We start from the raw sequence: 144,179 nt of genomic DNA, 5'->3' as shown, positions 1-144,179 counted from the left end.
ATTTTATAGACTGTTTGCACTGGACATAATATTAATTATTGGGTTTGTTACTGACCCTCTACGGAAATATGTAGGGTCAGTATGCTTTATAGAGGGCGAGGCTACCTGTAGAGGGTCAGTAACAAACCCAATAATTGATTTGTTTTATCGATCACTTTATTACTTCTCCCGGACAAGTAGGGTGTTATCCTACCTTCATGCAAAATAAAGGCAACATTCAAGGAGTCAGAAAAATTTTGCTTTATCAGGTCAGTGATCAGGATTTTAGCTTTCTGCAGAGCCTCGACTTTTATATATTTTCTCCGACTCACTTAATAAATTTAAATTTATAAGACAGTATCCTAATGTTCTATTTATCCTACCTTCTTATCTAAAATCATTCTTTAATTAAATTCAAAATTTATAACCAACTTGATCCGAGGCTCCCTTGCATAGAAATCTAGAATTAATACGCCGAACCATTATACAAATAGGTCTATCAAATCAAAAATATTATAAAATAAGAGCTGAGAAACAAAGGCTAACCTTGTTTTGTTTTGTGCCCGACCTCTCTATTCTGCTGAACATTTATGAATAATTATAGTTTGCTGCCAAGTGAAATTTTGTCAGAAGTTCAGTCATGTCAGTTGCATGCCGGATTACCCATCCTCACCAATCAAACGATTGACGTGACTTATACACACGCCATAACGCCGCTTGACAGAACAAATAGGCAACCCGTTTTCTCATGATTTTATTCAATAACACTCCATTTCAGATGCACTATATTCCTAGATTGAAGTGCAGAAAGCTAAAATCCTGAACAATCGCTAACAATCTCACTTTCCGTTTCTCCATGCGTTTCCGTTATAAAAACTTTTTTGTTGTAATTGCAAATACGGTATGCATACACTATACATTTGTACCATGGTCTCATGTACCTAATAAAAGCGCGTTTATAAAAATAATTGCATAAATATGTCTTTCTTGCAGTTATTCTCAAAAACAAGATGGCGTCGTTTTAAGAAAAATTCAGAACAGAAGCAATTCTCATGTAGGGTCACCGAGTAACCCTCTATAGAAATATAGAGGGCAACCACGTGACACTACTCAACCAATAAAAGGGCTAGAATCTGGTGGGAGGTAAAACAAATGTATATCTGACAAGCAAACATAGATGAGTTTCCGTGCATGATTCATGAAAATAAATCTGAAAAAGCACCTCATTTTTCATTTCGATAGTTAGGAAAATATGATATTGTGCCTTTTTTTTTTTGCTAGATAAAAGCTATCATTTATCCGCTGAATTTATAGCAAGTAATTTAAGGAGATGTGGTTTTATAAAATGTTTCACAACGGTTAATATACCCCTTGTTTAATGCAGGACGAATTAACATGTATGTGTTTGATTGCTATTTGCCATATTACAGATTTTACGACATTTTAAGTTATGTGCCAACAGGTATATCTGTACGTTTGAGGTAGGAAAGTAGTAAATAAATGTGCAACTTGATTTATATAAAATAAACTGTCTCACATAAACATGGGTTTAATATGTTGAATTACAATTGTATGAAGTGTCATTCAAATCTACATTATGGGAAGAAATATCTCATCAGAATTGCGACCTTCCAACAGATTCCTGTCACGGTAACTGGCGAGAGGTCTATGTTTTATCAAATTAGTCTAGAAATAATCAAGCACATGATTCTATTGGTTTTTGTTTTTTGTTTTTTTTTGTTTTTTTTTTTCATTTGCCAGATTGTCTTTGTATTTTCTGAAGTTTTGAAAGAAAGGGTATTAAATGATTTTTAATCAAGTTCTATATTGTAGAAAAAATATCCGAACGTGCAGCACTACCTTAATCAGTTTTATCGCGAGGTCCAAAATTCACTATTACCTTATGCTGGATAATATTTTCATTGCGTTCAATTATGCTTTTCTTATTGGAGGCGAATATTCCGTACTGTGTCGCGACCACTCAGTCATTTAGGGCACATAATGTGTACTTCATACAGGCGCCGAAAAAAAAAGAAAGTGTGGTACTATATTTGATATGCTAGTTTATATAACAGACATTTCACAAGCAATGATATATATCAGAACGTTGTTAAACCTAATCTGTAAGGTGCGCTAAACAATATTAAGACGTCTACGCATGCGGGACTTGTACCCCCTCGCCGTCTTTCAGTAATATTAAAACGCGGTCACGTTGAAGTCACGTTGAAGTCCCGTCGCGCTCGCCATACATGAGTTTCGAAAAAGTGCTTCCCTATTTCATCATTTAAATACATATAGGAATCAAAATTGTATAAAGCAGAACCATGATGGATGCTTTATGTAGTACATGTAAATATAAATTTAATTATGTGACAGTAAAGCAATACTAAAAAAGTTAAACTACAACTAGCTCTTTCCCACATAATGAATCGGCTTTCACGAGCCAAACACAATTACAATTTTTGTTGTAAAACACACGCCGGAGTTGTTGATTGCTAAGAAGACCATTAGTGAGGGTAAATGCACGTCAATGTACCTGGTGAAATGATAAAAATGATAAGAATAAAATGAAAAAAGAAACGGGCCTAAATTCATGATTGAACACTGGTCAGAAGTCTGAAATATATATATACTGCCCAATTTATAAGCTATACAGTTTGATCCCAAATCCCACTAGGTGGCTGCCCCTCCAATCAGTGGTCACCTAGCTTAAGCAGCCACATTGTCTGTTTCCCCTGGCTGGCTGCTTAGGACAGGTTAGACTGTATTATTTTTATCAGATATACATATGGTGGCAATCTATTTACCGTGTACAGGTGGACAATACAGTAGAGACCAATTACTGGACTATAGAGATGTGCCTAGGAGGTATACAATATCGAATAAAGAAACATTAGCTATGTTGAAAAAGTATAATCTTTTTAACTACAGAGGTAAACGAGCTGGCGGCCCGAGGATAAAATCTAAAGCTGATATTCACTTGACAAATTCGACCCAAATTAAACTAGATCATACATTTATATCAATGCACACCGAAAGAAACAACAGGAACGTTCAAATTTGATCCAAATTAAATTAGATCATTCATATAATTTTATTGTTCTGTATATATTATATTTCCTCAGTAATAATTTAAAAGAAATAACTGTTTAACATATTCATTTATCCAAAGCTTTTCCTACATTTTTGCACCGACGGCAGTTTGTTTGCACAAGGAATGCAAAGTCAAGAGTAATACAACTTTGCATTCTTTTCTTTTCTAACACCACTTAATCCGTCATATATTTTAAGATGAGAAGTGTAATAACATTAATACCTAAAGGAGGTCTTCTTTTGATAACATAGAATTTATAGCTTAATATAATTCATAATTCTTATAATTCCTTCAGCAAACATTTAAATGATGTTTAGGATTAAACTGTTTATAGTTCAAGTGTCAGATATATCTCAGATATATTTCCCTTTTTATGATTTTCGTTTAGGATACATAAAATCATACTGTCAGTAATAATTACATGCTTATTTAACAACTTTTGTTTAATGTTGCGCTTCCATTACTTGAAAATGGGATGCGACTCTATCTTTACAAATGGTGTAGGGTGAAAAATCACGATTGTTTGATATATTATACTATTATCGTTCCTTTTATTCTCATTAGTTGCCGCTAATTTTCGCGAACAGAGCTTCTCGTGTATTAAACAGTCATACGTAGCAAGCAGTGCATAACTTCCCAATAAGCTACAATACAATACAATACAATACAATTTCGTTAAACATTTTGCAATTCTTAAAACACAAATGCAAAAAAAGTAACCAGGAAACAATTTATTGAATACCGGTTCATAAGAAGATTCTTTCGAAGCATAGAATGTACATTCTCATCCATCAGAGGTTCGTTAGAATTCAACTAGAAACTCATGGTAAATCTTTGGTATGCGAGAATGAGAACGTAACAAGCAACATTAACCAAAGGCATTACATAAGATAAGGTCGTTTACAGTTGTTATACTTACCAAGTAAACAATACAATTTACAGAACACAACAATAAAATAATTTTGTTTCGTACATTTAGAGATTCATATCTTTCGTGAAATAAATTAACACTCAAGTGCAAAGTAAATAATATTATATAACTTTCGGGTATGAATGCTACGCAATCAGCAAGAAACAGGTCAACCAATTCAAGTTCACAAAAATGTGTTAAAAGCATTCTATAACCTTACAGTAGTATGTATTGTAACGCTTTATGCCAGTTAAATTTAACTTATTCATTTGATATAACTATACTATCAGAAAAATATGTCCAATAACATCCGAAAACCATGAGAACGTTGCTCACATCAGCATGTTCACAAACTAATATAGTACCAGCCGATTTTCAGAAAGATTATGTCCGGTCTGATTCAACGGCTAACAGACTTATTAAGATTCGTTTAGGAAGTGCAAGTTATTTGTGTGATTTTTCAAAAGCATTTGGCTGGTATTGAGTTCTTATTTACAGGCTATTATCAATTGGCAAGACTGGCACATCTCTAAAAATTTTATGGAAGGAAAAAAAAATCAAATAAAGAATTAAACTTTTCAATATAATATATCACAGCCTTCAATTAATCATTGTCCGTCGGTTTAAGGGTAGGTCCCATAAATCTCTTTCATATTCAGCTTTTTACACATTTTACCGTTCCTGTTTGTCAATGAATACATATAAATGGATTGGCCGTCGCATCTGTAACTGTCTCCGGATGGCTTCGGCACCAATCCTACTTCCTGCGTTACAATTCAGATCTTCTTTTCATGTAGAGTATATACATGTAATATTGTAAAAATCTAACTTCCGTACATACTTGATACCAGTAAAAATGTAGAAAGTAAATTTAATTGGATGAATATAAAGCGGACATATCCGGGATTGCCGCTATGATAATTCTACACCAATCGACCATATTTCAGATTTGCATTGTACATAAATCAAATGCCACATAAACTTAATACCAATACAAATATAGTATAGTGAATGTTGATCGAATGACAGTCCTTGTTTAAAAAGGTGGGAAGGATTTCTGATGTAACCTCTTCCAATTCTAAGTTTTTAAAGATTCTTTATGCGATCAAGGTCACCTATTCAACATTTATGTTTTCAAGTGTTTATTCGAACATACTGAGTACCAAAGTAATTAGCAATGTTGCATTTCGTTATCTCACATGAAACAGCGGCAAAGTTTATCGAACATATACTTTTCTTATTTAAATGTATTACTAGATGGAATTATGAAACTAATATATTAAATGATTAACAACCAGTTCCGTCTTTAAATCTGTAAAACGCCATAATCATTTCAAACAACTTACTTCTTGAATATTCTCAACGTTGTTTGCTGCTCCGGAGGTTATTGGCGCCCAATAATTTATTATTTTCATGTTCAGTAGTAAACGAGGAAGAAACATAATTACTTTAATTTAAGATATTAAAATAATAGACCTCTTTACAAGTCAGGTTTGTACTTAACGGATTTAAACTCTAAATTTATAGTTCTTTTTAAGCTCAGAAGTCAGTAAGCAATTAACTGCTATCTTAGACAAACTTGCTTACCGATGACAAAATCTAGTCATGACCCCTTACACATATACCAGTGACCGACATAATGCACTCATTGATCCAAAAACATTATCCGAAAAGAATAATAATTTCTATTTATTATAAGTGAACAGTAATTGTGAAAGTAAAGCAAATATTTTTTTTTATTTATTGGACAGTAATTAATGTTTTCGAAACTATAATGTTCTTTTTTTTATTTTAACCGAACATTTCTTTTCATGTTAAAAAGTTATTTTCTAATTTTTAGTTCACAATATTTTTGCAACTTAAAAATGTCCTATTTTGTATTTGTGTCAAGATGCTGCAGGGGTCAGTGCCTTATTGTTATGTTAATGCCATTTTGCAGTGCACAGCTTTCATTTTACAAGTTTTCAATGCACAGAAGTACCACATTGAGTGGTACTCGTCGATGTTTACCGCCACCATGTCCGCATTCAATGTTGTCGGCCACCGAAGTCAGAAGTTGCAAGTTGGATGGATCTTGGTTGCTTTAGGTCAATGTTCTCCGGTAAGTCCGATGCGGTCCGTCCTCCTCATTCTATGATCTTTTCTGCGGCATTCTGTCCAACTTTAATCAGGACATCGAGGTGTTCACTGTAATAAAGTCATCGATCCTCTGTGTCTTTTATATACGAGGTGCACGCATTGGAGAGGTGAGTAAAGTATACAGAATGTCAGATGTAAATCAGTTAAATAATACAACAGCTTTTTAAAACCTCTCCGTACAAGTTATAAATTTTTATGATAACGCGCCGAATGTTGAAACTGCAATTTTTAGGGAGTTTTTGAAAATTTATCACAGAATAGTTCAACGTCAATAAGGTTATATATAGTTATCAATATCTCATTACTTCAAAAGTTCTTTGAAGTTTCCGCGATATAAAACAGATAGTACGAGCAGTACTTAATTCATCTATACTGAGATTTAATTCCATTCAACATTCAATTGTAGCACTTACTTTTACGAAAGTGAAATAAAAATGAAAAAGAGTTTGGATATATTTTTCGTTGTTTTCATTATCTGTAAAATTCTAACCACAATTTCGTGTTCCGCTATTGACACTGCAGTGCTAGCAAAGACTGGTGGAAAGGGCGTTTGCAAAAATGGCTTTTGTGGATCTCCTAGGTAAGATGTTATTAAGTAAGGTAAATAGTATTAAAATATTCATCTCCATTTATCGCGTGTGCTTGAGGGGTATTAAAATAGTTTGCGATAATTTATGTTATGCAACTTTGATAAATTCTTTTGAACTATTTTGATAAAGTGTACAGTTAAATTAACAATCATAATATAGTGGCACTATACATATGATGAAGAGTATTTGTTTGAATTTAATAAGTGTGTATTTCTTCCAAATTAAAATATATTTCTTTATTCCTAATCTTACTCTTTTCATTAAAATGTACGTTATTATAATTTATCTATAAATCATAATTCAATATTTGTCTGTACATGAAATATTTAAGTTATGTATAATGATTTAAAAAGTGAGAAATATTTTTTGACACTTGAAAGATGTTTGTAAATATAATTTTCTCTACTATTGTTCACGGATAAAAGATTTCCCAGCACTAGCTAAACGGTGAGAAAACTGTTATAGTATTTAAAAAGAAACATATCCAAATGGGTAACTTAATACCTAATTGCATGAAACCTTTGATAAATAGGTAAATATTTGGTCAAGAATTGTATTCATATTATGCAGTAAGACGGTATTATGTTACAGAAGTCACACATACATGTAACACACACCGTGAGCAGTATAGATTATTTCTGCAGATTTCAGGGAGCTTGCATAGTTTTAAGAAGATGGGTTATCTTTCCTTGCTCGAACAGCCACAGTTTAAAATTTAAACATAATCTAATCTTTAATATAAGGAGCTTTCAAAATTAAAAATATGAGAGAGAAACAGAAAAATATATCAGAATCTATTGAATTTTTTGTTTGAAAGATATGGTTTGTTTTAATTGAATATACACTGGTATCCTTCTACCTTATTCTTCACACTTTAGGGTCAGTATTGTTACATATCTTTCTACCTTATTCTTCACTCTTTAGGGTCATTGTTGTTACATGTTCTTATCCACTGGGATCATACAGTCCACTCAGAGGTTTTGAATAGCAGGGTCCCGCTAAACCGTTGCTATGGAGGACTTGAGGGTGTTGCACATTTACCTCTCACGCACAGACTCCAAGTAGATTTGCACCATTGCAGTCTATACTTTCGGGAGTCTTCTTAAAGATTTATCAAATACATCCATGAATGAAATATATAAACAAATTGAATTGCAATCATAAATCAATGTTATCATTCGTTGTTTATATTGGCAATCGGGCATTTTCGTTCGTTGTTCATATTGGCACTCGGGCATTTCCGTTCGTTGTTCATACTGGCAATCGGGCATTTCCGTCAAGCATTTCAATAAATGGGACATGTGTTATGTCAAAAACAGATCAGGGAGTTCTACACATTTGATTAACCGGAAGTCATGACGTAACTTCATTAATGAATAGTTAAAAAGCCATGAAGGGAAAATCTTCCTATATTTAAATGTCATCCCGAGTGTACTTTTAAAAAAATCGCATTACATTCTTTATTAAGATAAAAAATGATAATAAGTTAGTTGACAAGTGAAACAATTCTTAGAAATATTGCCATACTGGTGTGATTTTACGTAACTCTCAAAGAGTGGATCTGAAAAACGCAAACGGGCCTAATGATTTTATTTTACCATACATCAGAAAATAGATTGACAATGTTGAAAAGTTTCATTGATTCGTAGTAAAATATCCTTTTGCGAAAATTTCGTCAATATTATCATTTTCCATTAGACTCATATTACAAAACCTTCCGTTGCGTCTAAATATTTTAAATCATAAATCGGACAACATTACCAAGTGTAATTAATGTGCCATGTTTTCCTATTCCACTCTGAAGTTTTAAAAAGGTTAAGGTTTATTGAAATTATTACGACACTGCTTTGGCCTTATTTAAAGATGTATTTTGGCGCCCTGGGCCGTCGTCTGGAAGAAGGGAACTCCGGGGTCGAACTTGGGTACTCAAGTATGGGGAGTACCTCTGAAAATAGCAATGCAATCCTGAACTCCGCTTTCCGAAACTCTTTATTTCAATACTGACACATACAGTTGAATCAATATAAATCAAATATTATGTTTTCTTATAAATTGAACATAAATATAATAATAAAATGTATGGCAAAATGTGTATAAACCTAATCTAAATTTGTTATTGTAACAATCAGATATATAATTACATGTATACCTGTATCTATTATTTACTAAGCTTTTAACAATTCAAAGGTATAACATATTAAGAGAATTTCATCTTGAACATCCCGAATAATAATAATTTATGAAGTATGGTAAAAATAATGAATTATGCACATAGATAGTCTATGAAAAGTATTTCTTACTGAGCTTAGGATAGAACAACAAATAAGAAAATGTTACAAGGTAAAACAAAGTTCTGAACTAATTAATCTTGAAAATCTTTTCTTACCTGAAAATAGCAATGCAATCCTGAACTCCGCTTTCCGAAACTGCAGTTGCAGGATGCGGGCTTAAATTCATAGAACTACTTTGGTCCTTGGTTACGTATTTGGCAAGGAGACAATTACATATTCATTGACCCCTGGTCAGATCCTGTGTCTTGAATATTTATGCGGACGCCCTATCCGGCAATGATATTCTTGGTCTGATTTATTTATGGGAAACAGAAATGTAAGATGCGGCTACTTTCTAATCTGACCCATGAATGACCACGATTTCTTACATCTCGGAAAATAGTAACTACCTGTAGATTCTTGGAATTGTTAGGTCAGTAGTTCAATATGAATGGTGAGAAAAAAAGAATTATCAGGAAATCTACCTAATAAAATTATAATTTGTGGAAAAACAATTGATTCGAACGTGCAGAACTGCCTTAAAATGAGATGAGATATATAATCATTTTCAATTTAGATATTATTATTTCCAGTTACTTTAATGTAATAAAGGCGTTGAGTGGTCTGTTCCATACGGCGCCCGAAATATCCATGCTTGACAAAGTCAACAATGCTGCTGTGGGCAAAGATGAACTTCAAGGTACAGACTCGCGACCTCAAAACAGAGACGACGGTGATATATGTTGTGCAACGTAAGTCTGGCGACTTTACAAACTCTCTCTGTACTTGGAATAAGCAGTGTTATATTTCATGGTCATTTTGTATCAGAGGGTATATTCAATATTTGTAATGTAGTTCAATGCAACCAGTGCAAGGGGCGTAAGGGCTTACGCATATTTCATCAGATTAAATCAAAGTATTTCTATTTTCATTTTGCTTGGTTACATTTTGTTCTTCCAAACGAGCATGAACTATTAAAATGACATTCTTTAAATAACATTTTGCGGCTGCGGTTGCATTTTCTGGTCCATTTGGATATTCAATATCTAATATAAGGGAGGAAACCCATTTCGAAATTGTTGCATTAGTACGCTTAGTCATGACGTACATACATTTTACAAAAGTATAAAGGCATACATCTCTGCAGGTGTTTTCTGCAGGACAAGACACTTATACGTTATATTCCAACCAGATATTTCTCTAGTATTTTTGATGGCAGGAAATTAAAAACAGTTCTCAATTAAAATTCACGGTTTAAGAAACACTCTGTCAAAGTTTAGAAGATGACATCTTAATCGACGATTCAACAGCTGATTTTGTCAGACATAACAAGCCATTTTTCAAGGACTGAGTAAAATAAAATGTTTGTTGTAAGAACTAATAGTGAATTTGCCAGTAAGTTGATAAGATGTAAATGTAACCTTTTAACCATTTGTGTTATATATAAATACAAGTTTCGAATCTGCAGTACAATGTTCTCGACTGAGGTAAAACAGATATAAATGATGACGCAAAATTTATATCCACTCTCTTACAATCTAAAATTACTAATACTTTTGAATTTCGTTCCAGGCATATCGAACATGTGAACATGACAACAATGAAGAACATCGATGGTGCAAATATGACAATATTCCATTACTGGTATGCTCCCGAGCCTACCACCCAGTACATACCACATGCATCTTGTGTGTAAGTTTTTCAATTTGTTTTAAAACTTAATTTTTTTACGTTTTTACACTATAAACTGTACGATTTACTATGCATGTCTTTGGACAGAAACACATTATCATCTTATGTCGGTATCGAAAATAATCCAACCGAAACTTCTAACATTTTGCCATAGGTATATTGTACAATTGTACATTTAGGCAAATGTGTTATTCAAAATATACTTAAAATCAATTTCGATAAAATCGTTTTCTGCAAGGACATCATATCATTCACCTTTACTTCAACCCATTTTAAAAATACATAGAAAAATCGCGATGATATCTAAAATTTACAAACGGAAAATAGTTTCTGTAAGACAGGCAAGTCAAGACAGTAGTAAAGCAGTTTCTGTATCGTGTTACATATTGGAAACAAATTTAAGTTTGTTTCGATCTTGGACAAAACATGTATAAAAGTGAAAATATATTATCTAATTGTATTTTCTCATTGAATAGAACAAAAATATTATTACATCTACTTTATTATGATCTTTGAAAAAAGCAAACTGCATGAAACGATTACTAGTATTTGGCTTTATTTCATATTTGTCTTTATGTAAGGTACATTTCATTAATCTACTCTGATGCATTTAATTAAGTTTCTCTTAGGGTAGCCACATTCACACTTGATGTCTGATAAAGTAACAAATAATTGTTTAAACCATACCAATGTTTTAATGACATTGTATATTCATACCGAGTTTACATATATATTTATCATGGTACAGTACACAAGTGCACACACACGTGTGCACGTACGCATGCACTCACTTAAACACACGCACATGTTAATCGTGTGTTTACACGAGTACTGTGTAGTAATTGTTCATATGAATTTAAGATAAAATGTATTTTTTAATTGAAAAAAAATAGAAAAAAATAAATGATAGAGAAAAGATGCTAACAAGAAAGTGAAGTTTTGTAGCATATTTTTACACTTATTTTCAAACAATACGATCCTCATTGCTTTTTGGATTCCATTCCCAGGCATGTTCATGGAATATTAGCTGTTCAGACAAAATTTCCACCCATGTCTGAATACCTGTCTAGAATGCGCTTTGGGTCATTTTCTACCAATTAACAATATTTTCAAGTCTGCCTCAGGCTCTAACAATATTCATATATTCTTTACCACATTATGACACAGTCAGATGATTGTCATAGACTTCAACAACAAAACATATTTTATTAAATAATGTGTTTAATTTAGAACATGTCAAAAGTAAGATATATCATTTACTTTTCAGAAGGACCGGAAGTTGTCCTGGTAAATGTGAGATTGAATATAAAACATTGGTATTGCTGGCTTATAACGCAACCACTCCGGTGAAATTTGACTTTTTTAGTGTTCCAGGTTATTGTTCTTGCAAGAATACCTGGAATAAATGAAGAGGACGTGCGACTTTTGATATGAGGTACTTACAAATGGCGGATCAGTATTTGCTGTAAAGTCGGCGATACTGACCTTGTTTGGCAGAGTAAACACTGGCGGAAATTGAATATATGTGCAAGAAAGAAGATAAGCTGACATTCTGCTATGGACTAACGGTCTATGTTTAGAGAAACTGTTTACGTAAACCTTTCTTGTAGTTCCGCAGTAGCATTGATAACTAGTTATATATTAAAACGTTTTTTCCTTGATATACCAATAAATACTGTTTAAAGTTTGTTAGTAATTATCAACACAAGGATCTAGCCCTTCCGCAAATGACAGAAAAGACATTCATTAAAACGCCCACATAGACGGCTGTTGATAATATCTGTACAATTGTTTGATAGACAGAATGCAGATATAGATAAAAAATATGTCTAATAGGATTACCATTAACTGTTTTGTTGATGTATATTTATGTATTTATTTGTTCATATATTTATTTGAATCTATACTGTTGTTTCCTCTAATACATTATTTAGATATGTGTGCCTTCTTTCATTTTCATTTTTCCGTTCAAAGCTGTTGATAGATTTAACATTCGTCTTTCGTTTTTTAGTTCTGCTGCCCAAGTGAATACACAAAAGTAATATATGCTCTCATTATATTGTGTTTACCAGGATATTTTTGCATTTTTACTTTGATATTTAAATTCAGTAAAGTACGAAACAGTTTTAAGGTCAAAATATTGTTATTACATTTTTTATCATTTTATCGTCAACTAACTTGTAATAGGAGTCTCCGTGGTAGAGTGGGCACTGACTGCAAATCACTCGCCAGTCACCGATGTAGATTCGAAACCTTGATTCATGTGAGCAAGACATACAGCTAGCTTACAGAAGTCCAGTGGTTTCACCAAGGTGCCCACTCGTGATGAAATAATGCCTTGAGGGGCACCTGGGGTCTTTTTTCCAACAACAAAGGAAGGACTGGCGCCATATGAGTATAGTTTTATCGATGTGAAAAATATTAATATCTTGTTAGGTCGAGTAAAGCAAATCAAATACATCTTATTAGGCTAACACATAAATATTCGTTTTGCAGCAGCTATTGAACTAATGATTCTCGAAGATATGAATGGCTAACTACATTTGTTGTTGTTGTTTTTTTTTTTTTTTTTTTTTTTTTTTTTTTTTTTTTTTTTTTGATTTTTTAATAAACACAATCACGCTCCATTATTTTAATGCAAACATAAAATAAGTTTTAACTTTTCAAATAGCATTAATTTAAAAATAGATGGAAAAGGTTCTTTAAAATGAAAAAGGTCAGTAGTACGTAAGGTCATTAGTTCACCCAACACTTTTAAGCTACCTGGTGCCTGTTTTCTATATGAGATACGAGTTACTCATTCTAACAGGATGTGAATCAAACATCGAAACAAAACTTTAAACACTTGATTAACTTGATAAACTGATAACTAATTCGACATGAAAATATAAAAACGATTCCCCTTGAATGAATTCTGATTATTTAGTGATAGTCATCATTACTTTCACCTTAGCCGGTATAATTAAGATGATAAGGGTAAAGAATTTTTCGTTGTTCTATGTCCCGAAAATGCTGAATAGATAAAACAAGGAAGACTAATGTTTAAAAACCCTCAAATTTATGTACGTATTGTGAGTTCAATGGGTATAAATCTAATAAATTGTCTGAATTAACTGATGATGAATAGAAATCGATGTATTTAATCAAATAAGTTCACTGTCTATAGCGTTATATACACATCTGGGCATGGTGCTAACTGCTACATGGAGAAACCGCCGTAACATGAAAGGAGAATTCTTAAAACGACGCTAACCTAACAAGAAATATCTTTAAAAAAGATAAACGGGGCATTTACATTAAAGACATGAGTTTGGTATGTTAAAAAAAACCACAGCGGTACTTATACACGTTTTTTCTTGCACACCCTGGGCATGCATTCTTAAAACAGTGATATTTACTGTTAGGATTTAATCCGAGGTATTTGAGGCCCACTTTATCAGTTGTGTCTTTACAATAAAGCCTTGATTTTCTATGCAGTTGAATAGTCATAACACAATACCCTGATGCGCTTTAATGTTATTTTATGATGGGCCTTAAATTCAACATCTATAATAAAAATTTATTGTTGTGTCATTTTATGACAGGTCACGAAGTCTTCGTGTTTCGATTTAGGCCAAGTAGTTTTGTGTTTTTGCTCCTCTGCCCCGCTCTATCGATCCGATAATATATGTATTTAGATATAAGTTAAACATTATTGTCAGTAGAATTTTAACAATTAATGATCAACACCCACCTTTAAACTCCTTTAAAAAGGAAGAAATAACATCCATGTGAACCAAACAATATTTTACTTATGAAAATATGAACCTGAAATCCCGGGGAATTCCACATTTCGACTAATCGGCACAGACATGACATGTGATTTCTTAATGACTTTCCCGCGAGCTTTTCCCATAGACGATAAGGCGAGTTTTCATTGGATCATGGAGACATACTTAATTTGCATAAAAAGTGAAAACAAACGGCAGCGCCGAAATATTGAACGTAAGATTAATCCACTGTTTTCAAATCACCTTTAAATCAGCCGCATTTTATCATAAGTTGGTTGAAGCTATAATGGATATCTCAAAGAATTGGCATTACTAAATACAATGGCTCGCCCCCGCATATGTTTTATTATTTTATCTGGTGCCTGCTTTATAACAGAAATTAAATTCCGGGTTAAAACTGACCAATCCTGCCGTAGCCTTTCAGTTGATTAAATTTATGTAAATGATAACAAATCTAGCATAAAGATAGTTAAACGATGTTAAACATAATACACCCCTGAACAGGTATAAATTTTCAGTTTATTTCGCAAAAATCATTTTCGGAGAGGACAACTGGATTAGATATCAGGTAATGTAAAATAAAAATTCTTGAATATATATCTCTGCGAGCATGATGTTTTTCAATTACTAGAGTTAGTACATACAGTACAAATACTTTTTTGTAAATCAAATAGAGAAAATAAATTTAATCTCCGATTCCTAACAAGATGCTTTCCTCTTTTTTTTCAGATATAAATGTATGACTTTAGAATAATATTATGTTGTTTTAATACCAAATAGAATTACATCATAACTACTTTTTACTGACAAGCTAATGTAAAGTGTTTGTTTTGTTGGGGTTTATCACCTCATCGGCACAATGTTAGGTCGTATGGTTGCTTTATTAGTTGAAAAATATTAGTACCACATATAAACATAAAAACAGTTCTTCCGTTTGCTAAATAATTTGCAAAATTTAAATGAAATATTCATCCATATTAAACAGTCTTTACAGATTATAAAACATTGTTTTGAGCCGGTCTTTTATTTGCTATAATTATCATTTGTTTTCTATACAAAACAAACAAAATTGATTTTTATATACAGAAATAGGAATAATAAAGTAATAGCATGCGAAAAAGAACACAGGGTAGACATTAATTTTCTACATATTTAAAAAAGCAATATACTTAATTTTCAGATTAAGTGTTGTACATTGAAGGATAGATAATTTCACACCAACGCACATAAAGTGTCATTTTAATATATTACAGTTGATACTTTTTATGCCCATAGCAAAACATATTGTAGCCACGTTATGACTAAAGACATTTTAAAATTTTTTATGCCCATAGCAAAACATATTGTAGCCACGTTATGACTAAAAACATTTTAAAACTCTTAATGTGTTCAGCGATTTATATTCGATATAATTAAGTATTGACTAGAATCTTAATAGTATTGGACTAATTTAAAATTAATCAGAAAACATTCTACAATCAAGCCCTAATGAAGCAGCTAGCCATGTGAGCGATTCAATCAGGTTGCTCAAGGGAGGTTACTACTGTAAAACAAATTAATGTTACGATAAAAAGAAAGTACATTCTTGAAGTATGCAAACTGGCTGCTTAAGGCAAGTGGGTTGTTAAACACAGGTGGCTGCTAACACACATTCAATAGTATACACTTACTTTATTTGGTGGTATGATATCAAAGTAAAGAAAGAAAGAAATAAGAAAAACAAACAGAACATTTTCCGTATCGTATTTATAATAAAATATTTCTTTTAGTTAAATATCTCTTAAATCATTTTTACATTCTAAGTTTAAACTAACAATGACAGACAAACATTCTTTGCAATTCTTCAACCATTTTGTACAGTCATAAAAGAGAAAGGTACGACATTTTATGTTTTCATAACATGTGACTTATTGCTCTGAATACGCTAATATTTGCACGGCTCAAACAGTTCGTATCAGCTTCAAATCACTTGACGCTGACTACTTAAATATTATCATACTTGGTCCTATTTGAAAAGGTGTGACTTTATGACGTTAAAAAGCTATAGATATCAATATTGTGTGAGTACGACCGCAATGATTGGACAAACTTTTCACAAAAACTTCTGTTTAACTAGGTATATTGGTTTTTTCACAAAGTAAAATACACAAAACTGGTATTTGCTACTGTTGATTGTTTGTGCTAGATAGCGCCCCCTCCCCCCCCCCCTCCCCTCCCCCATTCGTTGACATCAGACAGAACGTCAAATTGGCAATGACTCGAGAACCCTGGAATTAATCGAGTTAGCTAGGGTGGTCCAGCGATCGATGCTGTTTGGTATTTTAGATATAAAACATTTCAGAATTGATTCTATTATTGATATAACACTTATTACAAAAACATGCACTTCGCATGACTAACATATTAATGAAGCATATTATGTAAGGTTTTGTACAACTGTTCTACAAATAAATGAACAAAACGTTATACTGAAATAAATGCAAAACCAATACCGTATTAATTCGGGTTACTGACGAAGTAAAGCAAACACGTACGGGAGAACAGAATAGCTGACCTCTGTTAATAGATTGTATTCTAGAACAGGTAAATTTACACTGTTTGATTAATTAACGGTAAGACTAGGTAGTGGCCTTTATAAGCAATTTTTACATAAATGGCCTATATTCGGATGTGTCAGATCTTTAATACAGATTCGATTACACTTAAAATGCATTATACAGCTAGTCTTCAATATACTGACACCTATTCAATATTTGACAACTATCCCAAACCTCTACATTCTATTCGAGAGACAGAAAACAGTATGTTTCTAAAGTGTTAAAAGGCTCAATAACGTTATACTTTAAACATTAAACATCATAAAAATCATAAAATGCGCGACTTTCCCCAACAGTCACGATGTGGAAACATGCTTGAGGTCCATTTGAATCAAACCATCCTGCAAAATGATAAGGTTCTTTTTATTGCCTGAATTTTCTTTTGGTAAATCATGCTGTTTAAATGTCAGAGTTAAATCAATTAATATGTTCTAAACGTGAACAAGTACCTTAAATTTGAATTAATCATTTCACGTTTTTTTCTATTTTTATAATTTACACGAAGCGTTTAATCATTGAATAGATATAACGATAGATATATGGACATTTAATTAAGAGGCAATATATTCTGTTGTGATGATATATAGGAGTTGATTGAAATCAGTTTGTGAAGAACGGTGTTGTTCCCACGCCAGATAGGAATAAAAAATACGCAGGTGTGCACTGGAACCTGGTATAATATTTGATTATTAAGGCGTTACTTTTTCGCATCGTTAACTTATATGCATACAAAATATATAAAAGGCAATTGTTGAAAATTTGTTATTCTTAGTTTCAGTTGTCGCCGTATTTTTCGTTAAGTTTTGGTTTCTTTTAAAATACAGAAATGTTTGTGCGAGTTTACGCAGTGTGTTTACTGTTGGTGATGTTTTCCCTTTGTGAAACGTCGGACGCTGTCCGATCAACAAACAATGACGAGTCGATTTGTTCAGGATCAAAATGTGGAAAGTACAGGTAAAATGTATATTAGGCTAGTTTTTAAATATATTGTTACTTTATTTGTAAATATTCTTTTAGACGTATATTTTGAAGTGTGTATAGGTGTCGTCCAAAACAATTGTTTTGAGGTAACAAAGGCTACTTAAAATTGTTATAAAAGGCTGTTTTGGCCAAGGGCAAACATTCCAAATTTTGTACTCGATTCCGCACGAAATGTTAAAACATCTGTGTTTGGAAAACAGGTTGTGGGACGACTTTGTGAAATCTGTTACCAAACAATGTTAATATAATGCAATAGGGGCGCCAAATATCAGCATATCTTGTTGTATATTTTGGAGTTGAACATATCTAAGCCGTTCCTATACAAAATGTTTAATTAGACAAATACTTTTGGTGTAACCAATATAAAAATGGTATTTGAGATCCAAATACATAACTTCCATAACCTTTTAGTCGATAGCGTCTGCCTTATTATGCCGAAAAGCTAGAGAGAAAGTATACAAATTCTTGCACGAACATATCTTATTTTACTCAGATTTGTTTATATTTTGATTCAAACCATCAAATTGCATGGATATTAAAAAGAAGTAGACAAACACCTACGAGTATCTATCATTATGAGTAACTCATAAATATGTTTTACTGTGATCGACTTTTCTGCAAATTCATTGCACATCAATGACTTAATCATAAATTACATGGAATGTTACAGGAATAACTCAAGGTAAGAGACTGCGAATTACCGTCATTTCACCAGAAACTATATCATCTCTTATTTCTTTTCATCTTTTGCCAAAATTACAAAAAAAAAATACGGTCTCTATCTTGTGCCAAGTTATTTCTAAGTATATTATATGGAACATTTTTTTCTCTTTCAGAGAGTCTGACTTTTTCTGTTATTTCTATTTTACTATTGATGAAAACAATTGCATGTATACGATTTATGTCTTATTTAGTTACAAAAAGATTTTGAAGCTATACCCTGGCTTGTTCTACACCCAGAAACAGATTGCAGTGAAAGAGAGAAAGTTTAGTGAAACAAGACTGGAATATCTTAAAGAACAAGGAGTTGATCCACAAGCTCATTGGCTTGGGGACGGTGACGCGTGTTGCCCTACGTAAGCTATTTTGTTTACAATCTCAATGATTTTTTACATGTGCTTGAATTATTTGTTTTGCATTTGAGCTACTCGCCCACAGTTTTGGTGAAATGATAACGTGGGTGCAAATGAAAGTTAAATATTGGTACAAACATGAAAAAATGTAAATTTTCTGCATTATTTCAAAAGCGTTGCAACGGTTTACCATGTTTACTACCCTCTGCACAATTTGTTTGGTTATTTACAAGAATATCTTGCAAAAGTCTTACGTCAATAAGATTGTACTACTAGTCACTTTAAAAGTACTTACTTTTTATGGATTGTTGAGTCATTTTTCGCCTAAAATGTGTGGGTTTATCCCTATAAAAGGGAAAATTTACCAATTATAATATATCTGTACTGCTTTCCATATGAAATGTTAAAAAAAATGATTTTGCGACCACTAACAAAATGTAGTTATATATCCTAGCATATGGAATGTAAAAGAGAAATGTTATCAAAGAAAGATTAGCGAATTATTCCACACTTTATTTTCATTCAGTATTCAAGAATTGCACTGATGTTATCTTAAAGAGAGAAAGCTATGAAACTGATTACACGTACTTAAAATTATCATGTTATATTTGAACAAAAATGTATTTTATTGTTGTTTTTTCTGTTAAAAATATACGTTTTTAGTAGATAGCTGTTTAATCTTTTTTTTTTTTTTTTTGAAATAACAACTCTTGTCTCTTCTGTGTATTTATGAGGCACATGTCATGTATCCATAATTCATCTATTTCTAAATTTATGGTACGTTTAAATTGAGAACAACGTGGAGAAAATAGAGTAACATTGTTTTTTTTTGTTTGTTTTTTTTTTCATAATATAATATAAGCTTCGGACTAATTAATACACTTTGACAATGTCATCCTCCATTATGTGACAACTGCATATTGTCAAAACGAGTTTTGACACGCAAATACCTCCCCACACTAGTACAATGCAATTATTAAATAAGCATTTGTTTAAAACCTGCCAGATTTTTAATGCATGGTAGTTCAAATGTATGCTTTTTATACTTATATCTTTGTTATATGTGTACCAGTGTTCCCTAGTACACAGTTCTGTCTTTACATACAAACATGCGTATGTGGTATTTACTTAAGTACTGTGTATTAATTGTTCATTTTATATGAAACTTGGGCATAAAATAACATTTAAGACTACACACTCACATAATGTAACTATTAAGATATAATGCATTTTCTGTAATCCTGCTTCTAAACAGATTTGACTCGATATGTGTTTCTATAATAAATAGCATGCTACTTGATTTTGTTCACTATTCGACAGAAATATGTCTATTTAAGTATCGTATGAATTCAAATTACTCTGTATTGTACTGACCATTCTCCGTGACAAATATATACGAATTTTAAACTGGTGCTGGAATAAAGCTACCACAACAAAGGTTTTTCGTGTTCATTGTGCATGCATGTTTCATTCTTTCAGTACTTGCCTTATATTTCTATTACAAGATTTAATGAATATTTCAGGGAAATTAAATCATTCACTAATTCGACGATGGAAAATGTATATGGAGAAACAAAGTATATTATCCACACGCCTCCAAAATACCAGTTCATTCCGCATGGATTTTGTATGTAAGTACATGTTTTTTTTCAGTTTTACACTACATGTATAAGGAGCATTTTATATTATCATGTAATATTATAAATACGTCGTGCTTTATTCATTTAACGAAACAATCATATTTTTCTTGTTCTGAAAGATCTTTAAAGTTGAAGCAATGTTCATGCGTTTCATAAAAATTAAAAATAATTCAGAAATTTTACATACAATCATATAAATTTCTCGTATTACCATCATTTTAGGAATCTATAAATTATGGCAAGCATTGTGTTTTACAGAGTAAATGGTCCATTTGCACGCTACTATATTGTATTTGAAATATGTTTAAAGGTATTGTTGTTTTTAATTTCAGTGAAGGCGGAACGTGTGATGGTAAATGCGCAACTGAACCAGTTACCCACTCTTTGTTGACCTACAACGTTGCAAAGAAAAAACTGGAATTTGATCTGTTTGTTGTTCCAGGGTATTGCTCGTGTAAAGCGTCATAAGTCCAGTATTCAGTAACCAAAACGTGTTTTGTGTTGCAAAACAACTTGTTATAGACTTACACTATTACCCTTACATATTATTCTGACAAAACATGCCGCCACATTATTAGATTTTTATACTGAATTCATTTTAGTCTATGCAAGAAACCTTTGTAAACGGCATTTAAAATAGAAAGAAATCTGTATACAACGTTTAAGGAACAAAATCATTTTAAAGAAATAGTTTGTCTTTGTTTCAGCGATTATCTGATTTCAGTGTGATTTATGACATTTGTATAACACAATAAAATCTTACTTGAACTTTAATTTCTCTCATTGTTATCAAGAATAACAGAATGCCAAAGAAACAAGAGCAATGATAGACTTGGATGTCACCCGCCGGTTATATGTAAAAAGTGACCAAAAATACTCATTCAAATATCAAGAAAATTAAATGAATTCATTTTAAAAGCTTCAAAGAAATTAGCTAAAGAGAGATAATATAAATTTTAAAAAATGGAGTTATGGTTCTTGTATGCTGTCCTTACTATGAAAGGGCGTCTGTTATACAATAACGCAATGACAGAAGCCGCTAAAAAAGAATGTACACTATACAAGTTATACAACTCTCTTACTTCTTCAACGTTCTCTTTTTATAAAGTTTTCCTGTTCGATGCAAACTTTTAAGTGCTGAAAGGAATTTATTGAAACTTCCTGCAAAGATAAAAGACATCACGGAAAGGTGCTTTGTCCAAGCATCAAACCTCGACCACGCTCAGTTTTGAATCGTCTTCTTCATAAAAATCTTTGTCTGGAGCATCAAACTGAGGAAAAAAGAATTTTGCTAAAACAATTCAGTATTATTGAAGACATTGGTGGGAAATGTAGTTGTCTGCAGCTCCAAAATGTTTCTTTACCACGCTTGTAAAGTTAAAGCTCTACCACGCTTTATGAGGAAAATAAAATGAGATGGATGATTAAAAACTGAGCGTGATAGAGCTTTAACTTTACAAGCGTGGTAAAGAAACATTTTGGAACTGTAGTGTGCATTAATCACAAAGTTGCATACATGCTCGACAGAGCAGTTTTAATGTAATTTTCGCACAGAGACAGGTCAAAGTGCTTGTATTATTGACTTAAAATTAAACAAAACTAACTTAAATTTACGCCAATGATTGGATGAATCAAGTTGCAAACATATTCATAACGTTATCATGACTTCACAGTACATTAGGGTTCTATTTGACCAATCAGAAAGCTGCATTTTCGAGTACCTGCCAGTTTCCAGTTGGATATAACGAAGTATATTTACAATGAACATAGAGTGACTTTAGAAATAAATATCACACTGTTTTAGAAATCAAATTACGATGTTTCACTAAACATGCCCCAGATGATGCTACAAACAACAAAACTCTGAAGTTCCATTGAAATATTATATCAATTTAATACCTTTATTTTAGTTAAAAGTTAAAAGAGATTTACACAGGGAGTCTATGATTAAAGTCCGAGTAAAATGTAATCATTACCCAAGTGAAATAAGTATCATTCCGCAATGTTTTGTACATATTAGAATTATGAATTGCAAAAGTTATCCATCAACGAACTGATGTTTACCTCCCCTGATAATTTTGGTTTTTCATGAGTTATCCCTCCTGAAAACTAGAAAAAAATAATTTTCTCCTTTTCCCTGCGGGGAATTTTAGATTTTTTTATATCTGTATCAGAATCATATAATGCAGCTTTCTACCGCAAAATTTTCTCGAAACTCAAGCTCAGATTCTCATAATCAAAGAACTTATATATTTTCCATAGGCATCAATGTTAACTTCAATACCGACTATCTCCCTCAAAAATGATAGAATTCAAAAAATCTCTGGGTAAAACGTTTTTAATTTTGAATGTGTTTAAAGTGACCAAACTTCATTTAAATATTACCATCCAGTTACAAGATATGAAATATGGCTATTACACCATGTTATCCTTAATATAAAATAATACACTTCACTACAGTGTTCCTAGCTACTTTGGCAACTGAGAATGGGTATTTTGTACTATAGTCGCATTTTTAATTCTTATCAGATCTATTGATTATGTTGACCATATAGGCTTCATATATACAGCGTTACGTCATGAAACAGTGTAAAGCTCAAATCAAAAAATTTAGCGGCATATGGAATCCATCTACAGAAACAGCTCCAGTCATTTAAATCTTTAGGGCATCCAAACATCTCATAAACGTAGCATTGTGTCCAAGGAGCAATTGATGAGCAATTGATAGTCAATTGATATATTTCCCGAAGCTCCCATGACACTGAAAGTTAAGTTAAATTCAGGACATTACAAACAAACGTAGCTATTTTAACAACATGTGGTATATACTGTACAAGCGTATGCAGGAAGTAACAGATAAATTATCGAGTATAAATATTGCTCACGGTAAAAAGTTATCAGTTTTATCGCTTCGTTTCACGTAGTATGATTAAAGTAGTATGATTTAACGTAATAAAAGTATGTATTCAATTCTCAAATTACATCTACTTTTACTTAGAAACCTAGGAAGTCCGGTGTCAGTATAATTATGTCTGCGTCATGGCATGTGGATACGGCCCGATATTCCAAAGAGGCATAAAATGAGCGGAATCTGTGCGTCCGTGTGAGAGATTTATAAGATAAAAGCTGTGTTCGCTTACTTTTCTACCCAGAAAAAAGTCCTTCCTTTTCAGATTTTATTACATAATGCTCCACAGAAGGCATGTTTTAGTGAGAATTAACCATTCGCAACTCAGTAATACACAAGTTTTCCCGCATCATTTAGCACCTATCCGTTGATTAACGATAGCAATGATCAATACCCCGTATGAGTAAATCTATATGGAATTTGGACCTGGTAGTGTTTTACGGTTATAGATGTCCGATCTGTTTGTGACCCCTTTTACACTGACTTACTGATATTTAAATGGGATAACCGAAGGAGTTAAGAAAGTTATGTTTTGATAGTACTGTCAGGATATCTGGTCAGGCCTGGAAGGATCAGGAGTTGTGTTTAGCTCCGATGACCAAACAATATACATCTATACTAAAAAATTATTTGCTACTGTTTGAGACGAGAGGAACTTGTACCCGGAATAGCAATAACATTTAGGTACAGTCATATGGTGACGGGACAGTTTTCTTACTAAAATATTTCATTATTTTGACAAGGTAAGGTATGTTTTTAACCTGAACCGACCCTTTTAACTGACAACTATACTCATAATATAATAAATAATTATTATATAGACGTTATACTCCTTGCTACACTTTCAAACTGGGTACCTGGGATAGCTCTAACAGTCAGGTCAGGTTAAGTGAATTTTGGCATAAAAAGATATTTTATTACGTTTTAACTGTTGTTCAAGGCCGTATGTACACTTTCAATACAATGTCTTTCAACTTTAGAAGGATAGACATAAGGCGACTAAATCTACTATAATATATAGTAGCGTGCTTGTCATTTCCGGTGAGCTTAAACACAAAAACTACCCAGGATGGTTCCATTGTTGTGTTGGACTTAGGTACTACTGGTCATTTAATCCTGTTACCACTTGAACTACTATTTTTATTTAGATATTACTGCGTTACGACGCTATGTCGCAAGAAGTTTTCGTTGTGCTATGTGCCATGTTCTTGGTGCTTGTTTGTACCAAATTGTAATCGTTGGAAATTTAGATAAACTTAACACCTTTCTACTGTCTCGTATTTCTCGTATTACCACCATTTTAGGAATCTATAAATTATGGCAAGCATTGTGTTTTACAGAGTAAATGGTCCATTTGCACGCTACTATATTGTATTTGAAATATGTTTAAAGGTATTGTTGTTTTTAATTTCAGTGAAGGCGGAACGTGTGATGGTAAATGCGCAACTGAACCAGTTACCCACTCTTTGTTGACCTACAACGTTGCAAAGAAAAAACTGGAATTTGATCTGTTTGTTGTTCCAGGGTATTGCTCGTGTAAAGCGTCATAAGTCCAGTATTCAGTAACCAAAACGTGTTTTGTGTTGCAAAACAACTTGTTATAGACTTACACTATTACCCTTACATATTATTCTGACAAAACATGCCGCCACATTATTAGATTTTTATACTGAATTCATTTTAGTCTATGCAAGAAACCTTTGTAAACGGCATTTAAAATAGAAAGAAATCTGTATACAACGTTTAAGGAACAAAATCATTTTAAAGAAATAGTTTGTCTTTGTTTCAGCGATTATCTGATTTCAGTGTGATTTATGACATTTGTATAACACAATAAAATCTTACTTGAACTTTAATTTCTCTCATTGTTATCAAGAATAACAGAATGCCAAAGAAACAAGAGCAATGATAGACTTGGATGTCACCCGCCGGTTATATGTAAAAAGTGACCAAAAATACTCATTCAAATATCAAGAAAATTAAATGAATACATTTTAAAAGCTTCAAAGAAATTAGCTAAAGAGAGATAATATAAATTTTAAAAAATGGAGTTATGGTTCTTGTATGCTGTCCTTACTATGAAAGGGCGTCTGTTATACAATAACGCAATGACAGAAGCCGCTAAAAAAGAATGTACACTATACAAGTTATACAACTCTCTTACTTCTTCAACGTTCTCTTTTTATAAAGTTTACCTGTTCGATGCAAACTTTTAAGTGCTGAAAGGAATTTATTGAAACTTCCTGCAAAGATAAAAGACATCACGGAAAGGTGCTTTGTCCAAGCATCAAACCTCGACCACGCTCAGTTTTGAATCGTCTTCTTCATAAAAATCTTTGTCTGGAGCATCAAACTGAGGAAAAAAGAATTTTGCTAAAACAATTCAGTATTGTTGAAGACATTGGTGGGAAATGTAGTTGTCTGCAGCTCCAAAATGTTTCTTTACCACGCTTGTAAAGTTAAAGCTCTACCACGCTTTATGAGGAAAATAAAATGAGATGGATGATTAAACACTGAGCGTGATAGAGCTTTAACTTTACAAGCGTGGTAAAGAAACATTTTGGAACTGTAGTGTGCATTAATCACAAAGTTGCATACATGCTCGACAGAGCAGTTTTAACGTAACAAATTTTGGCACAGAGACAGGTCAAAGTGCTTGTATTATTGACTTAAAATTAAACAAAACTAACTTAAATTTACGCCAATGATTGGATGAATCAAGTTGCAAACATATTCATAACGTTATCATGACTTCACAGTACATTAGGGTTCTATTTGACCAATCAGAAAGCTGCATTTTCGAGTACCTGCCAGTTTCCAGTTGGATATAACGAAGTATATTTACAATGAACATAGAGTGACTTTAGAAATAAATATAACACTGTTTTAGAAATCAAATTACGATGTTTCACTAAACATGCCCCAGATGATGCTACAAACAACAAAACTCTGAAGTTCCATTGAAATATTATATCAATTTAATACCTTTATTTTAGTTAAAAGTTAAAAGAGATTTACACAGGGAGTCTATGATTAAAGTCCGAGTAAAATGTAATCATTACCCAAGTGAAATAAGTATCATTTCGCAATGTTTTGTACATATTAGAATTATGAATTGCAAAAGTTATCCATCAACGAACTGATGTTTACCTCCCCTGATAATTTTGGTTTTTCATGAGTTATACCTCCTGAAAACTAGAAAAAAATAATTTTCTCCTTTTCCCTGCGGGGAATTTTTGATTTATTTTATATCTGTATCAGAATCATATAATGCAGCTTTCTACCGCAAAATTTTCTCGAAACTCAAGCTCAGATTCTCATAAACAAAGAACTTATATATTTTCCATAGGCATCAATGTTAACTTCAATACCGACTATCTCCCTCAAAAATGATAGAATTCAAAAAATCTCTGGGTAAAACGTTTTTAATTTTGAATGTGTTTAAAGTGACCAAACTTCATTTAAATATTACCATCCAGTTACAAGATATGACATATGGCTATTACACCATGTTATCCTTAATATAAAATAATACACTTCATTACAGTGTTCCTAGCTACTTTGGCAACTGAGAAAGGGTATTTTGTACTATAGTCGCATTTTTAATTCTTATCAGATCTATTGATTATGTTGACCATATAGGCTTCATATATACAGCGTTACGTCATGAAACAGTGTAAAGCTCAAATCAAAAAATTTAGCGGCATATGGAATCCATCTACAGAAACAGCTCCAGTCATTTAAATCTTTAGGGCATCCAAACATCTCATAAACGTAGCATTGTGTCCAAGGAGCAATTGATGAGCAATTGATAGTCAATTGATATATTTCCCGAAGCTCCCATGACACTGAAAGTTAAGTTAAATTCAGGACATTACAAACAAACGTAGCTATTTTAACAACATGTGGTATATACTGTACAAGCGTATGCAGGAAGTAACAGATAAATTATCGAGTATAAATATTGCTCACGGTAAAAAGTTATCAGTTTTATCGCTTCGTTTCACGTAGTATGATTAAAGTAGTATGATTTAACGTAATAAAAGTATGTATTCAATTCTCAAATTACATCTACTTTTACTTAGAAACCTAGGAAGTCCGGTGTCAGTATAATTATGTCTGCGTCATGTCATGTGGATACGGCCCGATATTCCAAAGAGGCATAAAATGAGCGGAATCTGTGCGTCCGTGTGAGAGATTTATAAGATAAAAGCTGTGTTCGCTTACTTTTCTACCCAGAAAAAAGTCCTTCCTTTTCAGATTTTATTACATAATGCTCCACAGAAGGCATGTTTTAGTGAGAATTAACCATTCGCAACTCAGTAATACACAAGTTTTCCCGCATCATTTAGCACCTATCCGTTGATTAACGATAGCAATGATCAATACCCCGTATGAGTAAATCTATATGGAATTTGGACCTGGTAGTGTTTTACGGTTATAGATGTCCGATCTGTGTGTGACCCCTTTTACACTGACTTACTGATATTTAAATGGGATAACCGAAGGAGTTAAGAAAGTTATGTTTTGATAGTACTGTCAGGATATCTGGTCAGGCCTAGAAGGATCAGGAGTTGTGTTTAGCTCCGATGACCAAACAATATACATCTATGCTAAAAATTATTTGCTACTGTTTGAGACGAGAGGAACTTGTAGCCGGAATAGCAATAACATTTAGGTACAGTCATATGGTGACGGGACAGTTTTCTTACTAAAATATTTCATTATTTTGACAAGGTAAGGTATGTTTTTAACCTGAACCGACCCTTTTAACTGACAACTATACTCATAATATAATAAATAATTATTATATAGACGTTATACTCCTTGCTACACTTTCAAACTGGGTACCTGGGATAGCTCTAACAGTCAGGTCAGGTTAAGTGAATTTTGGCATAAAAAGATATTTTATTACGTTTTAACTGTTGTTCAAGGCCGTATGTACACTTTCAATACAATGTCTTTCAACTTTAGAAGGATAGACATAAGGCGACTTAATCTACTATAATATATAGTAGCGTGCTTGTCATTTCCGGTGAGCTTAAACACAAAAACTACCCAGGATGGTTCCATTGTTGTGTTGGACTTAGGTACTACTGGTCATTTAATCCTGTTACCACTTGAACTACTATTTTTATTTAGATATTACTGCGTTACGACGCTATGTCGCAAGAAGTTTTCGTTGTGCTATGTGCCATGTTCTTGGTGCTTGTTTGTACCAAATTGTAATCGTTGGAAATTTAGATAAACTTAACACCTTTCTACTGTCTCGTATTTCTCGTATTACCACCATTTTAGGAATCTATAAATTATGGCAAGCATTGTGTTTTACAGAGTAAATGGTCCATTTGCACGCTACTATATTGTATTTGAAATATGTTTAAAGGTATTGTTGTTTTTAATTTCAGTGAAGGCGGAACGTGTGATGGTAAATTCGCAACTGAACCAGTTACCCACTCTTTGTTGACCTACAACGTTGCAAAGAAAAAACTGGAATTTGATCTGTTTGTTGTTCCAGGGTATTGCTCGTGTAAAGCGTCATAAGTCCAGTATTCAGTAACCAAAACGTGTTTTGTGTTGCAAAACAACTTGTTATAGACTTACACTATTACCCTTACATTATTCTGACAAAACATGCCGCCACATTATTAGATTTTTATACTGAATTCATTTTAGTCTATGCAAGAAACCTTTGTAAACGGCATTTAAATAGAAAGAAATCTGTATACAACGTTTAAGGAACAAAATCATTTTAAAGAAATAGTTTGTCTTTGTTTCAGCGATTATCTGATTTCAGTGTGATTTATGACATTTGTATAACACAATAAAATCTTACTTGAACTTTAATTTCTCTCATTGTTATCAAGAATAACAGAATGCCAAAAAAACAAGAGCAATGATAGACTTGGATGTCACCCGCCGGTTATATGTAAAAAGTGACCAAAAATACTCATTCAAATATCAAGAAAATTAAATGAATTCATTTTAAAAGCTTCAAAGAAATTAGCTAAAGAGAGATAATATAAATTTTAAAAATGGAGTTATGGTTCTTGTATGCTGTCCTTACTATGAAAGGGCGTCTGTTATACAATAACGCAATGACAGAAGCCGCTAAAAAAGAATGTACACTATACAAGTTATACAACTCTCTTACTTCTTCAACGTTCTCTTTTTATAAAGTTTTCCTGTTCGATGCAAACTTTTAAGTGCTGAAAGGAATTTATTGAAACTTCCTGCAAAGATAAAAGACATCACGGAAAGGTGCTTTGTCCAAGCATCAAACCTCGACCACGCTCAGTTTTGAATCGTCTTCTTCATAAAAATCTTTGTCTGGAGCATCAAACTGAGGAAAAAAGAATTTTGCTAAAACAATTCAGTATTATTGAAGACATTGGTGGGAAATGTAGTTGTCTGCAGCTCCAAAATGTTTCTTTACCACGCTTGTAAAGTTAAAGCTCTACCACGCTTTATGAGGAAAATAAAATGAGATGGATGATTAAAAACTGAGCGTGATAGAGCTTTAACTTTACAAGCGTGGTAAAGAAACATTTTGGAACTGTAGTGTGCATTAATCACAAAGTTGCATACATACTCGACAGAGCAGTTTTAACGTAACAAATTTTGGCACAGAGACAGGTCAAAGTGCTTGTATTATTGACTTAAAATTAAACAAAACTAACTTAAATTTACGCCAATGATTGGATGAATCAAGTTGCAAACATATTCATAACGTTATCATGACTTCACAGTACATTAGGGTTCTATTTGACCAATCAGAAAGCTGCATTTTCGAGTACCTGCCAGTTTCCAGTTGGATATAACGAAGTATATTTACAATGAACATAGAGTGACTTTAGAAATAAATATCACACTGTTTTAGAAATCAAATTACGATGTTTCACTAAACATGCCCCAGATGATGCTACAAACAACAAAACTCTAAAGTTCCATTGAAATATTATATCAATTTAATACCTTTATTTTAGTTAAAAGTTAAAAGAGATTTACACAGGGAGTCTATGATTAAAGTCCGAGTAAAATGTAATCATTACCCAAGTGAAATAAGTATCATTCCGCAATGTTTTGTACATATTAGAATTATGAATTGCAAAAGTTATCCATCAACGAACTGATGTTTACCTCCCCTGATAATTTTGGTTTTTCATGAGTTATCCCTCCTGAAAACTAGAAAAAAATAATTTTCTCCTTTTCCCTGCGGGGAATTTTAGATTTTTTTTATATCTGTATCAGAATCATATAATGCAGCTTTCTACCGCAAAATTTTCTCGAAACTCAAGCTCAGATTCTCATAATCAAAGAACTTATATATTTTCCATAGGCATCAATGTTAACTTCAATACCGACTATCTCCCTCAAAAATGATAGAATTCAAAAAAAACTCTGGGTAAAACGTTTTTAATTTTGAATGTGTTTAAAGTGACCAAACTTCATTTAAATATTACCATCCAGTTACAAGATATGACATATGGCTATTACACCATGTTATCCTTAATATAAAATAATACACTTCATTACAGTGTTCCTAGCTACTTTGGCAACTGAGAAAGGGTATTTTGTACTATAGTCGCATTTTTAATTCTTATCATATCTATTGATTATGTTGACCATATAGGCTTCATATATACAGCGTTACGTCATGAAACAGTGTAAAGCTCAAATCAAAAAATTTAGCGGCATATGGAATCCATCTACAGAAACAGCTCCAGTCATTTAAATCTTTAGGGCATCCAAACATCTGATAAACGTAGCATTGTGTCAAGGAGCAATTGATGAGCAATTGATAGTCAATTGATATATTTCCCGAAGCTCCCATGACACTGAAAGTTAAGTTAAATTCAGGACATTACAAACAAACGTAGCTATTTTAACAACATGTGGTATATACTGTACAAGCGTATGCAGGAAAGTAACAGATAAATTATCGAGTATAATATTGCTCACGGTAAAAAGTTATCAGTTTTATCGCTTCATTCACGTAGTATGATTAAAGTAGTATGATTTAACGTAATAAAAGTATGTATTCAATTCTCAGATTAATCTACTTTTACTTAGAAACCTAGGAAGTCCGGTGTCAGTATAATTATGTCTGCGTCATGTCATGTGGATACGGCCCGATATTCCAAAGAGGCATAAAATGAGCGGAATCTGTGCGTCCTGTGAGAGATTTATAAGATAAAAGCTGTGTTCGCTTACTTTTCTACCCCGAAAAAAGTCCTTCCTTTTCAGATTTTATTACATAATGCTCCACAGAAGGCATGTTTTAGTGAGAATTAACATTCGCAACTCAGTAATACACAAGTTTTTCCCGCATCATTTAGCACCTATCCGTTGATTAACGATAGCAATGATCAATACCCGTATGAGTAAATCTATATGGAATTTGGACCTGGTAGTGTTTTACGGTTATAGATGTCCGATCTGTTTGTGACCCCTTTACACTGACTTACTGATATTTAAATGGGATAACCGAAGGAGTTAAGAAAGTTATGTTTTGATAGTACTGTCAGGATATCTGGTCAGGCCCGGAAGGATCAGGAGTTGTGTTTAGCTCCGATGACCAAACAATATACATCTATACTAAAAATTATTTGCTACTGTTTGAGACGAGAGGAACTTGTTACCCGAATAGCAATAACATTTAGGTACAGTCATATGGTGACGGGACAGTTTTCTTACTAAAATATTTCATTATTTTGACAAGGTAAGGTATGTTTTTAACCTGAACCGACCCTTTTAACTGAAACTTATACTCATAATATAATAAATAATTATTATATAGACGTTATAACTCCTTGCTACACTTTCAAACTGGGTACCTGGGATAGCTCTAACAGTCAGGTCAGGTTAAGAGAATTTTGGCATAAAAAGATATTTTATTACGTTTTAACTGTAGTCAAGGCCGTATGTACACTTTCAATACAATGTCTTTCAACTTTAGAAGGATAGACATAAGGCGACTAAATCTACTATAATATATAGTAGCGTGCTTGTCATTTCCGGTGAGCTTAAACACAAAAACTACCCAGGATGGTTCCATTGTTGTGTTGGACTTAGGTACTACTGGTCATTTAATCCTGTTACCACTTGAACTACTATTTTTATTTAGATATTACTGCGTTACGTCGCTATGTCGCAAGAAGTTTTCGTTGTGCTATGTGCCATGTTCTTGGTGCTTGTTTGTACCAAATTGTAATCGTTGGAAATTTAGATAAACTTAACACCTTTCTACTGTCAATGTTAATATGATGTGAGGCCAACCGAAATAAAAGAATTGCTCTGCAAAATATTATAGGTATGTAAGGCTCAATTTCCATGTTTGAAAACGTGAACAGTTAATATATACAGTTTATGTTAATCCTCAAAAATTGTTTGTTATTAAATCCAACTAAAATGTTACTTCAAACATTTGCTGCTGTTGGTGTTTTTTCCATGTTTGGTTCTGAATCTGGGTATGACGTCACCTTTTCATAGCGTCCAAATGTTATGAAGTTACATTATGAGGTCAATACGACCTTAATCATTAGTCATATGACTGTGTTACACCAATTGAAAGGACTGTAAACAAAGATTTAATGATTATAATTTATTTACATATCTCCTTAAATACGTCGCTGGTCCATAGTTTGTGTTATTATACCTCACATAAATGTACAATGCAAATTTCCCATTAGTTTAACTTGAATAATATATCATATTCCCCAGTGATTTTATATCACATGCGCAAAATCGTTATTTTCAATTTCTGCGCGGGTGATATGATCCAAAATTTCATATCACTTGCGCAACAGCGTTATTTTGTTTTTCTGCGCATGTGATATTATTTTTTTCATATCACCCGTTGAGAGATTGATACTTTTGCATTGATTAAAAGAGTGAGTCGATAAATTTTCAGACGAGGTGCTTATATAATTATACTTTAGGATTAAATTACCCTTTTCTGCTGCTCTTGCATGTGCGAACACGGCCGAAGTTTCTTTTTTATGCTACGTGCAAAATATTTCAAAAACAATTTTTCATCAAATATTGAATCGAAACTACCACAATAAGTTTGGAAATTATCTAACTAAGAAAATCAGTACTCACACTTATATGTTTCGTTTAGAAAAAAGAAAGTTATCGCCGTTTTTCGAACGCTATTGATTAATGCAATGTTAAAATGTTAGAATAAATATAGGGGTCAGCTATTTGTAAACGTCTCGATTAAATCTATCAAAAAAGTCTTATTACACGGCAAAGTCGCCACAAATTATAGGTGCTAACAAGTAAGGACTTTTTAATTCTGTCTTCATTATTTGGTTAGTAATTACTTTTTAATGTTAAATAAATTACTATGTTGATTTTCCAGTAAATGCTTTGACCCTTATAATCTTTCGGTATAATATTGATCGGTCTATAATTCAACATAAATTTGGCTGGACTAAAGTCAAAACTTTAATAAAAATACATAAACACTTATTTCTGATATCATGTAATAAGAAATCACTTACTAAATGACTCCCCTAATTGTTTTGGTGCTCAAGCAATAGTTTTAACAATTGACATGCAAGATATTCAATAATTAAGACAGTAAGTGTAAATTGTCAAAATCCAAAATTAATAGTCCTTTGAGTCTTTGCAAACGACAAGGTTTCGACACGTTGGCTAAGCATATTTGTCTGAATTGTAATATCGCCATCTCTCAAACTTTCAAGTAATGTTTACATTCAGTAATGCATCCAGAATACTTTTGCAGTCTCATTATAAGAACGACAGTTTAAAGCATTTACGAAGTCCTCTTTATTCATTTCTAATAAAATATCTACGCAGGTTTACCATACAAAATACGAAATAAATAAATACAATTATAACAATACAATACAGAATACGAAATAAATAAATGCAATTATAACAATGATGATTAACTTTCAAACCATTCATGACTCTATCCGTTATTATGACTATATTACTAAAGATGCGTAGTATTATTTCTTCAAATGTCAAATTCTTGCGTGACAAAGCCAGAATAGTGTACTAACAATCAACAATGACATCCCTTGAATTACACCGCCGAAAATAGTGTACTAACTCACGGTAAAGTCAACCTTGCGTAACACCGCCGGAAATAGTACATCAACACACGGCAATGCCATCACTTGCGTAACAAAGCCGAAAATAATGTATTAACTTACGACAATGTCATTCTTCCCGTAACAACGCCGGAAATAGGGTATTAACACATGGCACTGCCATCACTTGTGTAACAAAGCTGAAATTAATGTATTAACTTACGACAATGTCATCCTTTGCGTAACACCGCCGGAAATAGTGTATTAATACAAGCCAGTGTCATCACTTGCGTAACAAATCAGAAAATTGTGTATTAACTAACGACAATGTGATCCTTTGCGTAACAACGAAATAGTGTAATAACACACGGCAATGCCAGTTCTTGCGTATTGACGCCGGAAATATTGTACTTACACACACATTGTCATCTACTGCGTAACAAAGCCGAATATATTGTAGTAACACACGACAATGCCATCTCTTGCGTCACAATGCAGTCATCTCTTGCGTAACAGTGCAGAAAATAGTGTATTGAAATACGGTTATGTCATCCCGTAAAATGATTTACACAATTATATAAAACAAACTAAAATATAATAATTAATTGATACTTTACATAGTAATAGTGATGCATGATGATTACAAATCTTGATGAATGACAATGAAGGATTAATGTGTTCACGAACGATGAAGATGAATGATGATGTTAAATGCTGAAGATGAACGAAGATGATAAAAATGTGAAAATGTTGATGACGAGTGAATGATGATGTTAAATGCTGAAGATGAACGAAGATGATAAAAATGTGAAAATGTTGATGACGAGTGAATGATGATGTTAAATGCTGAAGATGAACGAAGATGATAAAAATGTGAAAACTGATTATGTTAATGTTGATGACGAGTGAATGATGATGCTAAAGGATAATGAAAGATAATAAACGACGATTATAAATTAATAATGAAAATGGATGATGATGATAAATGATTATCCTGTTGCTAATGATGAATGATACTGATGATAATCTGTAACAGTTTGAAAAGCTTGTATCGGCACATATTCATAAACATTTATGAGACTTTTTTGGACTGTTAGTGTGACAGGCAAAAATATGAATCATTCGCCGATCGTGCTCTGGACCAATTTGGTACTGTTTATTTATATGTGCTATAATGAAAAACTAATGCATATAAATCATTTACTTTGGTAAAGTAAACCTAAACAGATGTTGAGCAAACCAGATGTTGAGCAATCCTAATAATTTTGATCTAGTGTTTTTCATGGGAGTGAAATAATTGACTGAAATCTGCTTGTCATATTCATATTTAATGTATCCATGTACATGATACATTATGCATATTAGTATGCGCTTAACTATGATTTAATCATTGATGATGAAATATGTCATTACAGATCAACTCTACAGTATATTTCCTCTGTATATTTGCTTAGTAAGTGCAAGCAAACAAGGAAATTCAGTTGCTGAATTTTTTACATTCCTTAGACCACTTCTTGTGAAGTTTAAGTGCCATAAAAGACAATATCATTTATTGTTTGTTTTGATATCATATGACTTATGGCCCAGAATACGCTAATGTTTACTCCTCGCAAACAATTCGTACTACCTCTCCAAAACCACAAAAAATAGAGTATCTCATGCCCGGTCTAGCTGATTCAGGGGAAAGCGACTACAAAACATATGCATGTCACGTGTGTCTGCTAATTCAGTCGTTTTACGAATGTAATCGTGTTTAATTTCGGTTCCGTTTCATTAATTTTTATTTAGGAAGTAATGGTTTAAATCGCTCACATAGAAAGACACCTCCCATTACAGCTGTTAGTGAATGTATATTGTATAGCATGACGTAAATAATGGTAGTGTAAAAATAAATGGATGACACGACAAAAACGACAATGTTGCAGGCTCGGTTTGATTGAGCCTGTTCATGGCAGTGGAAATGCAGTGGAAATGCATGCTACCGTCCACGCCCTCCAGCCCCGGGTTGAGCAGAAACTTAACATTTACACATGCTAAAAGTACAAATAGACAATTTAGAGACATTCGCGGGGTGCACATGGAACCTTCAATCATACACAAGCGTGTAATTCCATGAAAAGCGGCGTATGGTCCCAAGATAAAAAAATGGGTTGGCCCTAAACGAGAAAAAATGGGCAGAACTAAACAAACTGGAAGTTAGAAAGGGGATCTGAGGTTATGGAGCATGCATATCACAGCATATTACATATATAAACCTGGTTGTCTCTTTGGAGATATGAAATATTATTGAAGCGTTCATTTATGTTATTCAAAAATAATAATATATGAAAGTCCTTAGTTCTTAAATCAGCATAAATTACTAATTCAGTGTAAATACCTTTAAAATACATTTACTCATTTTATTCAGAAAGCGTATCCGGATCAAAATACGAAACTCTTCCTTGTATGATACGTCTAAACTATAGTTACATCTTCTCAAACGAAATAGACTGTTGACACTTCCTGTGCAGATATAGCAGCCAATTATTGATAGCACTGGTATGGAAATCGTTGGCGCATTTTATTTTTTAATTGAAACTAATGTAAAATACAACAGGCCAATGCTAGATGCTTTGAAATCCTTACATTGTATCTGACCAGACATTAAAGCTGTAAATAGCTTGTATTCTATTTTCTCAAAAATAAAAATTTGACGTTAAAAACTAAACTTTTACTATTTGACAGAGCGGCTAAACCGATTTCGTTAAACTGTGGAGAAGATTTCGGTATTTACAACTGATGTTTTAGATATAAATCTAATATCAAAAGGTGTTTGAAATAAATTAATCAACAAAAACACAAAATTCTGACCAGAGTAAACAAAAATAGTGTCCAAAGTAAGGTCATGTAATAAAGGAACATTTGAATTATTTCCGAACAAATAGTTTCAACAAGTCATGTGCCATTTCGTTTATCACTATTTTATTTTTACAAATTATTTACACTGCCAAATATTTTGTAGTTCGTATGTCACTGAAGTTGAAGTGTCTTAAAAGGGTATATCAGTTATTGTTTGTTTTGATATATAACTTATTTCTCAACACTCAGTATGTTCCTACTCAAGCTTTCAAGAGATGACACCGAAAACTAAACATACTGTCTCTTATTTCATCTATTTTATAATCCACGTTTTGTAAAATTTTGATATAAATTCTACATGCCATCTGGGTGGCAGAATAAACTATTAAATTTTAAAAATCTTGAAGCGGAAATTACGTAAAAGGGAAATCCGTGTTTAAATTTGGACCATGAAAGTTTTTTTTTTATTTATTTTTCTTTTCAAAATATATTTTTACATATATGTATGCATGTTGTTTTAATACTAAATAAGATATTATGACAGGTGCATTTCAATTAAGTAGCAAGAGTGGTTATATTAGCCGTTTCTATAAATAATATGTCAAAATGTGGCTGAAATATATAATGGAAAAGCTCTTATATCAAACTAAATAAAGCCTGATTGAGATATGATATCAAATAATTTAAAAAGTCACCACCTACCAGACTTGGGGTTCTTTAGAATCTATAGAATGATCAATCATATCAAGTGTATAGTGGAATCGAGGCAAAATCTCTTTATGGAAAGAGCAATCTAAACTGGTGTGATTTTATGACAGTGTAAATCTTTAAAGTATATAGAGACATTTAACGACTGCATGGATCATCTAATGATTACATTGATTTAAGTTACGCAAATACAAATATATATTGTCTTTTTGATATTGACAAGATCTTCTTCAGTATTTTTTGTTCTGTACGCGAATGATGCAATTCGTGCGTTATCTTAAAATCCTTAAACGTTTTATAGTAATGTGTATGCTACTTTAAGCAAATCAGATAATTATATATTAACATATTGTTAAAAACACATTACGGGGTGCAATAGGTTAAATGTATTTTTTACATTGTATAAAATAATAATTGAGGACCAACGGAGCCTCCAATGACTAAAGAAAGATGCTTCATGAGAGTATTATGGAAAAGCGCGTAGATTATCAGTAAGAAGACAGTACAACCCGCCGAATTATTAATTGTTTTTTTTTTTGTTGTTTTTTTTTGGTTATATTTTCTTGTGAAATAAACAAAGTCCCCTGTGTGTGTGTGTTTTTTTTTTTTTTTTCTATTTTATCACAGGCATAATGTATCCGCTTTATATTATTACGAGAAGGATGCATTATGTAAATTGTGGTTACGTTGTAACACGATATCGCAATTATCTGTACAATTTTGCCCGTCGTAAATTATTGCACGTGTTAAGGCAGATTATCCAGAACGGGAAACCTACATCTTAGATTTTAATTGTTATTTAAAATCAACATCGATGCTATTGAATTTAGTTTCGTCATAAAATCAAACAGGATAGTAATTGAAAACCGTCTCTCGCCGCTTTATCCTATAAAACATCAATGATACTATTGTGTTGCTTTTATGTGTAAAAATGCAGGGCGTTAGTTAAAATAAATAGCTGTGAGAAACAGTGAACTAATGAAACGGAAAGAGAAAACAGTTTCTTATGTAGGAGTAAATTGGAAACTAATGAGTGTATGACGTGGCCTTTTTACGTAAAGAAACTGAATATAGTAAACAATTTATTATTCATACCTATCATTGTTGACTTGCAAGAGATACAGAGGCCTTTAGGCAAATGATAGATGAATAAAGACTCATTTTAAGTCTATTTCTACATGCTTTTCAACTTTAAATAATTAAGTTCTACAAGATACAGCAATGATTTGGAGAATTTACGTAGTGTGTTTACTCCTGGTGATGTTTCAAGTTTGTGAAACATTTTTTTCTGTGCGTTCTTCATACAGTGACAAACAGTTGGAGGAAGATAGGATTTCAATCTGTTCAGAATCTACATGTAAGAGGTATATGTAAGTATAATTAACTGTTTCTCCTGAGGTTTTTATATAATGTCCACACACAGTAAAGACTTTTATCATTATCTTACTTTTCTGTAAACGAATTATTCACAAGAAATACATGTTGTACGTATCATGCTCAGTTGAAATGTCAACGAATCAATGGTTATTAACCAGTTTTGATCAAGTAAATGCACTGAATGGCGTTGGAGTCGAACAGAAAATGTTCGACTTCAAGATTGTTTTGGACCAATTACCAACACTTTCTACTCTTTAATTTTGAAATCATTCATGCGTGGAAATAAACTTAGTGATTTACCAAGACAGTCATGTGTTTTGATCTGTGATGGATTCTATGTGATATATATGGTAAAAATGATGAAAATGTCTTCTCTTACAACTGCTGAATTGGAAAATTTTCATTTTACAGTGTGTTATTTCTCTAGTGCCATTTTTTCAGTCGAATTTCGGTTATCTGGAGCTAAAACACTCGATCCTTTTGGAATTCGAGAAAATTTCATATGTATATTTTGCCCTACACGGCATGTTAAGATTGCTCATTTGGTGTCAGTACATATAAATCTTTAGAAAGAACTCTAAGAAAGCAAAAATACAAACAAACTCTTGAATATGTCCAGCTGATAAACTTTCTATGCCGCTTTGTTTTATAAGCGAATGAATTTTGTTTTCAGCTATGGATATATTTCACGACAATTTCCTGGCTTATTTTACACTCGGGAACAGATTGCTATTAAAAGGTTGCAGTTCAGTGTGGCTAGAGAGAATTATCTTAAGAAACAAGACGTTTATCTATCGGAAAAGTTGCTTGGAGACGGTGATTCATGTTGTCCGACGTATGAAATTTTTTGTTTACGAATGCATACAATTGCCCGTATATTTTTATCGATTTTGACTTCTAATATAGATTTGATTTTGGGAGTCTCATTGGTACAAAGGTAGAGCGTGGGATTCTTGACTTGGAGACCACGAGTTCGAATCCTGATAAAAGCGGAAGCTGACCGTGGTATCCACGATCCTTTATCAAAATGCAAGTCAAGTACTGGTCAGGAGTATATAACGTCTTGGAGAAGCGTAGCTAATACAACTTCGAAAACATCCTCTACATAAAAGTCTAAAATAAACTAAATTAAATCTAAGTCGTAATAACGGCCTTAATCAGTTTTTATTATCATAATATAGACTTTTTTTCTAAACCACGAAGTATTCGAATAAAGAAAACATTGATTTAAAAATAATCGTTATTTATTTCATATGTACACATTCTATTGAATATATTTCAGGGAGATACTAACATTTTCAAATGTGACGATGGAAAATGTCTTTGGAATTAAGAAATTCATTGTTCACATGCCGCCAAAGTACCAGTTCATTCCGCACGGATTTTGTTTGTAAGTTTCCTGAAAATTCTGTAAATAAGAGACGAATTAGTTTATTCATAATTTATTTTAGGTCGATTGTTAAATCGGAATTGATTATGCTGGGCATTTCTTAGCACCTCAGATATTTAAAATTTTAATTTTTGATTGCTTTAAAACTGTCAGACATTCCTTGCATTTTAATGATCTTTTCTCAAAAACTAGAATTTAGTTAATGTTATTAATTTTTATTATATATATATATATATATATTGATGTTAATGTATTGAAAACTAATAATAATAATCGTGCACTATTCATAGTGTCTGAAAATAAGTTTCAATCATTGTGTTACAGAGCGACTTGAGATTTGATATTGATAGAGAACCGGAACGTGCCGATTTCTTGTAGCCAGCTTAAAAGGTCCTTTCGAAGTAATATAAGAATTATAATGCACAGGGACACATGAAAAACTGACTCTAATTGATACAAACAGCACCCAGTAACACATATTCTGTGGTTTCGTTTTATTTCAGAAAAAGCGGAAAATGTGGCGGATCATGTGTTGTAGAGCCGGTAACCCAAACTCTATTGACTTATAACCCAACAACTGCGACTCTTGAGTTCGACCAGTTTGTCGTTCCCGGGTATTGTTCTTGCAAAGCATCCTGATGCCACAGGCTTTATGGAAAATAACAAACATGGATCACAAGGCAGCTTCTATGAAATATACAGTGTGACAGGAAATCCTTGTGTACCAAAAATATTATATAAACAATGTTTTATACATATGAAAAGCCAACTAGAATACTTTGCTGGCATACCCCTTTTTTGCATGATGGTGATCAATGATATGTGTTGGCTTTACTTTTTAGCTCGACTATTCATAGAATAGTAGAGCTATTGGACTCGCCCATGCGTCGGCGTCCGCGTCGGCGTCCGCGTCCCGATTTGGTTAAGTTTTTGTATGTAAGCTGGTATCTCAGCAACTACTTGTGGGAATAGATTGAAACTTCACACACTCATTCACTGTGATAAACTGACTTACATTGCACAGGTTCCATAACTCTGTTTTGCTTTTTTACAAAATTATGCCCCTTTTTGACTTAAAAATTTTTGGTTAAGGTTTTGTATGTAAGCTGGTATCTCAGTAACCACTTGTGGGAATGGATTGAAACTTCACACACTTATTTACTGTGATAAACTGACTTACATTGCACAGGTTCCATAACTCTATTTTGCTTTTTTACAAAATTATGCCCCTTTTTCGACTTACAATTTTTTGGTTAAGGTTTTGTATGTAAGCTGGTATCTCAGTACTCACTAATGGGAATGGATTGAAACTTCACACACTTGTTCACTGTCATGCACAAAGCAGGTCCCATAACTTTATTTTGCTTTTTTACAAAATTTTGCCCCTTTTTCAGCATAGAAATTTTTGGTTAAGTTTTTGTATGTAAGCTGGTATCTCAGTATCCACTAATGGGAAAGGATTGAAACTTCACACACTAGTTCACTGTCATGATATGACATGCAGTGCAAAGGGTCAATAACTCAACTTTGCATTTTACAAAATTATGCCCCTTTTTTGAACTTAGGAGTTTTTGGGTTAAATTCTTATATGTAAGCTGGTATCTCAGTACCCACTAATGGGAATGGATTGAAACTTCATACACTTGTCCACAGTCATGAGCTGATAAGCACTATGCAGGTTCCATAACCCTTTTTTACTTTTTTACTAAATTATGCCCCTTTTTCGACTTTCTTATTCACTCAAGCGACAAGGCTGTTAAATAGTCGAGCGTTGCTGTCCTCCGACAGCTCTTGTTTTATATGCAATACAACAGTGTCATTTCGAAAAAAAAGTTCCATTTAAATATGACTCATTTATATATTAACATTTTGTTAATAAATATAATCAATATTCTCGAAAAAAACCTGGAAGCACAACCTTTCTTTGATAGTTATGCAAACCTGACATACTGGTGTCCCATACAGAGAGACTTGTTTCTGTGCTAAAAGTTTGGTATGAAGTAACTGGCGATTAGAAAGTTGCCCTAAATGAAAACAGTTAAGCAGAACCAACCGCAGAAACATGCTTTTGTAATTAAAAATATCCGAAGATGATCACAATAGATAAAACGGGATTTTCTCTATTCTGTGAAAAAGGCAGATTGATCTCGTATTGTAAAAATTGTTTAATGTATAGTATACTAACTTTGTAACTAAGCGTGGAGAGTGAAGTCGGTTTTGATAAACAAAGCTATACATAATTATATAAAATTGTTGAAATGATTGCATATTTACTTCTGTAGAGAAACAGTCTGACAATTGCTTTCATAATATTCTAATGCAAATATGTAAATGATTCTCATAATTTATAAACATATGTATTGTTTTATCTCTTACAAGATTCTAGTATCTCCAGTGGTTAAAAGGATGGTTAGAAGATTATCATGTCGGTTTATGTTTAAACTAAAAGATTGACTAAAGTTTCAATCACTGGATTTGTTAGCGACCATCCATGGATATAGGTGGCTACCGCCTCGTCCCCTATTTATCATACTCGCCCCATATACTAACAAACCTAATACGTAATAATATAACAATTTTAATGTGTCGCAGAATGTGAGACTAAATTAAACTCATTTTTACCGTCATTGTGCATTCACACTTAAAGAAGTATTGAACACTTTCAATATTTAAAAATGTATAAATACATACGAATTAAATTTGCTTTATGACACACTGACACAGAAGCATTTATAAAGTTTCCCGATGACCCATTCTGTGTAGGTTTTTTTTTTTTGGTTCTTGTTGATACAGTGGCGGTATATAACTTGCTATATACAATGATAAAGTATTATACACCAAACTTGAATTATGTAACACTAAAACAGCTTAGTATACATATTAAGCTTTTTTTATAAGCAAGACCCGCTATAAATATATTGTTACAGCTAGTCTAGTACCAATTATCAAATAGTTTCGGACGTACTGTGTCTTATGGTACAAATATTGAATCATACGCAGGACCGCCCCACAACAGTACATACTATATTTACTTATGTCCCTTTCATACTCTATAAAAATAACTCGTCGACATGTAGAAAAGAGAGATCTGTTAAACCACGATATCCAGCTGGTAACTGTTCCTAAAAACCGCTATATCATGCATATTTTAAAGTTGTATATCTTATATTACACTTTTATCAACTTGATCACACCTGTATTAACCGGACCAGAATATAATGTTATTGTATAACACAGAACGTTTAATAAAATGTTCACTTAAGGCAAATGTTTGTAAATAATAGTTCATAAATTATGCCTTATCAAAAGAGAAACTACCTTAAATTTTATATAAATGATTCTTCTCGTATCATTTACAAACACTTAACTTTTGGAGCGGTACAAAGACTGAATAGAATGCAAACGTCGTACTTCCTCGATATATTTGCACTCCCTGTGTTAACAAAACGTGATTTACAAACAAGATATTTCATCATCAGTATGGATAAGGACCACCTGGTGAAATAATTAAATTTATCAAAATGCAATCATAGTATTTGCCAGTGTCGTTTGAAAACATGGTTTGTTTTGTGCTATCAAATTCAGCTCCTTTTAAGCTGTTGCCTCATTTTTGTTCCTAATATATGACTTAACAGCAAACTGTTTTCGTAAAACAAGAACGATCTTCCCCGTAAGATGTACATTTTTGGAACTTACTACAGGGAATTTTAGGGTTCATATTTTTTTTTTAAATTAGAGTTGCATTGGACAGTGTTGTCGCGGGTTATACGAATCTTCGTACCTATGCTAGGCGTCATTGATGTTATAATAAAGTACAGAAGTACTTCCGAAACATTTATGATAATATACTTAAACTTTTTCCAATAGGGATTCTGACACTCTAACTTGAAATAAGTGATTGTGTTTTCTCCGTCAGGAGCCATTTACTTTAAATTCTGAAGTATAAAAAGCATTTTATCAATGCTATGTAAAACGAATATGAATGTTTAATGATTTAACTACTAATCTGCACATAAAATGTTCTTCTTACATTAGTAGGTTTTCTGAAGTTCATGATGCCCAAAAATTCAGCTGACATTTCTTTTTTTTTTCCGACAAAAATGACCATAGATCTGAAGCGGTAACGATTGATATAAAACTCTTCTGATATTGAACTTAACATTATCTCATCATGTCTGACAAGTCCAGCGTTTCAGTAATAAATTCAATCAAATTTAAACACTTTCTATCTAAAACCAATACATTCACCCTTGTAAATAGTTCCAAACTTTCTATGACGTAATGACAACACAATATATGAAATCCATTTTCTTTTGCAAGGACCCTTGACGACAGGCAATTTGTCTTATTCACCGCCTTGTACTTTCGTTGACGGACGAGCCAGTATTCTTGCAGGAGCAATACCCTGGGACCTCAAACAATCCAAATGTCAAGTTTTGATTTGCGTCTAAAGCCAGCAAAGTCAGAATTTTACTCTCAATAAGACATTCGCCTGGACAGCTTCCAGTCTGCCTGCAAGACAAGATTACCAGTGTAGAACATAAATCTTTGCATTATTAGTCTTGGCAACAAAACAAAGAAAACAATGCTTCTGATTACTTCTGGTACAGGAGACTGTACACCATTCGGATGTTATTTTTTCTCTATATGTTTATATATAGGCTTGTATTTATTTTTTGTGTGTAAGCTCTTTAGAAAACTCTCTTTAAGACCAAGGATAAAATAACGTATTTAAATATGTTTCAAGGAAGGTAAATATATACATGTTTTACAAGAGGAAAAAGATAAACATGTGTAACATTGTTTTTGCTATTGTTTTTCAAATTGTAACTGCATTATTACTGTATGTTTGTAAAATGATGTTCAAAATAAAGTGAGAATCGGTCGCTAAGAGTTGAGCAACGGTTTTTGATGCCTATTTAATGGCTGACAGTATACGAGTTATGTCATACTTACACACAGGAAGCATGTGGAATATACTGGTAGGTGGGTTCGGAAGCATCGGACAGGTGTATTATATTCATACTCTCCCCAAATATGTTAGTCATTGTTGTGTTGATTATATGCTGTACATGCCTAAAAAGTTAAACGAAAATTGTCAGCGGAAAAGAAAATTGTCAGCGGAAAAGAAAATTGTCAACGGAAAAGAAAAGGAATTTGTCAACGGAAAAGAAAATTGTCAACGGAAAGGAAAAGAAAATTGTCAACGGAAAAGGAATTTGTCAACGGAAAAACGGAAAAGAAAATTGTCAACGGAAAAGAAAATTGTCAACGAAAATTGTCAACGGAAAAGGAATTTGTCAACGGAAAAAAAAATTGTCAACGGAAAAGAAAATTGTCAGCGGAAAAGAAATGTGTCAACGGAAATCTTTTTATATACATATTCCACATTTGTCCTGAGTGGCAATGCAATTATTTAACTCTGACGACAATGTAAATATTTATCAAAAGTGTCTAAAATATTGACATAAACTAACTGAAGTTGTCAAATCACTTAAAGTGTACAAAACGATAAAAATAGATTTATGTTCCGTTTGGCTGATGTAACTATTAACAACAGTATAATTTGAACTTAAACTTTACATATCTAAAACTGAATATAAAGTGCGCGTTGATTTCGTCAGAATTTTTAGGTATGGAATGCATTATACTCTTAATTTTTCAAAACAGATCAAGATTATGTTTTCTGCTACTAGTAATATATTGTTCAAAATGGAAGCGATTTTTAAGTCAGATTTCACTCTAAATTGATACTATTGCGTACCTGTCTATTACTTTTCTAAGACACGATTTAAACATTTGATAGTTAATTCCTGCATGTGTATAGTAAAGTAATGCCATAACAATAATCATTCCGAAGAAATATATGATATTTGTTGTTGTTGTTGTTGATTTTGTTGTTGTTTTATTTTTTTAAATTATTTTGTTTTTCTTTTTTTTTTAAAGAGAAGTTATTTTGAATCATGTCGAAATCTAAAAAAAATGTATGAAATAGCACCACGCGTGGCTAGACGTTACACATGATAAATAGTTTCTCAGCTTGAATGAATTAATTGCAAAATTGTAAAACTACAAATATAAATTAGTTTTATTTTTAAGGAACAAATAACATTAAAGCAATAGAAGTTGTTATTATATTTTGATAGCTACATATGTGCAAATAGTTTCAAATAGTGTCCGTTAAGCCAATCAATAAGTGTTTTGTTTACATGAACTCAGAAATTGATTTTCATATCATTTCCACTAGCAGTCAGATTTAGTGTTGATTATAGACCGATCACGTAGCACAAACTATGGACAGGCGATGAGTTGTATATTTTACTTAAGTAAAAGGACCGTGACTCAATGCAGACTTGGAGCGCCGGTATAAATTACACACTCCGGTATATACCGGATTAACTAAATTTGAACGAAAAGTATCTTAAATGTGTATATTTTGTAACCAAGGTGATATTAACCCTAACCTCTAGTCAGTATTTTATGCATATTATACACTAAATGCGTGCGGACATGCAAAAATATGCATATTTTAGCCGTGCGCTACAACTGATAATCACTTTCGGGCATGCGCAGAGGACCGCTCCAACTCTGCAATGAGTTACATCGAAGTAAAAGGTTCCTCGCAACAGTGTGATACGATTAAGCATACTCACTTTGAGCAACATATAATACTCACGTTGAGCAACATATAGCTCCGTCGTCAGCATACTGCAATCGCATTGGTTCAAGTGCTGGCGATAACCGGGGTTCGTCTTTAGATACTGGAGTAGCTAAAGCGTTGTTACTAAGGTTGTCTAACATTGATAAATTCTTAGTTGAATGAAAGAGTCCCTTGAACATTACAAGAAGGTAGCTATAGCTGAAAATATCGTGAAAATATAGATGATGTGTGAATAAATGTTAAAAAGGAAAACAAATGTAACAAAAAGTTTAAAACTTGAAAATAAAATTATCATTTGACATAATTTTCTTTTTCTTTCATTCTGTTTTCATTACCTTTTTGGTATAAGAAATATAGTAAAAATATAAGAAAGCGAAGGAGTTGAAACATTATGCTGAATATCAATTTAGTCAGACAGCTGAAATTTCACTTTCCTTGCACCATGTAAGAGCCAATTTCGTCCGGAGCACAAGTAGTATACTTGAAAACTAAATCAATTACTCACTTAATTGGTCAGATACTACGAAACTTATATGTTTGTGAGGCAGTGGTAATAAAATATTTCACTTCAACTAAAGATCCATAATGCTTTATAGTTTTGTCTTAAAAACAAATGAAACAGATTTCCAAATAGATGTTATGCGTACTTATATAGTTAGAAAAGCACTGCTTTTAATACTGCATATGTTCTGTTTTACTTAGAGCCATAAAGGGAGGTAATACAAATAGATTCAATTCTAGTATATTCAGCAATATTATCTTAAAGAAAGTAATAATCAGATATACTTAACAAGAAGAAACTATTTTATGTTCATAACGTAAAATTTAGCAGCCTAACTTTAAACAAGGCATTATGAGCTTTTAACTATAATTATATAGGTGCGTAATTTGCTAAATCGACTTACTATTTTGAATATTACATTATGATATATCTAAAGAAAAAAATCACAGCTTTATTTGAACACAGCTTTAAATCTTTATTTATTTATTTATTTATTTATTTGTATCTCATCTAAGTACAGTTACAAACAAAATTATATCAAATATAGTACACAGCAAATCTTGAAAAAAAAATACAAGAGACATACATTTAAAGAATTAAAATGATACGAAAAAAAATGTATGTATAAAAAATAAAAACACTATCGAAAACAAAACAGACAATCAATTAGAAACACACCACTACAATCCATAGACAAAGCGAAAACAATAATACAAAAAACTGGCAGCGCCACTAATACAACCATTTTAAGTTTTAAAAGTTCTTACTTGGTTGACCCACAATATCCATTCTGACATATCCCATTCTCCTCTGTAATATTTTCATCTACAGTATGTACAGAATAGCTTGATACAGACTGTATATAAGTTAAGCTCAAGCTGTATAAAATAAGAAAACATATTTTTAAATTCATTTCAAAATTTTTTAAAAGAAGATTTTATATAACAGAAAAAATCTCAGCATTCACAAAGGAAAGAATAGGCTACTAAACTGTTAAAGGATAATAAATATATTTCCCTATTTATAGGACTTTCCTGACCTATCACGACCTTGTAAATCAAACAGAAATATTCTTGTTTACGTATCGGTTGTATCAAACGATTGTACGTGAAAAGTGATCCTGTCATTGAGTACATTCGTTTTTTTTTTTTGTTCTTAAGGTTTTATATAATTATGCAGGAGCATTTATGTTTTACATGCCTTTCCTTTTGTTTCCATTGCGTGTGTTAGAGGTTCACCTGGAGGGGATTACTTTTATTTACACTGTCCTGTGACTTTGGAACATATTGGGAATATGTGTGAGGTTGCGTGCGCCCCATAAACTTATTAAAACTCGCCAGTGGTGTTGTTGCCACTGACCGTTCCAAGGCGGTGCCCCGCTGTGTACCTTTATTTATTCGTTCTGTACTCGTGTTTACTTTGTGAGTTTATGAGTTGGTAGTGGGCACATCTGCGTGCTGTGAGTTTCGTTTTGGAGAGGCTGCGTTTTTGAACGTGACATTCCCTGTTTGATATTTATCCTCATGTTTTTCTAACCATTCAAGATATAAAAAATAAAATAGATGCATATTTCTATGCATTTTGTAGACTGCTTGTACTCGACATATTTGTATACCCGACAAACAAACGTACATGAGATTTCCATGCGTGCTTTATGAAAATAAATCTGGAAATTTAAAGCATCCTCATCTTTCATTCTGATAGTTAGGAAAATACGGTATTGTGCATTTTAGCTAGATAAAAGCTAAAAATGTTAACATTGAAATAGATAACACGAGAAAATATTTATCCGCTGAATTTATAGCAAGTAATTGAAGGAAATGTGGTTTTATAGACTGTTTTACAGTGGTTAATAAACCCCTTGTTTAATGCTGGACGCATTAACATATACGTGTTCGATTGCTATTTGCCATATTACGGATTTTACTTAATTTCTATTACTATTGAAAGCTAGTATTTTGACAGTTTAAGGTATGTTCGCACGTTTGAGGTAGGACAGTAGTAAATAAATGTTCTACTTGTTTTATATAGAATAAACTGTCTCACATAGCCATGAGTTTAAAATGTTGATTTACAATTGTATAAAGTGTCCTTCATATAAATGACTTCCGTTTTTAAAATCGTTAAATGAGCCGCGCTATGTGAAAACCAACATAGTGCATTTGCGACCAGCATGGATCCAGACCAGCCTGTGCATCCGCACAGTCTGGTCAGGATCCATGCTGTTCTCTTTAAAAGCCTATTGCAATTACTGAAACCGTTAGCGAACAGCACGGATCCTGACCAGACTGCGCAGATTCACAGGCTGGTCTGGATCCATGCTGGTCGCAAATGCTCTATGTTGGTTTTCTCATGGTGCAGCTCAAATTTAAAATGAAGAACAATGCGTATAATAGCAAAGGTAACAACATCATGAGCTATTTTGATATATTTTACGATATTTGCCCATTTGTTCAATGACCATATACATGTATGCTTAAAGCTACTCGCCCACAGTTTGGGCGAAAATTTTGGCATAAAATGTATGTATTACACTGAAAAATGATAAAATGGGTGAAAATAAAAGTTAGATATTGGTAAAAATGCAAGAAGAATGAAATTTTCTGCATTATTTCAAAAGCGTTGCAACGGTTTACTACTTTCTCCACAATGTTTTAGGTTACCTACAAATGTATATGAATATTCTTACAAAACTCTTATGTAAATAAGTTTGTACCACTAGTCACTTTCGAGTACTCTGTTCTTATGGGTTTTTGAGATTGTTGTTTTTCGTTTGTGTGTGTTAGTCCCTTTAAATTCCTCAAGTTTTTCAATAAACATTGCGAAGCGGTCTCGTTTTCGTACGTATCTACTTTAAATCTTCATTTAAATTTTATCACTCACATTATAAATATACATCATATCTGCGTGGTAGATTATAAAATTTCTAAATATATAAAATGTACTTTGGAGTATTTCAGAACTGGCGATTGAAATTGAACAAAGGCCTGTACTAGGAGACGTAATGGTTGTTGTACATTTGAGCCGTGCCATGGGAAAACCAACATAGTGGCTTTGCGACCAGCATGGATCCAGACTAGCCTGCGCATCCGCACAGCCTGGTCAGGATCCATGCTGTTCGCTAACAGTTTCTCTAATTGCAACAGGCTTTGAAAGCGAACAGCATGGATCCTGACCAGACTGCGCGGATGCGCAGGCTGGTCTGGAACCATGCTGGTCGCAAAGCCATTATGTTGGTTTTCTCATGGCGCGGCTCATTTTATTACCCTTCATGGACAGACTCAAGCAAACCGAGTCTGTTCACTATGTTTCTGTTTCCTAGATCAATTAAATATAATATCAATTTTGATTCACAATTTCTTGGTTTCACTCCGATCATGCAAATAAACATGACAACATTTGATAATATTATTCATTACATTTTTCAGTCCTTTTTAAAGTCTCATCATTATAATTGCATATACATTTTATATATACCTAATTTAAAATACTGTGCCATTCAAGATTTGAACTAATACACGTTGCAGTGGAGAGCAAGCGTTACAGTGAATATAGTGAACAAAATAACCGGCACAGCAAAATCTAATGATACGGTTATTAAAAAAAGAATGATTTCAAAATGTATATTATTCATCAAATTTTAAATTATATATGATATAGCTTCATTTGAATTTCAGAATGAGATTTTTAATTAATAAACGTAGATTCTTGTAATCTATAAACGTAGAAGGTCCTTAGAAGGCAGTACTATAGTTTGGCACTGTGCTCGCAGCACAAGTAGTCTCTGTCGTTTATATGAGTGAAAAAAATGTTAAAAAAGTAGCTAAACCCGAACACACACGAGCACCTTTGTGATAATGGAGAATATTCAATTTTACTATCATGATAGAATTCCACTCAAGTCGGTAGAAGAGATTTTCAACTTACTTCGACGCGGACTGTGGACATCGGACTGCGTACTTACAGTAGGGGTTTCTCAAAATATTTAAAGGTTCGCAAGAAAGAAAACATACTTATGATATATATGTTTCTTTTACCTATATGTGTAGTAACTTTTTCCTTCATTGTAGAAATTAGTATATTGTGATATAATTATCTGCTATTATACAATACTTACGTTCGAAAATGTATGAATAGTGAACAGGCTACATTTAACACACGTAATCGCAATTTTCAGATGTCATCTAAATACTCAGTCGCATTTTATTTGCCTTTAGAATGTTCTTCGAATATCCATATGCTTTAACATTTTGTTTTGATATCGAGACATTTCTGGCCTAACCTATCTTCCGTGCGACTCGAACTACTCGACATGTGAAGTTTCGAACCCACGGTACTACGATAATACTTCACCTTAATTAATAAGTTAATGCATTAAAGAAGTACAACTTGAAATATGGATTTGAAGATAACGGCGATTCCTATAAAAACACTATGGTTTTAATTTGTGTTCGTCCATACGATTCCTAGACTTGTTTTTCTAGCAAGCAACAAGATCAGAAAAAAGCAGTACAAAATAGTATTGTGAAAAACAATAATTAAACATTCTGAATAAAATGAAAGTCCGTTTAATTTTTGTTGCATAGTATAAATACAGTGTTCTGGTAGACTTCTGTACGGAAAAAGTCATTGTCTTTCATTAATTTTGATAATTGTAGAATGTTCCATAAGATAGAAGTTTTAATGAAATATCTTTAATGATTTCGTTCAACATTTTGTCTACACATACAGGAAGTTCTCATACTTGTATCTTTCATCCCCGTCGAAACGAGATCTGATACATTTTACCATAATTTAGCGACAACATCCTGAATTAGTTATGTATCAGCATGTTTGAAAATAAAAAAAAGAATAGCATATCTGATACATTACCATAATTTAGCGACAACATCCTGAATCAGTTATGTATCAGCATGTTTGAAAATAAAAAAAAGAAATAGCCACTTCGTATTAACATAATCTGATATCAGATTTTGAAAAATGATCAAAACAGGCTCGGTCTTGATGACTGAGGTCACGCAAAGAAATTTTCATTTTGACATTTTGAGTCATGCTTCCGATAATGGAACATTTTAATTAATATCAAAATTGCATGTTAATTTAAGTTTTACATTCATGACTATTTTCAAGTAACTATTCAGTAAGGATTGTCATGTCTCAGCTGGAATTTAATATTTAAATAAATATTCATAATGTAGCCATCATGTATATCACGATAGGGTGGCCGGGAAAAATGAATGAATTCAGTACCGTATTAAACTTAATTTGTAGGGTTTGAAATGGTTAATAATATATTATAGCACGTGCGACATATTTTTACTGCGGTGCGTTAAAATGTCACGCATCGTATCGTGCATATTCAAAATTGTGCGTCGTACAGTAGCAGTTCAGAGTCGCGAGTGCAATAATACGAAACACCATGTTTCCATAAACACTATATACATTATTTGATACCAAATATTCAATTATTATAATAAGTAATAACTCGTAACATATGTTGTTGTAATCCCCTAAGCATAGGGTCCGCCTGAGCTAAAATAGGCGAACATCTTGAGGCGCAGGGGAAGAGTGTTTGTCTCCTCACCAGGAGGTCATTAGTTCAAATCCTTGATTATAGGTTATGTTGATCGTTGAATCAACAGCCGTTTTCACTGCTAGCGATTACTGGCTAGAACTTCACGAAATTAACAGCAAACATATAAATAAATTGCAGCACTTCTAATAAAAAAGAACAAGCTTGATACAGATCCTCTAGCTTCTTGTTTATAAATATGGTAGTCGAAAGATTTGAATAAATACAATAAACAAAAATTGATATAGAAGGTAAAAGGGTAAACAATTTATGCCACCACGTTGTAAAGAATGCTCTTAATACAAAATATATCGGTAATTCATATACAATAAGACGGATATTAATAAATCTTAAAACTGTCTTTTCACAGATATTTTAAATGGAAACAGTATAACGGCATTAGAACCGGATGCTAAATATGCCACTGTTCAGTTATGCATAGCTTCCTCATTGAGAAAATCCCTATAGTAAGTCCGCAGTCCGTGGTCCGCAGTACGCGTCGAAGTAAGCTGAAAATCTTTAATACAATTCGATTACTAGGTCATACGTGTTTACACGTTTTCAAACCAAATTTTCTCTACTTGCAAAATGACCTTTCTACTTTTTTATTATGTTTTCTTTTAGCTTGAGCTCACGTTTTTCTTATAGAGCTTGATGACTCACTTTCAGGTTTGCATCTTGTGTTTTCATATGCTCAAAGTAATGTTTCATCGCCAAAATGTACTGAAGTACGGATGACAAATGCGCTGCTTGGACTATTAAAACACATGTATAATTATCCAACAGGGAAAGTCCCAAATATTTCACATTTCCTATTTCACGATTCCCATACCAAAGTGAAATTTCACATTTCACACTCCTCATTTATAGTTTCTGTATGTTTTATTGTGTAAATTGAGAAATTAGATGACGGGGCATTTGGCTACCTTAAGTTACTCCCGCCGTTTACCCGCGCTAGGTTGAATTCCTTCACTTTAACATTCAGAGCACTGGGCAGAAATCACATTGCGTCAACAGCATGTGACGGCGATTGCAATGTTTTTTTAGACAGTCGGATTCCCCTGGTCTGTACCAGTTCTAAGTTGGCTGTAAGCCGCCTGACGAAGCCGAACGGCGGACGCGAAGGCCACCGCCAGCAAGCTGAGGCAGACCACGGAGAGGCTTGGACGAACGGTTCGGCTCGACCGGCGCCAAAACGGCAGTCTCGCCCAATCCGTCCCCGTACCAGACCCACTTCCTACTTAAGCCCAACCGGCCAAGCCCTTAGAGCCAATCAATCCTTTTCCCAAAGGTACGGGTCTGACTTGCCGACTCCCTTACCTAAATTGTTATATCGACTAAAGGCTATTTATCTTGGAGACCTGCTGCGGATATAGGTATGGTCCGGCACGAGATTCACACCGTCTTGCTCGGATTTTCACGGGTCGGCCATAGCGTACCGGACAGCGCAAAAGCCGCCCTGTTTACGGCCACAACGTCTCTATCTCCGGGCAAGCCGATTCCAGGAAGTTCGTCCTTTACATAGAAAAGAGAACTCTTCCTGGGCCGTGGCTGACGTCTCCGAGGTCGTTTGCGTTGCCGCACAAGCCCCTTACGAGGCGCTATCTGTGCTCGGCGGGGCGTGCTTTTACCAACAGATAGTCATTTTGTGCAAGCGCCCTACCCCTCCCCCACCCCCCCCCCCCCACCCACTATCGCCAAAGCTGCTCAGAACGTAGTTCCTCGACTGACCCATGTTCAACTGCTGTTCACATGGAACCCTTCTCCACTTCAGTCTTCAAAGTTCTCGTTTGAATATTTACTACTACCACCAAGATCTGCACATGCGGCGGCTCAACCTGCGATCAATCGCCAGGCTTCTACGCTCACCTCGACGGCCCTCCTACTCGTCGCCGCATGACTTCCTGGGGTCTCGTATTACGGCGACGGCCCGGTATAGGGTATAGGCTCGGCGCTTCAGCACCATCCATTTTCATAGCTAGTTGATTCGGCAGGTGAGTTGTTACACACTCCATAGCAGATTCCGACTTTCATGGCCCCCGTTTTGCTGTCTATAACAACTAACACTTTTTCTGGTATCTGACGAACGTCAGCATCGGGCGCCTTGACCGTGCGCTTGGTTCATCCCAAAGCACCAGTTTTGCTTACCAAAAGTGGCCGACATTTTTCATTTCTCACTTCACACTTCTTGATTTTGTTATCGAAATCGTGAATGAATTTCACATTTCGCACTTCTCATTTCTTATTTCACGATTTCGATATCAAAGTTGAGAAGTGTGAAGCAAGAATTCACATTTCTCATTTCACGATTTCGATACAGATTAAAGTTCAGAAGTATGAAATGAGAAATTTGAATTTCACATTTTACACTTTTCATTTCATAATTTCTTTATATTTTATTTTGTAATTTTGGAATGAGAAATGAGAATACTGAAATATGAAGTCACCACCGGGCTTTCGTAAAATATCAGGTCGACGTGACATCAACATAATATCGTTGTGGTGACATATTACCTACTCATATTAGAATGTCCCATCAATAAAACAAGTCGGAACAACATTTTTCGAGGCGTGATGATATATAATATCAACAAATATCCTTAAAGTAGACTTATCATCTTGCAACAAGATGTATTCAATCCAGAGCAACATCATTGACCTCATTGTAAAGTTGATAAAATCATTCACGTGTCAAAAATTTATTGGCTCTCAGTTGGTAAATTTACACCTGAAACATAAATAGGTCAACTAGCATTATATCGCGTACATGTAACACTTCAACCAATATTTGATATATGTCTTGTAGGTTCCCTTGAGATTGCGTATATTTCAAAAGCAAAAACAAACTTCAAACTGGAAAAAATAAAATCTGGAAAGTAGATCCTTCGGAAGCAGCGAGAACAATGCAAACAGTAAAAAATGCTCGGTTTGATCGAGTCTGTTCATGAGCAGTAATGGGAAATGCAACACTGCCCACGCCCCCTAGCACCGGCTTAAGCAGTATTCAATCTTCAAATCTAATTGAGTTGAAATCAATGATCCCGAAGGACCAGAAAATACAACAACGCTGAGATAAAGTCGGGGCGACTTTTTACGGCCGCCACACAGCACTTAACACCCACTGTGGAAAAGTCACGTTGAAAGAAAGCAGCAGTCAATATAGCACTCAGCAGGGGCACATGCAAATATATACACGTCGACTGAGACACGAATAAAAAAACCACATACAAGTAAGTGATACAAACATGAAAAACAGAATTCGTTTACTGAGGTAAATATTACACTTCAAGATCCTACAATGTTCCTATGTTTAAAACTAAACATGATAAATAGAACTAACATCTAACTCCCGCCAGATGACCCCCCCCCCCCCCCCCCCACACACACACACACACACGTTAAATGATCCCAAGAGCACAGTTTAATACACATATATGCCCATGTATAGATCTCTACGAAACCATAAGCGTATGTACACAATGACTTTGCAGAATCCAGAGAACAAGTTTAATAACTAATTCGGAATTTAGCCAAACATTTCCGAAGTTTATGATAAAAGTAGACTTGCTGAAGACGAATGTTAAGGTGTAGACTGCAGCATCTGGAAAATCTAATTAGATGTGAATTATAAACTAAATAAGATATTGCACGGGATACATCTCCAGGATGGTGTGGGACATTGACAATATCAAAATTAAAGCGATCTCTCGTTTGTTGTCGTACTTATAATACATTAATGGTGAGATGTGAAATCTGAGAAGAGGCAACTCATCAGACGTTGTGACACTTATTTAATAGAAGCTTTCTAGGCTATACATTAGCAATTTATTTTATATTGTTTGATTAAACGTCGCACCGACACAATTATAGGTCATATGGCAACTTTCCAGCTTTGATGGCGGAGGAAGACACCAGGTGCCCTTCCGTGCATTATTTTATATCGAGCGGGCATCTGGGTAGAACCACCGACCCTCCGTAAGCAGCTTGATGGCTTCTCAAATGAAGAATTCAATGTCCCGAGTGAGGCTCGAACCCACATCGATGAGGGACAAGTGATTTGAAGACAGTGACCTTAACCACTCGGCCGCGGAGGCCCCTATTTATTAGCAAATTTTGGGACAAGATACGGGTTATCCATGTTTAATATTTTGTCCAGATAGGGTGTGATGCTGTTGAAGACATTGATCGTGTATAAACTTTGTCAAGAACGTCTCTTTTCTTAACAGAACAGACCTGATTTATCTCAGAATTATCCCATACTTTACCACAATACTGTTACATGCCATTCCACAGCAGCAAAACCGTGTGTTACAAGTAAATTCTTTGTTCAGGAGAACTAAAATGAGTTTATAGACATCTTATTAGCCGATTCTAACCTAAAACCTTCATCTGATAATTGGTAATGCTCCATTTTGACACGAGTAACCATCCTCAGATTTTTAACCGTTAACTCTTACTACTTTTTCAGGAACAAAAAAAACTTCATGTAACGGAAGTGTCGTGTCCATACTATAAAACTCAACATGTAGTGTTAATATAGAGAAACGAAGGAACAAACACAAGGATTTATGGTTCAAATACGTGCTAAGATCACTTTCAACTGTCTTTTAAATAGAATATATAGGCTTTTAAATGTCCATGTTCTGTGTCATATTTTACTTGCTTTATTCTAATCTTATCCAAACAACCCATTGGCAGAGTAAGTAAACACTTGTGATTGCAACATTATGCTACTTGATTCATATACATACAACGTGTTATCGTCATTATGATATAATAATTGCTGTTTGTTATCATTTATTTTACTCTACATTATGTTCACAATGTAGCAACCAGTTAACTATTGCGGATTTTACAACTTCACATCGTAAACATGAATTTTATCACTGTTTCCACTTGATGGATCAAAAGTCAGTATCAATTTGTCTTCTGTGGTGGTTAATGCAATGTCTTGAGGGCCCATTACGTCATCCGTTCTTGTTAACACGTCAGATATCAGATAGCCATCTTTACCTAGAATTTGAACATTATCGGATCCAAATCCACAAACAATTACTCGTCCATCTTTTGTCACGTGCAAACCACGCGGTGCGTTTAAACTGTTGTCCTGCAATTAAAAATTAAATTATCACTTTTGTTAGTAGAATTTTCCTACCAAATGTATTGTTTATTCCAAACATCAAGAACCATGTGTCAGTAAAATGAGAAAACCTTTCATAATTAAAATAATTGAAACTATCACAGAATTGTACAAAAACAAATTATTGATACCCAACAGACGTTTCATCACAGCCTCCCCAAATCTTGAAATAATTTTGCGCATTTAAAGTTGGCCAAAGTCGCCAGGACAGTAAATTCGCAAAACCTATATTGTCACAAAATCTTCGCTAGCGAAATATAACGTGAAATATTGTCGCCGCGAACCTTTCTAGAATAACAGTAGTGAAAATACAAACATATATCACTTAGGTAGAACTTCGGATTCGGATATATATTACGTTTTAAAAACTATGTGAAACTGAATATATGAAAAATACTCATGACAGCTATTACAAAGTACAAATATTATTTGTTACTGGTTTTGCTTGAGTTCCGCAATATGCCAGTGGAAGTCATTTTAACAAGAAATCGAATCCATTACAGAAAATTTGATTAACTTACTTTATAAACAAACTGTTTCATAACCATTCCGGAAATACAAGTCACATGGCTCCTATGACAGTCAGAAACATACATCATTTCTCCGGTTGTGTCCAGTTTTACGTACCACGGCCGAAAGAGCATGGGGATAAAACTATCATCCGGGCAAATTTCTTGCTTTTCTTCGCCATTCATAGTTATAATCTAAGGGAAGAAAGTGCACCGTGGATTACCTGCGTGTTATCTATGTACAGTAAATAACAGCAAAGATGAGATATGTGTTCATACTTTTAAATTCTCTGTTCGATAACAAAATTTTGCAGATAATAAAACTGTTCGGGAAAACTGTTTTCCTATCATTTGTTCAGTCAATACCTTGTAGTAATAGCATTTGTATTGACTTACCTTGATTGATGGCGGTGATGCACAAGTACATGCTACAGCAAATTTATCTCCTGCATAAGTGATGCCATACCCTCGGTCAGATATCTTTATACTTTTGCTGCGTGTCAGAGAAGCCCCGACATTGAATATATCAATTCTGTTTTCCCTTGGGATTGTTACCGCAATTTCTGAAGCTGACACAACTGTGATTCCGAAAGGCTGATTTTCTAGGACGGTTTCCGTGGTCAGTTTGAACTCAGAATTTATGGTCTTTAACTTATTGTTGTTTCTGTCAACCAAAATGATTTGACCGTTTGGCATGCATGCTATTCCTGTAAACCAACATGTTTCTTTGTCCGTTGACGAACCTGCAAAAATCACTTCTTTTAGATTTGCATACATTGTCGATGAGTACACTGACTTGAAGCTTTTTAGGCTTTTTGTGTCAGACTTCAGTGTGCGTCTTGATCCTCTGATATCAAGCTCGTCTTCCGGATCCGAATCAGACCTAGCAGTCTTTAAAGCCCTAGAAGTTGGCAACCGAGCAGATGATGAAGATACTCTTAGCTCGCCAAGTCTACTGATACCCTTCATCAGATGTTCCAATGTGCTGTCTACAACAAAATTCAATCGCGTGTTTTTAATACGGCCATTTAGAGATCCTAGTTTCTCTTTGTAGTGATCAATTTGTGCGGTGTTGTTCGGCAGACTTTGCAATACATGGCTGTCTGTTCCATATTTGTCGGTGCTGGCAGCCAATCCATGAATCTTTCCGGAAGATTTTTTAATACGATGTGCCTCTTTTGTTTCAGAATGAATAGTTTCCTTTTCCTTGCTGTGCATCTTATGAAGCTCCTCAATAAGTTGTGTCTCACATTTTGTAAGGTTGTCGTTAATCTTTTTCCTGACATCTTGAATTTGCATAACAATGTCACTTTGATCATTGTCTACCGTTTTATCAGCTTTTGTCCTGTTTTCGTAGATAGATTTTGCAAGGTTAGTTTCTTCGTGAAGAGTGTTGTTTACATGGGTTATTTCCTGTTTATTTCTTGCAGCAGCCTCTTTTAATGTCATTACGCCTTTGCATCCTTTGTGACTACCAGCGACGCACTTTTCACAAAGGACTTCTTTATGGTTGTCACAGTATTTAGTAACATTCTCTCCTTCGTGAGTAGTGCACAATGGTGCAGATATAATTCCCTCAATCGGTTCGTTTCGGAGTTTCGTTAAGTAAATAAGATTATGCTGCTTGGTTGTTTTCAATGCATTATGGAAACCAACACAATTATCACACAGTGCGTCATGGCACATTCTGCACCACTGGATTGCACCTGTGACTCTGTTTTGTCGTCTGCAAGTATCACATGATTTATCTGGATTTTTCAAGCTTCTTGCTTCCAGATAACTACGAAGGAACTCGTTGGTCTGAAGATGATCAATGGCTCCCTCTGGAGTTTTTGATGATTTTGATGTTTTCGTGATTTGAAGGCATATTGGACATGATATTTCGTTCGCATTCGGGCCCTTTGTTTCCGTAAAATATGTAACAAGACAATTCCTACAATAGGAATGCATACATGATAAGGATTTGGGATCTTCTAGTGTATGCTTACATAGTTCACATTTTACAAAATCTTCAACTTGGTCATGCACTGGTTCCTTTGTCGGGCTGTTTGCTTTCTTCAAGGCTTTGGCTTTAGCGGCGATTGACGCCGTACTTGTGCTAATATCACTTCGGGCACTTTTAGCTTTAACTGGACTCTTTGTTGGACTCCTTGATGTTGAAGCCATTTTCTTATATCTAAAAAGAATCCAAGCATCACGTTTAGATAATTCATGAAAGAATCAGAATGCTGAAAACTTCTTAAAATGCTTATCAGACCCGGTAAATTATCTTTTACTAATTAAAAGTATATATGAGTCCCGCCATTAGAAAACCAACATAGTGCGTTTGCGACCAGCATGGATCCAGACCAGCCTGCGTAACCACGCAGTCTGGTCATGATCCATGCTGTTCGCTGACAATTCTCTAATTCCAATAGGCTATGAAAGCGAACAGCATGGGTCCTGACCGGACTGCGCGGATCAATGCTGGTCGAAAACGCACTCATATATACATTTATTATTAGATTAAGATAGCTAAAATATGAATATTTGTCTGTATATTAGAAACTATACTTGTGGTATTTCTGACCAACAAAGATTCATTATAGAGGCATTTCAGCAAATATACTCAAGGAATTCTCATGATTATTTCATGTCTGCAAGTTCCTTGTCAGAAAATTTCGTGTCTAGATGTACTATGTCTAAGCGCGTGTTTCAGCAACAAGTTCAGACATCATTCAGTTGTTAAGTTGTGTAAGAGCTGCCGGAAGTTTCGCATGTGACAACACCTCGCGCTCCTTTTTATGACGTCAACGTTACCTAAATAAGTGGTTGCAACGTGAATCGCAACAGTCATTTTCCATTGAAGTTTATGGTGATTTTTTTAATCATTGAACATGTTGAACGTTGACAAGACATTTACGGGAGTTCGATATTCGTTTCCGACGACAAATGTCTGTATACTGGAATGGATATAAGCAGAAAAATCTGGATTTTCGGTGTGTGTTGTTTTTTTTTTTCTTTGTATATAGGTATAACGCATGTTTTTTTTTTCGTGTTATAACATCTGCGGAATCCTTAGGGATTGGTTGGTGCCCAAGCCCGGTAAATGAAGATGAAGATGTTATAATACGAAATGAACATGCGCAAACGCTATTTCAGTATAAAACGCATAAAAACTAAATAAATAAATATGTTATTCCTCAACGTCATTAAATTTCTATGAACTGCCCGGGGATGTTTCAGCTGTTTTGTCACTTTGACGTCATTTCCTTTCGAATTATCCGTTTTGAGACCATAGCACGTTTAAGCTATGCCACGGAATGCGCATATACATAAAGGTGTTTTAACAGCACGTGAGCGCGAGAATCTCTCACACATTTTCTCTTCTGTTAAAACACCCCCGAAAAGTGACAGGAACGGCAATTTCATGAGAGATTTTTTTTGGACTTTTTACAATTAGAAATAACTACCTCAATACCCTTATGCATTGTATATAAACTAACGCAATGAGGTCCCTAAAATTTGCTTGAGGATTAAGATGACAAAGATAATTAATAGATTAAAAAGACAGCAGAAAAATTGATGGGGGTACAATTTTATCGAAGTAAAAATAGACTTGATATCTTCGGGAACTGTAGAAAACAGTTCATTGGTCATTACGTTTCAGCATCGATGCATACTATCAGTAATCAGACACAACCAATTGCAAACTGTTGATTATTTCATAACTTACAATTACATATTTCCAGTACCTAGAAATCTCTCTAAACCGGTATCCCTAAATACCGGAATCCCGAAACAATACTCCTATTAACCGGAACCCGTCTATTCCGGAAATTCAGTTAGAACCACTAGTCTTCAATACAAATTTACTGCTTAAAACTGAACATTTCCAAAAGCTAGCGAAAGTTTCGCACTTTCCTTCTGTCAATATTACCAGAATTTACTCTATTTCGTAGCATAAACTAAAATTTCATTATATACGTTTTCATTTCACAAGTCGACAGATCACGACGAAGACATATGAACATCAAATTCGGGCCATAAGTCCATAAATTTTGCATCCAAGTTTTCAGTTTATACCATTAATATGTTTATGATAAAACAATCTTACCTTATGCTGTCGTTCCTAAATCAATTTATAATGCCTTTTTCAGTTTTAAATAGAATCGACATCTTAGACCTAGGTTTTCTTTAACTGTAATTTTCAAAGTGCTTTTTATGATCAATAACGGTTATTATAATACCCGTGAAGAAGATGTAAATGGTTGTCAAAAATTCAAATTTAATGTTATGGATACAATTATTAACCAATGAATAAGATTTGCATGCTGTATTTGCATTAAATGAAACTATTGAAAAACGTTCTATTGATGCATAATAGACTTTTTGTCGTTATTAAAATTGATTTTCCCTCCCTCATTCAATTGAAGATATTGGTATGAATGAATGAATGTAAAGATAAACTGATTTAGCTTGCTGTTAGACTTTAAACATCATAACTTTGAGCCTCGTCATGAGAAAACGCATATAGGGCATGTGCGACCAGCATGGATCCAGACCAGCCTGCGCATCCGCATAGTCTGTTCAGGATCCATGCTGTTCGCTTTCAAAGTTTATTTCAATTTGAGCAACCGTTAGTGAACAGCATGGATCCTGACCCGACTGCGTGGATGCGCAGGCTGGTCTGGATCCATGCTGGTCGCAAATGCACTATCATAATGTTGGTTTTCTCATGGTGCGGCTCAGTTATCTTTTCAAAATATTTCAATGCAACATTGAAACATGTAATGTTAAATTTGAATGTAAGCCTTCATATATATATCATTAAATTTTTCACATCTAAAATTGTATAATGCGAATATTCTTCGGTAGATCTAGCTATATGCTCTGACGATAAATCTCGTTTGCCTAATATCAAAAATGTACATGATGAGGATGATCAGATAATCACGGCGATATGAATTCATAATTTATCAATAACAGTTCATATGCAGCTCGGACAAATGCTGACAAAGAGTAGTATTCCGCAAATTTTCAATGGTAAATTAACCTCTCCTTTTTTTGGCTTATACAAGAGGCTAAACTCCTGTGAATGTTCTTCATTTTATAAAAGATGAGTTGTCTTCTAAATGTTTAGATCTTTCGGTATTACGATCGACTCTGATTTTTCAACGTATATCAAATAGAATAATACCCTTTTTAAATCTGAATATCTGAAATCATATATCTATTTTGTTAAGTAGATTATTTAACAGTTTACTATAATCTGGATATAAACAATTTCAATTTTGCATAACTTTCTGCCTGACTAACATAATTAGCATGAGAGCTTACACAAGCTTACTATATACAAACTCACTGAAATGCATAAGCTTCATTTAAATTAACAATTTCTTACAAATGAAAATACTTTGAACAACTTTTATTTAACCAGGAGGCATGCAGATTTCAATCAAAACTACCTCTACTGAATGGTTTGTCCAACTACATTTGATTTTGAATTTTTTTTTTTTTTTTTTTTTTTTTTTTGAACATTTTGACCCCAACTATTTATATTTCACAAACATGTACAGTATCAAGTTTATATTCAAAATTTATTCGTATCATATCAAAATTTACATTTGATTTCAAAAAAAAGATGTCTTTATAGGTGACCTCGACCTGTTCAATCAGCCAATGACTAATCAGAAATTTACTCTGTCTTTGTGTTAAAAGGAAAACATTTACATTTCATTTAATTTTTATTTTGTATGAAAAAAGTGTAATAAAAACATTAGTGATGAGATTCCGATAGACTGCACGCGTGTTGCGACGTCATTCATACGAAATGGCGCTCGTAAAAAGATTTTAAATATTGCTACTAAACTAAGAGCAGACCAGCCAGAAAACACATAATCGGCCTTCAGATCAAAATATTCAGGTCTTTTGATTTTGATAGGCCTACATTTAAATTCATTTTGTATTTTTATTGACAAAAATGGCGATGTTCAATAAACAATCTTAGAAAATCGGCAACCAAAGTTTTAATGGGATATTCAATGATAGCTAATACTCCATTCCTCACTGTGAAGAACAAAACTGAATTGGCGCAACAATGCGTTTTTATTGGATTTAAAAATATTTCAAATTAAAATCAGGAGCTGTATTTTGATCGGACGGCGAATTAAAATTTAACTAGAGTGGGTCTTTTTTGGCCGTTTCATGTATTTATCGTAAATATCAAAAGATACAGATTTAATATAAATTAAATAACTTTCTTACATTTATGGAAAAGAACCAAATATTTTTAATACGCTACAGCGAAAATATAAATTTAGAAATGAACGTTATTCAAACCACGTTTACCCAATGAATCGCGCAAACGAACATTGGATGGTTTGTCATAAGTCCCAAAGTGGTTTTTACCCGTATATACGCAAAAATACAACTAATCCTTGAATAAAATACTTAATCTAGTAAAATTTACACATACAGTTCGATTACTAGGTCATCCGTGTTTACACTTCTTCAAACCAAAATTTCTCTACTTACAAAATGACTTTTCTACTTGCTGAATATGTTTTGTTTTAGCTTGAGCTCACGTTTTTCTTATACAAGACGCACTAAAATATGGAACCCTGAGTTAGGTTACAAAACTCAATCTTTAATGTTTACAAACATGATGTTTACGAAAACGAACTGTACATGTCGATTCGATGTTAATATATTTATATATAACTGTCTGAAACTCATGTGTATTAACCACATATTTATGTAACAACTTTTTTTAACACTTAAAAGTGTAAATATTCGGATTGCATGTTATTTTCGAGGATAAGATGGGTATATATTAATCATATTTAGACTTCGGGGAAAAATGTGCGAAATCAGAAACTTATCTACGTGTAGGGTCTGTTGTTACAGTATGCATGAGAACACATAGCAGCTAGGCAATAGAAAATTAGTTTTTAGATTCTCATCCCCGCCCGCCCCTATCTGAAACCCCCCGCCTCGAAATTTTTTATTGGTCAAAATCCAGATATCCAAAATTTCATGTCCGGATACTGGTACACTTTCATAAACATTGCATAATTCTAGAGTTTAAAGAAAATGTTTAACATATTATGGTAATGCAAAGACAATTTAACAGCATTTGACAGTATCTGATATTAAAATTTACCATGACATTACCTCTTATTATAACAAATTAAGAAAAATGATCATAAAATATCGGCAATTCACACGACTAGCAGACGTTCTGGCAACCTACTTTCGATTTCAAAAACTTTTAGAAAAAGGTAAAGCCAATGTATTTTCTTATCCTTATTTGATTGTTATTGATTTTTATTGATTAGAAATAAGTATCTGTTGTCTGGATTTCAATATTTCAATTGTGTTTAACATGGACATTTGCCTTCGTGGGGAAGCCTGACATGCCATTTTTACGTGCAAAGTATAATGAATTACCGCGCTATTTGTTTCATAGATATGGAAATAGGATTAAAATATGCTCTGCATGCAAGTGCATCTAATTAAGAAATATCTGATTTTTTTTCAAGTGTAGAAATACTAGATTCCTCGTATTTTAAACTTTAAGCTCGAAAGTCAATATCATCATCATCATCGGTTCCTAGGGTATATAGCTTTTAGCACATGCTCAGCAGGAATTACAGATTGATTGTTTTCTTTAAAAATCGTGGCTGTACTTCAACAGAACTAAATATTTTGAATTTTCAAATACACTGAACAGACAAATATAAATTTGCCGTTGTTGTAGATTTACTTTTTTGTATAGGATACAATCAACCATCAGACAAAATGATTTACTATCACATTATAAACAAGATAAAAGTTTATGACATAAAATTATTTTGTTCATTTCAAAATTATTTCAAAATGGGTTTTACATATACAAGCATTTCAAAGACACAGCAATACACACTAGAATATCAATACAGTGATATTTTAAATATAATTTGTCAGACTGACCTCCACAATACCATATTTCCAAATTAAAAAATAAAAAATAAAAAGTGCCCACCCGCCCCATTTTTTCTCAAAATTCGGATGAGAATCTAAATATTTATTTTCTCTGGCCCTATAGTTAATTATTTTACATTATACGCCAGACGTGTAACATTCCATGAAAAGTCCAGTGTACGGATGTGTGGCAAAGTACCTGGGAGGTTTCTGGAATTGGCGTTTCTTCTGTTTCAACTATTATTTCTAACCAAAGAAGTATAAAATACATTTTTATAGCTCTTTGTTCTAGCATTTCTTCTTGAGGAGTCGCCCATTTAGGTTACCGGTGGTGACTATAGATAAACTCAAAAACAGCCAAGGTAACTTAAATTATAGGTTGTTTGCATGCTGAACTTTTTAAGAAACCGAGAATATTCAAGAAACAGTTCAGTTAAATACAGAACAGAAATGATACCACTATGTACAGTTTAAATGAAATAAATCGAATATCCAGTGCATTAATGATCACTTTCATACAAAATAATGCATTTACATCTAATTATAACAAAAATACTTTGCATGTAAAATTATGATCATGCCGGGCCTCAAATTGCGCAGTGGTTTTATTTCATGTAAATTATTAAACACAATAGCATGTATAATTAGGTGTATATTTTGAATAGGCTAGGTACGTATCTTTAACCTTATTTGGAAGACAGTTAACTGTATAAAATCCATACAACCTTATTTCTTACTCTGAACCATTGTGAATTTGTATCGCACGAACAAAACTGTGTCGACACGCGATGTTTGTTTTCAACAATTACTTCTTATTTTCGTCATAAAACGTTAATTGAAGTACCAGCTGTTACAGATACAGATCTATTGGTCAACATTCTCTAGTGACATCCATCAGAAGGTGGATATCTGTAAATAATCAAAGTCTTAGAGGACTGGTTGGGACGGATTTGGTATTTATGTAAATGACTGCTTCCCTAAATATGTCTATTTTGCAGTGGAAAACTATTTGTCTTTTGTTTCTTTTTGTTGGTTTTTTTTTTTGGTATACGGACTAATGTAATAAATACCTTTTTCTAGGACAGACTTTACCTGAATGTATATAAAAAGAATGAAATACAGCGTCACCATGAACCGTCCTTACACTTATTTATGAATATTGCATTAATTGCGCTATGAATAGCTCCAATTCATAATACATCTAATGCCATGATATTTCAAAGAAACATTTGCAAGCTTACACTTATCAGGAACTTACATAATCTAAATAATCATCTTAAGAAAATGCAGACTGTAATGTAGGTTGAAAACCACTAAATTTGGTTATTCTTTATTTCAGACACAATCCGCTTATGTGATGAAGTTATTTCGACACATTTTATAATAACAGAGACTTTTATTCACATAAAAACTATATATCTAGTACAGAAAAATGAAAAAGTGTGTTTGTCTGGTTTTATGTAAGAAAATTACGATGTCATGTAACAAACCACTTATTGAATGCCTTACCGGTCAGTCGTCCTTCTGACCTCGTGCAGCAGTTTTGACTATTGCCCGGCAAACCATTCGATCAGTAAGTATGAAATATCCCGGATCAACGTACTACTATATTACACTGGGGCGAAGTAAAATGTATCACAAAAAAGCCAAATAAATATACAAAATACGCGGAATTCAAGTTAAACACCAGACGTTTGAGTAGTCATTCAGTTGCGGTGTTGCGCGGATTTTCAAAAACTCTGTACCTATATATAAATATATTCTTAGATGTAATCGTAATTTGATTTGCGTTTGTCCTAATTACGTTTGTTATCTTGGCTGATATCAGACCCCAACAGTTTATTTTGTATGTCAGAAACAAAAGTATACGGCATTACTTACCTTACAGGGTCACAGGTTATATCGATCAGGTATATTAAACGCCCTTACAAAGATAAGGCATGAACACACTTTTGAAAGATTACATATATCATTATTTGTAATTTTAAAGGCCTATTACCTGGCAATTAACTTTCTTTGTTTACCTAAACACAGCTGTTAAAGATTCCTCAAAAAGATACAAAGCACAACTCTTGGCGGTAAATTTGTAAATATTAGAGAGCAAACATTTGGTCATTTTAATAAAAAGCTTAATTAAAGAGGTAATGTTATGCTAATATTTTATAAAAGAAACAGATTAAACATGTGTTACCTCCGTGACGCAAATGTATATCTCATTGATTTTAGACCACATAATATAAATCTTGAAAATCAGGAGTCCAAATTCTAACCAATTTGAAATGCGTTTAACTTAGAAGAATCACGGAGCTTATTCTTCAATCGTAAGTATGAACATATTCTGTTTTTTAGGTCGTAAAACTAAGTTTAGGGACAAGCCTGAGAACGGAATCAAAGCATTATTGAATTTTGAAAGTGAACCTAGAATCGAATAATCAAATGCTGAAATTTTGAGATTGGCTTTCAAACTTTCGGTGTAAAAATTTTGCACGCAGTAATTACACATTATTTATCTGTTTTGTTTTTGGGAACGACGTTTCCACAGTATAGAGTGACAGTATTTGAACTTAAAGATTGGTTTTTACAACCGAATGATGATTTTGTATTTTGTGTGCGCATCATTAGTATCAGGTATTTATATCAAACCAATTAAAATCTAACAGCAATACAACCAGGCGATCATTTTATGGCGTATTTTTCCTGTTGAGATTAGAGTAACAGCGACATAATTTTGGTCAAATGTGTGACTTTCCTGGCTTTAAATGGTGGAGGTGAAACAATGAAAACCGCAGGTGCCCATCCGGGCATTATTTCGTCAAAAGAGGTCACCTTGGTAGAATTGTCGACATTCCGTAAACCAGCTGGATGGCTTGAGCCTTCCTCACATAAAGAATTCTTCACTCCAAGCGAGATTTCGAGCCTGTATCAGTGACGGGCAAGTGATCTGAAGCCATGGGAGCCCGTTTTATTCCTACTGAGGTTAATACTGCTGATAAAAATTACTTCTACGTAAATTTAAATAACTAGGCCTAGACAATACATTGTCAGCTATTCCTATTAGGGTTATGCGATATTTCAAATAATAAAAACGGTGGTTTCATTAAAAAGACTCTTAAACATCGTATATTTCATCCAAATATTCGTCAATATTTTCGTTAAGAAGCACGATAATTGCAATAAATTGTTCTGCAATACTTTTAGATAAACCATTATGATAACCTTTCAAATTTCCATATTTTCCATGCATAGCAATTATAAAGATTCTACTGCACTTACCGTTGTTTCATTTTTTTACAAATGGCAGTTTTAAGTATCCAAGGTTGATAAACAAAGTTTTTTTTATTATCTAATTGTCAAATACGTCGCACTCGGGGATCGAACTCACGGACCGGATTTACAGTCTTATGCCTAACCTGTCGCAGTAACAGAGCTGTTGCCGAAAATCGTACCAAAATATTTATTATACATTTATTTTGTATACTGTATAGATGAGACTCGATAATTTGGATTATCCTGAAATGGCGCATACACATATTACAACGCTTGGACATTTCTGATATTAATTAAATCATAAAGCCCTCTTAAAAAAACAGATGAAATATTAAAGTAATTGTAATTAATAACGTAAAAAATCTGTCTTCACTTTTTTAAATATCATAAATGCAGCGAGCGAACTAACTCTTCGAATAATTATTCAATACTTTTATATTTGTCTTAATTTTAAAACTGCTATTTCAGTATCATATTTTCTTACTTTACTGACACCCGTCCGCTTAGCTCAATAGGGAAAGCGCAGATCTAAGAATTGCGGGGGCGTGAGTTCGATCCCCGGGCGGGACGTATATTCTCCGTGACGATTTGATAATAGACGTTGTGTCTGTAATCATTCGTCCTCCACCTCTGATTCATGTGGGGAAGTTGGCAGTTACTTGCGGAGTACAAGTTTGTACTGGTACAGAATCCAGGAACACTGGTTTGGTTAACTGTCCGCCGTTACATGACTGAAATAGTGTTGAAAAACGGCGTTAAACCCAACACAAAACAAAATTAATTTATTGACTATACAGGTATTGTGATGTACATAACAAAGAGCAGCGGTACAATTAATGTAAATTATATTTTGCCATAATTTGAATATTCGACTTCTGTCTTAGATATAGTTTTATGACAAAATGAAATATAGCAAAAACATGTATCACATGCAGGAAAAATATTTAGAGAGGAAAATCGGTATACGCCGCATGTACGGTTCGAAACGAAAACATTGTTATAGTTGCTAGGTATACAACCTCATTATGGCCTCTCGGCGATATATGACCATTTTGTGTCGATTTGCCGTAAAACCCAACTCACTCACTCACTCATTATGGCCTGATCACCATTAATTGAGCTCAATCTCAAACTTTATGTTGATATAATATCACCTTCATATGGTGGCTGATTAAGGACACTTCACTATGTCGCGTTGGCGTGCAATTGGCTTTTGTAGCCCGTTTCGTTGCTGTCCTTGCGTCCGAGTCAACGCGGCATAATAAAATCTCTAAAGCATTGTGTGTCATTTTGGCGCCCGAACCAAACTAACAACCATAAAACGCGACAGAATGAAACATTTTATTTTGCGTTGATAGACGAATCATTTATAAAGATTTTGTTTTGGTGTATTGGTATGTTGGCGCGTGCGCCAAGATGAAATATGCTGTTTTGTTATGTCGCTTTGGTGCGCGCACGGCGCTATGTAGTCCTTTTCGTAGTGTCGTCATGGCGTGAGCGACGGTGCGAGACATTTTGTTGCCAACATATTTTCAAACGTACCAGCTCTGACATACATAGTTCGAACATACTGAAACCAAGTGGATTTTCCAATGTTCAGATTTGTTTACGAACTGAATAGTTTTCTACCTGTTCCGTCTTTGATATTGGCATTTTTTTGTTTTTCACTTAAAGTAATGTTTGTTTATGGAACAAAACGAAATTACATGAATAGTTTATATCAAGGAAACCACTTGTAATTATTGCGAATTCGAGAAAGAAATGCACCCGACCTGCATCATTTTTTACATATCCACAATTATAATATAAATTAACATAATAGCTACGGCTTTTCGAAAATATCGTGAAATGTATTTTTCCACGGGAAAAATCAAGTATGTGTCGCTTTACAAGTGTGTAGAATGAAAACTTTACATTTGTGTACTTAAAAAAAACCACAAACGATATACAAATAAAGCCTATATGTAGATAACGCGGTTTTAATAGTCTTAAGCAAATCGTCGACTTTTTCATCATCTTTATTGAGTGGGTGTTCGGGTTTAACGTCTTTTTCAACATTTTGTGTAGCATAAACGGCAATATCTACTTGTAGCAGTGAGCCCAACTTTATAGTGCTACCCCACTGGAATATCCCGCCGTAGACACGTGACATGATATCCCAGCCAGTCATATTATACTGTCACCAGGCTGATCAGTCCTAGCACTACCCTCTTAATGCTGAGTGTCAAGCGAGGAAGCTACTATAATTTTAACACATTATATTATATAACAAATTATACACATTTTAACGACTTCGGTACGACGCGGCCACGGATCGAACCCACGATCTCCCGCGGGCGCTCTACCACTAGATTACTCAGGCGGTCTCATCTTTATTGACATGTTATATCTACATCACGTAATACTCATCCTAGATCTATGTTTGTTTATAACATATGCAAATATTTGCATGTCTGAGAATCTACTTTAACTAGTAAATTAACTATTCAAGTCAATAAAATATTCAATTTATGAAACGTAAATATAAATATAAAAATACTTCCATGTTGGATTATTTGGTCAATGATGCCGATAATATAAAGCATTAATTTTATTCAATCAACAATAAATTAAATGAGCCGTGCCATGAGAAAACCAACATAGTGGCTTTGCGACCAGCATGGATCCAGACCAGCCTGCGCATCCGCGCAGTCTGGTCAGGATCCATGCTGTTCGCTAACAGTTTCTCCAATTCCAATAGGCTTTAAAAGCGAACAGCATGGATCCTGACCAGACTGCGCGGATGCGCAGGCTGGTCTGGATCCATGCTGGTCGCACACCCACTATGTTGGTTTTCTCATGGCACGGCTCAAATGTAATTTCAAGACAGGAAAATCAGTGCTTTTGTTGTTTACATGGAGAATCAAGAAACGGCTACACTGTAATTAAGATATTAAAAACAAAAGCATATTCTATGATATATAGAATTAAAATACAGTTTGCGTTGTCTTCACACCTGAAAATCCAAAACACCCATGTACCATGAGAAGACAGATTTTTTATTGCTTTATTGATGAAATCAAATATACGTGGTTAAGTAACTTTTCATATTGTCTCTCAACATTCAAAAGTAATATGTCAATTTAGCTTTTAAAACATATACATGCCGTACACAAAATTTCTATTTTGATTTAAATTTTTGATGAGTTGTTGCCACTCACAGATTTGAACGATCTATCTAATCTTTTCATTTTAATAAGCGGAATTTTGAAAGCAAAATGTGATATCGTGGAATGAGAAATTTGAACATTGATATTTTTTAATATGCTAATTTGTTTAAGCTCGATTGTGATGAAAGCTTTAAGCTTATCTGAACCACTCTCGAGTCCGCTTCTGGAAAAAAAAACAGTATTGGTGTCATACGAGGTGGCATGATCATGAACCCCGTGGGGCTTGAACCCACGACCCCTGGGTTGAGCGGTCAACACCTTAACCATCAGACCATCACTCGATATCAAAAATTAATGTTGACAAGATTCCACCACGTCAAATTATGTTTTATGTTTAGTTTGATTAATGAGCGTCTCATTTTAAAGAGGTTTTTCACTCTTTTTTTTTGTTTTAACAGAAAACTAAGGGACGTTTTATCCATATTTTCATTACCATTCTTTGTTACTTCAGACCACAATGAAGGCAAAACTCTGGATAATTTTACTTGTACTGGCTCTTGTGCTTATATGCGAATGTAAGAAGTCCAAAGGCGGATCGAAACACAAGTCAAAAAGTCATTCAAGTGGTAAAAGTAAATCGAAGGCATCTCATGGAAAAGTATCGTCGAAAAAGGTGAGCCATGCCAAGCAACATGTACCACAAACGAATAATCAAGTCAATAATAATGTAATCTCCAACACATTGAAGAACGTCGTAAAACACGCTGCAAAGTCAAAACAAGGTTTCAAGTGGAACCATAAATCAGTCAGTAAATATAGCAAAAAATCCTCAAAGTCAGGCAAGTCAAAGAAATCAGGTTCTAAAGACACAGCCGTGAAATATGTTTCCAAACATGGATCGCATAAGTCACATAAATCGAAATCCTCGGACAAAAGTAAATCTAAACATTCAAAATATGTGAAGTCTAAAGGTAAAAGCAGCAAGAGCAAAAAGTCTAAATCTAAGTCTAAGCATTACAGTAAGAGCGTCCACAAATCAGTTTCAAAATCCAAGAAGTCTTCATCAAAAAAGTCTAAATCTAAGTCTAAGCATTACAGTAAGAGCGTCGACAAATCAGTTTCAAAATCCAAGAAATCTTCATCAAAAATGTCTAAATCTAAGTCTAAGCATTACAGTAAGAGCGTCGACAAATCAGTTTCAAAATCCAAGAAATCTTCATCAAAAATGTCTAAATCTAAGTCTAAGCATTACAGTAAGAGTGTCCACAAATCAGTTTCAAAATCCAAGAAGTCTCCCTCAAAAAATACTAAATCTGTTAAGTCTAAGCATCACAGTAAGAGCGTCGACAAATCAGTTTCAAAATCCACGAAGGTTTCATCAAAAAAGACTAAATCTGTAAAGTCTCCGCATGAAAGTAAGAGCGTCGATAAATCAGTTTCAAAATCCACGAAGGTTTCATCAATTAAGTCTAAATCTGTAAAGTCTCCGCATGAGAGTAAAAGCACCGAAAAATCAGTTTCAAAATCCACGAAGGTTCCATCAATTAAGTCTAAATCTGTAAAATCGACGCATGAGAGTAAGAGCACCAAAAAGTCAGTTTCAAAATCCACGAAGGCTACATCAATAAAGTCGAAGTCGTCTAAGAAAAGCAGCAAAGAGACGTCGCACAAATCTGTTACAAGTTACAGTTCACCTAGTAAACACACGAAAGAAACAAAAACTGGCACTCGTACAAGTAAGAGTAAAACAAGTGAATCACACACAAGTTCTTCATCTGGGGTTAGTCGTACAAGCATGTCTCGTACATCCAGTGACATTGAGACTTCATCATCGAGCAGTGTTGACCTAGATACCAGCAGGAGCAGCAGCAGCAGCAGCAGCAGCAGTAAATCTTATTCATACTCCTTTTCGTACAGCCTGAGTTCTCTCCATGATCCGAGAGGAATAGTGTGTAAAGGAGCCAATGGGAAACATAGATTGGGTAAGAAACCTCTTGTTCCTCACTATATGATCATATGATCATGAACAGTTTTTATACCGTTGAAACCTAATATCTCGAACATACTTTTCTCAAATTTTCGACTATCTTAAAGACATTTTAAAGTCCCGAACCGAAAATAGGTGTACAAAATATAATTTCGGTGACCTATTGACAAACTGCCCTAACCTTAGCCAAACAAAACCAAGCAATTTGTTATAAACTTCTTATCATTATTTTACAATTCATTCTTTTCAGCGTTCTAGTTTAGCTTCGTGCCAGTGCATTTATATCTGTTGTTCCACTGTAATGCATTAATTAACCCATGACGTCGTTGAAGTGATTATATATTCTAATATGACAAGCAATGCTGAATCATCAAAACGAGATTATGTTTACGTCACGCCCACATGATCTTTAGCGCGGTGTACATTTTGTATGCATCGAGAAATAGAACTTTCAAATTTGATCAAATATTTTAAACTGTTAATGTTTAAAACGAAATGTCACATTCCAAGGAAGACCAAGAAAGAGCGCAACTATATTTTATCTACTGTTTAAGACACGTCGTACAAATAATTTCACTCGGGCTGCGCCCACGTGAATTTATTACGCCCGACGTACAACCGTCCATCATGCATAAATAAGTGTTAAAACACAGTTTTGCTATATATCTCACTTAGGAAATAATGTATAGACCAACCGTGTTTTAACGTTATTAATGCACGAAAATAGGTTAACCATCCGCGAAATAATTTTACGAGGGCATAGCTTATTTTGTTTTACATAATTTCAAATCTAGAATGCTTTATAATAAATAAAACTGTAGATAAAAATTAGAAGCGCTCTTTCTGGGTCGCAACAAAAATATCGACTCCATTGCACGTTAAGATGACGTCATTTTAACGCAAGCGTGTTTTAACAGAAACAATCTGATATGAAATTTTGATATTACTCTAGTGTAACAACACTGACGTTTAACTCGTTTAAAAACTCAGTATGAGCAGACAAACCTATCCTGTATAAAGCATGGTGCTAAATGTTTAACTTTACGCTGATACTTTAGGACTCTTTGATGACCCTTTTGACAAGTGCCGACAATGTAGATGCCTCCTTAATGGCGGCGTTATATGCAAGCAACGGAGATGTCCAAAACTCACCTGCGGAAGGAAAAAACAAATATTCCCATCTGATGCCTGTTGCCCTACGTGCGATCACGAATGCAGCGCAGTGAAATGCATGTATCCCGCTTGTCCAAGGCGGCTGCACATATATGAAGATAATTCGTGTTGTCCTCAGTGTGGTTGCAGATACAAAGGGCAAATGATACCTGAAGGTTTGAAGCAAGCTTTTTAAAAATATAATACTGTTTTCTTTCTGTTAATTGTTGTCAAGACTTAAAGCGATTTATTTTTGAACATTTTTGCCGGGAAGTGTGAAGATCTTCACATGTAATTTGATATTCGACGTAAAATATATATCTGACATTGAATATACCCTGATCTTTCCATACCTGTAACAATATATACAGAATGCTCATACTGTTGACCTTTTAAGTTAGTTTGCTTCTATTGAATTTTTTTTCTTTATAGGAAAAAAATGAGTCTTCCTTTAACAAAAAAAAACAACAACAAAAAAACAAGAATACTGTCCTATCTATTCCATTTAAAGAAAATTCCTTTTTATCATAAAATTATTTTTAAAAATCGGATTTATATTATATTCTATATTGATTGAAACAGCTTTGATCTATCCACCATACACACAAAAAAACCCAACATTTTGTAAACATGTCACAGAGTCGAAATAAATGTAAAAGTTAAATGGTTTAGTAATCCGAGATGCCATAGTTACTTCTTTGGTGGAATTTGTCACTGGCATACTTTTTATTTCAGCATCTCAATGAATTTAATTTGATATTTTTTAATATCTAGGTCATTTCGGCGACAGATGTGACGGTTGCACATGTTCAAATGGAAATGTGAAGTGCGACGAAATCCAATGTCCAGCAGAAAAGCTACAGTGTGTTGATCCTGTTAGGAATGAAACATGCGGTTATAGCTGCCCAAAAGGTAATTTGGCCTTAAAATCTCATTTAATGTTGTAGCAAGATAGTTCTCCAAGTTTCTTAACAAGAAGACCCCCACCTCACCCAGTTTCGTATATATAATATGATCCAATGAAATAACTGCTAACAGAATACAAAATATATAAGTATCATTAAATGATACCATCAATAGCGTTGTTCATTCAGAAATCAAAGAAATAAAATGAAACCGTATTCCTATAATTAAACGTTTTGTTTCTTACCCTTTCTGTCAACTTAACATTTCAGCTTTTGCATTATTTCAATATCATAATGGGATTGCAGGTACGTGCACACATGGGTACACCAGTTAGCGCAACTGTTCCATAGGACTAAAACAGCAATATAGTTTTTACGCACATTCCTTATCTATGTTTAGATTTTACAAACATTATGATTTTAAAATGTTGTATCTTTATAACAGGAAAGACATGTTTAGCAGACGGGATAGCTATTCCGTATGGCGGGTTACACGAAGTTGGTGACCGCTTATGCATTTGCTTGGGTGAATGGTTCGAGAACGCGTTCTGCGCGAGCAGAGCAATACCGTTGAACGTACAAGAATTAAGGTGGACTATGTGCGTAGAGGAGGGAGCTGCTCCAAATGTTATAATTACATAATTTGCTTTGACATAATCTATGTATTTTTCTCCAAATAAATAGTCTAGAAAATTTTCAGCGCTCTGTATTTTTATCAGAAGCGTAATATCTCACACGGGAAACACTGAAAATGTAACGTGGCAGTTCTATGCAAAACATTGATAGATATGTTCCAAGAACGCAGCCGTCCAGAGCAGTCCAGGCATTGACACGCATGCGAACAATACACATACAAATACATAGAAGAGGTCCACGAGTAAGAACAAGATATACGAAGGAACAGTTGCTCAGCCACCAAACGGTCAGTGGCAAAGCTCAACAAGGAATTATCCAGTTATCGGCACCAGGTGAATCCATAACACACGCAATGGTTGCGTAGATCATGGCATATAAATCACAACATTATCAAAACATACAAAAAATAAATATTAAGGGACTGAGAAAACAGGCCAGAAGGTAATGATTAAAACAGCTTGCTTTAAAACCTGCCTACCCTACCCCATCCTTCCCCCCAAACGTTTGTCAAGGACATCAGAGCATCTAACTTTTAAAGGGTTGCACACCAAACATGGTATGTATCAAAACAGTCTCTTCATAACATCATTATTTTTTCTGTTTCTGTTTTTCTAAACTATACTTAAAAAGTTGTCAATAACTAAAATATAACGAAGTTTGTAAACAACATCTCTATAAAAATCAGATTTGTTCTCTTTTGGTTTAGGTATGGGCATCATAGTACAAAATGTATCTATATGAATGCGTCTTATATTACATCAAGGGTTTACTTCTCAACATCACTTCATGGGAATTAGATAAGAAAAAATATTAGTTGACTGATTTCCTTCTTTTATTAAGTAATCAATGCTTTCGCGTTAATTAGTAACTGAGTAACTGCAGTTAAGAATTCAAAAGCGCACGGCCGTTAGCATCCGAAGCACGTGAACGATGAACCGTGTTAAATCAGAAGTAAAATCACAAGACAACATTGTTTATGACTATATTTAAACACTATGATATAAATAACACTCAGCCTTATTAATCCAAATAGTACTAAATCGGACGTCATTCGTCTATTTGAAGTCATCATTGACGTATTGATTTAATCTCACCGGTTTGTACATCAATCGTTGTTTATTGCCGAATATACAACACTTTTCATTCTTTTTTAACTGAGCAAATAAATCGAGCCATGCAGTAGAATCTGTGCCCGTATGACGCGAGCCAATAGGTAGAATATCGTTGTATAATCGAGATTATTATATCTCACGTAAATCTTCGAGAAGAGTTATTCGTTGGTTTAAGAAATTCAAATGTGGGTTAGTTTCAACAGATGCACCACATGACCGTGGGCCGAAAACAGCAACGTCTGCAAAGATGGTTGCTAGAGTGAAAGAAATAGTTGCTACTGATGCAAGATACGCCGCTAGGCAAATAGCTAGTATGGTTGGCATCTCATTAGGAGCAGCTCATATAATTCTAAAACGTAATTTGAAAATGAGAAAGATCTGTACTAGATGGATTCCCCATCTGTTGACAGATGAGCAGAAAAAGGCACGCGTGCAATGCGCAAAATTGTTGCTTAAACAGTTTTCAAATTACAATGCACGGTCTTTCGCAAATGTCGTCACTGGTGACGAGACATGGGTTCACTTTTTTGAGCCCAAACGAAAGATTTAGAACAAAATATGGGCAACAAAGTCTGGCAATAGACCATGCATTGCAAAGCGGACCATTAGTGCCAAGAAGGTAATGTATGCCATATTCTTCACAGCACAGGGTCCTGCCATTCAGGTTGCTGTACCTAAAGGCAAATCCGTAAATGCGAAGTTTTATAAGACTAAAGTTCTTCTAAAACTGAAGAAATATTACAAAAATCGAAGACCCGCAACTGGTTTGGCCAATGTCAGATTGCTACATGACAAAGCGTCATCGCACAAGGCGTCTATTGTACAAGACTTTCTGAAGCAGGAAAATGTTGTTGTGCTCTCTCACCCTCCTTATTCGCTTGACCTTGCCCCGTGTGCCTTCTTTTTGTTCCAAAGGCTCAAAAAATACCTTTCTGTTTGAAAATTTGTGCAGCGCAAACACCTCGGTTCTGCAATATTCCAGTGTCTTCATAGTATACCTAGAAAAGACTATGAAAATGCCTTCAAGGATTGGATTAGAAGACTGAAACTTTGCATATCTATTGGAGGTGAATACTTCGAGGGGACCAAATAAAATTTTCATTGAAATCTATCAAGGATATATTTTATGTGCTTAGATGCATTCATATTTGAACAATCCTCGTATTATAACTATCAGAAAATTACTATTATATGAAAAAATATTATAATATGAATATGATTTAACTGTGTAATTAAAAAATTGAAAACAAATCAATAGTTAAATAGTGTCACAAAAGTATGTCTACAATGACAAGTCAGAATCAATAAGATTCAATAATACTACTGATGACTGCCATGAAAGTAAACAATATAAAAGTACCAGTAATAACTGAAATGCTTGTAACAAATAATTATTTGGAGAAAATAATACAATAATGTCATGTGAGTAACTGTATGTTATACACAGTCTTTGAATTGGGTCCCTGTACCTAATTTGTGCATCCAAAATGTCTCCTTCAGCAGCCTATCTATATTATCGTTAACACTGTCAATAGGCATAAAAATAAAATCAGAAACTATGGAAGGCCATAGCTGTCTTCTGATGTTGATATAGCACTTTATGCTGGACATATATCATTGTATGAAGAGCCTCTACTTGTATGTGCAATGCTTATACATGTATATAATGCACTTGACACTGTGTTGCGGGTTGCTTTCATCAGTATGTGCGTTTTTTTAACTTTATAAGCGGTTCTTTTAGATGTACATGTATATACAATGCTTTCATCTGATTGTGCGGTATATTAAACCTTGTATGCGATCATTTAAAATTGTTTAATATGTGGTGCTTTCAACTTCGTATGCGTCGTCTTTATCTGTATATGCTATGCATTTAACTTTGTTTACTGTACTTTTAACTATATGCGGATTTAACTGTATATGGGATGCTCTTATCTGTATATACGATGAATTTCACTTTATGTGTTTTGCTTTTGACACTAATATGCGATGTTTTAAACTTCATATGGTGTGCTTTTAACTTTATATAATATGCTTTTTACTGTATACGTGGTACTTGCAGCTGTATAGGGATTGGTTTTACATTTTCATGCGGTAGTTTCAGCTGCACATACGGTGATTTCAGCTTTTTATGTGGTGCTTTCTAATGTGTATGCAGTGCTTTTAACGGTATATGCGGTTGTTTCCCCTTTCGTTGGTCCTCTTTTCATTATGTGTAATCGATTTTCATATTCGGTGTTTTCAACTTTATTTGTGGTGATATCAAAGGTATATGCGGTGCAAACTTCATTATGGTGAAACAAAATTATGAGGATACAGTTTATTACGAAAAATAACGAGCTTCGCCGAAAACATTTGACATAGTACTTCATACATGTACAAAGCTACACCGATAAATATCAGAATGGACAGTATGTGTATCTTGGAGAAAAATTGTTAAGAACAATATCCTTCAAAATTTAAAATTTATAAAATAGCACAGATATTGTTTGTAAACTGTCATTGCTTGACTTTGAATGTTTAGGGCAATAAATTTGTCATTTTCTATCAAACTCTAATCAAAGTAGCTCATTTTCTCCCTTATCTGGCCAGATTTCTATGTTTACCAATGTTCCCTTATAGGTTACAACACACTTAATAGCTGTTCTTTTTTTGTTCTATATAAAATTGACATACTGTTTCCAATGGCTGAAGCACACATTAGGACCGATTTTTGAATGTCTGTAACTTACATTTTCTTGAAGAATATTCTCAGTGCTGAATAAAAATAAAAAAGTGGGCATCATCTTTGATGCAAGAAAAATATTTTCAGTCAAACACGCAAACTGCAAAATCAGCTGAAAAATTGCAGTGGTTGTGTATGATATAAGTATCTATGAAAAAATATAAAATGTTATTTTTTCATTATGAAAATTCTACCTACATGTCAAGAATAAATTTGAAATGTGATTTCAACAAAGAAAACGCAAAGAAAAATATGGAAAATAGCTCTAAAGAGCAAAACAACGGGGGACTATTTGAATTCGCTATTATGCGCGTGTCATTTTCCTATTTAGTGTCTGTATGCCTAGAAGAGGCAGAATGCCCTCGAATAATATCCTATGTCGGATGTTTTCGGCAATATTCGTTAACTTTCGTAATACTCAAATCTCATAATGTAGGTTGCAACGCATATAAAGTTGAAACACCGGATATAAATATAAAGGTACAGCATATACAATTAAATTAACCGTATATACAGCTGAAAGCATCACATATACAATGCAATGCGCCACATATAAAGTTAATATCAACGCACGTAAATTTAAAAGAAATGCACATACAGTTGCAGGTAGTTCATATACAGGTGAAAGTTGAAAACACCGCACATAAAGTAATTCCGATTCAATGTTACAAGCACAGCATATGCAGTTGAAAACACCACATATACAATTGAATGCACCACATATACAGTAGAAAGAACTGCATATAAAGTTAAACAGACCACAAATGCAGATGGAATCACCGCATATACTATTAAAAGCACCACATACATGTATACAGTTGAAACAACCATATACATAGTTGAAATTACCGCAAATACAGATGGACGCACCGCCTATACAGGTTCATGTATAAATACTGTATATAAGGGTAGAGGCATTTCATATACCGGTATATGTACAGCATATAGCGCTAGGCAGCTAGGGCGTTCCATAGATATACTATGGCCAGTACTGCTATAAAAATCTCGATCAAAACAATTGTGGATGTCAAATCTATGGCTATTCATACGGTGAGAAGCTTGGTGGCTAGTTTCACCAAAATACTGTATATTAAATTTTCTACATGTTATTAAATATTTATTATAATAACATTGTTACTGGTACAGTCTACATTATGCTTCAGTTTGTAATTCGTACAATGTTGTCAACTACTAAAACTGTCACTTTCACAAATGTTAAACAATGTGTACATCTTGGTCTGTTATATTTACTAGACATAAAATGTGGATATGTATTGGTAGATAAATATTTTGTTTTAACTAATGTATCTTTAAAATTTCTAGGACGTCTAAATGCCAATATACAGTTCGTTGGGTTACTTTATAAACGTTAAAAAAATCCCAGTACTTATTAATTATGTTACCTATATTAGGAAATGACGGATTACACTCTATAACAAATATTATAACATTATTGTAGTCTCTCTTAATTTTGATAAAAGCATCACTTTCGTTACACACATTTATCTCATCAAGTGCTTTATCAACAACCTTTTAGGATAATTTCTGTCAAGGAATAAATACTTGAAGTTAAACATGTAAGCACAGATGTGAACAAACGCACATTTTGAATGACAATAACCCATTTAGATTTATCAATCAATTCAAATTTCTATATTATTTCCCTTAGATGAGCATAATCTATATCCAATAACGGTGTCTATACATGTTTTGAAAATATAGATAACACTTTTAGGCCGCATGACTATATCTATGTGATATAGACCAATATTTGACAATGCGGTTAGTGTGGCGGTCGAATTGATAACTTGATAATATCTAGAGCAAACGTTGAGCTTCTTCGTATTATAAGGTACGTTTTGGATACTGAATAAGTCACGTTTTATTATAATACATACACGGTGGATAAAGGAACTAAAACACAAGAAAAAATACAAGGATGGCCTCGAGCTTTGTTCTAGGAAATACCTCCGAAGAAACGTTTAATATATTATGTTCAGCGTGTAAAGAACAAGATAAAAACAGGGAAGCTGAAAAATATTGCGTAGATTGTCAGGAGTACTACTGTTCTGAGTGTTTGAAATTACACTCAACACTTCCGGCTTTGAAGAGGCATAAACTCCTGGATAAGGAAGATGGTCATAGTGGACAATTACTCATGGTTCCGACAGAACGATGTGAGAGACACAACTTCAAAACTGTGGACATGTTCTGTCAGAATCATGACATGATTGGGTGTGGAACGTGTATGGCTGTGGATCACAGGTAACATATTCGTTCAATAATCATTTTAAATGGAGATATATGTACTATTATGTGTTCGTCCAAATTTCAATTTCTATTGTTAAATGGACATATATTAAAGGAATGAATGTCATATTCTTTTGTTTTACACACTTGTAAATTCCGAAACCGAAGTACACATATCCAATAACGAGATTTCGGGTTTAACAAGTGTGGAAAAACAAAAAAATATAAATATGATATTTATTACTGTTGTTTCTTTTTACAGTCATTGTTTTCAAGCCAGTAACTTTTAAGTATTTTGAACTGCTCCAAACAAGTAAAAAAGTAGTCCAAGATAGGGAGCAGCACAAAGTTATCCGAATAAATTTGTTTTACACACTTGTAAAAAAAAATCTGTTAGCCAATCAAATTGAAGGAAACAGGTCAAAAAAGAAACAGTCAAGCATAAAACATCTTTGTTTGGCATTATGCGCGTTCCATGGTAAAGCGCAAGCATATTTTGACCCCATAACTGATACTATACTTTTGAACGTGATCAAACAGCGAATGTCATGCACAATATATTCTTTTTATAGTTATTTTTTTACAAGTTCTGCTAAAATGCGGTAACTCATGTTCATATCGTTATATAACATCTGCAGAATCCTTCGGGATACGACGGTACCCTCGCCCTTCCAAGCTATGACATCAACCAATCCCTCGGGAATTTGAAGATGCCTTTACACGAAAAAGAAACACGCGTTATACCTATGAATAACTGATACAAAAAGCTTTTGAGTAGGCCTTGTAAATAACGTATTTGAATATTGACAGCAAAGAGATCAATCCATAGAAAATAACATAAATATCTTATAAAGGTATGACTTTCTGCAAATAGTTTATTCTAAAAAAATTTTTCGAACTTTGAAGTCATGTGATAAAGTTCATCATTACTTTAATCTTTAATTAAGATTTTTAGATCGAATAAACTGTTATCTTATTAATATATTATTGTAACGAACCTTTGTTAAACATAGTGTTATGCGTCGATACATAGAGGATTCATGTATTCAAATTATTTTATGTCACACTTAATGCTTTGAAAATGATTTTGCTCATATTATGTTTGAAGATAAAATATCGAGTTTAAACGACATTCTTGATTAACTCTTGAATACTGTAGATAATGTTATATACTGATTATTAGTTTCTGTTCAATTCAAGTTACATTCACTGTTTAAAAAAATGACATTGTTTGTATCTAAAAGATACCGATTGACAACAATGCAATATCTTTATCTTTTTAATTGAGTTTCAATGACTTTAGCTTTTACTTACATATTTATAAGCATATTGAATGCAATACTCTCACTAAAGAAATTAATGATTTACAGATTTCATTTATAATGAGTTTAAGAGTATAATGTGCTCTTATGTAAACGATCTATATTTTTTTCCAGAGCATGCCCTGACGTGTTTTACATTCCTGAATTTGTTGCAACAAACACAGCAGTACCATCAAATTTCTTACAACGCTTAAATGGTGTCGAATCGAAGTTAAAAGGATTTCTTAACACATTTGAAAATGAGAGGAAAAACCTACAAACAAACAAATCGACCGAAATAGAAACTATAAAAACAGTAACAAAAATACTTGAACAGCGAATCAAAGAGTCTGAACGAACTGCGATTTCTGATATCGAGAAAAAATACAATGAACTGAAAGATGACGCAAATGAATATATTGATACACTTAAACACCAACTAGAAAATGTGGAGAAAACTAAATATGTCGTCACATCAACTAACCAAAATCAGTCTCAGGCATTTGTTAATGTAAAATTGAACCAAAGCATTGCATTAGCAGCTGAAAAAAGCTGTACAGAAGTTGAAAAGATTAAGCTTGGAGGTAGAGTGAAGTTTGTTCTCGATCATGCAACCGAGGTAATGATGGCGAGACACTTATGCATAGGAAAAGTACAAATAATGCCCCGTCTTTATAGTTTCGTTCCCAAAGGCACGATCGACATCAGATTGAGCTCAGATTCAAAGCAATGCAACATTTATGGGTCGTGTGTCCTTCCCGATGGCTCAGTGGTTTTCTCCGATGCGGCAAATAAAACACTTAAGTTACTTGATTGCTGCAAGTTGACGGTCACAAATGACTGTAACCTTTCGTCAGAACCGTATGAAGTTTGTTGCGTGGAAGAAAACAAAATTGCCGTTTGTCTTACAAACGAAAAGAAAATCCAAATTTTTGTTTGTGATACATCTTTTATTCCCTTGAGATCAATTGATGTTAACTTTTCTTGTAGAGGAATATGTTACAGAGACGACACATTTTATGTTTCTGATGAAACATGTGTATACATGTGCGATAATGACGGAACAACAATGAAGAAGTGTGTTGACTTTCTAAAAGGAGAGAAACTTTTTTCACACAGAAATATCCACAGCATATGTTCTAGTATTAATGGACTGACATTATATATTTGTGCAAATGGTGAAGAAAAATGTGTTGCTACACTCGGGCGAGATAGTAGTGTTCTTAATATATCTAAGGCAGAGCTGAAATACGCAGACGGTTTAGCAATCGCTGAATATGGAAAAGTATTTGTGTGTGAGCCAAGATACGTTGCACAGCTTAGTGGAAATGGTTCATTTGAATTTGCCGTCATACATGATACTCCGTTGGCACAGGCGTTGTGTTTTAATTGTCGGACTGGTCGCTTGTATCTCCCAGCCTACGAAAAAAACATTATAAAAATATTTGAGTTTAATGTTGCACAATAGCTTTGAACATATACAAATGGTTCAAAGCTCCAAAATAAGTGATAAATTGTGTATGGAATATATTTTATCGCATAAATCCATTATCGGATGGATAAATTATTTTTATCTTATGCTTTTTGATAAATCATTGAGATATAAGTGAAAAATAAGACTACATCCTCGTTTAAGACCGTCGGATTCGTTCAAAATTTCATCATTTTTTCAAAATTACCTGTCGACAAAAATGAAAAAAAATTGTCATACAATGATGAATCGAAATTTAATTTCCAATTTTATGGAAATACATTGAAGTTCATTTATGTCCTAGTTCAGAAATCAGCGTATAGTATAATGAATAAAGTACATGACACTTAAATATATTTCTGTATTCTCAATTACTTTAAAGCACCACATCCATGGCAATTATTTCATTTTACAACTTGTATTCAAATACACTTTAATTTGTTCAAATATTATCAACTATTAAATTTGATCAAATATGGTGGTTTCTTTTGTAAAACTATTTCTGTGCACGTGTAACTCGTGCTGTGATTTACGTTATACAAAATTCACTTTGAGCATTTAAAAAAAAAACTTTTTTTGTTTAAGTCGATTACAATTTATGAACAACCATTTTTTCAAAATTTCCTGACTTCTATTTCATTAAATTATAGTTATTCAAATCAGATTTATTCTAATCAAAATAAGGCAATTAGTTCCTAAATATCTTATATTACAACACTTTAAAACGACAATGCCAACGTTTTGTTATTTCGGTATTGGAATGTAACCGAAATTACATTAGACAGGCTGTAGATCCATGGTTCCACGTTTAACATCACCAGGTGAACGTTTCGAATTACTTCAACGTCACCTACCGTTAACTTAACCTTTTTGTCACTGGAAACACTGGTCAAGAATTATCTATTAACAGTGCAACGACCTGAATGGATATCAAATGTTCTTTTTCGATCGCTATAATATTCATGGCTGAAATGTATAAGAAGGCTGTTTTAATGTGCTTGTGTTTATAATGTTGTTAATGCTTTACGTTCAACTTGTTATATCAGTAAATCAGACATTCTATTATGTTGAATGTAATTAATATTATTTCTATTTATTCGTTTATGGGTAAATATTTTATTCAGTACTCACCGGAACCAAATATCTCATAAGGGCCTCCTTAGATTTCTTTTTGTGTAAGAGAGACAATTCATCATCTATATAAGTAAAGCGATCTCTAGAACTTTCCCTTTTCACGACAGTTCCATTGCAAGGTAGACATCAAAAATTATTTACATTTCTTAAATTGTTCGTTTAATAATCATTTTATTCATAATTTCCTTAGAGGGTGATACGAAAAATGTTTATCTCTCGAAATATGAATATCGATCATGGATTTCTTGAGGTTAGCATTTTCTTTACTTCTCTGGATCTCTCTCTATATATACATATTGTTAAGAACAATGTTTGTGTCAACCGAAAGTACAACACTTTGATCCAGATCAGCTACTGCATTTCATCTCATAATAATGAAGGATATCGTGAATCATTTTATCATTATTATATTTGAATGTTTAAGAATCATTAACATAACATAACATGTAGTACCCAATATATCTCCATCTAAACAAGTTCCAAGTATAGCGCGCCATTTTGTTTGTTGTCATTTGGCTTCTCGTTACGTCATGTAAGGGTCACGTGATACTGAGTAACAATAACAACAACAGTTTGACCGTTACAGTAGAACAGAAGTTGGACGAACTCGGCAGAACCGGTAACATGAACCGAATTCGAGGTATATAAACCTGTTGATTTGATGTGTTGAGATTTTTAACACTGATAACAGTTTATTAGATACCGGTCATTGATCCATTATTTAAGAGTTTCTATTAAACATAGTGAACTTGCTACTTTTTGGTAACTTGACCAACAGTATCATTTTATATATACCAAGTCATATAAAACGCATTTTAACTGAAACTTGGTTAATTATCAGTTTGATATTCATAATCTAAGATCTCATATTGCATTCTGGAATTGTAGAAGACCTACATTGAAACTGAATGGGTTTAACCCAATCTGGTGCATTTTGAAACTGAACTATCTTTTTCTGTATTGTTGTTATTATTGTAAATTTGTCATTATCTAAGGTCATACAGACCTTTATTAAACAGTGTGTAACTAAAGTTTCAGTGTTCGTCATCCATTTTTATACACCCGAAGGGACGTATTGTGTTATACCCCCGGTGTCTGTCCGTCCGTCCGCCCGTTAACAATTTCGTGTCCGCTCTGTAACTGTTGAACCCTTTGAAGGATTTCATAGAAACTTGACACAAATGTTCATCACACTGAGACGACGTGCAGAGCGCATGTTTTGGATGTCTCGTTTTAAGGTCAAGGTCGCACTTAGGGGTCAAAGGTCATATGAGTGTGTTTCGTGTCCGCTCTTGAACTCCTTGAAGGATTTCAAAGAAACTTGGCACAAATGTTCACCACACTGAGACAACGTGCAGAGTGCTTGTTTCGGATGATTAGCTTCAAGGTCAATGTCACACTTAGGAGTGAAAGGTCATATATGACTTTGCTGTGTCCGCTCTGTAACTGTTGAACAGTTTGAAGGATTTCAAAGAAACTTGGCACAAATGTTCACCACACTGAGACGACGTGTAGAGTGCATGTTTTGGACGTCTCGTTCCAAGGTCAAGGTCACAGGGGTCAAAGGTCATATGAGTGTGTTTCGTGTCTGCTCTGTAACTCTTGAACTGCTTGAAGGATTTCAAAGAAACTTGGCACAAATGTTCACCACACTGGGGCGACGTGCAGAGCGCATGTTCTGGATGACTTGCTTCAAGGTCAAGGTCACACTTAGCGGTCAAAGGTCATATATGACTTTGCTTTGTGTATATTGCTCTGCATTGCAGTGCTCTTGTTTCTTTTTGGCAGATCCCCTGTTTGTTCTCTTACAATATTTTTTTTGAATTACTTCCTTTTTTTGTTACTATAAATAGCTTATTTTGAGACTTTTTTATTATTGGCCCTAGGGAAAAACCGAGACCACTTTTCTGTGGTACAACATGGATGGTACATCCAATTTTTAGATGTTTTTTAACATAACTTTACCTGGTAAAAAGTTTTTTGTTCACTTAGATTTTTTTTTGGCATTTCTTCTTTTTGTTGTTCCTGTCCGTTGGACTTCAACAGTCAAGTTCTTTAAATTTTGCTCCGATCATCTGATGTAACCCTTCGGGAGTATATTGCCCCGCTTAGCGGCGCTCTTGTTTAGAATTAGTTAATTTAAAAGACAATCCCTTCTCCAGCCTTAATTCTAAGATAATTAAATTGGAATTTCATGTTGCAACCCTTGTTAAGGTAGTTCTGTACGTTTGATAAACCGGAAGTGATGGCGTATCGTTATTTTTCCGGAAAACGTAGAATAAAGCAAGGATACGGAAATGAAAATCATTTTATGAATTAATGGCAACTCATGAGTAAATGTATTTTAATGGCATTGTTACTTAGTCTATCTCTCTAAAGTTAATATATCATATCAAAACATCTGTGACGTTTAAATAATTTAAAATAATGTCTTAAATTGTCTTGAAATGTGCGGTTCACTTTAAGTTTTGTCAAATAGCTCAAACATAAGCACACGGACCTATACATTTTATTTTACCATGTCATAGACCATATATTTATTTACGACTGTGAGAAGTTTCATTAAAATCTGCATTATAGAAAAATTTCTTTTGACGAAAATGATATGAATGTTGTAATTTTCCCATAGACTCCCATTATGAAAAAAATGCGTGAGGTCCAAATATTTCAAATCAGTCTAGCAAAAAATCAAGCACACGACCCTATCATTTTTATTTGCTGAATTTTCTAAGTATATTCTAAAGTTTTGAAAAATCAGGTTTTAATCAAATTCTACATTGTAGAAAATATTTCGATCCAAACGTGCAGAATTACCTTAACCGAATTATCCTGACAAAATCTAGACCGGTTAAGAGGGGCGTAACAATATTGTGTCTTTGTCACACATACCAGGGCTGTGTCCGGCAAATAGACGTTCAAAATTGGCATAATTATTTCATCCGGTTTAATTTCTTAATTTGATGTAAGCTAGAAGTGTCTTTTATTTACATTTATTTTCATTAAGAAATTTATAGGTGGAAAATGGACTCGATATGTCTAAGACTAATCGTGAACCTATCATTTAATTGTATACTTTAAACAGCTTAAGTTGGATATCAATTGCTATATTAGATACGTTTGGTCTAATGTTGGCTCTATTTTGTTTACGTCTTGTAAATTTTATGTCGAAATTCAACACATCTAACGTACTGTGGTAGTTGTCAATGTATCAGTTTGACTTGCACATGCACGAAAATATGTGTCTGCAAGTTTACCTAGTGTGTTGGTTGTAATGTCAAGTTAAAATCTGAAATTCCAATATACAATTAGTAATAACTGCAGTGCTGATGACGACAGAAGTGTGAGATACATGTGAGATATAGCTTTCAATATCCTTTGACAGCTATACTTAAAAGGACTGTATAATATCTAGCTGTTTGAAGTCCTGAAGATCAGATTAGGATTTTTATAATAATAGCTACAACTTAAAAGAAATTTTTGAGTTTTCGTATGTACATGTATTATTAATGGTCTACCTGTTTCAAGTATTTGGTTTTGTGACTTCTGTTTGTTGGTATTACGAAATCAAAACTCTGTCCGTTTACAAATATCTCAATAAAATAACATTTATTTGATTTATATCAGAATTAAGGGACCGTGCAGAACTTTTGGCCTTCTGTATACATTAATGGTCATATACCACCACAAGACATTTTGCAAGTTACTTGTTTGTGATTTTTGAATAAAAAAAAAGTGTCATATGTTACCTTGTTTTTATTGCCTGTACTAAAGTCGATTCTTTTTTTCACATTTTAGAGTATTATCTTCAAATAATTTAATATTAATTATGTGCATATGCATTTTGCCAGCTTCATGTCTTTGAATATTGATTTTAAGGTTACAACATTTAAAAATCATCCTTGGATTTCAGTACTGTTCAAGATAAGGCTCTAATAATGACATCTCAGTAAACACAAGAAGTGCGACAAAAAATTAAATCTGTACAATTCTAGTAAACATTTGGAAGAAAATTTTCATTTGTAATTTAATCATAATAAATAACAATGGGAATAAATTTCTTAGTGTGCAACTGTTGTCAATCTCTCAAAACCTTCAAATAAAAGGCAACAGGAAAATGCAAATTTGTTTTGTCATGCGTTTTATATTTCTATGTAAGGAATATAGTTGTTTACAAAAATTGTGAAACGTCGAAAGTGAACGAGGAAACCTTTTTGAATATATTCATAAGAAAGACAAACAAAATGTTAGTAGCAAGGATAATTTGATAACTACCAATATATTCTCAGTGCCGAGTAACCGGTAATTACTTCAATCTTTTGTTTTAATTTGTACAATTACCTCTTGTAACCAACAGAAATCAGTTCACATACATATGCATTTCATGGCATTATTTTGCTCAAGCTTATGCCCAAATTAAATTTGGCTGACATCTTTCATTTTCGCAAAATTCGCAGATATTTCATACCGCAAAATGAAACAAGTTGCACACTGTTCAGTATATTTCATTTCTATTGCAAAAATAGAACTACGACAAAGGTATCATGTCTTTGAAAGTATGTATATGTCTGTTTGTTTATTTGATATTGTCAACATCTGTTTTAAATTCCGGAATATTCTCGCTGGAGGGCGTAGCACGAGTGTACCCATATAGGCATAAGCGTGCTAGTAACCATATCAGTCGCGTCATTGCCTTTGAAGAAGTTGTTTATTATATACTTCAACACACTATCGAGTTCAAAATAGTTAAAATAGCTGGATCATAATAATATATCGACGTTAACAAACCTTTAAATTTGACGACGCAGAAGAAAACGACGTCAAAAAGACCTCAGACATCTACGGCGGCTCAATAAAATAAACCAGATATTGTGCCCGCTTCCTGTTATTGGCATGGTTGATAGAAATCTGTCCTATATAGTTAAAGAAGATGTCGTTAACGTGACTTAAACGTACTTAAACAAAGGTAAAGGTAAGCTTTATTTAACGTCTCATATAATCAACATACAACATGAGGTACAAAGCTCTTGTGCGAAAAAGATAGATATCTTGTAACAGATACTTACGTTGGCTTATTTTCCCTTTAAATACTGGGCTCCAAGCAAGGCAGTTACCAGTACCATTTTTGCACGTCATTAGTATTTCGCGGCCAGGGATCGGACCCCTGGCCACCCGCTCTCAAAGCGGACACTGTACCACTGAGCTATTTAGACCCGGATGTGAACCCATGACATCCCGCAATAAAGACAGGGCGGTCTACCACCAGGCTACGGACATTTGCTTTAATGAAGGTAACATTTATTGAAAGTGAAACAAAAGACCACAGCACAAATATAATACAAGATAACAATGTTATTATGGCAAACATTATCTAACGCATTATATATTTTTTGAAACCTTGACACAGACTTGGTCGTTATATTTCATCAAAAGTGTGTTGAATGGGAAACATATATGCGCTTATAAAGGCGGATTAGTTTATAAATTTCCATTATTTGTGTTGTGTCTACGTAATAAAAAAAATAGTTTCACTCACTTCCAAGTCTCTCTAATCGGAAAATTTATAAATATACTTGCTTCCACCTCCTTTCCCTTTAAATTAATTATCCCTTTATCAAGAATGTCGGTGAAAAGTGGTAGAGCACCCCGCCAAGAGTACAGGGTGTCGTGGATTCACTCCTTAGCCACGACATACGAACGACGTGAAAATGCTACCAGTGGCTTGGGGATTACGATTAAAGTGAGTACTGGCCTCTCTCCTCTCATACCCTCGTGGCTGTTGGTACCATCTGGAATAAAGTGTCCAGAGAAGTTGTAGAAGAAAAAATAGAAAACTCGAAACAGCTTGGGAAATGCAAGGACACACAAAATAAATAATAAATGTTGAAAAGATATATCTGTAGGTAAATTTGCGAGTATGAAAACCACGCTGAACCCTATCTCCACAGTGCGTTGAAAGAAAATAAATGAAAATTTTCGGTGCAGGATTTTGTTCATTTTACCATATGCCACTCAAACTGCTACAAAATATGTATTTTCGAATCAAAGAAATACTAAATATTATGAATGCGTGTGTTCCTTTTTCAAGAAAATGTCGTTTAACATTCTTATGCGCAAAACAAGTGCAGAGTTTTTCTAAAGTACACCGCTATGTTTTGTTGTGTTTTTTTTTCTTTTGTTTTCTTTTTTCCCCTTTTTTTCAGATAATCAAATATATGATTGTTCTTTTACCTGAGATTTCTTTACTGAAGAATGTATTTCACCTTATCAAAATGACACAAAACTGATTTCTCTTTGTAAACAATGTCAATGTTCACCAGAGTGAAATTGCTGAAGAAGGAGAAATGCATACTTGTTTCACTATTACGTCCTGTAGAAAGCAACCGACTTGCAACTTGAAATGTATATAATGTTCCATGATTATTCCAATATCATAAAATGTCCGATCGTTAACGTGAGAAATTAAACGAAGCAAATAATTATTTGTTTACACTTCAACCATGTGGAATTAAAGGCATGTACTATCACGAGACTCCCGTGCATTTTTGAACCTCGTGGTGAATAAACTGAATTTTCTTTAAAGTATGGTGCTTAAGTTGAGCCTCATAAACCTCAAATTGTATAAAACATGGATAAATCAACATTTGTGAGTTTACGACGCATGAAACGCATAAAAATTCCTTTACACTTCAGGCAGACCCGTCTATGCTGGCTTTCAGTAAGGTCTAAAAAAAAATTCTTTTTTTCAGATAATCAAATATATGATTGTTCTTTTACCTGAGATTTCTTTACTGAAGAATGTATTCCACCTTATCAAAATGAGTATTCCCCACGACTTCCGACAAACCCGTCTATGCTTTCAGTAAGATCTAACTTGTCCCGGGACCAAAAAGTAGAAATATAGTGGACCGATGTTTCACAATTTTCTCGAAAAATATTTGAATATATATCGTGATTAAGCAAATGTTTCGAAGACGATTTAAAGATTATATGTACACTTTATAAATATACAATTACATATGTGTGTACAAGTTACGTTTAGCAATTTCTGTCATAATCGCAGAAAGTGTCATCAATTTCAGTATAATAAATTAAACCTTTATTACACTTGCACAATTCTTAGAACGAATTTTAGACCATTGCTAAATCCTGTCCACCTTACCTCTGAGAGTTGTCTTACAATTTTTTGGAATACCGTAAATAGAAAAACATCTTGTTCAGACGATGCACTACTTTTATGTATGCTGAAAGTGGCAGCATGTATTTTCGTTTTAATAAATGCAGTGGTCAGATTTAAAAACATATTTTAAAAATTAATGCGATTAGTTCTATTCTGTAAGGTAATTCTCCTGACTTTTGCTACTCATGATTTTTAATAAAGAAATTAAAAACATCCATAAACGCTAAATTGCAGGTAAAATAGCTACTTTGTTTATTTCCGAATTTAAGTTTTACTTTTTATCAGCTACATTTTGTTGAGGTCTTGCAAACTCAGCTGTTTCATGCTATGGAACGGCTGCATTTGAAAGTTTTGATTCACTATCTTTTCACACCGCAAGTGAAGGTCATTCGAAGTTCAAGATGGCAGAAGTACCTTAAGAAGTCGGTTAATTATGAAGGTATTTTTTTTTTTTGGTTAGTTTCTGTTTTTAAAACAAGAGCATTAATCGATAATCGAAAAACATATAACTTAGTTATAGGTTAGACGTTTACGCGTTATCAGATTTACATATACAAAATAATTCATGAAGATTATGCTGTTATTGCATGATCATTAAACTGTTATACAATTATAGAAACAATATTCAACAATTTGAATAAACGGTTTACAAACATTCGAGATTGCCGAGGATTTTATTGTGAACTGTATACAAGCCCCTTTTCACTGCCAAATAAGAAAAGTGAGTGCTAATAAGGGGCCTGAGAACTATCTTTTTAGGGCGTTGTGTTACAGTTAGTGGATACTTCAAAAGCTGGGTCATGATAGATAAAGAAGCTTACGCTTATTCAGTGAGTGTCGGGGGTGGCATTCGTCCATTAAAATATCCTTTAAATAAAATCAGAATCATGTTTCAATAGCTATTATACATAAATAGGGTATACAGGGTTGGACTGTATGTTTTACTTATTTGAACTTTTTAAAAATAAAATGAAGACAACTATGACAACCGACAGGCAAGATATTAAAGCTGAAATAAAGGTCAGCGTGCAACACCTAATGTATATCTGTTTAAAATATACCTTGTAGTACATTAACATTTGCATTTACCTTTTGAAGCTAAACAAAATAGCACATATGTGAACAAAATGCGCATTTGAATATCAATAACTCGTTTAGTTTTATCAATCAATTCAAATTCCTACATTACTTCCCTTAGACCAGCATATCTATACCCGGAAGAAATATCAAGTAACGATTCTAAGAAATCTAGCGTCTACATTTTTTGAAAATACAGATAACACTTTGAGGCCGTGTGATAATGCGAAGGTCGAATATCTAGAACACACTTTAAGATTATTCGTGATATACGGTGCGTATTGGACACTCAGTTACGTTTATATACATAAATAACGGTGAAAAAAGAACTAGAAAAGGCAAGAAAAAATCAAAAGGATGGCTTCAAGCGGTGTTGTAGGAAACACCTCCGAAAAAAAGATTGGTATGCTATGTTCTGCGTGTAAAGAACAAAATAAAAACAATGAAGCTGAGAAATACTGCGTAGATTGTCAGGAGTACTACTGTTCAGAGTGCTTGAAATTGCACTCGACACTTCCGGCATTGAAAAGGCATAAACTCCTGGGTAAGGAAGCTGGTCAGAGTGGACAATTACGTATGGTGCCAACAGAACGATGCGAGAGGCACAACTTTAAAACTATGGACATGTTCTGTCAGAATCATGACGTGATTGGGTGTGGAACATGTATTGCAGTTGACCACAGGTAACTGATAAAATTCTTGTTTGAATTTCGTGATTTCTGATTTCTGTACGCTCGTGAACGATTAGAAATATTAAACACGAAATATTTCTAAACGCTTGTATTGCAAAATGCCAAAGAAATATGATGACTGTATTAAACCCATTTCATTCTCTTATTTGTTTTCTTTATATCGTCATAATATTGACCGTAATCTTCGAAAACAAATAGAACATGATTTTTTTTCCAGATCAATTATAAATTATTGAGATTGTGTGCATATTTGATAGGTGTGTCCTGTCTTGTTGCAACTCGGGGACATTTTGTTTGTTTGTTTTGGGTTTAATGCATTTTTTCAACAGTCTATCAGTTATGTAACGGTGGATAGTTAACCTAACCAGAATTCCTGGATTCTGTACCGGTAGAAACCTGTTATCAGCAAGTAATTGTCAACCTTCCCGCATGAATCAGAGATGGTGAACCCAATGTCTTTTATCAAATCGTCACGGAGAACATACCCGGTATGCCTCGCCCGAGAGTCGAACTGACGACCCTGCGATCTGTAGATCTGCGCTCTCCCTACTGAGTTTGGCGGGCTGGCTAACTTGGGGACAGTCATAAAAAATATGATTCATATGTTTACATCAAATGAACAGTTTTACGTGTTAACTATCACAGTTGTGCCATATAAGCGATTCAGTTATTCAAATTAATAAACTTGTTATGCAAATGATTCGAATGAAAAATAAGTTATAAATCATCATATTTTCAATCATGCAGGCGGTGGAATTAGTCATAATATGGCATTTAGCCATTCGATGAAATCATAATAGCCATTCAATAACTCGAATAAATAGAGGTAACTTACATCCGTAGAAAACACGATTTTATTAATTTATTATTGATATTTAATTCAATTCACCTCTTTTTCTATAGAATATGTCAAGATGTTTTTTACATACCTGAATTTGTGGAGTCGAGGGCAAACGTCATACCAGAATTTCTACAGCGCATGAAAAATATCGAAGGCAAATTTAAAGAATTTCTTCAAACATTTAGCGACGAAGTTGCTGCTCTAAAAGCAAATAAACATAAGGAAATAGAAACCATCAAAACGTTTGCGAAGAAACTTGAAGACAAGATAAAAAAAGGCAGAGAGAGATCTCCAAAGTTGAAGAACGATACGATAAACTTATGGTGAAAATAAACGGAGATATTGACAACATAAAAAGAGAACTGGAGACTTTCGAAACAACAAAAGGCTTCATTGAGTCTACAGTCGAGAATAACTCTCAAGCTTTTGTTGCTATGAAACTAAATGGAAACAAAATTGCTACAACTGAAGCAGCAAGCGATGACATTGGTCAGATCAAACTTGGTCGAAGAATTCATTTCACGTTAGATCCCATGCTTGAGGAGATCAGTAAAGAACGAATGTGCCTCGGGTATATCAACATAATGCCCTATAGCTTTGAATATAAAGGTGCAGTTGACATAAAGTTAGATTCAGATGCAGATCAGTGTGATGTGTATGGTTCATGTGTCCTTTCAGATGGATCGATAGTGTTCGCTGATAGAAACAATAAAAATCTTAAACTGGTCGATGGTATTGCTCTGACGGTTATAGATCATCATGATCTTAAGACTGAGCCATGGGATATGTGTTGCTTAGATGATAAAGAAATAGGAGTTTGTCTTGACAACGAGAAAAAAGTTGAAATCTTTAAAATAGATCGTGAACTGTTCTACAAATATGAACTTAGTTTCAGCTTTGGCTGTAGGGGAATATCATATTTTGAAAACATACTCTATATCTCTGATGACAGATGTTTATACATGTGCAGCCTGGACGGAAACATATTGAAAACTATAACCATTGATTCAGTAGTAAACGGTATTCATAACATATGTGTAAGTAAACATAACAAAACTATATTTGCTACCGACGGCCTCAGCAACGGTAAAGGTGTTATTTGTCTTGATAGTAGTGGCCATGTCCTTAATACTGTTACAGCCGAAATAAAATATGCTCATGGTTTAGCAGCTGCATATGATGGAGAAGTTTTTGCATGTGGATTTTCGTCCAAAAACGTTATTCTTCTAAACGAAAGGGGAGAATTTGAAAATGTTGTTATTGAGAAAGATCTACCAGGACCACAGGTTTTGTGCTTCTGCTGCAGCAGTGGCCGTTTGTATGTTCCAAATTGGAGAAGTGATGATAGCGTGCAAATATTCGAGTTGGAATGAACTCACTTCTTGAACTGTCACCTGGTCTAAGATAAAACATTAAGGCAATTCTCTTTTAGTTGCATTTTAACACATAAGTCAATTACATACATTCGGCAAAGAGAACTTGCAAATACTGAAAAGGCTGCCTGGAAAATTCATGTGAGGACATGTTGTGTTCTAATTGAAAAAATAATTTTTAATAACTGTTTGACTCAAAATATTGTTCTTTATAAGATTGCAAAACAGAGTCTTATTCTTCAGGGCTGTATAAGTAGCATTAAGAATTTTAGTTAAGTAGATGTTTAGAGCGTTTCATATTTTTGTTCAAATGTTTCGATAGGAAATTTCATTTATGTTTGCATAAATATTTATGCCCCCCACACCTCGAAGAAGGAGGGGTATATTGTTTTGCAGATGTAGGTCGGTCGGTCGGTCGTCGGTCGGAATGTAGACTAATCCGTTTCCGAATGGTAACTCAAGAACGCTTAGGCCTAGGATCATGAAAGTTGTTTGAAGGTTGGTCATCACCAGCAGATGACCCCTATTGATTTTGAGATCAGTATGTCAAAGCTCAAGGTCACAGTGACCATGAACAGTTAAACAGTTTCCGGATGATAACTCAAGAATGCTTGGGCCTAGAATCATGAAAGTTGATTGAGTGGTTTGTAATCACAAGCAGATGACCCTTACTGATTTTGAGATCAGTAGATCAAAGGTCAAGGTCACAGTGACCAGGAACATTAAAACGGTTTCCGGACGATAACTCAGAAACGCTTAGGCCCAGGGCCAGAAACATTGATAGGGAGGTTGGTCATGACCAGCGGATGACCCTTATTGATTTTCAGGTCATTAGGTCAAATTTCAATGTCACATTGGCCAGGAACAGTTAAACGGTTTTTGGATGATAACTAGAGAGGTTAATCGTGACCAGCAGATGACCCCTATAGATGTTGAGTTTAGTAGGTCAAAGGTTAAGATTACATTGACCCGGTACATTTAAACCGTTTCCAGATGATTACTTGAGAACGCTTGGGTTTAGGATCACGAAACTTGAAAGGGAGATTGGTCATGATCAGAAGATAACCGCTATAGCTTTTGAGGTAAGTAGGCTAAATATCAAGGTCACATTGACCCGGAACAGTTAAACCCTTTTCGGACTATACCTTAAGAGCGCTTTGGCCTAGGATCACGAAACTTAATAGAAAGATTGATCATGAACAGCAGATGAACCCTGTTGATTTTGAGGTCAATAGGTCAAAAATCAAGGCCACTTTGAACCAGAAAAGTAGAACATTTGTTTACAGTGAGCAAAACATTTATGTTTCTTGTGCAATTACTGAATGCATCAAGGCGGGGGAGGGGGGGGGGGGGCGTGGCTAGGGGGGAGAGGGCATTTCGTGTTCTACGAGCTCTTGTTTGAATAATTATAAAGGTAACTGGCCTACGTGATTGTTTTATTTATTGTTTACTGATAAAGAGCTTGCTACAAAAAATGTTTCATAGACAACACTTAAACCTCGACAATTTTAGTATCCTATGCAGGAAACTAGCATCATGACCTGTATGACTGTGTAGCCGTTGCTTGAATGTTATTGGTAACTTTATGCACGTGTAAATTATTACTTAGCGCTAACGGATGTAATGGTAATCTATGTTTAACTCCAAAGAATGTACGTTTATGTGATTCAATTGGTTTATCCTTAATATTAGTCATGTTTTGAAGAATATAGTAGCAGTCCGACCTCTGGTTGTTCCGTTAGATTTTGAAATCTTGCTACTGGTAACTTTGAAGCAAAATAAGTCTGTATTTTCTCCTGTAACATTAATTATCTCTTTTTTCATTTTCGATTACTTAAAGCTGATATCACCCATTTTTGTTATAAGCAATTTATGATCATATAATGTTATATAAAATGTATTTTAATGAGCACAATTATCTGAATCCTCAATCAAAATAGTGTTTTGAAATGAGAGTCTAAAATTGCCAAACAGTTAGTCATATCTTGGTCTTTAGATTCAAACATAGTGCATGAACCCTTAAGGGATCTGTTAACAACATCAAAGTGGCTAACGTGTAAATACTATTCCGCCGACTCTGGTCTTATCTACCTTACAGGTCACATGAGAAAACTGTTTTTAAATTGTTTGTATTTTTGTATCAATTATGTTATCTTTCGATACTGTTATAATGATGGTATTATGCCAAAAGCTATTTGTATATAATAGAAGAACAAAATCGAACTAAAACAATTTAGTATAAACTAACCTATTCATGTGAAAAATTCCAGTCGCCTGTGCATTATATGGATGCAGATGGCAGTGCTTTTTATTTTCTCACAGCGACCAAATGGTTTTAACCAGGTGCTTGAAAATTGCTCAAGCAATAAATTAACAAGAACATTTCTTTTTATGAAATGCATTCTTTTTTTCCAAAAGCAAGGTTAGCATAATTCGCAAATTTTACTGTCTGTTGCAAAAAAAAACCATGTCCTTAAATCTAAGGAACCAGTGGAAAAGCTTGGTTTTATTTTAGAAGCTGATTTATCAGGTAGATCTATATCCATTATGGAAAGTTAATTCAATGTCACCTAGATTATTTTTCCACATCTTGGTATTGTATTCTCGAAAAGAAATTTAAAAATATGTATATTTTTAATAATAAATGTCCCGGATACAGTTGGGTTAAATTTTGAAAATGTAAGGACCTTCACAGCATATCTAGCTCAAATTGTCATGTGCCTAGTATCGATGGTTTCACTACTTCATTACTTTAATACATGTAGAGTACAGTTAAATTAAAGAAATATAGATTATTTTATCCACTTTGTTTGCTTACTGACTTAATACTGGGTTATCTGTGAGCCTATGAGCTGTCACCTGAACATATTTATTATCGTAAGTTAAGATTACGGTTTGTTCTTTTAGCCAAGTGTTCCTGGTAGAAACTAATAGGGCTCCTGCTTACTTCTGAAGCAATTAACCTTATCACCATAGCAGCAAAATTCCTGGCCCCTGTAGAGTTTTGGGGCCACAGGTCATCACAATATAGGATCATGCGCATGTATCGTTACAGCTTGAATATATTACAAAAAGAAATTGTTGTTTATAATTGAACATCGTGGAAATTTATTTCAAAAAGAAGTAATATGATAATATTGTTTATAGTTTCAAAATTGTGGCAAATGAAAACTTCAAAAATAAAATTATTATACATCTTATGTATTTTGCAGTTTCTAACTAAGCACTGAGTTTGATATTCTAAATCATCTAAAAATATACTTGTAAAGAATACTATTTACATGAATTTCATAAAAATAGATTTCAGTACTTCGAGGAAAATAAGCGATTACAAAGTAAGAAAATGGAATTTAAAAAAAAAACTGCGATTTGCATACTTTGAAGCCATAATAAATATAGACAAATGATAAGATTGTTTGCGATTCCATGGAACGTAGCTTTAAAATTGAAGTTTGGTTATATTATGAAAGATCATAACAGACTTTAAAATGCCAAATAAAGAAAACAAAAAAGACAAGCCCGAGTCGTAAATCAAACCCGGTCAATAAATATTTTCTTGCAGTCTTTACCATTACTACACGGACTGGGATAAAGTTTTATAACTAATGCATTTTACCTAAGATACCCCCATTCCAAACACTTTTCAATTTTGAATGAAAAAAAAATCAGTAAAAGCAACTTATTTTTATGTGTTTCCGTAATTTATAATCTGTCAATAACTAAGTTTCAAAGCCTTCTTAAGAAATATACAGCAATAATTTCCTGATATTTAAAAAACACTCTTTTTTTGTTGTTGTTTAATTGTGGGTAAGTGTCTTTAAAATTATTTCTTAGCTCATTCGAACGGAAGGGTCAGGTGGAGTTATTAGTATCGGCGGGTGGTCCCGAGTTCATGGCCCAGAAGTTTATAAATATTTTTTTTGAAACTAGGCCAGAATTACACTAAACTTGGTCTACAACACTCTTCAAGGGGATTAAAATGGGTCTACTTTACTGCTTTTAGGTGCAGTTACAGGTAAAGATACGAAAATCTTTATACAACTTCTTCTCATGAACCTCTTCATTGATCTTCATCAAACCTGTTCTGTGGCAACATTATAACATTGTCTTTTAAATTTATACAAATTTGGGAGCTCGGCCCCTTGTAGAGATAAAGTACAATTTGTGATGTTTATTGTTTGAGAGCGATTAGCGGTTTTACATAGTAATCTAATCGGATCCGATTAACCGAGTAATCGTCCCAGTCCTAATACGATGGATAAATTATAATTATAACAGTAAAATTACTAAGATACCATAGCGTGTTTGATTTTATTTGGTTCATTCAACTTAACCAATGAAATAAATAAGAAGGTCATTATGATCAATGCGCAAACCTGACCTTGAACTTTTTACGTTGAATCAAACCCCTGACACTATTTTCTGAAAGATACATTTAATCTCACAGTATGATAGATATGGCTCCAGTCAAAAAAGCAGGACAAACAGGCTGTATGACCTTCATATACAAGATACAAACATTAAATGTGGTTCAAGAAATATTCTCCTGTCAAATGTGTTGATAAAATAGGAATATATTTCCTTCAAGTCTTGAAATTTGAACGTATTTCTAATGTAATTCTTATGTTAAAATACATTCTATCGAAACCATGTGTCAGATATCTTTCCCAGTATGCTACCGTCAAGATGCGGTGTAGTTCTTTATCCGCCATTTTAAAAATTGTTTCCTCGGATATTTCTTTCTAACAAACTTATGCTATAAATAATGCTAAATAATCAAAATAACCATCTGACCAAACAGATTCTACATTCTACATGGTCACAGATCTCCAGTCAAACATTAGTTTCACGGAAACACGGAACATTTATCGTATATGAATATATTTGTAAAGTAGTTGACTTCAGTCTGTTTGTTCAAATGTTAGAACTCCTTAAGGACTGTAATATAAATACTTATCTTGCCTCATACAAGAATCTTGTATTTCTACCGGTCAATAGACGCCACGTGGAGACAGGATATATTCCATATCCTGCTAGTACATTTCAGATATGAGTAAAAACAAAATGGCTACCGCATCGCTAGCGTAATTGAATCAAGTCAGATTATAAGCTCCAGCTATAGATGTCGTTCCCGAGATAAAAACGTTTAGTGTTTTTTGCCGTTCTGTTTTTCCTACCTAAATTATGTTCGTGAAGTTAGTGCAATAGATGAACAGTAACTCTTATGAGACGGCCGCGATTGCCAGGTTGAAATTTTGTTTGTGTTAAATCATCGCAAAGCAAAGGAATTAACACATTTGTAAGACAGTAGTTTGCTGTAGGATCATTTAATCTACCTACAACATAAAGGAATTAACAGGAAACGGCACAAAAGCCGAAGTTTTAAAACATTTCTGACATCGTGTAATCTGATGATTTTTCGAAAGGATGAAACATAAATGTTTTTCAAAACCAGTTCATAACCTGTATAAATGATCTTCTGTATTTTGTGATTCCGTCAAAATACAGTTCATTTTACATTTTATGGCTGGTGTTAATCAACTCCTTCAAAGCATGATGATGATGACTAGAGAAGTTTGTAGGATTTCAGTCTGCACTGTAATTGCCATAGGCCCCATTGTGAACCAGGAATGATATGGCACCGGTGCCATATCACTTCCAATACGGTGCCATATCACCATCCAGCCCATTCGTTGCTAGGGACCGCCATCCAGGGTGCCATATCACGAAGCGGTTTTGTGACGTCATCCAGGGTACCAGATCACCATCCAGGGTGCCTTATTACCACCCAGGGTGCCGGATCACCATTTAGGGTACCATATCACTACCCCATGCGTTGCTAGGTGCCATATCACCATATAGGGTACTATAATTATATACCAGTAGACAATAAAAGAAAAGGTACTTTCTTTCGTAAAAGAAATGGAGTGGCCCTTAAAAGGGCCGTCGTATTTCTGAGTAGCATCTCTACTCAGTGGTGCTATCAGCAGGGGCCCTTTGGAAGTAAGGGTGAACCCTGACCACCCTAACGTAGCGCCGACCCATGTATCGCTCCTCCATTCTCTGTTTTTCTGCCCGTCTCGACTGCTCTCTATCTCTTAAGGATCGGATGATCCTTAACGCCATATTCGTTATACGTTGGGTGTCCCTCCACCTCTCTTCTTCCCGCGTAAGTGTATAGAGGATACTGTTCTGAAGAACAGCAGCTCTGGCTTCAAGTTGTTGCAGCTCTTCAATTTGCTCGGCAATGGACTCCATTGTGAACGAATGATGGAATGTAGGCCAATGTACTTGCTTATATAGGGATCGCGCGGACCAGATAGAGAATCAATATATTAGCCAATGAGATTTGATCTTACATGGAGGACCAACATCTACATGGCTAAGTTGAGAAAAGACCAGGACTACTGGTCTTTTTAAGGGATGGGGATATGGCACCTTTACTACTACCCCTGGATAGGGAAAAAATAACAAAACAAGAATATTTTGTGTACACATTTTTTTTTATTGAACAAGTAACTGTATTAACAAAGAACATTAAGGATACAAATAATCATGGTCTAACACATACAATTTAAACAAAGCTAAAGCAAGTTTATCGGACTGATCTGCTGTACAACACTGACAATGTTCAGGTTTAGCTAGTGATCTAGCTTTTGCATACAAGTGTCCATAGAATTGTTTGAACCAAGTTCCTACATCTTTGTCATTAAGATGCCAATATCTTGGCTCTAAACGAAATTTGATAGTCAATATAGTCTCTAAATCATATCCTCTGGCTAAAGCGTCCAAAGCAAATATGCAGTAAACACCACACATGGCACTGCTTCCACTTTGAAGTCGTATGTTGTTCCTAGTCCAGCTTCGGGTATTGTTGTCCAAGAAGGGTCGAATAGCTTCCTCTAAGGGTGGTAATCCATAAGAGTCAAAGTAGATGGCTGTATTTTCTCTGAAGTAAATAGCCACCCAATGTTCTCCAGGTTTATCTGAGTCATGCGTGTTCACTATGTAAGCTTTCACATGACAGGGTTTCTGTTTCGGTAGATGATCCTTAGGACACACTTCTCCATTGAGTGTTCTCAATATAAACGATTTATCCAAGATGTATTGAAGTTCATGGATATTCATGATTCCAGGCGTCTTTCACTCGATCTGCCCATATACTCATCCAGCTTTCCCGTGGATCTGATTGATGACGGGCTAACTTGTCCCTTATATCTACCCACATATGCAGGGCTTGTACTTTCTCACTGCCATGCACGTCCATGAGCTCTAGTTCTGGATACCATTTTTCCATGACATTGTAAAGATTCAGTTGATTAAGAGCTTTTTCAATGTACAACTCCACCCACTCGTCTGTAGATGTGAACAAACGCAGTTGATGCTGTAACTGACTGGGATGATCCACAATACATCCATAACAGTTCTTATGCACTTCATCGAAGATGAGTGTTTGAAGTTCGTCCACAACACATTCGTTTAGGGTGTCTCGCATATTCTTCAGTTTTCTTTTAAATATCGGTTCCTGGTATTTTACTTTCTCAGCATCTTCTCTGAGTTGTCTGGCATAGGCATGACCATCCATGCTTAATAATCTGTGACGACTTCTCTCAATCCGTTGATTTCAATTTGATTGTCAAATTCTGCGTACACTATCACGTTCACGACGCTAGGAAGTTGTTGTGCAAACTGAAGATCTATCCTCAGGTTCCCCGTTTTTATAGGGTGAAGTTGACCTTCGTCGCAACCTTGATCTGCGGTGAGATCAAATCCCCAGAGAGTGTAGCCACTTTTATATTCTGTCATAGACAATCCAATCGACCTGTTGAGTCCAAGAGCTCCTGTTGCCTGGTAGAGTGACATGTAGGATCGCAAACATTCTCCAATTTCAAAATCTGGTTGGAAGGCTTTGTTGTGAATGGTTTTCCCGTCGATACTGACTTCTAGTTTAGACAGACGGAAATGTCTGAAATCAAACGGGTTGGTGCGGTGGTCTCCATTCATATCTGCATTTCTCACCATACCAATGGTGAGTCGTTTTGGAAGTTGTCCAAGAAACAAGTGATCATCAATCGTAGATCTCTGTCCATCGGGGATCGTGAATGTTTTCACTACAGCGCGTCGTATTGGGATCTTCATGTTATGCTGACTAATGGCCTGATTCAAATCGTTGGCCACCACAGGAAGTAATTCAACCGTTCTCACATTGAATCCCACTTGCTGGATATCAACTTTTCCTTCGGTGGTGCCTATGAGACAGAAGTTGGTGGAGGCTCTGTTCAACTTGAGGCGTATTTCAATTCCATTGGGGAGGTATTTCTCTTGTAGGAATAAATCCAGATGTAATCTTCCAATGAGTTCACAGGATTTACTTTCGGCAATACGAGTTCTGCGACGTTTCCATCCATCATTAGCTCCAGCTCGTGTATTATCCTGCATATGAGTGCTTGTATCTTTATCCCAGAATTCAAAAGCCCGCAGTTGTGTGTCTTTACATTCTTTGTTGTAGGACAGGATATTTTCGATGTAGGCTCTGTACGGATAGGTGTGTGAGTTGCTCGAAATCAGTTTATTGTTCACATACAGATCAATGCTACTGAACATACTGTGGAAAAAGTTATTGACCACAGAAGTTTCAGTGGCAGCCTCCATGTCTGTTCCATCAGCCTTGAGCACTTTGAATTTGATGTGCAAATAGGACTGATTCAAGTCTGTCCATTTTTCCGTTTGTGGAGGAATAATAAATTCGATGGGCGCTGAATTATTCAAAGCCGAAATCGGGTAATGTTCCGTCCATTGTCCATCTTGCATTGCTGACATGGTTGGAGGTACAGCAGAAACATGAAGTTCCGTTTTGCTACACTCGCAAGAACCGTGTTGCATCATATTTTTCAGTCGAAAATATCGAGAGGTCTAGAATGTCTGAACCTTCTGTGACTACGTCTCAACGTCCTTCTTCGATGAGGTTTAGAGGAAGACTGACTATGAGACTTTGGTTTTGTACCTTTTATAGTTTTGATCAAAGATTCTCCCAAGGATAAAGCTGTTGATTTTCCAACAGACTTTAATGCATTTTCTCCACGAGACTTTAACACCTGTTTTGGATTTTTTTCCTGACATGATATCTTTGACTGCACCCAGACCTTCATGTTTGAGGGCCCTAAGTGCTGATTTAACAATGGGTTTTACAAAAGGAGAAGTTGTTTTGATAGCTGATTTAAAGATAGATCCAAGTCCATGACCATATTGGCGTGGAACACCACGATACACGGGATACATTGTGATCATAAGTTTAGTCGTGATTTCTTTCGAAAATGCAACTTCACCATAGACTTGCCACCAACAAACTGAACGGTTTGTCCAGTGTCACCCCTTATATTTATACCTATTTCATCAAAACTGGATTTGGAGATGGGGACATAATGCAAATTGACAAATTCTTCGTGAACATGATTTGAATCTTTCTTGCTCGGTTCAAATGGAACCACACGAAGAATTGGTGCCTCGGTATCTCCAAGAAAAGTAAAATCTGCCAGATCAGAATAAATGAATAAATGATTAGTGCCAACATTCAAATCCACACCGTATGGAAAAGGATTTTCATCCCCTGGATATACATCTCCCAGATGTTGACTTTTCCCCCCTAGCTTAAGTAATAAACTAGGATGGAAATGTATACCCACATGCGATGTATTAGAATTGAATTTGATACGTCTCCTTGGTTTGGAATAACCAATATGAAACACCATGGACAATTTATGGAGAATGTCATCAAGTTCTTTTTGAATAGCATTGTCGATTTCAGTAATGAGATGCTCCGGAGAAGAATATACTCCAGATTTGATGCAGCAATGAAAGGTGTACTGATCATTGATTTTCCTACACTTGCTGGAAGGAAATTTACTAAATTCCTTGCCAAGTTTGTGTTGCATTGTAACAATTTGAAATTGAGATTCCTCCTTTGTCACATTGACAATTTGAGAAGGAATGATGAGTTCGACCAAAGCCATTTCATAATCATCTTTATTGACATGAATGGGTTTGGGTAATTTTGTCCTGAATTCACTCTGGGTATTGTTAGAAAACATGCCCATAGAGCTGTCACTGAGCACCGTTATGTAAAACGAATTCATCGCTGGTGACCAATAGCTAGACTTTGCAACGTAGGCTGTTTTATGAATTTTAAACCTGGGGTAGGTAAAATGTAACCAAGTGTGCTACTGAGCAGAATTAACCAAATCCTATCTTCAGATTTCAGACAGAGTTGAATGATGGAAACCACCAGCACAAAATAAATGGCAAAAATCTGTGACATGTAAGTGAGTCGATTTTTTGGCTCACGGGTTTTACAAAGCGTCGTAGTATTGTCTGCCACCTCCACGCTAGCCGAATCTGACTGAGACATCCTGTCAAAATGTAGAGTCTTTTATACCAAATGACTTTCTGGAATCCAACTGTCAAATTTCTTTGGATAACCTTCCCAGTGAACTTTAATTTCTTTGATCTTTTTTCCACCCACTTTCCTTGTGCGACGAGCAAGGACTGATTCAATTTCGTAAATATCTTTGTCTTTTATAGTCTGAATTTCAGGCAAATAAAATGATCCTTCATTTTTCCCCACCCAAATCTTCTAACTGAACGGTTGATGGCAAAGAACGGCGAATGTGAATGACCTTGAATAATTCTTTGGTCCAGTTTGGGAGATACCTTTTGTCAAAAGTTCGCTTTGTTTTGTTGATGCGAACTAAATCGCCCACTTTGACCGAGATAGGTTTTGATTTTGTTTTTGATCCATACAAGTGTTGTGATACTTCAGGTTCTGTTTTTTCAGTTACCGATGCGGGTGTTGTTTGAATACTCCGATGAAAACTATGATTGTAGGCATGAACCAAATCATCTAAAATATCAATGAAACGTCGTGTTTTTTTTTTCATGTGTGAAGTACTTCCACATGCGACTTTTCAAACTTCTTTGAAATCTTTCAACAATGCTTGCTTTAATTTCAGGATTTTCCGTAGTAAAAAAATGAATATGTTTGGACTTTAAGAACTTCTGAAAGTCTTTATTTTTGAATTCAGACCCTTTGTCAGTTTGCAAGGACTTTGGGGATCGACCTGAAGTTTTCAAAATAGACTCGAACGCTTGAATCAAAGTTTGACCTGTTTTATTATAAATTGGAACAACCCAAGCGTACTTTGAAAAGACATCAATGACACACAACAAATAACGAAACTGATCATTGTCTTTCATTAACCTCTGTAAATCTGCTAAATCCGCCTGCCACTGATGATCAATGCCTCCCACCTTTGTTTGACGTCTTTTAAATTTTCGACGAATAGGTTTATGCAACGTGTAGGTTTTCTGCTCCTGCAACCATGATTTGACTTGATCTAAAGATAAAGATTTGATCTGTTTTCGAGCTGACCGATACAGTTTTTGTATGCCCGAAAATCCTGCAGGATGTTTTGGATCATAGTAAATTTTATGAAGCACTACCTCCTTTTTACTGTCCATGTTAATAAGCCTCCCAAGACTGGGACGTTGAAGCTCTGGGTTCACGTTTTATAGACTTAGCTGGTGTAGGTGGTAAGTAGGAACTGGTCTCAAAAAATTCATCCCCATCCTCTTCATCCTCGGAACTGTCTCTCTGCATCCATAACCAGCGCTGTCTGTTGCCAACATATTCCTGAGGGACATTAGATTCTCTCAGACCTCGAGAAAATTCTTGCCATCCTCTTGGGTTGGATCCTTTACGTTGTCTTAGGACATCATTGACTTAATCTATCATATTAGATCCAAGAATAGGTTTTCCGTTGACTTCTAAATTTCCCTGAGCATTCCAACTCATGCTCGGATGGTCTTCCAACATTTGAAGAAGTTTGGCTTTACGACGCATGGTTACGGGCACACTGTCTATAATTCGATCGTTCAAAGTCTCAGGTTTTTTCTCTGTTTGTACAGTTTGCTGTTGTTGTTGCTGAAATTTTGATGACGGTTGCACTGCCTTTTTATGAGCCAGTTGAAATTTATTTCTGTAACGTTTGACCGTATAATTTAGCTTTTTCACTTTCAGACATATCCTCTCGATGAAGTACAGACCCCATGTCTTTCTGCAGCTCTGATGTTTGTGTGATGTTAGGGTTTGGTGGTAATCTTGGACGTTGCTATTGCTCTTTTTCCAGCGATTCATCTCATCCAGCATTTTAAAAGGAACAATGGCCATCTTCTTCATATTTTATCTATCAATTTTCCAAGACTGTTGCTGAGCAAAGGCGCTAACGATAAAGCTAACAGTGGCAGACATCCTCCTTTCTGATTTGAAATTATTTTTTCTTCTGGATCGGAATCGTTTTGTTTGCCAAGTCCCGAAGTTGTTGACGCCTTGGATGCAACTTCTGAGCCTCTGATAGAGATACATTCCCTTTTAAAACATTTTGGCAGCACTCTGCCACGCAGTTGGTTAGATCTTTAGGGGCTTCCTTAATTAGCTTTTTCCTAAACTGAGGTTGTGCCTTGCCTAAAGCTAACATCATTGTCCCATGTTTCTTGATCAACGGTGTTTTACGTTTTGCCATCTTTATGGCTGTCCCAACAACAAATGATGTTGTTTCTGTGAATGCTCGGGCTTAAATAGGCGACAGGGCATCAAAGTCTGTTTTTGTTGCATCACTGATCGAACCTGATCTAATCGTAGATACTTGTCGATTCAGTGGTGAAAGTTGGGCCAACATTCCACTCGGATACCCTGTAAATGAGGGAGAAGGTAAACTTGCCCAAGATGGAGTTCCAGACAAAGTACTGGACAAAAACGATCTTGGGGTTGAGTTTCGGGACGGAGGCGAGAACGAAGTTTCTCCCGGTGTTAATTTGCTTACAGTCCATTTACCGTTTGGAGTCAAATAGGTTAAACCATCATGTTGATTCACCACCACTTTATCAAATCTTGACTTAGGAGTATTAAGAACAGAGGTTGGGGTAGTACTCTTAGATCTCGATGGCATGGGACTTGGAGTTTGAAATCCAGACATGATACTGATGGGTGAGAGAGCAGATCTGACTGGTGTTGTCTGATCAATCACATCAGAGACACGACTGACTGGTCTCAAAGGCGAGTGTTGTCTTGGTGAAGATCTTCGTCTTACAGTCACAAACCGATCATCGAGTTTTCTCATTGGTGCTGGAAGTGTTCTCTCTCTGGTCTTGCCCGATTTCTTGACTTGTATTTTGACTTTCAACGGTAATTTGCTTTTCTTTGCTGGTGATTTGGCAAGTCTCTTTTGGCGTTTCTTGGCTGCTGGCGTTTTGACAGATCTTTTCTTGACATCTTTGTCAAATTTTCTCAAAGTCTTTTGACCGTCCCAACGAAGTAGACTTCGAATCATAACACCTCCAAGAAATCCACTGCCTCCTGGTTTCAGTATCAATTTACGTTTGGTTTCGGCATCCACATTGGCGTCTGCTAACTGTTGAATCTCTTGTTGATTTCTGTTCATGAAATTCAAAGTCTGTTTAGGCAGTTGAATCTTTTTCTGTATGATGATTTTGGCTGCTAACGTAAACCATTTGATCATTTCATGCAGACCCGCTTGTAATAACTAATGTCTTTTATGAAGATTTTTCTCCTGGCCGGGCGATTCCAAGGCTCTGATGACAGAATTTGGTGTATAATCCATGACGAATTGTCTTGAAGTGAATACCTTCTTCCTATGATTTCTTCTTTTATACTAGTCCCGTGTACACAACAGGATCTCGATTTCCTCCAGTCACCCAGCGATGAAAGATATCTGTTCTCATTCTGTAGGACTCGGGAGTTCTTGGATGAAAATCAATCACTAAATATCCGTGAGGGACTGAAATGGCATCTCGGTAGGCTTGGAGTAAATGTGGCAATTGAATTTGACTTGCCAATACTTTATCTCTAGTATTTTGAAACAGAATCATGTAATGCGCATTCAGACTCATTGTTCTGTTTGCTTTGGATTGTTGAAACATGTTCTGTGTGATATAAATCACACTGGCATTACGATGATGTCCTTTTCTTGTAAACCAAAGTATGATTTTTTCTTCATCTTTATCGCTGAGCATGTCGTCATACACCACCAAAGGAGGAATACTGGTATCGCTGACAATCTCCTCGTCGTCGTCGTCTAGGATGCCATTGACAAACTTGATATAAGATCATTCTCTTTCTTGCAACATAGCGTAGGTAGACTGCCATTCTTTGTAACACCACACCACTTGTTGTGGTACAGTTTGAAACACATCCGTTTTAAACTCAATCAATTGTTTGACAAATTATGTTTTACCAGACCCACTTGGTCCAGAAATGAAAATATTGCAAGGATGTTGAAAAAGTAAATTACTTTCTTCCATGATGGTTTCAATAATAATGACAATATATTCTGTTTTACATATTTATTTATACTGACAAAAACAATATTGACAAAAATGTTCACAACAAAACAATGTTTACAACAAAAACAATAGTTAACAATTATTTAACAATGTTTAGTTCATATCACTCACGTTTAATGTTAGGATGATATTTACTCATATATTTTCGGAGCATGTACATCCTTATAGAGAAATTTATATTCAAGTCTGTCTTTGTTTTTCTTATGTCTTTGTACTTTACGCGGAGACACTTCTATGCTTTCAGAAAACATGTCCATGTAATCATCGCCAGTGTGGAAGATGGAGAAATCCATGCTTAAGTCCGTCCTGTTCTTGAATTAGGTTGTGAATAATTCTATTCGAGTGTCTGACGAAAACCCTAGATGTACTTTACTGTATTGCGCTTTTATTATCGATATATTGTGATGTACTTTACATATATCTTTTATATCACTATAAAAAATTTACCATTGTCAGGAATACTGCCTAGCTATTTTCCACCTTTATGGTTAGAATGCGAAGTCAGAATGTTTTAGTCTGTCGGAGCCTATTCCTTATAGCCATTAGGATGGATCCAAATCTATTTCCTCCATTCCACCTCTTAAGATGCATTGCATTTGAATTTCACATGTTCATTCCAATTTCCCAAATATGATCTCGGGGGTGGACCTCTTCAAGAATTTTAGACCCAGTGGCTAGAAGAAGATTTATTATTCAGCCAATTTGCTTTGAAGAGCACTTCTGTAGATTGTTGATCCCATTGTTTCACAATAAAGTTCTCTGATTTCATATTTCCCAAACGTTTCATCTCGTAAGGACTTGTCGTCTTCATGATACACATAGCACGATCCTTTTCTTGACATTGCATCATTTTTGTAGATTGAAAATACTGCTCACTGCATACATAAACTGCACCGTTCTCAGTTTCTCTTAAGTAATAACATAACTTTTTCTGTCGTAATACCATTTTCATTCAACACTTATGAATGATTTGTTGCTTAAAATGTTGAAGTCAGAATGATTAAGTCCGTCGGAGTCTATTCCTTATGTTCTTTAGGGTGATAACGGATTGTCAAAAAATGACTTGCATCCACGCATGTTAGCAAGTCATATTTAAAACTGTTTCAATTAAGTAAACACTAAGTTTTATCAATACAACTTTCTGGTTCATTAATGTCCAACGTTTTTCATGTGAAAAAGTACCACCCCTTCTCAAGTACTCTATATGTAAATACACTTTTTAACGAAAACTTATATATTAAGAAGGCACGCGCCATTTTCTGTTTGATAAGGTTTTAGCAGGACACTACTGCACATTTAAATTCTGTTTACACCCTTCCTAACATGTAAGCATTTCTTGCATGTGCTGTCAGATCGGTCAAAATTCCAAGCCTCTTATGTTGTCGATGCATTGACGACCGCATATCTTCATAAAACTTAAGGTATGACCCACCTAATGGCGAATATTTCAAATGTTCTAAACAATGTTACAGCAATATACTATATCCAGTGAGGGACTTGTATGCTAAATTTAAACAACTTTGATCGTGTCGTTTTTTATTATAAATTTTGTAAACATCTAATCAAGCTCGAGTAGAGACAAATTTCAAAATGATGACCACCGTCCAAAACGTTACTTAATTTTTGTAAAAGAAACATCAAACTATTGGTAAACAATTATAAAACACAAAATAAAACTGTGAATATTATTTTTAGAGTGCCTCAAATAAAAGATTTTAATGAGACAGAATTCTAACTCCAAAATTGAACAAAATAAGGCCGAGACTTTTTGGACTGTTTTACATTTTGTCCACTTCATTCAAAAATAACCTTGGGGGCATAAGTAAACCCTACCTACATTTCCTTCACAATATGCAATCTAAAGAGTAAAGGCAATATGGAGAACATTTTCCGTAGGTACATTTGTAACTCAGTATTTTTAAAGATGTCAAACATTGCCCCTTCTGTATCACAGGTAGAATCATTTTGAACAGCAAGAAATTACTTATCAAATGATTTTTTTCACTTTTGTACAATAAATCAATAATGTATCTTTAGAAGGAATATAAGGGAAAACATTGGTCCCAATTAGGCTTGAACCTATACCTCTGAAAAAAATTTAAGTCATAGGAATTGAATACTCTTCAAAAGAGGTACACTATTAAATGGGTCATACATTAAGCTGTCTGATAAATATGCTTATAAATGCTTGCTGAGTTTCGAGTTACCATCACCTAAGCTTAGCTTCCAAAAAGAGACAAAGTACATAAACGGAACACGGCTGAAAACAAATAGAAAATGAGCAAATATTTTAGGGGCAAATTGTTTAGTGATTTAGTACAAGAATTTCTTGTTCTACGTTACATTGAAATTTTGAGACCTTGTTTCTTTTTAATAAATTTGCAAGAATTTCCAGTTAAGTGTAAAGGTGATTCTGATTATCTTTATCAACACACAGGGATCACAACCGCGATTTTGTTAAACGTTTGTATTGAGTTATAAACTACTTATTGCTACATTTTTACAGAAAAAATATTAAACTTCAAGTGTTGCTTTTTTACGCTACTAGAAAATACAGCGCTATCTTTAGCTATCATTTTCCGAAAACCGCACGTCAAGAACTAGGACGCTAGATTTTCTGAAAATTTCCCAACACGAAGGTCAGCACTCTATTACTCTTTTACGAAGGAAAGTACCTTTTCTCTTATTGTCTACTGGTAAAGTTTTAAAGTACCCTATATGGTGATATGGTACCCTAAATGGTGATATGGCACCTAGCAACGCATGGGGTGGTGATATGGTACCCTAAATGGTGATCTGGCACCCTGGATGACGGTCCCTAGCACTGGATAGGCTGGATGGTGATATGGCACCCTGGATGGTGGTATGGCACCCTGGATGACGTCACTAAACCGCTTGGTGATCTGGCACCCTGGATAGCGGTCCCTAGCAACGGATGGGCTGGATGGCGATATGGCACCGTATTGGAAGTGATATGGCACCGGTGCCATATCATTCCTGGTTCACAATGGGGCCTATGGCACGGCATGATGATATGGCACCGTATTGGAAGTGATATAGCACCGGTGCCATATCATCACCCTTTACTACTCACGTGGTTTGAACAGTTTTTGCGTTATTTCAGGTATTTTATGCTCTATCATATCCATAAAAGTCGAAATAGCTAATGTACTCATTGTGTATATAATAGCTTACTGACACCTGTTTCCATTGTTATGTATTTCCCTACTTTCGGGTCAGTTAAAACATAAACGACTTTTTTTTACTTCTTCGGTGCAATTCTATCTGTGCCTCCAGTTGAAAACAGTAAATATTTGTAGCATTCTATCACAGACACATCTGGTCAGGACATATACTCGGCCCCAGCCAACTGTTAGTCAATACCTTTAAACATGAACTAAGCAAAGGTGACGATCATATTACATGTTTTATTGCATTTTCAGAGGGCTTAAAAATGCATTTTTTACTATCAATCTCCTGTTATTGCAAGTGTATTTTAAAACGTACCGAAATTAAAACAAAGCATCTTCCATGATCATCACCTATTCTCAATTCTTTTAAAATGCTTAACAGTTGACAGGTCGGAAGAAGAAGTAGTGTCCTGACCTTTCAATGTTGCAATAACCACAGGAAAGATAACTCTTGTAAACTTTTGATTTATGTTTCAAAAATATATGTCAAAAATTCGTTTTACAATGCTAACAACCCGCTTTTCAAAGCAAATTTATTATGTTGCTGGATTGTATTTTAAATACTAGATGATTTTGAAGACAAAAATGGTGTAGGTCGGAAACTATACACTGTTTTCTAATTTAAAAATATCATGTATTTGAATTGGGATATATCTTTTTTATTGAATGACTTTGTAATCCCTCAAATTATCGGGGAAATGAAGAGGACCATAGTTTGAACGTGCAACACCTGATAAATATCTGTTTACCCGACCCTAGGTAAGACTGTTCAAGCAGGCTAAAAATAGGAGTTTAGCAAACATTCTATTTTAACTTTGGTTTCATGCTGCTCCTGCATTATATCGCGTGTTTTAGCAGACGCATTACAACTGTAATTCATTTTATTAAACTTTGCATTTACTCTTCAACAAAATATTGAATGACAATAACTATTTCAGTTTAATTAATCAAACGCAAACTTTGAATGACAATAATTATTTTAGTTTAATCAATCAACTTGAATATTTACATAACCTCCATTAGATGATATATCAATATTCTGCCATTTACATTTTTCGAAAATATAGATAACACTTCCAGGCTGCGTGACTATGTGAAGGTCGGGTAATTGACAATGCGGTTAGAGCGCCGATGAAATGATTAACTTGTCATAAAGTCTAGATAAAAAGATAATAGGTAAGGGTAGATTTCTTGGAAGCCTAGAGCACTACAACACATCCTCAGAGCCACGTATTTGTAAACATTGTAAAGCAGGCCCACAACAAAATGAAGCTGCAACGGAAAAAAATTACAGACGGGCTGCTTCAAAAATTTAACAAGTACATTTACATTTAATGCAAAGTTCAGACAGAGTGGGAGGAAGGGGGGTGGGGGGGGTGGTGGCAAGGGATAGAAAGGGAGTTGGTAGGATGTTCCAGGGAGAAGTAGGACAAGGATGAACACACAAAGCTACGTTTCTTAATCACAGTTGCACTACAACGTAAACCACAACAGCGGAGACATTCATGTACCAAAGATAAACACACACAACCACACCCAACTGACTAACATAGATAAACAGGCATGTAGATACAAAACACTCTGAGTACCGCTGTAGACACACAATCACACATAAATAGGAAAACAATCGTGTACCGCCTTAGAAGGGGGAAAGTATGCCAAAACAAGGGAGTGCAAATGCAAGGGGTAAGGATGGGGGAAGAAGGGGGGGGGGGTGCAATAATGAGAGTGAGGAGAAGGAGGAAAAAACGCCAACAACAAACAAGACAATGTACGCAACACTTACTACAAGACAGACAGAAAACAAGTTGAAAATAGGGGCACCGCCTTGGACCGTCTGTAACATAATAATAAAGGAAACTTGGGTTTAAAAGCGTTTAGGGCATGCCAACCTCGCACTTACCCTATTTTTAAAAAGTTAGACAACACGATGTAAATAAAATCCCCGCTGAAAAAGGCCCTAACATTAGCGAAAAAATACCAGATCATATTAAGTAAGACATAAAATTAAGGTAAATCTAAGGTATTATGGCACCAATATACTGAACAACTTGTCTGGGGTCAGAGCATTAGACCTAACTTAAGGAGACTTTGACACTCTTTGAGTAATCAGTTACATTTTGGACACTCAGTTACGATTAAATGAAAAAGAACTAGAAAAGGCAAGAAGAACCAAGAAACTTTTGATATCTTATGTTCTGCGTGTAAACAGTAAGATAAAAACAAGAGCTGTCTGATCACAGCGCGCTGGACTTTTCTCAGTGTTTGACTTTGAATTAGAGCTTTGCCAGTAAAAACTTTAACAAATAAATCTAAGTTAAAAAGGGCATAATTCTGTCAAAATTCAAATCAGAGTTATGGCGTTTGTTTCTGCTGGTGAAGACTTTAATAAATAATAACTATTTTAAGTGTTAAGGCTAACGCTTTGATAGAAACAGGGATATTTGACTTCATCAAAAACCTTTAATCAAACAAATCTAAGTTTAAAATGGGAATAATTCTGTCAAAATTCAAATCAGAGTTAAGGGGATTGTTTCGCCTGGTTTTACAACAGAGATATTTGACTATATCAAAACTTTAACCAAAACATTCAAGTAAGTTACAAATGGGCATAATTCTGTCAAAATTCAAATTAGAGTTATGGGGAATGTTTCTCTCCAAGTGTAGATATTGATAGTAAATAACTATTTTATGTTTCAATAGCTTTGATAAAAACAGAGATATTTGACTTTATCAAAAATTGTAACCGCTACCGACGCTGGGGCGAGTGCAATAGCTCTACTTTTTTCTTCGAAATTTCGAGCTAACAAGTAAGCTGAGAAATATTGCGAAGATTGTCAGGAGTACTACTGTGCAGAGAGTTTGAAATTACACTCAACCCTTTCGGCATTGAAAAGGCATCAACTCCTGTATAAGGAAGCTGGTCAAGGTATTAACAGAACAATGTCAGTTACACAACTTTAAAAACTGTAGAATCATGACGTGGTTGGGTGCAACACTTGCATGGCTGTAGATCACAGGTAATATAAATCATATTCTTTCAGTTAGCATTGTTTAATCATTACATTTTCGATCATGTTTCAATACATTTGAAGAATCAATATAAATAAAATCTGGTAAAACACTTTTGTGAGTGACGTATTCAAATCTACCTTTAAAAGATGGATGAAACATGAAAGATGTGGTTCCACAAAAGATAATATATCAATGTTTAAGGATACACCTTATTGAAAAGATGTTCATCGAATCTTCAGAGAAAAATATGAAGCACAGAGCGAAAAATTAAGCAAAGTTTTGCTTTAAAATTTGTTTTAAGTATTACTTAGCAAACAGTTTACATATTTTTGCTCTCAATTAACTAAGGAAAATTTATAATTGACAGTTTAATAGTATATTGTCAGGAAATGGAATTAAAACTAAAGCAAAAGCTAGTGGAAAAGAAACACAGTTTAAATTACAATATATGTATGTGGATGTTGCTGTTGTAAAATAAAGCGATCAAATAGATGTGTGACTTAAATATTTCCTGTAAACTGAATTGCTACATATAATACAGTGTGTTTCTTACTTGGAACTTGTTCAAGCAAACAAGGTCTGTAATGAAAATCAGGGATAGGAGGTAAATGGTGTTCTTTCTTTTTAAGTGAGAAAATTGTCTTAGGCGTAGGGGGGGGGGGGGGGGGGGGGGGGTGCAATAAGGTCTACCATGCACCACCCCGCCCCCTAGACTTTTTTATAGGTATCAAATTGTTAGGCAGGACAAACTCTTTCAGAATAAAAAAAAATCTCATGAAAAAAACTCTTTTGACTATATATTGATTTTACGGTTTCCATGGCAACCGATCATTTTTGAAAGGACAAACATATAGATGATAATCAGTCATATCTTGGTCAGCTTTGGTGATAAAACAATAAAAGTGGTATCAAAATAGAGCTAATACATTGGCCTAAACATAGCAGCATTTTTATGTTAATTTACGTATTTGCATATTCACGAATATTAATGAGAATTGTACAAAATGACAAAATTTTATTAGAAAATTTTTTTTCTAAGTTTTAAATCGATTTGAATGTTCCAAACAGTCTTGATCTGTTCTGAAAGTGTCTTAGTGTTTTCTTAAAAAGTATTTTGTAATACTGATGGTATTTTTTTCTCCAAAATAGGTATTTTAGCTAATTTGAATAAATTAACCACTACCAAAACCAACGTCTCAGGAAACAAGATACCACAAAAATCTAATAAAATTAAATATTGTTACCAATAAAATAACAATTATGTGAGCTATATTGTTTGGAAATGTAGTTTAGTTTCAAACACCTTTTTGAAGGAGGAATCAGTAAGTAACATACTTTACACATGTTACGTTACCATTTCAATAACCTTGTTTAATTGCATCAATTATTTAGAAAATATAGATCAGACAGTTTTGATCTGGTCTTAATGTCTCTCAGTGTTTTCTCGAATAGTATTTTGTTACACTGAAGGTAAAAACTTTTTTCTACATTAGGTATTTTAGCTAATTTGCATCAAATTAATCTATGCTAAATCAGGCATCTCTGGAAACAATATATAACTAAAACTGAATAGCATGATGAAATAAACTGTAATCAACAAACTTGTATTTTTTAGCTATAGCATATGAAAATATAGTGTAAATACTTATTTGAAGGAGGAATCTGTTTGTAACATACTTTACACATATTGCGTTACCATTTCAGTAATTTTGTTTTATTGTATCGTTATTTTCTCAGAAAATAGTAGAGGAATATTTAGTGTAGAGGAATATTTAGTTATCAAGTTATTAAATACTCTTACAAAATAATATAGTTCCATACTTCTCAAGCAATGAGATAATTTTCCATAACGGCGCTTTAAAATACGTTACAACTTATTTTGCTGCATTTAGAAATATGTAGAAAGAAATCTGAATCATTGTTATCAATATTAATATATTAATTCCAGCATTCTTTCTTTACTTCTATCAACCAAGAAATCTGAAACAAACATTACACATTCAATGTTTATTTTTTTCATTTTGAATTAATGCATCTATGAGTTTAATTAAACTAATATCAGTTTCTTAATTATGTTGTTCTTTTATTTGATGGTTTCAATATTGTTGATAAAGTTTACATTGATTATTATTTTTGTATGTAGATATTCTTTATATATCAATTGTGTATAAATCCCTGCCAATATCCATTCAGTGATTATAGTGTTACAATTAGGGGCATCCTATAATGGAAAATGTTTTTAATGGAATATTTATCTTATTTTGCGTGATTGTGAAGTGTATCTATGCAGTTATATACGTGAGAAAATAAGCATTTTTTCAGTTACAGAAATAAATGCGTTGTATTGAGAAAAATTAAAAAAAAAAAATGAAAAAATAATAAGGTAATTTTAGTAATCTTTAGATTTAAACTTATGAAATTGCAAAAAGCTGTCAAGAATGTAAACAATATTAAGTGTTTGAAAACGAAAATTGTTAAGAAAATAATTACATTATGCTATTCAAAACTTCTAGGAAGATACTGAGTTCCTTCTGAACGACACTTCAGAGTTGCTGAAAACATTTTACAATTACAATTTACTTTACGGAGATATTTTAGAAGCAAAGAACGCATCCAAGTATTTAGTAGTAAACTCAGATGGATCAAGTTTGTTTGTACACCTTACGCCCCCTAGCACTAGCTTAGGAGGAATTTTGGTTTAGTAAACATAATCCAAAAGGACCACAAAATCTAACAACACTAAAACCGAGTACGATTTTTTGTGATAGCAAACATTTTTAAGATGATCCTTTGGAAGCATAACAACACAACCAAGCAAAATAACATGTTATTTTTTAAAAAAAAGAAAGCAGCTGACAAAAGAATGTCTTAGGCTTTCAAAAATCACTTTATGTTTTAAGAAGAATGACATTTGATTACACTTTAATTTTGAGGCAATTTGTATCGTGCTCTCGAGTTTCTTGCTAAAGACAGGTCATGCCTTTGTCATAACCTTTGGTACGTAACCTAATTGATAATCAAACTTTATTTGTTATGATTGATGCATTTTTTCTGTTAGTAGTGTTTCTTTTAATGTTCCGGTATATCCAGGAATATTCCACCACATAATACAATTTAGTCCTTGTCTGTACAATTTAGAATTTAAAGAAATATTTTGTACATTCTGTCATTCTTGTAAATATTTCAAAATGACTACAATAGTCTTTTTTATTTCACATCTATAAAGTTTTATATATTTCTTATATCTTAATTTAGTATCACTTTTGTCAACCTGGTAACAGTTTTAAATCTAAAGTTTTTTTACTTAAATACCTGCATATTTGCTTTTGTTTGTTAGTTTTAGTTTAGCACCGCTTTGCAACAGAAATTCAGTCATGTAATGTTGAGAAATTAACCTAACAAGTATCCCTGGATTCTGTACTCGGGTCTTTGCAGGCAAGTGCTAAGTTTTCCGTATTATAAAGGTATAAGTCTATTGACGTTAGACACGATATCTTTATTGAATCATCATTGAGAGCAAAGGCCTCATCAAGATATCTAACTCAGACGCTATATTTCATCCTATCGAGCTAGGGTTGATTTTGTATATGTTCTTATAATGCTACTATTTCTAAAACTTATTTTCTTTATATAAAACTTGATTTTTACTCACAGGAAGACTGCTCATATCAGCTGTATGATCATAATATTATGAACGCACAGATGGATATTATTGTATGTTTTATTAAAAATTGCATCTAAAATTATAGTTACATGGGTGGTGCACTATATATTTTAGGCAATTTAAGAAATAACGAAAGAAAACCTTATTAAAACTTACTGCTAAAAGTTTAAATAAATCAGTATGTGACAATTTGGGTTTCAGTTTCTTCTTTGTAAAAAGCAATGGTAGTGGTAACGTATTTTAAATTGTATTACGGAAAAAATAATACTGTCTGACAAGTAAAGAAGCATTTTGTATTATTATAGTGCAAAATAAGTAATATTGATTACGTTTCTGGAATATTTTATAAATAATTGATGCAATACAACAAGGTTGTTGAAATGGTAACGTAATAGATGTAATGTATGTATCATATTTATTCTTCTTTCGATAAAGTGTTAACTCTATGTCTGCGAATATTACAGTTACTGATTGCATTAAGCATGTGCAATGTACTTATATTTACGCACACTTTATGGAATTCAGTACAACAGAATAAAATAAATCATCCTTTGTTATCTTATATCTTAAAAAAAATATCAAACGTAACAAATGAAAACGGTTCGGCTATCGAAATGTTTTGTGATGACATTCCTTGTACATTGGAATGGTATCAAACTAGTGACTCTTACACAGTACATGGATGGGCATCTTACAGAAAGAACCTTCGTCTTTTCTGGAAACTACCAGGATAAATGTATGTACATTAATGACCACAACTAGCCACAATTTATTAAGGTATTTGCCAAAATAATTGCTTGTTATTGAGCCGGGTAAACGCTTTCAAGCGTTTGACGAGTCCTTTGCTATCGCCCGATTTCTCATTCTTATTAAATGGCCTCACAACACAGCGAAGTGATGTAGTTCCATTAGATTTTCTCTAATTTCAAAGAGTTTATTGATCGAATGAAGTTCAGTTATGTCAATCCTATTTGCTATGACCAATATACGATGTAATCTGTCAAATTTATGACTTGTAATTGTGCTATACTCGAATAAAGCCACGTACTTTCTTCCGCGGTAACTCATTAAGCATAAACACGCATAACAATTCTGTGGGATTTGGTAATACATTTGCGCATATAATTATGATGAAGAATTTTATACCCTTTTGTCACAAAATAGTAAATATGATGTTCACAAATTGATATAAAAACTGCATATTAACATATTAGCCAAATTATCCATTTGTTACCATGTCCGTTTCAAAAAATAATCTTTAAACTCATTGCGCAAATAACAAATTTATTGCGCTGTGCATTTTATGATTTGCGCTGGCTCACCAAGCTTGCGTAACATCCAGCGAAAGACAAAATATAGTTCCAGTACACACTGCTAGTATTGTATTGAGTCGGGTACCTCTAAAAGCATTGGAATGTCTCTTATCAAAGAGTTTATCACATCGATGAAATTAAATTATGACCGCTTCATTTTAAATGACCCGAATAAGATATGTGCAGTACGTTAATTCTTCAACGAGACTTCGCGGATGAATCCTAACTACATTCTGGACACTTGTCGGCGAACACGCGTGACGTGTTTATAACAACGCTTCTACGACTTTGCGTGGGTTGAATTTTGCAGTCAGTAAGCGAATAAATTGTCGGAAGAAGAAGCTCTTACTGGTTTGTTTAATTACTATTGATATTAAAAATGATTTTATTTCTTATTTTTCGATTAATAAACAAATCGGCGAAACATTAAATTGTATTTTCTTGTAGTTTTTGACGAAACGAAACTTTGTTATGAAAAAATTTAAATAAGCGGTAATTTAACCGTAAACTTCAATGTCAGATCACAGGCGCTTGAAACTCTATCAATGAATATATGCATTACCATCTCCCACCCACCTAATATACTATGAAATAGTAACGATCTCTTCAAGAGATCTAACCTGCACATATATTTCGTTGAAAGAGCTTCAAGCACCTGTGGTCAGATACTGCCAATTGCTGCTTAATGTAGTCGTATCATCACAATTTGTAAAACATATTGTTGAAACTGGAGATTTAGAAAAGTGTAATCGTATCCGCATATATTTTGGGTAAATATCGAGCTGGGTTATGAAATTTTAACATTCAAGTAACAGACATGATAGATATTATTGTAACAGAAATGATTCTAGAATTTATTTTTATAACACCTACATAGAATCTATATCAGACTCATATTCTAGTCCTGAGGCATGATCTGAAAGTAAAAAGATGAAGTGACAGTCATTCATACTTTGGATATTGTAATACTAAAAAGAATCTAGGTAATATTTAGAAATTGGAACATAAAATTTTCAGTTAGAAATCGCACCAAAGGATGTATCAAGGGTCTATATATTCAAAAATTTCTTGTGGTGATACCCCAAACCCTACTTGCAGGAGGGGGTATCCTCCCACACCCTTCCCCCATATTGCCACTTTGCAGTTTGATACATTTGCCCTTTTACCACCTGCCACAATGACCATTTCAAAATCTGACTGCAATTTAAAGCGGGAAGAAACACCCCTCCCCACACCCACCCTGCTACCGACCACGTAAAAATGGATCAAACATTTTTCAGCCCCGTCTACATGAATCAAAATGGATAATTGAAAGTGCATGGACTTCGGAATTACAGACATGATTTTGAAGGGGTTAACAGGTCTGAAATAGAATAAATGATGGTTTTAACTAAAAAGAACTGCATTTATTAATATCGGTTACACTATATATTGACACTCAGCAACATTTACATACATGTATCTCTAAACGCAAAAGTAAGTATACTTTAAATTGACATCACTTATATTAATATGATTTAACATTACCTAATATATGACACGGTTACCGCCAGGCCCATTATCTGTAAAATATCTGAACAGTTCTTTCGTCCTTCCGTTACAAATTGTATGTGGCAATCCGCGCTGTAAGATTTTAATATGTAAATTGTCATATTCAAATTTTATCATGTGCGAATATATACCAGCCGATAATTGCCTTTTTTGGCAATGCCGGAGGCAAATATTTACTGGAAAAATATATAGTCATGGGCAGTATCTTAGTGTCAGCTGTCAAATTGTAGTTTGTACTTTCAACATTTTTATTTCTGCGAACCACTCTTCAATTTTAGAGAAATATATTGGGTTGAAAAAATTGTATAATGTCAATCAAAGTTTTACTAGGCATCGACTGAATGTTCATTTCATTTATTGTAACAAAATCTCTGTTTAGTTGGGGAAAAACAACTAAAAACAAACTGAAACTGGTAGACTATACTACCAGTACATCAATCATTAGCCGACTCTCAGGCCCTTCAAGCCTTTGATATTTATGCATGTTACACCAGATTTAATGTTCTTGAATTAGGAGAAAAGTATCTTTGGTTCATAATTTATAATAGCTGATTCTTTCTATAACACATCTTAAAAATTATTTTTGAATGACATAATTTTAATACTCTGTATTTGCATTTCACTAGATTAAAAGGTTACAACCATTATAAAATCGTATTGCTTGACGCGTATAAACTAAGAATTTTTTATGATTTTTAAGATAACAGCCGCAATAAAGACATATTTAAGAACAGAAGAAACTAACAAACGATAGAAGTTGTGTAATTCTTGTCTACTGAGTTGGATGAAAAGGAATACTTACTTGTTTTCATTTGAGATTTAATTATAAAAGCATAACAGTGGAAATCAATATTTTGAAGAGAAATGTAGTCAATGTCTAAACAAAACAAGAAAATGCTTCGTTTTTCCCATGCGTGTGGCGTATTTTCATTCTAAAGGTAACTGTTTATGTCAATATGATTGTGTAACAGGTCTATGTTCTTTTCTTAACTTAAATTTGACAAATATCAACACGTCGTAAAATAGAATGTATATCTTATTACGCTGCTAATGCAAGGTATTGCGCAACTCTATTGTACAGTATTATAAAAAAAACTACGTTTACTTCCCTTACAGGTATTGATTTAAATATAAGCTGAAATAACGTTGTAATCATGTCCTTGAATTTTGTTTATTTACTCTTGTCATTGTCATTGTCATGGGGAAATATGCTAAACATTTTAAGGCGACTGTGGACAAAGACAAGCGCATAAAATAGAAATTGATTATTAACAGGTTATTACGAGTGTCGGTGTAAATCGATCGTTCAATGTTTGGACTGTTTAATCATCTTCCTTTATTTGATATCTGTCCATATTCGTGTCGGGTCGAGCTCATGAATGAAATTTAAAACCAAGATGACACTTATGATAAGTTTCACGTAATACTGTCGCTTATGATCAGTTTCAAGTTTCAAGTGAAAATGTGTGACGCACGCGAACCATTAATCAACCCTACTTTTTGCGCTATGTTCCTTTAGTAAGTTTTACTGTCCAGGGCATTACACTACAACTGATGTAGGGAATTTACGCAGATAGTGCACAATGGCAGAGGACATTGAGAGGACCATAACGTTTACCATTTTTAAGGTTATATAGGGCATAAGTCTCTAAATATAAGACTCTATGCAAGTTATATATACCTTTTAATTAAATAATTGGTTTAATTTTTATACGACAGTTTTGTTAAAACGGGACGTATTATGGATTGGAATTATCCGTCCATCTGTCCGTCCTTCAACATTGTCTGTTTCCGGATAAAAAGTAACAAAGTAACAAAGTGTAATAGATGTAGCTTTCAAATTTGACATTTCGAATAAAGCACCACTTTGGCAGGATCCTGTATGTTTTTGTGTTCAGTCGATCAAAGGTCAAGGACATATAGACCTGGAAACCTAAAAAGTATTTTCACCAGATCGAGACAATGTCCAGAGTGCAAGTTCTGGATGGTTGGCTGCAAGGTCAAGGTCACAATTAAGGGTAGGAGATTATATTCCTGATATGCACTAGTCATTTAAGTACAAAAGAAAGAAAGAACGTTAATAAAACTGCAGATTACTTTGAGGACTAAGGTACAATTTAGCATTTCTTTGGAAATTTCAAAATTGTACGTCCTGCAATGGACTCTTATTTGAGTTCTTTAGTTATTCAAACAAAATACTTCTAAAAAGGTAGGGAATATATTTCTTAAAACACATTCATGTGATTGAAAATTAAAAAGGAGAAATTTTGAAACTTACATTTTAATAATCTACCGTAAAGGTCCGTTAATTATGTTATAAACTGATATTGTAATGAATATGCAGGTGATGTAAATGCAGTGAAACGTTGGTATATTTGTGACACGCTTGATTATAAATCCAGAGGTCCAGGGTTAAAATACCAGTCAAGCACGTGACATTTATGAGATGCTCTTTAGAGAAGACCACCTAAGTATGAGGTGTGCATTGGTTCTTCCAAGGAAATAGTGTTACGTGTGTATTAATGCTGTACACTAAGCACATTAATGATTAAAAAAGAGCTAAGTTCAGTAAGCCAGAAACGCCTAATTCTAAGAGATTTCTCTCTTTCTGTTATTGAGACTTTCTCCCGCTCTGTCGCTCTAGTCAGATCGCTCTGTGTCTGTACTGAAAGAGGATGAATTTGGCACCCGGAGTGGCTGCCTCTGTATGTAAACGTGTTCATAATGAAAGGTTGTTGAGTAAATCTGCTAGTCTAACAGTAATAATAATATGATAACAATAAAAATAATGAGAAGAAGGAAGAAGAAGAATGCAATGCTGCGTGTCGGCTGCGTAGTAAGATCTAAAATAATTGAATGCATCAGTGTCATTTACAGGCAAATAATTGTCCCTAGGTAGGACCACAAGACTTACGTGGGTTCCGCACAGAAAAACGCGAGTTAAACACGAAGAAAGTATATGTTTGATTATACCGTATAAAGATATGATATTAATTCATAAACAGTTAATAATAACGAGATATACTGAGAATGAAATTAAACAGTTGTACCATCTAAAAAAATTTAAAAACTGACATTGTCATGTTTTAATTGTACATATATTGTAGGAAAATTGTGTTGTAATTACGATACTACATGTAATTATACATATATTTCTGGTAGAACAATCACACAGCAAAAATGTCGTGTATACAACATAAAACAACAAAATGTTGCTTGTACCAAAATATTTTTGAAATGGGGGGTTTTAGAAGTAACAGATAAAAATCTTAAATTACGGTATAAATTAATGTAGGATTAAACAAAACCAATAAATATCCCGTAAAGTGTTCGTTTTGTACAGGAATTACATTTTTATGCACGACCACGACTTTTTCGTAACTATAAACTGGCACTGAACCTTCAATAACATTTTAACAAATAAAGATAAACATGTTACTAGACCAAAAACCGAGTGAAGATAACTATATGGCCACCAACTGACTGTTAACGTTTGAAAATTCGTATATAATAAACATAGTAACTACTGCAAAATGTGTCCTCTGTTATGTCAAAAAGTAGACAAATGACGCTATATTGAACTGCATCCAGCATTTTTCTGGCCTAAAAGCAGCAGCCTACAAAATACGTCCACTCGCTTGAGTACTGTTAATACACATAAACACGTTAATTTTATGCTTTTAAATATGAACTTTGTTCTAATGTAGCTTTAAAAGTGTTTTTAATATTTAGACGTAATCTTTCCTTACTCAAAGATTATGGAATTTCAGGTTTCGTTTGAGTATTTTTTTTTTATTTATTGTCAGATTTTTAGTTATTTAGGTTTCCATGACTCATACTGAACTTTGATTTTTGTAATGCAGATGTAGCCTATATAAAATATACAGTATCACTAATCCTACGGTATGTGTGCAGCATAACTTAGAATTTTAACCCAACTTATTCCTTTTCCTCATTCGAATCTGGCCATTGGATTTTACAGATTACATATACAGTATGTTGTTTTCATGAATAACATTATGCGTACGCATAAAAGAAAATAGAGATGTGCATTAGAAAGTTAGAAGATATGGCTTTCAGATTACGTATACATTTGGTAGGACATTTTGGTTTTTTTGTCGGCATTTTCAACGTAAAGTCTTATTGTTTGGTACTTATATTCTATCAATAGATATATGAATATTTCAAACTATGTGTAAAATTTGCCAAAATTTGGAATTTAAAACCATATTTCAAGATTCCTTCAATAGAAAATAAGCGTGATATAACGTTGCAGTGGAAAATCCACGTTTGAGTGAAATTGAATAGACCCAAAGGCTAGCTGGTTAACTAGATAGAGTTGTCTTTAAGAGAGAATTCCGTTCCTTAAAATCAGAATTGATAAATATATAAGGATTTTCTTTTTAGAACCTGTCGAGACGTATTCTATATACCGGACTTTGTTAAGACAAGAACAAATGTTGTGTCAGAATTTCTACTGCGAATAGAAAATATAGAAACGAATTTGCAAACTCTTCTGGAAACGTTCAACAGAGAAGACGTTGCGCTGCAAACCAACAATACATTTTCTTCAAAGGGAAGTATACAGTTAGAGTTCAGCTGCAAATGCATATCGTACCTTAGTTACAAGTTTTACATTTCCGATACAGTTAATGTATATATCTGCAATAACGAAGGACACGTTTTAAACACTTTTGACACAGATTTAGCAGGAAAAAGAATGTTTAAAAACATCACCAGTGTCTTTGTGAATAAATGTAACGAGAACATTTTTATAGGTGAGGATAAAGGCATCATTACTCTTGATACTGCTGGAAACATTCTTCATGTAATATCAGACGTGGACGTGATAAAGGAACCAAGTGGCTTTTCAGCAGCGTATGATGGGAAAGTACTTGCATGCGGATATTCGTCAAAAAATGTCATTCTCCTGAAAGAAAATGGTGTGTTAGAAGACATTGTTATTAAAGGCGGCTTATCAGATCCACAATCTCTGTGTTTCAACTACAATACTGGTCGCCTATATGTTTCAGGTGGTTATGGAGGCAACGTGCAAATCTTTGAGCTGAAGTGAATAAAATGATACGAAGATGCACTTTAAATGTTCTGTCCTGTTGAAACCGGGATAATGAAAATGTATAATGACTTATCATATTTATAATAAGACTGTCAACTGCATATACAAATGTTAGGCTAGTATGCCTGATGTTCAATGACAACTGCATATTAACTTTCTCTTGTCCCTGTCGTGTTTGGTGACTAATTACATATTGAGTTTAGAGTGATTAGTTCTTGTAAATTGTTTATTGCATTTGGTTTCATTTTATATCATCCGCATCCTTGATTGCAGGAGGTTTACTACAATTCGATTTCAAACATTTTGGAATATAAAACTAAGCATCAATGCGATATAGCAAAATGCATAAAGCATTTGAATCGGTGCGTTGTGACAAGAGACTTGACATAGCGACCGCATAGCGGTAATTTTAGGCGAATTTTGTTTCATTTAATTAATTGCAGAAAATGTAAGGAATACTTGCATACAAGTTGTATTTTAATTGTAATCATTTTTAAAGTTTAAAATGAAAATAAACTTTCTTTTCCTACTTCTTTCCGAACCTTTAAAATGTAGCCGAAAAAAATGATGTATGCGTCCGTCTGTGAGATTTATAACAGTACAGCTGCGTTCCCAGTTTTTGCTCTGATAAAATAAAAAAAAATCAGATTATCGTAGAATGTTCAATTGAAGAGGTATTTTAACGACATTAACTAAAACCAACCCAAAATATATATGCTTTCATGACCCCTTTACCCACTATTAGCAATTAATAGTACACATATGATCATATGCAGTTCGTGTATACATCAATTAAGGACCAATTGTTTTCACCTGAAGCTTCTCAACCTGGTTTCGAGCCACTGTCCTGGCCATTTACTAATATGTAAATGTGGTGCCCTCAGGGGCTTTGTTAGGGCAGTAGAGTTAAAACTTCCCTAATTTGACCATGCCTGGAATGTTTTTAGCTTGGTTTGAGCGCGGATGAACAGAACATGTACATCTGTATTATTTACGTTCTGTCTACAGCTTGAAAGGAAGATCTGGTACAAATCATAGAAGTTGACCGCATAGTGTTCAAATTTATCTCCTGAACCCATGCACGCAATTTATTGAAACTTAAAACAAGCGATCAGTAGTAACCCTAGTTATGCATGGTGTATGTTAGATTCTTTCAGAAAAAATCTGCACAGTTATGGGACGTTGTTTTTTGGTTTTTTTTGTTTGTTTTGTTAACATACTATATACATACAGTCTGCATATGCAGTCTTGTTCGCACCTAATCTTTCGAATCCATGCACTTTGATTAAATTTCACACAGGTGAACAGTACCAACCTATACTATAAACATAGAGTCTATATAAATACAGTCCACATAATAAAGCAATATTGTGTGCATCAAATTGCAATGTACTGTATCTGTGCATGTGGAGCGGGTGAGGGTGGGAGGGCGGTGTGCATTCATCTCCTTTAGTGATAGCTCTAGTTTCATATAAAATCCACTTACTTTATGACGGTTTTCTCCATTTTCTAGAATATCAGATTTTCAGAGACTTATATTCCCATAAAGAACTATATCGCTAGTTTAGAAAAGCGAAAAGAAATGGGGATATTAACATTTATATAAGCAAACTACAGTTCGTTAAATACAACCCACTGAATGTACTCCGCTTCTTTCGCATACTGAAACGCGGTAGAGTAAAAGAAACAGAAAGGGCACGAGGAAAGGGAGAAAGATTAGCGCTATTTACATTTAGACTACTTGTGACCCGCGAAGGCTTCAACTTTATTTGATAGTGATCTGCCTTTACCTTAAGACACGTATAATTTCAGACTGTGCTCCACGCATGATGATATTTTGCTTTGATGACAAATTTATGAATGTTGTTTGCAATTGTTTTTATCCATCGTTCTTTGTAACTTCCTAGGCATACATGCATAAATGTATGCAGCAATATGCAACTGTTAAAATGGAACAAAAAATAAGTGAGGGATTTAGAACTGTAAAATGGCGATCAAAAGTGTGGAACCGCCTTTTTGGTCGAACTTTTGGTATGTTTGAGATATGAAAGATGACCAGACTGAGTATCTACAGACAAATGGTTATTCTACAAAAAGACCTAACTCTAGAAAAAACATACTTCCTCTTATGCGTTGAACACAAACATGTTATTAGATCTACAGCACTGGAAATATGAATCTAAAAGACATTGCTGAATGCGGGCAAAAGGAAGGATACTTTAAAAATAACGTTTTATCCTAGAATAGCATTAATTCCTTCTTTTCGGACATAACATCAGCAGAATTCCTTGAGATACGTTGGAACTTTCGCCCTAAAAGGCTTGTGTACCAGCAATAAGGATTCTGCAGTTAGTTTAATATGAAAATAAAAATGTTATGTCTACAAACACTTCTGTTTTTAAAGCTGAAAACTGGAAACTGACTACAGACTTTGAAGACACAGAAATGCCAAAGAATGATTTTTGATAGCAAAAGTCCGCCATAAGAAAGTATGCGCATGTACGTATTGTGCGAAACGGTAGTTATGCCCTTTTCTACAATATAAACATTCGTACTTTATTTATTCAAAAAAGTAATGTGTGAGATTTGGCAGGATGTATACTTTGAAACCTATAACAAAATACGGTAAAATTAGGAAATTTTCTAGTAATTTATTTTTGCTATATTATTGAAAATAAATTCTACCAAAAGTGTTATTTTATATGAATATCGCCCTCTTTCCGATATATTGCTAATATCCTCCTATGCTTACCATTTTCAATTCCAATAATATATCTGACATTTTAACATAGTAAAACTACAAGTTTTTGAATACATATTCAGTATTTATAACTGAAAGTTCAATCTCAAACAGGAGTTGTCAGTAACTGATGGATTGACTGAAAATGAAAAAAGTAACCCGAGCTCAATCCGAGACATAGTCATACTATATTCTCTTTTGTAAAGGAAGATAATCAGTAAAGCTCTGCGCTTCCATTTAATTTATCTGTAAATAGCGATTTGTTTGTTTGGTTTGGGTTCAGCATCATTTTTCAACGGTATCTCAGCAATGTAATGGCAGACAAGTAACCTTACCAGTGTTCCTGGATTCTTTACCAGTGCTAACCTATAAACTTCTTCTAATGACAGAGGGTGAGGATAAATGATTTCACAGATAACAAATCATCACAAAGAATACACACCTCACCTAGGAATACTATCCCGTAATCCATATTGTTGTCCTTTACCCATAAAGTTATACTGATAACTAGACTTTCATAAAATTCATTGCAGTATCTGCAAAGTCACCATAAAGGCTACCACAAGTTGAAATTATTATTTCTGTAGTTTACTAGAATGAAATACAAAAGGGGCATGACAGAAGTTTATCTGTAGACAAAGAAATAAGCTTGCACCTTATGATACCAGGTGTAAAGCAATAGCTGTCACAGTGAGCGTAAATCACTGATATCTGTGGGTTTTCTGTACCATTTTATAGTATTAAAATATCCAATGTCTATTCCTGCATGGCCTCCAACGCACTTGTCCAACATATGGAAATAGAAGAAATTACAATGGTAAGAGTGTGTCAAATGGTCTACTGATGCGTCTAGTTGTGGTGTGTTGTGTGCTTTTCACTTTCCGCTTTCAGCCTCTGCCGCTGGCTAGCCCTTTGGGCAAATACAAAGCCGAGTTCGTAAGTCTTCTCTGTCAGTATATAGCCTCTCTGTAGACAAGTCCTATACACTGTCTTATTGTGGCGACACACGGATACTGAGCACCCTGCGGCCTCAGGCAGAACTGTATAGGACTCGAGTTAGGTCTGCCCCCAGACATGCGGCATGCACGGCCCACCGGTGCGTGAATATGTCATGCTGCCCATGAACAGATCCCCTGTGATTCCAGGGTAGGTCTTTTGGCTGGAATCTAAGGGAGAAGTAACCCCCGACATAAAACCTAGACAGCCAGCTGAAGACAGATGTACCAGACCCTCTCTAACAAACCATGGAACAATACATTTACACCATGACTACACAGGTGAACACCAAGAAAGAGAAGAAGAAGACAATGGTAAGAACATTAAAGGCGGCCCGGCTGTCCTGCATTTGTAGTAAATGGCTGGAATCTAAGGGAGAGGTAACCCCCGACATAGAACCTAGACAGCCAGCTGAAGACAGATGTACCAGACCCTCTCTAACAAACCATGGTACAATGCATTTACACCATGACTACACAGGTGAACGCCAAGAAGGAGAAGAAGAAGACAATGGTAAGAACATCAAAGGCGGCCCGGCTGTCCTGCATTTGTAGTAAATGGAAAGCTGTCTTCCTCTCTGTTTTCTACGATAACAATCCTATTCTAAATTCATGATGACTCAGTTGCCATGGATGTTCTGACAACTGAAATTACAGTTTCCTTGTGTTCAAGGACTTCATTTATTATACTAATACATTTCTGATTGCACAAAGTTTTATGACGGTTTTGAAAGACTCGGTGATATAAAGTATTCAGAACAAGGTATTAGTGCTACAACATTAAGTGTATTCAAAGTAAATACCTTTGAGAAATGTGTAACTATGATCCGGGGACGACCCTTGAATGTCAAGTTTTCAAAACATTCAATAAACTGGAAAATGTAAAATCTACACATGCATGGCAGTTCATAACGTTTGACAGTTTCAACTGGAACTAAATCTGTGAGAATATGTAAACTTTGCTGAAAAATATCAAAACTGCAAATGCCCCCTGCTGTGATCAAGTTGAAATATTGACCTTCAGTAATCCAGCTAAATGAAAGAATCCAAACTTCTCCATCCTTAATTGAAACAAAGGCATACCCTAAGCGAAGTTTTGAACCAGAAGTGATGAAAGGCAAGTGATTGTAAGTCAGAATCCTTAACCAAATCGGTTTTCATACTGGAAAATCTCAGAAAGTGCCTGCTTAAGTTTTCAGGCAAACTTGCAATATATTCTATATCAAACCATCATATATGATATGACCAAAATCATTACAAAGTTGCTTAAACATTAGAGACAATAAGTACATTCAGGCCTGAAGTGCAAGCTGTTGCTTTATTTTTAAAAAATAAATGAAAGAACACTATATAGCATAATATTGTAAGACTTTATTACGAGACTCATTTTTTATCAATTGTCCACAGCTTTTTGCAATATGAAAGGTCCATATTTTACCTTCAAATGTCACTAAATAAAAGTGAAAATTTCACACACAAAAAATCATTGAAAATTTACCTTTGAAATTAAGGAATAAAACAGTCACTGGATGACTTGCCAGTCAATAGCCAAAACTATTTGCCCTCGGTCCTTGGGCAATAATTCTAATCATTCACGACTCCCTATAAAATGCAATGCATGGATACTGTAGTTGCAACAGACTGAATTCATTTTAAAATAAAACCTAGAATTGTTTAAAACATCCTAATTGTCATTAATCCCTTATTTACTTAAAAGCATTTGCCTTGTGTTTTGATAGGAAATTAAATTCATCTGTAACTCTTTCAAGCAGCGTCTCATTGAAATGCAATAAAAGTGTGTCCATCATATAAATTATCAATAAAATACATGACACAAATACAGATGGACTAGGACAAATCCATTTCCAGATTTTGGGGAGCACAAAAAGACCTTATCTGGTCTACTGTCAGTATAGTTTTTCAGGCCTGAAGTGCAAGCTGTTGCTTTATTTTAAAAAATAAATGAAAGAACACTATATAGCATAATATTGTAAGACTTTATTACGAGACTCATTTTTTATCAATTGTCCACACAAAAAAATAATTGAAAATTTACCTTTGAAATTAAGGAATAAAACAGTCACTGGATGACTTGCCAGTCAATAGCCGAAACTATCTGCCCTCGGTCCTTGGGCAATAATTCTAATCATTACACGACTCCCTATAAAATGCAATGCATGGATACTGTAGTTGCAACAGACTGAATTCATTTTAAAATGAAACCTAGAATTGTTTAAAACATCCTAATTGTCATTAATCCCTTATTTACTTAAAAGCATTTGCCTTGTGTTTTGGTAGGAAATTAAATCCATCTGTAACTCTTTCAAGCAGCGTCTCATTGAAATGTAATAAAAGTGTGTCCACCATATAAATTATCAATAAAATACATGACACAAATACAGATGGACTAGGGCAAATCCATTTCCAAATTTTAGGGAGCACAAAAAGACCTTATCTGGTCTACTGTCAGTATAGTTTTTCTATGAACTTTTCGGAAACGTTAAAACATCCAAGGGACTGAGCATTTCACCCCGAGATAATTGATTTTAACTTAAAACTGATACTTCTGTCCCAGAAGTAACAGATCAGGGTCAAATATAAGTTAGCATTTAAATTTTTTCCCAGTTGTGTGAACATGTTTCAAATGTAACTGATGCTAAAACATTATTTGTTTGTTTGTTTGTTTGTTTGTTTGTTTTGGGTTTAACGCCGCTTTTCAACGGTATTTCAGTCATGTAACGGCGAGCAGTTAACCTAACCAGTGTTCCTGGATTCTGTACCAGTACAAACCTGTTCTCCGCAAGTAACTGACAACTTCCCCACATGAATCAGAGGTGGAGGACTAATGATATCAGACACAATGTCGTTTATGCTAAAACATTAAGCAAGTAAATCAGTATGCCATAATCATGGTCATTAAAAGTCAGTTTTAAGATCGGTGCGCAAAACTGTATTTGTCATCCAAATTTCAAGGCTGTATCTTAAAAAACAAGAAAGTAGGTCAATAGGTCAAAGTCACAGTTAAGTGAACACTTAGGTGACCCCGGAGGGGGCTTTAAATAGACACTGGGTCATGATTTGAATAATCTTAGTAAAGGACCACTAGACAATGCCACATGTAAAATATATAAGCTCTGTGCCTCACGGTTTTTTATGTTTTTCCTATAGAACTCCATGTACCCAAGGATCATTTCTGTGAAGTCTGGTGTAAATCTGCCCAGTGGTTTTGAAGAAGAAGATTTTTGAAATTCACAATATAACCATTGAGGGGAAAATAAGCCCCCGTCCATTGGCGGCCATGATTTTTACTGCTTCAGGCATATTGCCATTTATGATACAACCTTTAAGAACATAATGAAAGTATATAATGTATCTATATTTTGCAGTAGGCCATTCGTCAAATTCTATAATAAATTTCATTGTTTACATTTTTACTAGGTAGGCGTCATCAGAAAAAGAAGTAATTTTAGTATTACTGTATTAATTTTTAGTGTTTTGCTCGTTTTACAAGCAAAATATATAATATTTCACTACTGAGATGAATACTTTGTACAACAAAATTAAAATAATGAAAAATGTAAATCGGCTGAAATTCAGCCCAATTTATAAGTGGTGGCAGTGTCTAGTGTACCGATAAGGGGACGTAACACTGTGTTGGAGTTTCGGCCCTACTGAGTAGTACTGTTCAAACAAACTAAAATCCCCAAAATCAAAAACAAGAGTAAGAATTTTGCCATATCTTATTTTAACCTTGATTTCATGCTGTCTGAAACTAAAAAACACATTCAGCCGCTTATACATTGTATCGTGTCTTTGAGCAGATACATTACAGATGTAATTTGTTTTATTAAACTTTGCATTTGCCTCTTAAATCTAAACGAAATAGCACAGGTGTGAAAAAAGCACATTTTAAACGAAAATAATTCATTCAGTTTAATCTATCAATTCGATTTTCTACATTTCGTCCCTTAGATGAGCATAATCTTTACCCGGAAGATATATCAAAGGACGATTTTAAGAAAACTAGTGTCTACATTTTTCGAAAATATAGATAACACCCGGAGGCCGCGTGACTATGTGAAGGTCGGATAGACAAATATTTGAAAATGCGGTTAGAATGCCGATTGAATGAAAAGCTGTATAAAAGCTAGATCAAACATTGATATTCTTCGTGTTATATTATAAGTTATGTTTTAAAATTTAAATAAGGGAAAAAATAAAGGACTAAAAACAGGCAAGAAGAAATCATCTGAATGGCGTCAAACGATGTTCTAGGAAACACCTCCGAAGAAACGTATGACGTATTATGTTCAGCGTGTAAAGAACAAGATAAAAACAAGGAAGCTGAGAAATATTGCGTAGATTGTCAGGAGTACTACTGCTCAGAGTGTTTGAAATTGCACTCAACACTTCCGGCTTTGAAGAGGCATAAATTCCTGGATAAGGAATGTGGTCAGAGTGCACAATTACTCATGGTGCCGACAGAACGATGTGAGAGACACAACTTTAAAACAACGGATATGTTCTGTCAGAATCATGACGTGATTTGGTGTGGAACATGCATTGCGGTTGACCACAGGTAAATGATAATTATTCTTATGTCCGATTTGAAATTATCAAACAAGAGCTATTTTCAAACGCTGATATTGCAAAATGTCTGATAAACATATCTGGTATATATGATGACTTTTAAACATATTTTATTTGCTAATTTTGTCTCAAACGTGTAGTTGCCGAGACATATTGAGTGCTACTAGTATCTGTCATTCTGTGTGTCAGCATGTCAAAAAGTTTGTCCATGCAAATAATCTGATACCACTAGGCGGATTTACACCTAACTCACCAAAGTGTTCTTTATTGATCCCAGTTGAGCATACTGTCGGCGTGTTTCGGTTCGGTGATTTTCAGTGGAGTTATCATTATGGTTCTAGATTCATCAAGTTTTATAAGGTTTTGGGCTAGGGCGGATTGTCATCAAACCTTACAGGATTGGTCATTCCCCAGCTTTGTTATACATATTTTCGGCATGTTCTGCTTCGGTAATTTTCAGTGGAGTTATCGCCCTTGATTTGCGTTAGTTTGACTTGTCCGGAGGAATTACATCAAACTTCATAAAAATGTTCATTGCCACGTCTAGTTGTATATTTCTTTGGCATGTTCCGATTCATTACATGACACTTAACATTGGCCCACAGACACTTGGAGACCAAGCCCCCCCCCCCTTCTCTCTCCGCCCCTGCCAAATATCAGTCAATATTTTAGTCTTTAAGAACACACTGAGCATACGTCTCAAACATTATATGTTTTGTCACAAATTTAACATGCTTTAAACTGAAATTACAATTTACCATCAATGCAATAAAAAATATCGAAAGTAAATGGTAATTTTCAAAACATGTAGAATTTGTAACAAAATGTATTTTGTTTGAGACATAGCCCAGTGTGTTTTAAAATGGCTGATATTTGGGAGGGGGTTGGGTTTGACCTCAAAGTCTCTGTGCTTCAGGCCCATGTTAAGTGTCATATAGTAAATCGGAATATGCCAAAAAATATACAGCTAGACTTTGCAATGAACATTTTATGTTTTATGAATTTCACAGGAGTTATCAGTGCCAAGTTGTGTAAAAATCGTTGGAATGTTATGGTCCGGTCATTTTAACTCGATTTTTCATCCTTGTTTTGTGGTTTTTAACAATTTCTGCCTCTTGAGTATTAGTAGATATAGATCTATGTTTTTCGTGGTAAACAATCACTAGTTTGTTTTCATGATACCGTCATAAGATTGACCTTTTATTCGAAAATATGTAGAACGTGGTTTATTTTTTTCCAGATAAATTTTGAATTATTTGATATTGTGATCAAATATGAATAGGTGCGCACTGTCTATCGTAACTCAGTGATGGTCATATGAAATATAATTCGTATGATCATATCTTTATTGTCATAGTTATGCAATATAGAGCGGAATAAGCGACTCATTGAATAAAAATTTTGCAAATCATTTAACTGCAATCACTTCGATTTGCATGCACTCATTTAAAAAAAAAAATGTATTAATTATCATAGATACAAAACATTCGCTAAAACCATAAATTGTCATGCAATTTTTTGCATGTCGAATAAAGATTGTAATGCCATCATTCGAATGAATCATATATTGTCATGCAGTCATTTGAAGTAGTCATACATTGGCATTTAATCATTTGATTGAATTCTAAATTGCCATTCAATCACCTTAATCAATCATTAGTAACTTAGCTTAAATCAGTCTTTAACAAAAACACGATTTTATAAAATTTCTTTATTTGTATTTCAATTCACCTTTTTTTCCTATAGAACATGTCAAGATGTGTTCTACATACCTGAATTTGTGAAGTCGAAGGCAAACGTTATACCAGAATTTCTACAGCGCATGAAAAATATCGAAAGCAAATTTAAAGAGTTTCTTAAAACATTTAGCGACGAAGTTGATGCTCTAAAAGCAAATAAACAAAGGGAAATAGAAACCATCAAAACGTTTGCGAAGAAGCTTGAAGAAAAGATTAAAGAGGCAGAGCGAGATGCTATCTCTAAAGTTGAAGAACGATACAGTAAACTTATGGTGAAAATAAACGGAGACATTGACAACATAAAAAGAGAACTTGAGACTTTCGAAACAACAAAAGGCTTCATTGAGTCTACAGTCAAGAATAACTCTCAAGCTTTTGTTGCTATGAAATTAAATGGAAACAAAATTGCAACAACTGAAGCAGCAAGCGATGACATTGGTCAGATCGAACTTGGTTGGAGAGTTCATTTCACGTTAGATCCCGAGTTTGAGGAGCTCAGTAAGGAAAGAATGTGTCTCGGGTATGTCAACATAATGCCCTATAGCTTTGAATATAAAGGTGCAGTTGACATAAAATTAGATTCAGATGCAATGCCGTGTGATGTATACGGTTCATGTGTCCTTTCAGACGGGTCCATAGTTTTCGCTGATAGAGACAATAAAAATCTTAAACTGGTGGATGGTATTTCTCTAACCGTTATAGATCATTACGATCTTAAGACTGAGCCACGGGATATATGTTGCCTTGATGGTAAGGAAGTAGGAGTTTGTCTCGACAATGAGAAAAAGGTTAAAATCTTTAAAGTAGATCGTAAACTGTTCTACAAATATGAACTTACTTTCAGCTTTGGTTGTAAGGGAATATCATATTTTGAAAACGCATTCTATATCTCTGATAAAACATGTTTTTACATGTGCAACCTGGACGGAAACATATTGAAAACGATAACCATTGATTCAGTACTAAACGATATTTATAACATATGTGTCAATAAACATAGCAAAACTATATTTGTCACTGACTATAGTAAAGGTGTTATTTGTCTTGATAGTAGTGGCCATGTTCTTAATACTGTTACAGACGAAATAAGTTTTGCTCATGGTTTAACCGCTGCATACAATGGCAAAGTTTTTGCATGTCGATTTTCGTCAGAAAACGTTATTCTTCTGAATGAAAAAGGTTAGTTTGAAAAAGCTGTTATCGGAATAGGACTAACAGGTCTACCACAGGCTTTGTGCTTCAACTGCTACAACGGCCGTTTGTATGTTCCAAATTACCATAAAGATAGCGTGAAAATCTTTGAGTTGGAATGAATTGACTTCCTGAACTATCGCCTTGTCTGAGATGAAACATTTAGATAATATGCGTTTAGTTGCTTTTGAACACATCACTCAGCTACATACATTCGGTAAAGAGTTCTGGCAAAGGCTGAAAGGTTGACTGGAAATTTCATTTGATAGTATGTTGTGTTGTAATTAAACAAGAGTTGTATTGAATAATCGTTTGACTCAAAATACTGTTCTTCATAAGATTGAAAAATATATAGACTAAGTCTTCTTCTAGAGGGCTGTAGGAGTAGTAATTAGGATTACAGTTAAGAAGATGTTGAAAGCGTTTCATCTTTTAATGGTCAAAATGTTTCGATAGGAAAATCGTTTCATATTGTATGTTACGATATCCAAGAAATAAAAATAAATATTCCTAAAATGTCATTTCCATAAATTTTATCTACCCCTTACCACTCAACCCCCATTTTCTGTATTTTGCATATATTTATAATGTACTTGTTGCTGGATTTTTGAAGCAATCCGTCTACAATATTTTTCCGTTACAGCTTCTTTCGTTGTGGGCCTACTTTGCGATACATGGCTCCATGGCTGTGTTTTGAGTGCTCTATGCTTCCGGGAAATCTACCCTTACCTTTTGTGGGTTTTTTTAATTAGTATAAAGGTAACTAACCCACATGGCTGTTTCATTTATTGCTGCCCGATAATTAAAGTGTTAGCTACAGAAATAAATTGGTCAAAAGCTACACTTTAACCTCGAAAATTTTAGTTGTGTATGATTGAGGACCGTTCGTTGCTATATATCGGCAACTTTTACATGTGTAAATTGTTATTTATTGCTAACGGGAGTAATAGGAAACTTTGTATAACTCCTCAGAATGTGTTTTATGTGAGTTAACCTGTTTAGTCTTATTGCAAGCCAAGTTTTGAAGAATCAAGTAGCAGTCCGCCCTCTGGTTTGAACTTTGCTACTGTTGAGTTTAAAGCAATATAAATTTCTATAA

The 144,179-nt window shown here is 34.2% G+C and overlaps 8 protein-coding genes across 14 annotated transcripts in view; 6 read left to right on the top strand and 2 right to left on the bottom strand.

Annotated features, from left to right (window-relative positions):
• LOC123531235 (uncharacterized) overlaps positions 1 to 46,111 on the top strand; it is a 55,789-nt gene extending 9,678 nt beyond the window's left edge. The window contains exons 2-4 of the mRNA XM_045312033.2: positions 40,306 to 40,467; positions 40,915 to 41,022; positions 41,526 to 46,111. Coding sequence (XP_045167968.2) covers positions 40,306 to 40,467; positions 40,915 to 41,022; positions 41,526 to 41,661 — 406 coding nt within the window. The 3' untranslated portion in view covers positions 41,662 to 46,111. The remainder of the gene's footprint in view (positions 1 to 40,305; positions 40,468 to 40,914; positions 41,023 to 41,525) is intronic.
• LOC123531234 (uncharacterized) lies at positions 3,555 to 12,615 on the top strand. Of its 2 annotated transcripts, XR_006682374.2 has the most exons (5): positions 3,555 to 6,229; positions 6,645 to 6,702; positions 9,576 to 9,734; positions 10,555 to 10,674; positions 11,942 to 12,615. XR_006682374.2 is itself a non-coding variant. In XM_045312029.2 (4 exons), the coding sequence occupies exons 1-4, from the start codon at positions 6,557 to 6,559 to the stop codon at positions 12,081 to 12,083; spliced, it is 567 nt and encodes a 188-aa protein (XP_045167964.1). In that variant the 5' UTR covers positions 3,555 to 6,556; the 3' UTR covers positions 12,084 to 12,615. The 2 variants fall into 2 exon arrangements, 1 of the variants encoding a protein (XP_045167964.1); XM_045312029.2 differs by having other exon boundaries at positions 3,555 to 6,702.
• LOC123531236 (uncharacterized) lies at positions 14,852 to 21,509 on the top strand. 3 transcript variants are annotated; one of them, XM_045312037.2, is made up of 5 exons: positions 14,852 to 14,948; positions 17,866 to 17,995; positions 18,937 to 19,098; positions 20,619 to 20,726; positions 21,068 to 21,509. In XM_045312037.2, exons 2-5 carry the CDS (start codon positions 17,868 to 17,870, stop codon positions 21,201 to 21,203), a joined length of 534 nt encoding a protein of 177 aa, XP_045167972.1. In that variant the 5' UTR covers positions 14,852 to 14,948; positions 17,866 to 17,867; the 3' UTR covers positions 21,204 to 21,509. The 3 variants fall into 3 exon arrangements, with proteins under 3 accessions (XP_045167972.1, XP_045167970.1, XP_045167971.1); XM_045312035.2 differs by having other exon boundaries at positions 14,871 to 15,012; XM_045312036.2 differs by lacking the exon at positions 14,852 to 14,948 and adding an exon at positions 17,591 to 17,714.
• On the bottom strand, positions 44,844 to 49,083 carry LOC123530960 (uncharacterized). The gene is made up of 4 exons (XM_045311735.2): positions 48,953 to 49,083; positions 47,699 to 47,881; positions 45,979 to 46,098; positions 44,844 to 45,534 (listed from the first exon to the last, which is right to left on the bottom strand). Exons 2-4 carry the CDS (start codon positions 47,860 to 47,862, stop codon positions 45,372 to 45,374), a joined length of 447 nt encoding a protein of 148 aa, XP_045167670.2. The 5' UTR covers positions 47,863 to 47,881; positions 48,953 to 49,083; the 3' UTR covers positions 44,844 to 45,371.
• A 9,315-nt stretch (positions 49,084 to 58,398) lies between these two features.
• LOC123531997 (tripartite motif-containing protein 2-like) lies at positions 58,399 to 63,641 on the bottom strand. 3 transcript variants are annotated; one of them, XM_045313323.2, is made up of 4 exons: positions 63,503 to 63,641; positions 59,803 to 61,582; positions 59,419 to 59,601; positions 58,399 to 58,864 (listed from the first exon to the last, which is right to left on the bottom strand). In XM_045313323.2, the coding sequence occupies exons 2-4, from the start codon at positions 61,570 to 61,572 to the stop codon at positions 58,610 to 58,612; spliced, it is 2,208 nt and encodes a 735-aa protein (XP_045169258.2). In that variant the 5' UTR covers positions 61,573 to 61,582; positions 63,503 to 63,641; the 3' UTR covers positions 58,399 to 58,609. The 3 variants fall into 3 exon arrangements, with proteins under 3 accessions (XP_045169258.2, XP_045169259.2, XP_045169260.2); XM_045313324.2 differs by lacking the exon at positions 63,503 to 63,641 and adding an exon at positions 63,122 to 63,469; XM_045313325.2 differs by lacking the exon at positions 63,503 to 63,641 and adding an exon at positions 63,141 to 63,469.
• Positions 63,642 to 69,565: 5,924 nt separating this feature from the next.
• On the top strand, positions 69,566 to 78,467 carry LOC123532607 (uncharacterized). The gene is made up of 5 exons (XM_045314075.2): positions 69,566 to 69,671; positions 74,278 to 75,748; positions 76,812 to 77,081; positions 77,680 to 77,817; positions 78,256 to 78,467. Exons 2-5 carry the CDS (start codon positions 74,284 to 74,286, stop codon positions 78,450 to 78,452), a joined length of 2,070 nt encoding a protein of 689 aa, XP_045170010.2. The 5' UTR covers positions 69,566 to 69,671; positions 74,278 to 74,283; the 3' UTR covers positions 78,453 to 78,467.
• A 5,616-nt stretch (positions 78,468 to 84,083) lies between these two features.
• On the top strand, positions 84,084 to 89,427 carry LOC123532378 (uncharacterized). The gene is made up of 2 exons (XM_045313801.2): positions 84,084 to 84,548; positions 85,970 to 89,427. The coding sequence occupies exons 1-2, from the start codon at positions 84,223 to 84,225 to the stop codon at positions 87,300 to 87,302; spliced, it is 1,659 nt and encodes a 552-aa protein (XP_045169736.2). The 5' UTR covers positions 84,084 to 84,222; the 3' UTR covers positions 87,303 to 89,427.
• A 7,498-nt stretch (positions 89,428 to 96,925) lies between these two features.
• LOC123534205 (E3 ubiquitin-protein ligase Midline-1-like) lies at positions 96,926 to 143,785 on the top strand. 2 transcript variants are annotated; one of them, XM_053517394.1, is made up of 2 exons: positions 96,926 to 97,376; positions 141,897 to 143,785. In XM_053517394.1, the coding sequence occupies exons 1-2, from the start codon at positions 97,051 to 97,053 to the stop codon at positions 143,071 to 143,073; spliced, it is 1,503 nt and encodes a 500-aa protein (XP_053373369.1). In that variant the 5' UTR covers positions 96,926 to 97,050; the 3' UTR covers positions 143,074 to 143,785. The 2 variants fall into 2 exon arrangements, with proteins under 2 accessions (XP_053373369.1, XP_053373368.1); XM_053517393.1 differs by lacking the exon at positions 96,926 to 97,376 and adding an exon at positions 139,630 to 140,139 and having other exon boundaries at positions 141,897 to 143,779.
• Positions 143,786 to 144,179: the final 394 nt, after the last annotated feature.

This window comes from Mercenaria mercenaria, chromosome 11 (assembly GCF_021730395.1).
Source record: "Mercenaria mercenaria strain notata chromosome 11, MADL_Memer_1, whole genome shotgun sequence".
In the NCBI taxonomy this organism is placed as follows: Eukaryota; Metazoa; Mollusca; class Bivalvia; order Venerida; family Veneridae; genus Mercenaria; species Mercenaria mercenaria.
The sequence above is the reverse complement of the archived record's forward strand: the minus strand, read 5'-3'. Positions and strand labels throughout refer to the sequence as shown.

Excerpts from the sequence above, each read along its gene's own strand:
- LOC123532378 (XM_045313801.2), top strand. The coding sequence starts at position 84,223 with ATGGCCTCGAGCTTTGTTCTAGGAAATACCTCCGAAGAAACGTTTAAT. Across the intron at positions 84,549-85,969 it reads TGTATGGCTGTGGATCACAG|AGCATGCCCTGACGTGTTTT; the intron begins GTAACATATTCG and ends ATTTTTTTCCAG.
- LOC123531234 (XM_045312029.2), top strand. The coding sequence starts at position 6,557 with ATGAAAAAGAGTTTGGATATATTTTTCGTTGTTTTCATTATCTGTAAA. Across the intron at positions 9,735-10,554 it reads GGTGATATATGTTGTGCAAC|GCATATCGAACATGTGAACA; the intron begins GTAAGTCTGGCG and ends ATTTCGTTCCAG. Across the intron at positions 10,675-11,941 it reads ATACCACATGCATCTTGTGT|AAGGACCGGAAGTTGTCCTG; the intron begins GTAAGTTTTTCA and ends TTTACTTTTCAG.
- LOC123531236 (XM_045312037.2), top strand. The coding sequence starts at position 17,868 with ATGTTTGTGCGAGTTTACGCAGTGTGTTTACTGTTGGTGATGTTTTCC. Across the intron at positions 17,996-18,936 it reads TCAAAATGTGGAAAGTACAG|TTACAAAAAGATTTTGAAGC; the intron begins GTAAAATGTATA and ends TGTCTTATTTAG. Across the intron at positions 19,099-20,618 it reads GGTGACGCGTGTTGCCCTAC|GGAAATTAAATCATTCACTA; the intron begins GTAAGCTATTTT and ends TGAATATTTCAG.
- LOC123532607 (XM_045314075.2), top strand. The coding sequence starts at position 74,284 with ATGAAGGCAAAACTCTGGATAATTTTACTTGTACTGGCTCTTGTGCTT. Across the intron at positions 75,749-76,811 it reads CAATGGGAAACATAGATTGG|GACTCTTTGATGACCCTTTT; the intron begins GTAAGAAACCTC and ends CTGATACTTTAG. Across the intron at positions 77,818-78,255 it reads CGGTTATAGCTGCCCAAAAG|GAAAGACATGTTTAGCAGAC; the intron begins GTAATTTGGCCT and ends TCTTTATAACAG.
- LOC123534205 (XM_053517394.1), top strand. The coding sequence starts at position 97,051 with ATGGCTTCAAGCGGTGTTGTAGGAAACACCTCCGAAAAAAAGATTGGT. Across the intron at positions 97,377-141,896 it reads TGTATTGCAGTTGACCACAG|AACATGTCAAGATGTGTTCT; the intron begins GTAACTGATAAA and ends TTTTTCCTATAG.
- LOC123530960 (XM_045311735.2), bottom strand. The coding sequence starts at position 47,862 with ATGTTCAAGGGACTCTTTCATTCAACTAAGAATTTATCAATGTTAGAC. Across the intron at positions 46,099-47,698 it reads GGAGCTATATGTTGCTCAAC|GCATGTACAGCATATAATCA; the intron begins GTGAGTATTATA and ends TTAACTTTTTAG. Across the intron at positions 45,535-45,978 it reads ATTCCACATGCTTCCTGTGT|GCAGACTGGAAGCTGTCCAG; the intron begins GTAAGTATGACA and ends CTTGTCTTGCAG.
- LOC123531997 (XM_045313323.2), bottom strand. The coding sequence starts at position 61,572 with ATGGCTTCAACATCAAGGAGTCCAACAAAGAGTCCAGTTAAAGCTAAA. Across the intron at positions 59,602-59,802 it reads CATCACCGCCATCAATCAAG|ATTATAACTATGAATGGCGA; the intron begins GTAAGTCAATAC and ends TTCTTCCCTTAG. Across the intron at positions 58,865-59,418 it reads TGAAACAGTTTGTTTATAAA|GACAACAGTTTAAACGCACC; the intron begins GTAAGTTAATCA and ends TTTTAATTGCAG.